The sequence below is a fragment of the Electrona antarctica genome (genome assembly GCF_951216825.1).
Source record: "Electrona antarctica genome assembly, chromosome: 2".
NCBI lineage: Eukaryota > Metazoa > Chordata > Actinopteri > Myctophiformes > Myctophidae > Electrona > Electrona antarctica.
The window spans coordinates 57,062,577-57,206,755 of record NC_136807.1 but is presented as its reverse complement, the minus strand read 5'-3'; the positions used below and the strand labels follow the sequence as shown (position 1 = coordinate 57,206,755).

The window sequence follows — 144,179 nt, the reverse complement described above, 5'->3', positions numbered from 1 at the left end:
TAGCTTTTTCTTAAAGCTAAATTGAACCTTGCAGGCAGAACGCTAAGCTGCTGATTGACTTTGTCCAGCCCTGGGTGTGATGACCGGCTTATCATTACTTAACACTTTGACCTCTATTAACGAGTTGCCCCGAGTTATTGTAGAACACTTTCCCTGCGATTCGCGAGTTGCCCGAGTTATGTTTTCATTGTTTAATCCATGTTTTGAATCAGTTTTAAGTCACCGGGTGCCGCGCTACGAGCTTGTAGATCTGCTATTTTTGAAAAATCGTGAAAATGTGGCGCAAATATTTGAATATATATTATTTCAGAGCGAACGTTTTTACTCAAATCTTTGCTTCTGGGAGGGACTGGAACAACATATTGGGGATGGGGGTCGGCGGCCAATTACATATATTGTTGGAGGTCCTTGACATGAAAAGGTTGAGAACAACTGACAGAAACATAGGTTTTTCAGAAAACTGTCGGGATTTAGAAGACATTTGTAGAATCGTCCTCAGGTGCCGTTAATCGCAATTATTTGTGTGACAATTCATTGTCAACTCAATTGTGTAATGGTGACGGCCCTAGTGCTCAGGTCAAAGGTCATCTTGTTAACATGACCTCAGCATCACTATCGTAGAACATATAGGCTACTGAGGTGCACAGCAGTATTGTGTAGTAAAAATCACACCCGTGTGAAGTGAGGGGCGCTCATGTCATCGTACATCAATTTATGTTAGCGGACATTTGACATTGCTACATTAGGTACATGAGGTGGTCCCTTATTGGCCAAGTGCTCCCACCAACATGTGATTGGTTAGACGATTTGCTCGTTTACATATGACGTAAGTTTTCCCTTCAATGTCAATGGTGTTTAATGTTTTGATGTTTAATTGACATCATATTTAGCGGAATTCTGACGCCATTTCTCCGTTCACGCAAATCTTGAGATGCGTGGGGACAAAAGCTATTTATAGAAGGGGCTAAACTCATTCATCGCCACCAGGGGGCGCCAAAAGGCCCAGACCGCCACCATATATCTTTTATTTTATTTTATATTCTTTTATTCTTTTCAAAAAAACCTTTTTTTTTTTTTTTCTTTTACTATGTTATAAAACACAAAAAACACGTCCTTGGCGCTCCAGGACATCATGAAAAAGAAGTTAAATAAGTCCTTGGCGACCATTGAGTTAAAAATAGCAGATTTACAAGTTCACTCACAATGTGTCACGTTGTGGAACCTCTCGTATCAGGCATTTAAGAGAGCTAATGCAAAACATATCCCATCATTGGATTTAGTATTTGGCCGTGCTGCACAATGAATCGATTTAGAAAATATTATAAAAGATTGAGATCCATTCCAGACACCTAGGCGATCTCATTTCTAAATTTGAGCAATAACCGCTCTTCGTCCACTTCATTTTAGTTACTCTTATGTTTTTGCTACAAGAGAGAGACTTTAAGAGAGGTTTAAGTCGAGCACTTTGATGTTGTCTGTTTAAAGCCACAGTATAGTTATGGCTCCAGGTGACACGTTTTGAACGTAGTAACGTTCAGCAACTACAGACTATAAAAAAATGGGAATCGTGTGAGAATCGTTATCTCAATTCTTGTGGAGGAAAATTGAGATTCACATTCTTTGGGCGGGAACCCATTTTGGTGTTTTAAGCATTACGTTATACTTTAGCTATTGAAAAATAGCACTCTGTGCCGCGCTATGAGCTTGTAGATCTGCTATTTTTTTTTTGCTTCTGGGGGGTCCCTGGAACAACATATTTTCAGATGGGGGGGTCCACGGCCAAATACATATAATTCTGGGGTTCTTTGACATGAACAAAGTTTGAACACCACTGACATAGAAACGAATGGGGTTTTCCAGGAAACTGTCAGGATTTAGAAGACATTTTGTAGAATCGAGCTCAGGTTAAATTGAACCTTGCAGGCAACACGCTAAGCTGCTGATTGACTTTGTCCAGCCCTGGGTGTGATGCCCGGCTTATCATTACTTAACTTCAGGCTGTTTTTTTTTATCACCTTGTTTTTTTTATCTCGGCCAAGCTTTCAACTTTGGCCAACAGCTCTTTTTCCCCGCTCGGTCGCACCGGTTTGCTGAGAAGACTTGATCTTTTATAGATTTTCTTTTTGGTGCCCTTCGGTTTCTTGGCAGCTAAGAAAGGATACTCGGCCTTTAATAAAGCATCACACAACGGGCTCACGGGAGAGGCAAACCTAAAAAAGCTTCAAAGACACGAAAAACAACAAGAATGCCATAATATTAATAAAGCCACATGGCCGTAGCTTCCCTTTCCCTACATGGAAACTCTTCACTGAATGGAAATAGCGTATTAGCCACGATGACACATTTAAATTGACGATTAATTTTCCACACAAATAATTAACGATTTAATTGCATTTTTGGCATTGCACATTGGAGGATATGAATACAACAGTTTTTTAGCTTTAGTTTTTTAGGCTTCTTAATCACAAATTGCACAGGGCAGATAATAAAAACGACTTGAATATACAAATAAATTACTGATACATAAATGTATCAGTAATTTATTTGTATGGGCTATACTTCCAGCTGTAAAAAAAATAAATAGCTGATCTACAAGCTTACAACATTGCTTGATGTTATTGTAGATCTGCTATTTTTGGGGGAAATAGGTTGAAAATGTATGAACATTCTTCGACATGCAAATATAACCCTTAAGCAAGCCGCATGAAAACAGTTACCATGTCAGTTCAAGTATTACGTCTATTAGCCAGCATGTGCAACTTTCTTCAATGCAACGGTATAGACTAGAGTCTATTCTCCTATACGGCAGTGAATGCTGGACCTTGAAGCCAATCCGGCAGAAGTCTCTAGACGGGTGCTACACCAGCATGCAGTACTTAACATCAGCAAGAGTAGCCTAGAAATGTTTGATAATCTGTTTGATGGAATGCCAACGGTGAGCCAGACAATAGCAGCCAGGAGAATGAGACTATAGCAGGACACTGCCAAATTAAGACACCAAGAGCTGCCAGCCAGCAACATTAGTGCTGTGGGAACCAACACACAGGCATCGATCAAGAGGACGTCCCACATTAACCCTGCAAGACCCACCGTTGCAAATATACAACAAATTAATATTTTAATTAACTAATGTATTTGTTTCTGTACTTTTTTCACCTAAACATCATCATTGATGTTAATTGTTTTGTCTTGCAATGCCATTGGTCATATTTGCATACAAATACCCCCCACAGAGGCAGAAATTCACACAACTTCAAAATCTCTGAATTTTGAACAATTTTGAACCTATGACCTTTGTCCTTTAACCCTGATAAAAGTAAGTAAAATGCCTGTAATACATATATTTTTTGTGAATGTCTAGAACATGTTTTATTTATTATTGTGAAAGATACCCCCCAAATGCAAATTATTAATTTATTATTATTATTATTTTAATAATTATTACAAATGTGCATACAATTTGCGTTTTCTATTTTGTTTATTATTATTATTATTATTATTTACATAATTTCCTCTACAAAGTCCTAGTAGCACAAGTAGTAGTATACGGTTGAAATCTCTTTTTTTGCAAGTATAAATGTATTCGGGGTTAACATATTATGTGGATGTACAGTTGGAGGCCATCGATATTGTCCTTTTATTTTTGCTGAGGTTTGCGTGATCTGCGCAAAAGGACAGTTAACCCAATTTGGGCGGGAACGCCTTTTGGTGTTTTAAACATTATGTTATAATTTAGCTATTGAAAAATAGCAGATCTACAAGCTCACAGCGCGCCACCGAGTGGCGCGCTACGAGCTTGTAGGTCTGCTATTTTTGAAATATCGTGAAAATATTTATTTCAGAAAACTGGAGGATTTAGAAGGATTTTTTTTTAATTTTGAGGTCAGGCCTAAATGGGTCAAATGATAAGGGACAATATCGGTGGCACCCAACTGTATACTCAAAGAACGACGCAAGGAGCGCAAAGCACCAACGAGCTGATGCCAGATGTACTGCATGGAGAACCGAGATGACTGGAAGCACCAATGAATGGAGAGGCTCACCTGAGGACCACCTAGAGAGAGGGCTGCAGGGACGTGCAGAGAGTGTTAGAGAGAGGCAGGGGCTAAAATCCTGTTAAGAGGGCACTTTTGGAGTGCCGTCGCGCTCACAGCGCGACGCGTTGTGAGCTTGTAGATCAGCTATTTTCGAGGCGCAACGACATGGATTTCAAAAGCAATTCTCCTGAATGCTGCCTTCCTTCCGGCATGTATGGCATGGAAAGGAGTGGCATTTGCATTTCTTTCACCATGTATAGTGAATGCTATATTCGTGGTCTGGAAAGGGCGGTTGTTTTACAGACGGGTAAAAAGGGCATTCGTGGTCTGGAAAGGGCGGTTGTTTTACAGACGGGTAAAAGGGCATTCGTGGTCTGGAAAGGGCGGTTGTTTTACAGACGGGTAAAAGGGCTATTCGTGGTCTGGAAAGGGCGGTTGTTTTACAGACGGGTAAAAGGGCATTCGTGGTCTGGAAAGGGCGGTTGTTTTACAGACGGGTAAAAAGGGCATTCGTGGTCTGGAAAGGGCGGTTGTTTTACAGACGGGTAAAAGGGCATTCGTGGTCTGGAAAGGGCGGTTGTTTTACAGACGGGTAAAAGGGCATTCGTGGTCTGGAAAGGGCGGTTGTTTTACAGACGGGTAAAAAGGGCATTCGTGGTCTGGAAAGGGCGGTTGTTTTACAGACGGGTAAAAAGGGCATTCGTGGTCTGGAAAGGGCGGTTGTTTTACAGACGGGTAAAAGGGCATTCGTGGTCTGGAAAGGGCGGTTGTTTTACAGACGGGTAAAAAGGGCATTCGTGGTCTGGAAAGGGCGGTTGTTTTACAGACGGGTAAAAAGGGCATTCGTGGTCAGGAAAGGGTGGTTGTTTTACAGACGGGTAAAAAGGGCATTCGTGGTCTGGAAAGGGCGGTTGTTTTACAGACGGGTAAAAGGGCATTCGTGGTCTGGAAAGGGCGGTTGTTTTACAGACGGGTAAAAGGGCATTCGTGGTCTGGAAAGGGCGGTTGTTTTACAGACGGGTAAAAGGGCATTCGTGGTCTGGAAAGGGCGGTTGTTTTACAGACGGGTAAAAAGGGCATTCGTGGTCTGGAAAGGGCGGTTGTTTTACAGACGGGTAAAAGGGCATTCGTGGTCTGGAAAGGGCGGTTGTTTTACAGACGGGTAAAAAGGGCATTCGTGGTCTGGAAAGGGCGGTTGTTTTACAGACGGGTAAAAGGGCATTCGTGGTCTGGAAAGGGCGGTTGTTTTACAGACGGGTAAAAGGGGGCAGGGGGCTGTAGAAGCCCCCCTTTGATGTCCATGTGTTTGCACGTCCCTGGAGGGCTAGTGGTCTGCAAGGAACAGCTAAACATGCTGCATGAGTCATATAGTGTTCCAGTGGCAGCAGAGCTGTAGTATAGAGTAGACCATCATGCACTGAGGGACTGAGGGACGGGATGAGGTCTAGGACGGTATTAGTGAGATTACTGTGAGGGATAAAACGATCAGGTGCTCTTGATTTCTCCGCCCGTTGTTTTTGTTTAATCCATTTCGACCCCGAGATCAGATTCTAAAAACGTCGTCTAAATCCTGACAGTTTTCTGAAAAGGCTATAGGGCAGTATTATGCGTGTCTTAAGTACCAGGTCTTATTACTTAACGTAAGACCTGGAGGCGTGATCAATGCCATTTGGCCACTCAGAATAGCCAAATGGCATTGACCACGCCTCCAGGTCTTAAGTTAAGTCATAAGACCTGGTACTTAAGACACGCATAATACTGCCCGATATCGTCTCTATGTCAGTCGTTCTTCGATTCTTCAAAAACAGCAGACCTACAAGCTCGTAGCGCGCCACTCGGTGGCGCGCTATGAGCTTGTAGATCTGCTATTTTTCAATAGCTAAAGCATAACATGATGCTAACACCAAAAGGGGTTCCCGCGCAAAATGGGTTAATCTCTCTAAAGCTGTTTCAACCCATTGTTGCCACAGCAGCAGGCAGACAGATGGATGGGTGGGGTGGGTGACTGGGTGTACGTACGGCACAGGCTTTAGTTTAGCCCATTCAGGGCGGGAACCCCCTTTACGCATTATGTTATACTTTAGCTATTGAAAAATAGCAGATCTACGAGCTTGTATAGGTCTGCTATTTTTGAAAAATCGTGGAAATGTGGCGCAAATCTTTGAATATATATTCTTTCAGAGCGAACGTTTTTCACTCAAATATTTGCCTGGAACTACATATTTTCAGATGGGGGTCCACAGCCAAATACAGATAATTCTGAGGGTCCTTGAGAAGGAGAAGGTTGAGAACCACTGACATAGAAACAGGATTTAGAAGGCGTTTGTAGAATCGTCCTCAGGTCTAAATGGATTAGACATGACTATTGGTCCGACTGTCATTAGACCGACAACCTATGTCTCAAGCCCTAACCTAACCCTAACCGCAAGCATGGGAGCAGCGCATGTTTGACCACAGTGTCGTTTTTGACAGCAAATTTTGATTTTAGTTTTAGTCATATAGTCTTTTGAATACGTTTAATTTAGTTTTAGTTACATTTTAGTCACCTGAAATGTTCTACCGTTGGTCCAGTTTTAGTCGACTAAGGGCCCGATTAAGCAAGTGGAATCTAATTACATATACTTTTACAGTTTTTAAGACGTGGGGGCGTGTGCAATGTCATATTACAATTATGGGCCAGGTAAGAAGCGCTTTCGACACCCCGTGGTGTGAGCAAAACGGCCTTGAATTAGTCATGGGAGTGTTTCAGGGAGTTTTGAGGCTTACCCAATGAACATGTCCGTACTATTCTCTTTACGACACCAGCTGATGTCCTCATGGAATGCGCCCTTTTCGGCAAGTGGTATTACATTTCTGCAGACTGGCACCATAGACATGACATGACTTTGTCACATTTGGGTTAATTATTCATATTGCACTGCATGCTGTCACCTTTATGCCTCAAAAGAACAGATCCACAAGCTGTCACAGCCATGATGTGCATAGCTTGTAGGCCTATGTCTCTATTTTGTTAAGTAACTTGCAGTTTTCATTGGAAAGTCATTACAGCGGCGCAGCCATATGCTAAGGGAGGGAGATATACGCACATCATCACTTAATTTGTTTCTGTTCTAAGCATGAAAAACAGCTGTAAAAATCTTTATTCTAGTTGATTTGATTCATAAATGAATAACTAAGACTTTGAAATGGCACCTACCTATACCTTTCAGATCGGAATGGAACTGCGAGTAGATACGCAGCATTGGCTGGCAAATTGGCAATCCATGCGTAATGTTCCCAGAATCGTCTAACCCCCGAACATACAAGTTCGTTTGATATTGTTTAATTCGATAAAAATAGAACCATGTACCATACAGCGAATGAAAGCAAGATTCCTAAGGAATATGGGGATTTTTACATTTTAAAAAACGGTTGAGAAATGAGAGAACCATGAGTGTTTATAATATCAAATATTATAAGAATAATATGAAAGACAAACGGGCTGTGAAGAGCTCAGCTCACCATCCCGACAAGGAGGAAATATAGCCTATAGTGCATGCACGTATATGCACTGACTGTTGCACACACGCTCTTTATTTGTTTCTATTGAAAAACACCAGTAAAATAACGTTTATTTTATTTTATTTCATTCGAGTCACGACGAAGGAATGAGTTGAAATGCCATACGTGCGCCATGCGTATTGCTGCGGTCCCAATGTTATGGTCTTCGCTCGTAGCATTTTATTGAAGAAGAATTGAGTGAGTCGGGTGTGATACAGCATATGAAAGCTAACTTCCCAGTGATTATGGAGATGTTTTAATTTTTTTTAAAGGTTGAGAAATGAGCGATATATGACCCTTTACAATCTCAACGTTTGAACGTTTGAGCCAGAAAGTCCTGCTGTTGCCATGTCTCATAGAAACAAGTAAATAGGTCTATAAACATACTCCCTAAAGAATCGCATATAACAGGGGTCTGCAACCTATTTTAAATGAAGTGCCATGTTTTTATTTTCTAGATAGTGAGTCTGCCATATCAAGATTCATTTTAATGACACCACATTAAAATTTCCAGCATATTTTGATTGTCCACAAATAAATAATGAATAAAGTTCTTCCTTCTTTTTACATATTTTCTTGCACATTGTTATAATGATCATTATAAATATATATCCCCCTGCAGTCAGAGTTCATAGTTTGAATGAATTAATGTGATGCATTGTGAGCTGGTAGATCTGCTATTTTCAAAAGTAATCTTTGAAAAAAGTGACAATTGTGGAATATTTTTGAAAAATGTTATTGAAACATTTAAAAACACAAATCTGTCATGGGGGTCACTGGCTTAGTTGGGCAAATGCATTCATCTGGGAGGATCACTGGTTTAAACAACATTAGGAGAAAAGCCCAAATAAGCACTTTAGAAACAAGAAAAGCAACCACAACTACCAATATTTACAAGCAACCCTACAGAAAAAGAAGCCGCTTATAATAAACAGCAAACAGACATGGCAACACTCCAGAGCCGCTCAAGTGTAAAATCAAACAGTGCTTTTTGCTTTTAAGACGTGGTCAGACCCAGGTCGAATCGGTATGTGCTGAGTGTTTTTAGGTCAAGGGGCTTAATAGCAAATAGCGCAAAGCGAAAATAATTAACATATGGACACTCCCCCAATGCTAAATTATGCAGGAACGTGGTATTCCATATGAGTGAGCGCTCACCACGGCTTCCATAATACGAAAAGGCGCAGAGCGAGGCCCAAATCTGTATTACCGCATGGGTTTTTCCACTTGCTTAATCGGGCCCTAAGTGTCATAAGATTTTAGTCGACTAAATCTACAGTTGATTTAGTCGACTAAAATGTGTTTAGACAGGCGTTGATGACGTTGTAATGGCAGATTTTACACATTGGTTGCGTGCTGAAAATAGCTGATCTACAAGCTCACAACGCGTCGCAGCGCTAGATGATCAGCACATTTTCAGCATGCAACGTAGCATAACACTGGGGGCAGTATTATGCGTGTCTTAAGTACCAGGTCTTATGACTTAACTTAAGACCTGGAGGCGTGGTCAATGCTGTTTGGCCACTCAGAACAGCCAAATGGCATTGATCACGCCTCCAGGTCTTAAGTTAAGTAATAAGACCTGGTACTTAAGACACGCATAATACTGCCCTCATCTCTTGTCCACGAGTCCCTTCCTTAACATCTAACGTCTAGTTTTCATTTGTTGACGACATTGTCAGTATATTTAGTCTTGGTTTTCGTCATCATAGCTTATATTTTTCATTTAGTTTTCGTCAGTGAAAAAAGGTAGTCGACGAACATTTTTCGTCATAGTTTTAGTCGACGAAATCAACACTGTTTGACCGCATGTCGGTCCGTTGGTGTGTCTAATCTGCGTGTGCATCCCCGGTACGGCACGGTACAGTACAGTACAGTACAGTACAGTACAGTACAGTACAGTACAGTACAGTACAGTACAGTACAGTACAGTACAGTACAGTACAGTACAGTCAGCCTCCAAACAACATAGGACCGACCAGTGGTGGACAAACAGCAAACATGATTCACGTTTTGCAACCGAGTATAGCAATAATGGAACATAAATACTCTTCTGTTACAACGCGTCGCGTCGCAGTATTTATTGCTATTTTCAGCAAGTGTAAAATCAGTCATTACGATGGCATCAAGGCCCGCCAAAACACATTTTAGTAGACTAAATCAACTGTAGATTAAGTCGACTACAATCTTATGATACTTTGTCAAGTAAAACTAGACTAACACTATAAGCCATTCCAGGTGCGATCCAACAGCACTAAAAGACAAGTCATTTTATGCAGGGCTGCCAAGTTTTAGGAAAAGGCCAAGAGTGAGACTTTAGTGTCATGAATTTTGGTATTTTTTACGTCGATTTGGCTTTTTTTTTACCATTGGTTTAGAGAGGAATACAGACATCCCACCCTAAAAAAAATCCTACAATATATGAACATAGCCTATGTTTTTATATGCCACATATGTGACTAAATTTGACTGAGGGACTGCCATTGGATTTTTTTTTAATTTTCGTTTTGTCATGTCATGTGAAAGCAGGGAATCATAGCTTCAAATTGACATATTGTTTGTTCAGTTTGACCCACCGGTTTTGGATATATGGCTTATAGAGTAATGTCTTGCAGAAAACAGCGAGTTATGAGCTACATGTTTAAGCATTTATTTCATATTTACATGTCGATTTCAGCTCAGACACTTATTTCAGACATGCTCTAGTATGTGAAGAGTCTGCCTGTGCTATAAACTCATTTAAAAAAAATAATAATAATAAAAAAAAAAAAAAGTTTTTCTCCTCTGGTGAAAAGCTGGAATTTGCGTGATGGCAAGCTCTCAGTCAAATCTGGTCACATATGATTAACATATATGTGGATACCAGTAAATATGAGCTGTATATCTCTGCTGTTCATCATCATCGTTAGGCAGATTTATTTTTTCGTGAGAATGATCACTTCCACTATCACATTGCAACTACTTAAGGAATAGAAAGTCTGCATGTTTCTATTAGCTTGGATTCCCTATATCGATGATGTCACTGGTGGGCTTCTAAACTGCCCACAGCCCTCCTATGAGACACAAAATATATTGGCATTCAGCTGCGACAACTAACTATACGAGGTTGCCTGGGAGCTCCCCTGAACAAAATAGGAACACAAATTGGCACCCCTGAGCTTCCCTACCCCATAACTGTGTTTTTGTCACGTATAGTGCCTTTACGGGCACACAGGCACAGGCATGGGTGGATTGTTTTAACCCATTTTGGGGCGGGAACGACTTTTGGTGTTCTAAGCGTTATGTTATACTTTAGCTATTGAAAAATAGCAGATCTGCAAGCTCATAGCGCCGCGTTACGAGCTTGTAGGTCTGCTATTTTTGAAATAGTAGACCGGCCAAGTACATATAATTCTGAGGCTCCTTGACATGAAATAGTCAGACAACTGACCTAGAAACATAAGTTTTTCTGAAAACTATCATGATTTAGAAGACATTTGTCTGATATCAGGTCGAAATGGGTTAACCTGCCAGGTAGAGTATAAAAGTTGCAGTACAGTAGCCTTAATTTCTTTCTCACTTTCTCACACACACACACTTGAAGTGTCTTCAAGTGTGTGTGTGTGTGTGTGTGTGTGTGTGTGTGTGTGTGTGTGTGTGTGTGTGTGTGTGTGTGTGTGTGTGTGTGTGTGTGTGTGTGTGTGTGTGGGGGAGGTGGGGGGGGTCTGGGTGGCACCCCTAACACCCCTCTTATAAGAAGTATTCGCCTCTGATGGAATTTTATCATGAACATTGGTGAGGACCAATCCTGTGAACGTAGGTTGAAGAAGTGGTGAAGTGGTCCCATTTAATCATTGTATCATTGTGTTAAACCGATTCAAATGTTTTGAAATTAACAGATCTACAAGCTCACGGCAATAGGGCTGAAGTGGTTACTGTACGTTTTGTAATAATCATTAAAATCTACAAAGTAACTAGTAACTAAAGTTTTCAAATAATTGCAGTGGAGTAAAAAAGTACAATGTTTGCCTCTGAGATAGGAGTAGATTCAGTAGAAGTAAAAGTACTGACAATTGGAAATACTCAAGTAGGCTAAAGTAAAAGTGCATAGGCTATACTGTAGATGTTTTGAGTGGTGCAACCACTCCTATAGACAGCTATGTGTGTGGCTGTGTGACCTGGGTCTGTCCCTGGCTGTGTCCGAGCACGGAAATAGCGTTATAGCGTTTGTTCACCACCAAGTGTCACTGTTGCACAGCCTTAAGGCTCATACATAGTCTGGATTTTCGGTGGTGGGGTGACCACCGAACTACAACATGACGTCACTGAGCCGCGGTGAAGAGCAAACCACCGCCATCGCCCCAGCCCTTCTCTCTGTTTTTACTCACCACTGCTCAACGTTATTTCAGCTCCGGTGGTCACCTCACCACCGCAAATCCAGACAATGAATGAGCCTTGACACACAGACACAGACACACACAGGAGGAGGGCTTATAGTACAGTACAGTACAGTACAGCACAGCACAGCACAGCACAGCACAGCACAGCACAGCACAGCACAGCACAGCACAGCACAGCACAGCACAGCACAGTACCACTCACTTCAGAGGGGTCTGATTTTGTTACTCAAAGCACCTCCTATAGTTGTGTGACCAGCTGCTTACGTATAGCCAACGGTTGACTTTGGGGATCAGCCTTTTTTCCATGTTCCATAACAGCATTTATAAATTAGGATTAGCGCGCTGCATATATATGTCCCGATGCCATTCGGAGGCCTTTTTTTAATCTGAAACTAATGATATGGACGCAATGAATAATGTAATGTCCGCCATGGATTAAATCAAACGGAGGAATATACGGTTCAGTCAGACACAGGAGTCATCACCATGCTGATGTGTTGGACATGTTTGTCAAAATTCAATTTTTGCCACAGACATACCGAATGAGAAAATGACTGGACAACAATTTTTACCAGAAACACACAAAGAGCTATAGCCCTGAATGACTTAGGGCCAATTCATACTCCTATTTTAGAGCCGAATAAAAGTCGGTTCTGTAGACCCTACAATCTGACGTCATTTGAGGTTCGGGGGGGGGGGGGGGGGGGGCGGGTACCGTCCTAAAGTCGGCTCTTCGGTGCTACCGAGAATTTGGGCCCTAACAGAATCTGAATCTGTACCCCTTTTCCACCGGTCGGAACCGGTTCAGTTCTTTTCCACCGGTCGGTTCAGTTCTGTTTGGTTCTTAGTCCATGAGACATGCAGAGCTCCAAAATTGGTGGGAAAAAACTAGACCTATATTAAATTGTTTATACAATTTCTACATGATAACCCGTCCACAGTAGTAGTTTTTTTTTTCTTCATATTTTCTATTATTTTGCATATTTTCCTACAGAATGCCTCATTTGCATATTACAAATGTAAAATTTGTAATACAATAAAGCATTGTCTTCGTGTAAATAATCAATTGGGGAAGTTTCATGGTGATAACAATCTAATATAGGTGTGGTTTTGCCCACTCAATTCATAATTAACGTTCAAATTTTGGAGCTCATGGACTAAGAACCAAAAAGAACTGAACCGGTTCCCATTGGGAACCAACCGGTGGAAAAGAGGACCGAGCGTGTAAAAGATACGGGTTCATTTGGTTATTTTTTTTACATTCTCAGACTGAAGGGGGTCCTTGCAAATAAAACAGAATCAGAAAACAGAAAAGTTGGTCTCCTAATGTGCCATACATAGTGTCCTAGTAAATCGGTGTCATACATATTCTGAAGAAAACCTGGAGACTGACATTCAGTAATTGGGTCTTATGATCACAATAACAACATTATAATGGTGTGTAAAAACAGAAAATCGTTGTCCAAAATAGGCCAAATCAGTCAAACTCTCTCACATATCATGATCGGAAACCAAAAACACATCTGGCATCATCGGTGCCCTTTCTGCCAACTAAAACGCCTCCAGCAAGGGGCGAAATCTAAAAGACCTGACCGCCGCGTCGGTCGGTCGGCAGATCGCCCGGTCTTCTGTCCTCCGCTTCGATTAAAGCACAGCGCCAACTCTTTTCGGGGTCATTTAGTTTTCTACATTAGTCTATATAGTGTTTGGGCCGGGATCCAAGAAAGGGGCAAACTGAACAAAATGATTTTGACTCAAGAATCTAATTACCGCGAATGTGGAAGGAGGGAGATAAATATATATATATATATATATATATATATATATATATATATATATATATATATATAATTATATATAATATAATTACCGCGAATGTGGAAGGAGGGAGATACATATATATATTTTTTTTAATATTGTGAAATAACCGATGTGGAATTGCATTCACTTCTCTAGGGGTTACGTCGGCCCCTCACTGGCAAACAAGGCTATTATTGAACTGTCATCAGGAGAAATGAGCAGCAGCCTCGCAGCCAGCCAGCCAGGCCACTCTCAGACACAATTATGATGACACGCATATCGGGTCCGGCCCGTCACGGTCCACTGTCACCCATCCAAAGAAGAAAAGCCCCATCTCATTCTAACAAGACTACCTTATTTAGAATATGTATTCAAGGTTCATTTAAAAAAAAGAAAGTTAGGCCTATTAAAGCTCTAGGGCCTGTTGTATGTGCGCACGCACGCACGCACGCGCGCGCGCACGCGCGCACGCATGCACGCGCACATACACGCACGCACTTGCACATACACGCACGCACGCACGCACGCACTTGCACATACACGCACGCACGCACGCACGCACGCAGGCCTCTCACAACCGATTTGTGGACATTACCGCGGATTCCAAACTTATGAACACAAGCAGTTTACACTAATTTGCTAACCAAGCTGTATAATTATAGCATCCTTGCCTCTTCCAAGCCGTGGTCAAATGTCTGGTACTTTCAAAATGGCCACCTCTCTAATACTGTCCTCATCAATACAACAATATCTGGTCTGGTGTATTAGCTGTGACACACGAGCACTTTACATTTGTAACCAAGCTGTATAATAGCATCCTTAATTGCCTCCTCCAGACTGTGGTCAAATGTACATGGCACTTCCTAAATGTCACCTCGTCCTCATCAACAACAACAGGTGTATTAGCGTGCGCGCACGCACGCACGCACGCACGCACGCACGCACGCACGCACGCACGCACGCACGCACACACACACACACACACACACACACACACATACACACCTTTATGCCGGCTGACATACACGTAGTCATGTTTGTGGAGGACCACCAGTGTCTTCAGCAGGCTGACCCAGGTCAGGTGTGATGGCCTTCCAGGTGTAGGTTACTCCAGGTCAGGTGTGATGGCCTTCCAGGTGTAGGTTACTCCAGGTCAGGTGTGATGGCCTTCCAGGTGTAGGTTACTCCAGGTCAGGTGTGATGGCCTTCCAGGTGTAGGTTACTCCAGGTCAGGTGTGATGGCCATCCAAGTGTGGGTTACTCCAGGTCAGGTGTGATGGCCATCCAAGTGTAGGTTACTCCAGGTCAGGTGTGATGGCCTTCCAGGTGTAGGTTACTCCAGGTCAGGTGTGATGGCCTTCCAGGTGTAGGTTACTCCAGGTCAGGTGTGATGGCCTTCCAGGTGTAGGTTACTCCAGGTCAGGTGTGACGGCCTTCCAGGTGTAGGTTACTCCAGGTCAGGTGTGATGGCCTTCCAGGTGTAGGTTACTCCAGGTCAGGTGTGATGGCCTTCCAGGTGTAGGTTACTCCAGGTCAGGTGTGATGGCCATCCAAGTGTAGGTTACTCCAGGTCAGGTGTGATGGCCTTCCAGGTGTAGGTTACTCCAGGTCAGGTGTGATGGCCTTCCAGGTGTAGGTTTCTCCAGGTCAGGTGTAGATTAACCATTAATAATTTAGGCTGGGGACCCCCACGGGACCCCCTCAAGGACCTCCCACAGGCCCACATGCACACGTTGTTGAGTACTGTACTTGTCTAACCCAGACAGTCCCACCAGGCCAATACACATATGAACACATTAATAAAGCATATCCATATAATGTTTACTTTAAACATTTATACGGATATACAATAAGGAGGCTGATATGTCCAAGTGTGTTAAAGTCTATGGTGGTATTATTTATCCCATTTTGGACCCCTTTTTGTGTTAGCATTATGTTATGCTTTAGCTATTGAAAAATAGCAGATCTACAAGCTTGTAGGTCTGCTATTTTTGAAAAATCGAAGAACCATTGACATAGAAACATAGCTTTTTCAGAAAACTGTCAGCATGTAGAAGACATTTTTAGAATCTGATCTCAGGTCAGAATGGGTTATATACCTCCATATCATTACACATTCAACTACACCCGTTCTCTGTCTGAGATCATTGTTATAGACCAGAGGTTTTCAAACAGTGGCCCAGGGACCACCCACGGTCCTTGAGAGGGTTCCAGGTGGTCCCCAGCTAAATGATAGAGAGACAGAGTTAGTTGGTAACCAAATGTACCCTTGTCCCTTGTTAGATCTTTAACTCATTTAGGCCTGACGTCGAAATTTAAAAAAAAATCTTCTAAATCCTCCAGTTTTCTGAAATAAATATTTTCACGATTTTTCAAAAATAGCAGACCTACAAGCTCGTAGCGCGCCACTCGGTGGCGCGCTATGAGCTTGTAGATCTGCTATTTTTCAATAGCTAAATTATAACAATGTTTAAAACACCAAAAGGGGTTCCCGCCCAAAATGGGTTAACTCCTGAGAGCGTAAAATTAAGCCGAATGGTTCATTTTACGCTTTCAATGTGTTAAACATAGCCTATACTGCATTACTTAATTTACAGGAATAAGTCTACACAAATACACTCAAGTAATGTAAACATAATCGTTATTTTGATCAACGTTTTGCCTGTTATCTCTCCTAATGGTACCAAACATCAATGCAGAATGGAATTGTAGGCAACATCATTTCCAACGACAACAAAACATTCTCTTAGTTTTGGGTCTGAGTCAAGGCTAAATCTAATTCTAAATCTCAATAAATGGTGGCTCAAAAGGCCAAATAAATAACGGGCAGCAGTGACATTAAAAAGGTTGAAAACAACCAGTATCATTACACATTCAAGCTTACCTCCTTCTCTGTCTGTTTCTTTCTTTAAGTTTTTTTTGTGACTTTCGCCTTTATTTTATATTTTTTTATGGCGGGACAGACAATAGGCTGACAGGAGATGGGGAGAGAGTTGGGGGGAAGACATGCAGTAATGGCCGTCAGGATCGGGAGTCGAACCCACGGCACACTGCCAGACTGTATTACCAGCCAAGGTGCCTGGACCACTGAGCCATGTCCCAGGCCTTCTCTGTCTTGTTTCTCTGGGGGTGCTTTTCTCCTGACTTCTCCCCATGGCTGCATGAGCTCAAGTTGTAGAATGTTTTAGGATTTATTTCACCACTTCTATCGTCCCTGGACACTTCACTACAGCAGCATTAGGTGTTTATGTCAATGATAAACAAACACGCAGAAAGAATTCAAGACACGTGGAAATGTTTGACAAGTCGACACGCAGTGAGTGGAGCAGCAAAACGGTCAGGAAGTGCCAATTAACGTGCGTTACTGGCAACACCTGCGTGGGCGCGTGATTGAGGATAACTTTATTCTCGTATTAAAATGCTTACCTTACCTAAAAATAAATAAAACAAATTAAAAAAAGCTGTCAAGTGTCACTGTGTCAACTGTCAAGCTAATATCTTCCAGTGTTTGGTCCAGGCTGCTGTTATCACACTGATACACTCAGTATCCCATGGGAAACAGTGTTATCACACTGATACACTCAGTATCCCATGGGAAACAGCGGCCTCTACCGTTCGTTTTCTATGCTGCAGCTACATCAAAAATGCCTTGAAATCAAATATAATACTACTGTTACAAATAAATAAATTGTAGGCTACAGTATAGTTTATACGCCTTCATTAGTATTAAATCATGTCAATAGTCCCTTCAGTGCCCTTAAAAAGTTAATGTGAGGTTATTTGCCTAATTGTCCTTATTTTCTGGCCTATTTTCCTCGCCTAAATGTATGCCTAATCTTCATTACCTGGTCTGTCTGCTGCTGCTCTGTCAGTCTTTATTTATTTTATTGTATTTTTTTTTTAACCACAAAAACACGTTCAGGGAGGTGTGCTTCCTTTTCATTTTCACCAACTATAAGCACAAGTAAGAACAACTCTCTGAATGCCACTTGCTTGAAAAAAAAACACGCCACTGCAGTTCCTTGCTAATAATAATGCATTGCACCTGGGCTGGGGCTGGAAATATACCGGAATACAAGGGTTGTGTGTGAAGAATATTGCATTTAATTATAACCTTGTGACAGTTATATTTTTGTGTTAGAATTTGGATTTATTATAGGCCTACTGTAGTTATGATTATCAGTTCTTAACTTTCTATAGAAATATGATATATATAAAAAAAAATATATATATATATATATATATATATATATATATATATATATAAAACACTTAAACCTTGTATAGCAGTATCATCTTTATTCCTATAACACTTTTTCTTATTTCCTTTAATTCAGATTTGTTTCCGAAAGATAAAGTTACTGCAGTGCATATTTGCATAATGCAAAACAAACTGATGACAGCCTAGCTGGGGGGGGGGGGGGGGGGGGGGGGCCCTACGGCCGTAAACATCTTCTCTTAAGATTTTGTCCAACAATTCCATGCTGTATTGATGTTGGTACCATTAGGAGAGATAACAGGCAAACGGAAGTGTAAGCGTCATTTTACGCTCTCAAAGAGTTAAAGATCTATAAGGGGTCCATTTTGTTACCAACTCTCCATCATTTAACTGGGGACCACCTGGAACCCCCTCAAGGACCCACTGGTTGAAAACCACTGACGTACAGCCATATCTTATATCGCTGAATTGAGGACCTGGACCAGTAGGCAAATAGAAGATATGAAGCCATGAAGTTTGGCATATCCTCATTGTTATTGTTATTGCACTTTCCTTTTGACCGTCGACATTTTTTGCTCTTTCATGTCAAGATGTAGCCTTAATGTTTAAGCGGGGGAGTTCCACACGGTATTTTCTATTTGTAGTTTTTGTTTTTTAAGTGTGAATGTCTTAAGAAAGGCTTTCCCAAGTTTGAATGTATACTATATGAACATATTTTTCTATTTTGTTGTGTTTTATATGTTGGTACTTCTTAAACATTTCGCAAAAACCATTGTATTAAAGCAAATATGACAATACTCTGAGATGTGTTTGCATCGTGGGTGTATAAAGGCAGTGTGCAAATCTTGTATGTTTGGATCATATCCTCACTAATAATCATGAAAAACATTGCGCGTTTTTTTCCTACTCGGTCTGTGTCTCATAGGAGGGCGGTGGGCAGTTCAGAAACCAGTCTGTCTCATAGGAGGGCTGTGGGCAGTTCAGAAACCAGTCTGTGTCTCATAGGAGGGCTGTGGGCAGTCCAGGAACCAGTCTGTGTCTCATAGGAGGGCTGTGGGCTGTTCAGAAACCAGTCGGTGTCTCATAGGAGGGCTGTGGGCAGTTCAGAAACAAGTCTGTGGCTGTGGGCAGTTCAGAAACCAGTATGTGTCTCATAGGAGGGCTGTGGGCAGTTCAGAAACCAGTCTGTGTCTCATAAGAGGGCTGTGGGCAGTTGAGAAACCAGTCTGTGTCTCATAAGAGGGCTGTGGGCAGTTCAGAAACCAGTATGTGTCTCATAAGAGGGCTGTGGGCAGTTCACAAACCCGTCTGTGTCTCATAGGAGGGCTGTGGGCAGTCCAGAAACCAGTCTGTGGAGGGCTGTGGGCAGTTCAGAAACCGTCCTCCAGTGACATTATCGATGGGGAATACAAGCTAATAGAAACTGCAGGCTTTCTAGTCCTGAAAAGTTGCAATGCAAAAATGGTAGCCATCGTTCTCACGTCACGATAATGAAAATCTAAACATTTTTGTAAAATAAATCTTGTTTAAAAAATAAATTGCCTAATGATGATGTCACTGGAGGACGCTTTCTAAACTGCCCACGGCCCTCCTATGAGACACAGACTGAGTACAAAAGAATCTTGCCATTTTATCATGATTATTAGTGAGGACCTATTATATGAAGATAGGTTGAAAAGTGGTGAAGTTGTCCTTTAAGCAATATCTTATACTTTAGCTATAGAGCACCGAAGTCCTGACGTCACTGTCAGTAGAGGGCATGAATCCACAGGTTCGTCTACTTTTTATTTGCATTGTAATCTCCATAGGGGGATTTTAGATCGCCTCATATAAGAACTGTGTTTGAAAAATAAACCGATCACCCCGGCCTTTTCACTCATATGGATATGAAGCATCGACTGAAGGTGGAAATGTACAAATATACCCAATGAGTAACAAAATAAGCGTTAGAAACGAGCCAAACAACCCAGAGACTACATTTCCGGGTAGGCGGGGTGGCTGCATCTGCCCGTCGCACAACAGAAACTGAATGTTAATTACGTTTATTTTTATTTTATTGATATTTAGTGTTTCGTGGTTAGTACGAGTCGAGTCACCACCAGTTGAGCTTACATCAACGAGGAATCTCAGGAACGCAATGTGTTGACAGCTGGGCGTGGCGTAGCCTATATTAGCAGCGACATTGCCTTCATATGTAGTTTACTAGTTTCAAGGCTTTTGCGGCCACATTAATTCCATTTTCTCCAGAAACTGGCTGTATCAAATATGAATGGACATCATTAACGACGCACAGCCACTCCCCTGACAGAAAGGCCGGGGTGGTCGGTTTATTTTTCAAACACAGTTCTTATAAAGTGACCTAAAATCGCCCTATGGAGATTTCACTGCAAATAAAAAATCACACCCATGTGAACTGAGTGGTGTAAGGTCTTATATAGACTGATCAGCTGTGGTCTGACGTAATGTCTGACGTAATGAAATCACACCCGTGTGAACTGGGTGACCATAGCAACCGTGCTCATTTTTTGAGCACAGACAGACAGACAGACTAACAAAGCCAGTTGTAGGAGTGGTTTACACCACTCAAAAAATACATGAACCTGTGTATTGGCGCCCTCTACTGAAAGTGACGTCAGACTTCGGTGCTCTATTGAAAAATAGCAGATCTACCAGCTCGTAGCGCGGCACCGAGTGCCGAGCTACGAGCTTGTCGGTCTGCTATTTTTGAAAAGTCGTGAAATTGTGGCGCAAATCTTTGAATATATATTTAGAGCGAATGTTTTTAACTAAAATCTTTGCTTCTGGGGGGTCCCTGGAACAACATATTTTCTGTCTGCCTGCCTGCCTGCCTGCCTGCCTGCCTGCCTGCCTGCCTGCCTGCCTGCCTGCCTGCCTGCCTGCCTGCCTGCCTGTCTGTCTGTCTGTCTGTCTGTCTGTCTGTCTGTCTGCACAGCAGTCAAGGTACAGCATGAAGACAACACACACAAACATAATCAATACTGGCCCAAAAGATAATCTTTTGAACTGCCCCCCACCCTCTAACGTGCGTGCACACACACACGCACGCACGCACGCACGCACGCACGCACGCACGCACGCGCACGCACGCACGCGCACGCACGCACGCACGCACGCACGCACACAGACACACACACACACAGACACACACACACACACACACACACACACACACACACACACACACACACACACACACACACACATTGGGGTATTTTGAATTGCTATGCTTATATGCTATCTTTTTTGTTGTTTGTTAAATTTGTCCTGAATTCGTGTTTTTCTATGTCAAACTTATTTTTCTTAAAGTTGTTTAATAACAGTATATTATACCTGTTTTATAAATACAAATATTTCTATTTGTTCTAATAGTCCTAGAGAAATCTAAAATGTTTCTCACTGTGGTGGTGTATATCCGCATGCAAAAATACATTTTGGGCTGACTGACATTCAGACAGGAAACCAGCAACTGTGAGCAAGTGTCTGCTGGTTTCCTGTCCCTTAAGAGTTTCTAGTCATACACAGTTAGGGATCATACTTGGATATCCTGTGTAATAAGTAGTGGTACCGTACAACATCTCCAACATACGTGAGTATTTATACTAACTACTATATTTTTGTTCCAATTTTACATCTGATTGTAGATCAGATAAGGTATTTGAATGTGGAGGATCATATGATATTAGAAAAGATGCAATTGCATTTCAGTGCCATCAGGACTAGAGTTCTCATCGGGCCCGAAATTTGAAGCCCGGCACGGCACGGCCCGGCCCTAACTGGTTCAGCCCGAAGCTCGGCCCGACCCTAAAGATTTCCATAATGTTAGGCCCGACGCCCGATGAAGCCGGGAAAAAAAGGGAAAAAAAGAACGCCACTTTAATGCATGGCCAGCGCAGCGGCGTGCGCCGTCAGTGGTTCAGTGTGTGTCTGTGTGAGAGTGAGAAAGGAGTTCAATGGACTTATCGCCGAAATAAAGGATTTATGTAGCTCACGTTAGACTGTTAATGTACCATTTCCATATCATTCTAATGGATTCCATTTCCAGTGGTGGTGAGTAGCTCCCCTTAGTTTCCTCTGAAGTGAAGCAGCTATGTCCAAGACCCCAAGTATCGTCCCCGTTGCGTTCGGTGTCCAAAAGAACAAACATAGCCTACAAAGTTTACAAACCATCCACGCACCCGCTCATGGCGTGTCTCGACAGCTTAGAGATCTGTTATTTTAAATCGGGCACATATAACGAGGAGCGCCGCCGCACTGAGGGACGGCGGTTATAATACTAATCATTTTGTAAATCAAATAGCCTGTAGCCTGCAGTGGACTGTAACATTGCGTGGTCATCATACACTACAGAATTATATGGAACGGTTGGTGACTATATGACGTTGATTAGCTGGCCTAATGATTAGGTTATTCATTTCATCGCAGCCAGCTGGGTTTAACGAGATGGCTCAGTGCAACTGTGCAACTGTTTTCGTCATGTTGCAGTCACACGATAGCTGAATCAGATATCGTGTGATAATCCGATTGATTTATAAAACATTTAGCATATGAACTGAAGCTCATTTGGTGCGCCGCAAACCAGAGGCCAGCCAGCGGTATAAACAACCACCCCACCGTTCACTTCTCTCTGCTCATGCCTGCGCACTGTGCGCAGTCAGTAATCCAAGCCCCCTGCCTCCACTCCTCCGTCTTCCTCCTGTCACAATTAAGTGAAGCCCTCTTTATAATAAATACATACTTGTAGGCAGTATAGCCTACACATTACACAAATAACAGAATTGCTATTTTTATTATAATAACATTCTTGAAAAAAGGAGAAAGAGAAAGAAAAAATAAAAATTCACGGAAAATCACAGAGCCCGAGGCTCGGCCAAGCCCGACTAATTAGCATCATGTTTTGGGCCCGGCCCGGCCCGAAAATGTCGGGCCGGGTTCGGGCAGAAAATGAGAACTCTAATCAGGACAGTATACTTTCATCAGTTCTATGGTAAAAGTTGATGGTGCTATACTATCAGAATTAACTGGGTTAAGATTTTTAACTTAAAGCATAACCGCAATCAATATGAGATCATCAGCTATGCCTCACTGAGTAAATCTCAATACTGATGCTGCTTGGTTGTCCCAAATTCGATTCCGGCAATTTGTCAATGTATGACCCTGAGCAAGACTTAATTATGGGCTCACTGCTCCTAGTAGTTATACCGGTATATATGCAGAGGACAAATTTCACGTATGTGCAAATATACTGTGGAGAGGGGGGGGAAAGAGTGGGGACTAACTGTACTGTACTGTACTGTACTGCAACACACTGTATTGGACCATACGGTACTGTACTGTGCAATACTGTACCATACTTTTCCGTACTGTACCATACTTTTCCGTACTGTACCATACTGTGCTGTACTGTAGCAGACTGTACTGTACTGTACCATACTATACCGCTCTGGACCGTACAATACTATACCATACTGTACTGTGCAATACTATACTGCTGCGGTGTGTGTGTGTGTGTGTGTGTGTGTGCGCGCACAGTGGAATGGGGTGTGGCCTAAAATGTGATGTGATTTGCATCACTGTGAAATGTTGCGCAATAACATGGTTTTTCATGCAAATGCAAACTGTACAGTAATTATGACAGTTGCATGGATGCAAAGTAGTGCGTTATGTCTGGACACGCATGCCGGTGGTGTTATGCATGGTGAGATGTGGGCAAACGGTGTGGTTTGGTAGGAGAAGGCGGACAAAGGCAGCCGGATAAACGGGGTGCGTGTGTTTTAATTAGGGTGGCAGGATTTTTTGGACAACTTTTTAATACATTAGGAAGGCAATCAGTAGGAGTGTGCAAAGAGGGTGATTATGGAGGTTGGTGCAGAGCTGTCAGAACCTAAGTCTCTCAATAACCACATTATCAAAACACTTTCAAACTAAAATGGTAAATGGTGCATTTATATAGCGCCTTTATCCAAGGTGCTTTACATAGATTGTGCATTACATTCACCCATTCACATGTACATTCATACACCGATGGCGGCGGAAACCATGCAAGGCACCAACCAGCACATCAGGAGCAATTAGGGGTTCAGAGTCTTACTCAAGGACACTTCGACAGAAACTCTGGGGGAGCCCGGGTTCGAGCTGGTAACCTTGTGGTTACCAGTGAAATACATTTTGCACTTAAACCCCAAACTAGTACAGTTTCGGGAATAAGAAGATGCCTGTGACAAGTACATCTGAACCCTATCCGTGCCACACTCCACCACCATCCCTGCGCCTATACACCAACTACATACATTATGATAGCTCTGTACTGACTTGAACACCCTCTCTGGGCCCATAAGGGGGCTTTTCTCTCCACTGTATCCCCACTAAGGAGTCCCATCTTCCCCATAGACCTGCAGACAAGTGGCCATTTGTTCCTACTAAGTGTGTTTGCTGCAAAGACTGAGCTTGTAGATCGCCTATTTTCACAATGTTTGTCCCGACCCCCAGTTTGGGAACAACTGCCCTAGGGGACTTGGATTATTATTATTTTGCCAGACACCTTTACAAACAATAGTGAAGACATTTCTTGTTAAGAAATTTCTTCCAAGATGTGTGTAATATTCCCAGTCTATCACTTGGCAGCCATGCTTTTACAAATGTCACAGTACCAACCATTAATAATGAATGCACTCCTTATTGGTATGGAATCAAATCAAAATAAATCTCCTGAAAGCTTCAACAGAATGTGAATTATTTGTATAGGTGATGAATTCACCAATCCTGGGCATTAGGCATATAGAAAAGGGAGAAATGTCCTATTACACTGTTATAACCTTATAACCAATTGCTTTATTATATAATTGTACTTGTAATTGCTTGACTATAATTTAAATATGCTAATTGGATTCCTAGATCACCAAAACATGGGGTTAGGCACCAAAATGACTTGTCTACCGTGAATAATGAAGGAGTAATGGCCTTTTATGGAACTGGGGCGGCCATCTTGAAAATCTGACCTTTCGCATGGTCAAACTTTGGTAAACTTTTAGTTTAGTTTATTAAGGACACCTAATACTACAAAAAACAGTTGAGAAACCTTCTGTTGCAATTTTTTTAGGGTCAAACCATAATTGCACCCGACTATATAGTAGGCTAAAAGTAAAGTAGGCCTATGTGTCAATCAATGAGTCCAATCTAGAGTGCTGATTTCATCACAGCTCACACAGTAAGTCATGAGACTGTGTGTGTGCGTGTGTGTGTGTGTGCGTGCGCGTGCGTGCGTGTGTTGTCACCTGCACCTTTGACCCCGTTCCTTGTGGTTGTAGGGACTACAAGAGCATGTGGTTTCCCTCCTAATGCCAGTCTGTCTCTCTCTCTCTGCTCTCCCAGGCTGACGTGCTGACAGGCTGATTGAAAGTCTGATTGACAGGCTGATTGACATGCTGACAGGCTGATTGACGCGCTGACAGATTGACTGCAGAGATGCGTGTGGTAACAGCGCTGGCTCTCCTCGTCACATCATGGCTACTCGCTCTGAACTCACTGAAGGCTGAAGGTAGGGTTTAAACTACTGACATGTTTTAAACTACTGACATGTTTTAACCCATTTAGACCTTTCGATTCTACAAAATTGACAGTTTTCTGCAAAACCCTCATGTTTCTGTATCAGTGGTTCTCACAGGGTTAAAACCCTCATGTTTCTATATCAGTGGTTCTCAAACAATTTCATGTCAAGGACTCCCAAAAAAGTATTTGAGGCCGCCGACCCCCGTCTGAAAATATGTTGTTCCAGGGACCCCTCAGAAGCAAGGATTTGAGTTAAAAACGTTTGCTGTGAAAGAATATATATATTCAAACATTTGGGCCACATTTTCACGATTTTTCAAAAATAGCAGACCTACAAGCTCATAGAGTGGCGCACTATGAGCTTGTAGATCTGCTATTTTTCAACAGCTATAGTATAACAGTACAACAATGATTGAAACTTCTGTTTTTCTGTGTTTTTTTGTGAGTTTTTTGCTGTTTGTTCCTGTCCTGCTTTACAAGCTCACAATGTATCACACTGTGAGACATTGTGAACTTGTAGATCGGCTATTTTCAAACGATTACATTTTGAAAACTTGAAAAGTGACATTTCTGCACTTTTACTCTTGGTTCTTTAAAGTGTTAGATCAGATGTGTGGACTTAAAGCTGCAGGACAAAGACTACTTGATATTGTAAATTTGGATACTTTGCCGCACTACTCCTCCCACAGTTTTTGCTGCACACACTCGAGCCATATGTCAAATCGACCGGCTTCATCGGGAATCGTGTACTTGCTCATTGCTAAGAGATCCGTTGTATAGTTTAATTGATGATTAATTAATTAGTTCTCCATAGACTTATAATGGGGAAGCCCACTTTATGTTTTGGCTTATAACTCTTGAACCATATGTTGTAAAATCAAAATTATGTTTGCCCTGGATTCCTTGGGTCATGACGCATCTCCCCATATAGGCCCGCCATTTTGATTTGTTTTTGTCCGTATCGTTCGGCCTTAATCGTCGTCTGAAGTTAGTGGGAGGGGCCTATTTTAAAAATTGCGACCTTTCTAGTTAATCTAGTGGTTGTAAAGGTATTCATTGATTGGTTGAGTCCCGTGATGAGAGTTCTGATTGGTTGAGTCCCGTGGTGGGAGTTCTGATTGGTTGAGTCCCGTGGTGGGAGGTCTGATTGGTTGAGTCCCATGGTGGGAGGTCTGCTCTGGTTTTGGTGAATATTAAGTAGTTCTGGTGGTGGTGGGGGTTTGGGGTTCACTCATTAAAAATAAAAATCACACCCATGTGAAGTGAGTGGTGCAACTCCGTGTGGGGGTCGTCCGGAAGTTCCAGACCCACAGGACAACGGCCAGGGTGCTGGCCCGGTTTCCGGCGAGCCGCCCCATGTCCGAAACGGTATAGAAATTACATAGTTACCGTGTTACCCTCTACTGTACCCTCTACTGTACTGTACTGTCATTGTACTGTACTGTACTGTACTGTACTGTCACTGTGCTGTACTGGCACACCCAAAATCACCATATATACAGTTAATATTTGCGTGTGTGTTTGTGTGTGTGTGTTAGGTTGCGCACAGGTGGTGAAAAACAACCATGCTATTTTTGTGCTCAGACCCAGCCAGCCACCCAGCCACACACCCAGCTCCGTAAGGGAGTGGTTGAACCACTCAACAAAAAAAATCCACAAAACTATCATCATTTGTCTTGTTGACCTATTTCTACCATATAGCACAACGTTGGTTCAACTTTGACCTCTCTGTCACATGATGGAACTATTTGTTTGTGCTGCTGCTGGCGTACTGATACTGGACACACATATAGTTCCAATGTTGCTCTGTATGGTAGAAATAGGTCTACAATACAAATTACCATAGTTTTGTGGATTAATTTATTTTTAATGAGTGACCCCCAGTGACCCCCCCCCCCTTATTTAAGTAAGAAGAAGAAAAACATTACATTAGGCACTTTAATGTATGCATTATTATCTGTCCAAAATAGTCTGTCTGTCTGTCTGTCTGTCTGTCTGTCTGTCTAGTCGAGGTACAGATACAGCATGAAGACAACACACACACACACACATAATCAATAATCAATAATCAATAATCCCCCCCCCCCCTCGACAAGCACGTGGAGTTGTATAAAGGCATTACATTTAATTTGACCCGGCTCCGCAGATAAAACAAGCAGTGTGGAGTGTTGTGAGCTTGTAGATCGGCTACTTTTACATATTTCTTGCATAATATTTGACAATTTGGTGTTAAAATAGGTCTTAAAAAGTCATTACATTGTCACTTTATAAATGTGCATAATACCTGTACACACTTATACTGTATAGTTATGTTTACTGTAACTGTTTACTTACTGTACACATGGGCCTATTTTTTTCAGTGCTAAAGCACTTATCCCTAAACTTCTTTGCTTTTTTTGAGTGGTGGAACCACTCCCTTACGGAGTTATGTGTGTGGCTGGGTGGGTGGCTGGGTCCCCCCCCCGGGAACCCCCACACGGAGTTGCAACACTCACTTCACACAGGTGTGTTTTTTTTTTTTGTTTTTTTTTTACTATTTTGAAAAACATTTTAAAGGTATATTCAGTGATTTCACTTAAAGGACAACTTTAGTTTTTTTTCAACCAAGGTTCATGTTTTAGGTTGTTATTAGAGAAAGTAAAAGATGAGTGTTAATTTCTTTTCATTTGCTGCTTTCTTTAGTTTTAGGGATTTTAGCTGTTTTTGAAAGGGGGCGGGGGCATTCGAACATGGGGCTAAATATGTATTTCTTTAAAAACTTTTATAGCGATAACTTTTTTTATTATTTACTATAGTCCTACTAGACCCCAGGAAATTATATTTGGCCACAAAAGATCACAGGATCTACTGAATGTGTCAAAGTGACATATTGAGCCTATGACACACAGTGTGGCCGGCTTCCCCCCAGTAGGCTACCTTCACATTCAGTAGATCCTGTGATCTTTTGTGGCCAGATGTAATTTCTTGGGGTCTAGTAGGACTATAGTAAAATCGCTATAACAGTCCCTAAATCGAAAGAAAGCAGCAAATAAAAAAAAATGAACACTCATCTTTTACTTTCTCTGATAACAACCTAAAGGTTCATATAACCAAGGTTCTGATAACCTCTAATAACCAAGGTTCTAATAACAACCTAAAACATGAACCTTGGTTGAATAAAACTAAAGTTTCACTTATTGTCTCCACCAGGCCGAAGGCATGGGGAGAGAATGTTTTGCACTCTGTCCGTGTGTCCGTCCTTCCGTCCTTCCGTCCGTCCTTCCGTCTGTCCGTTATCAGCTAATCTCCGGCACCGATCCATGCCAAACTTTGCACACACACTCCCTGGATGCCAACGACGAACATCTGCCCCAAATATTCGTCAACGGCCTGTTATAGCGCCACCATGAGGCCGATTTAGGAAAACCACATTTCTGTAGATAACTCGTACACATTTTATCCATACATCACACAATTCGGTTTACACTATCTCCATAGTCATGTGATCAACACGGATCTGCACAATTTCCCATCTTCCATCCTGATTGGCTAAGATTGGCTTCCAAAGCTCACATGATTGGTCCGTTTCGAACAAAATGCTACAAATCACAAACACAGTGTCCAATTTCCATGAAATTATACACACACATTTCCACTAGGCCGAGGACGACATGCCAATTTTTCCCCAAATCAGCCTCACGGTTGCGCTATAACAGGCTAATTCCTGTTTTTACCTATAACTGCATCGGTCTGTATACGACTTATGTATGTGCACTCCCTAGAGGCCATGGAAAAAAAAAATCCACATCATTCTGCCGGTTATAGCGCCACCATGAGGCCGATTTCTGCAAAACACATTGTTTATGTTAGTCGCACAGATTTCACCCAAATTTCACGCAAATCGGTACACATGATCTCTGTAGTCATGTGATCAAGACGAGCCTGTTGGATTTCTCAGATTCTACACTGATTAGCTAAGATTGCCTTCCAAAGTTTTCAGGAGTAGCCCGTTTTGTACAAAATGCTGCACATGTCCTGCTCATCCAGAATTCTATCCTCAGAGATGCTATGAGTGATCTGGCTCTGCATTTCCTCAACAAAATGAAGAACAAACAAACAAACAAAAAATCTATACTATACTCCTAAACATTTTGCCAAACATCACACACACTCCTATCCTCCTGGTGGAGACCTGTGCCCAGAAGGGCACTTTTTCTAGTTTTTCTTTGTTTTGTTGTGATAATCCTCCCTACGATGGAATGTGCTCACCATAATTATAAAGAGTTCCTCCCTGTCCCTTAAAGGGGGAATGTCATGCCCCTCGGGAGATAAGAACGGCTATCTTTCATGCTAATCATGATGATGACGTCAGGCCGGCAATGAGCTTTCCCCATTGTCTTCTATGCGGGCTTCTATGTCTTCTATGGGACTCGAGTGCGAAATTGCGATTATGCAACAGTTACCCTAAAAAAGAAAAACATGTCAACTCAATGTCCTTGTAACTAAGATTACAGACTTTCACCCAGTATGAAGCTAAATGTGACACCAAAAGAGTAGCATAAGTTGCTATGCTACTCTTTTGGTGTCACATTTAGCTTCATACTGGGTGAAAGTCTCATTGAAAAAAAAAAAACAATTCGCTCGAAAATCTTAGTTACAAGGACATTGAGTTGACATGTTTTTTTTTTTAGGGTAACTGTTACATAATCGCAATTTCGCACTCGAGTCCCATGCCCCGGGGGGCCATCTAGCTCTCTGTGTCCCCCTGCTGACATGCCCTCAACGAGTCCCATGCCCCGGGGGGCCATCTAGCTCTCTGTGTCCCCCGCTGACATGCCCTCAACGAGTCCCATGCCCCGGGGGGCCATCTAGCTCTCTGTGTCCCCCGCTGACATGCCCTCAACGAGTCCCATGCCCCGGGGGGCCATCTAGCTCTCTGTGTCCCCCGCTGACATGCCCTCAACGAGTCCCATGCATTTAGCAGACGCTCTTAATCCAGAGCGATTTACATTAAGCAAGAACCAAAAAAAAGCATGGGAATACATCACATACAGTGGGATCCCATATCTTTGTTCCTCAGTCTCAAACTGACATTTATCAGGACACACCCACAGACCCACCCCCAGATTCTCAGCCACACCCACAGGTTTATTTTAATATGTGGAGTGGCCATTCAACCACCAGGTGGCTTCAAGCCATGATGAGCAGAGCTGCACTGAGTATAGCTTGCAATATGCAGTGGTGGAAAAAGTATCACATTTTGTACTTGAGTAAAAGTATCAATACTGCAATATAGAAATATATTGAAATACATACTGTTACAAGTAACAGTCCGGTAAAAAATGCATTTATCATGAAACATGCATAAGCTAAGAACATAACTAGAACATATCTATATAATGACACTATACATATAAACTATACATATACTATAGACTACATACAATGCAATTATTGTGCTGTCTACATGACATGCTATATAAGTCTGTTTCAAATGCTATCTAAGTCTAAAAAGTGCTATCTAAGGGGGTACGGTAAGTGCTATGGGCCATGATGGAGTCTGAAAAGGTGGGTTTTCAGAGTACGGCGGAATATTGGAAGTGAGGCTGCAGTTCTGACTGCAACGGGAAGTGCATTCCACGCACATGCACACGCACACGCACACACATGCAATGGCACGGAATCTGCCTCGGGCATCTAGGCTAGCTCTCTGTGTCCTCCGCTGACATGCACTAGCCACGGCTAAAAGTTGACAGGTTGAGTAGCAGCACTGCAGCTGGCTAAACTGTATACCTCTCTTCAAATGCCTTATAGTTACCACAACATTGTTCAAGTGAACTTTGTATTTGTTTATTCATTGTAATAATCAATATCGCTATGATGAATTATCGCCCTCGTTGTCCGATCCGCGGGGTTGAAGCATAGTCTCCCGGCAATCAGATGCCACACCGGGGCATTTGCAGGCTCATCGTGTTGTAACCTGACACCGATATGGGGAGGGCGCCCTCTCTCTCTCTCTCTCTCTCTGGGGTGAGGGTGGAGCTGGCAAAGAGTGCGATTGCCGATTGGCCGCTGGAGGCGGAGCTGCTTGTGTGTGTGTGTGTGTGTGTGTGTGTGTGTGTGTGTGTGTGTGTGTGTGTGTGTGTGTGTGTGTGTGTGTGTGTGTGTGTGTGTGTGTGTGTGTGTGTGTGTGTGTCGCATGCCCAGTTCACTGCGGGGAGCAGAGAGGCTATACGTCCCCCGGAGAGGCTCATGATCTCGGCCGCAAGACTATAAGCCTCAACTCCACAGAGCGGCTCGGACAACCAGGCCGATAATTCATCATAGCGATATTGATTATTGCAATGAATACAAACATAAACACACTATAGTTCACTTGAACAATGTTGTGGTAACTAACTACGGTATTACAGAGGGGTGTACATTTCAGCCTGCGGCTGAGAGGGGAAGAAAGAAAGGGAAGAGAACAGCAGACAGTCTGTAGTCGCGCGGCGTGGCTGAGGGCTCTCAGAGCGGGCAGACAACAACAGACAGTCTGTAGTCGCGCGGTGGGGCTGAGGGCTCTCAGAGCGGGCAGACAGGGGTGTTGGTGACCGGGGGAACGTGGGACTCCAGCCCGAAATTTGCGCTTGTGCTGCTTACTTACTTATGCCTATCGCTCCTTTTCATGGAGCATAGGCCGTTGACTACAGTTCGCCAGAGTCCTCTATCCTGGGCCTTCTTTTCCAGCTGTTTCCATGTCAGTCGACACTGCTTGATGTCAGTCTCAAGGTCCCTGCAGCGCCAGGTGTTCTTCGGCCTCCCTCTCTTTCTCGTGCCTTGCGGGTTCCATCTAAGGGCTTGTCTTGTTATGCTGGTATTGGGCTTCCGAAGTGTGTGGCCGATCCCATCCCCACCTTCTTCTCTTAATCTCCTCTTCCACTGGTGGTAGACTCATTCTCTGCCAGAGGTCATTATTGCCGATGGTGTCTGGCCAGCAGATGCTCAGGATTCTCCTCAGGCAGCTGTTGATGAATGTTTGCACCTTCATTGTTGTTGCCTTTGTTGTCCTCCACGTCTCTGATCCGTACAATAGTACTGGCTTGACGTTTGAGCTGAAGAGTCTGAGCTTTGTCCGCTGCCTGATTTGTTTCGAGCTCCAAATGGTCTTGAGTTGGATGAATGCGGCTCTTGCCTTGCCGATTCTGGCTCTGACGTCTGCATCCGTGCCGCCCTGACTGTCTATGACACTGCCTAAGTATGTGAAGGCTTTTACTTCCTCAAGTGCTGTTCCCTCTAGTGTCACTGGATCTCTGTTGTCTCTGGATCTCTGCTTGTGCTGCAGTTCCCCTAAAAAAAACCCCACGCCAACCTCAATTGCATTCTAACTAATAGTTTCGGGGCGAAAAAATATATATTTTTAATTACATTTATAGCCAATATGACGCTAAATGTACCGTCAGACCACGTGATGTACAGTAGACCATGTGATGTACAGTAGACCACGTGATGTACAGTAGACCATGTGATGTACAGTAGACCATGTGATGTATTTGTACAGTAGACCACATGATGTACAGTAGACCACGTGATGTACAGTAGACCACGTGATGTACAGTAGACCACGTGATGTACAGTAGACCACGTGATGTACAGTATAGACCACGTGATGTACAGTATTGACCACGTGATGTACAGTAGACCACGTGATGTACAGTAGACCACCTGATGTACAGTATAGACCACGTGATGTTCAGTATAGACCACGTGATGTACAGTAGACCACGTGATGTACAGTAGACCACGTGATGTACAGTATAGACCACATGATGTACAGTAGACCACGTGATGTACAGTAGACCACGTGATGTACAGTAGACCACGTGATGTACAGTATAGACCACGTGATGTACAGTAGACCACGTGATGTACAGTAGACCACGTGATGTACAGTATAGACCACGTGATGTACAGTATAGACCACATGATGTACAGTAGACCACGTGATGTACAGTAGACCACGTGATGTACAGTATAGACCACGTGATGTACAGTATAGACCACGTGATGTACAGTAGACCACGTGATGTACAGTAGACCACGTGATGTACAGTAGACCACGTGATGTACAGTAGACCACGTGATGTACAGTATACCACGTGATGTACAGTATAGACCACGTGATGTACAGTAGACCATGTGATGTACAGTAGACCATGTGATGTACAGTATAGACCATGTGATGTACAGTAGACCACGTGATGTACAGTAGACCACGTGATGTACAGTATATACCATGTGATGTACAGTAGACCACGTGATGTACAGTATATACCATGTGATGTACAGTAGACCATGTGATGTACAGTAGACCACGTGATGTACAGTATAGACCACGTGATGTACAGTAGACCATGTGATGTACAGTAGACCATGTGATGTACAGTATAGACCACGTGATGTACAGTAGACCACGTGATGTACAGTATAGACCACGTGATGTACAGTAGACCATGTGATGTACAGTAGACCATGTGATGTACAGTAGACCATGTGATGTACAGTATAGACCACGTGATGTACAGTAGACCACGTGATGTACAGTAGACCACGTGATGTACAGTAGATCACGTGATGTACAGTATAGACCACGTGATGTACAGTAGACCACATGATGTACAGTAGACCACATGATGTACAGTAGACCATGTGATGTATTTGTACAGTAGACCACGTGATGTACAGTACACCACGTGATGTACAGTAGACCACGTGATGTACAGTAGACCACGTGATGTACAGTAGACCACATGATGTACAGTATAGACCACGTGATGTACAGTAGACCACATGATGTACAGTATAGACCACGTGGTGTACAGTAGAGACCACGTGGTGTACAGTAGAGACCACGTGATGTACAGTAGACCACGTGATGTACAGTATAGACCACGTGATGTACAGTAGAGACCACGTGATGTACAGTATATACCACATGATGTACAGTAGACCACGTGATGTACAGTAGACCATGTGATGTACAGTATAGACCACATGATGTACAGTATAGACCACATGATGTACAGTATAGACCACGTGATGTACAGTATAGACCACGTGATGTACAGTAGACCACGTGATGTACAGTAGACCACGTGATGTACAGTATAGACCACGTGATGTACAGTAGACCACGATGTACAGTAGACCACGTGATGTACAGTATATACCACATGATGTACAGTAGACCACGTGATGTACAGTAGACCATGTGATGTACAGTATAGACCACATGATGTACAGTATAGACCACATGATGTACAGTATAGACCACGTGATGTACAGTATAGACCACGTGATGTACAGTATAGACCACGTGATGTACAGTAGACCACGTGATGTACAGTAGACCACGTGATGTACAGTAGACCACGTGATGTACAGTACCAGCATATCAGCAGACCTTTAACCCTTTATTCATCCCGTCCAATTAGAAAAGATCCTGTGTTAGACACCCCCCCGCTGTCCAGTCTCTAGGCGGCCCCGCCCCCCAGTCTCTAGACGGCCCCGCCCCCTGCTGTCCAGTCTCTAGTCGTCCCCCCGCTGTCCAGTCGCTAGACGCCGCCCCCCGCTGTCCAGTCTCTAGTCGGCCCCCCACTGTCCAGTCGCTAGACGGCCCCGCCCCCCGCCCCCCCAGTCTCTAGACGCCCCCGCCCCCCCAGTCTCTAGACGCCCCCGCTCTCTAGACTTCTAGAATTAATCATACCTCCCGTTGTTGTCGATCGCCTCTAGAGTGTTTCGGCTACATCTAGCTGCTACAGCCACATCCGGGATAACATCCGGTCCGTCGGTAAAAGTGCTCCCCTGCTATAAATCGACTGGGCGCTATGATTATTAAATGATTAATAACCTCTGATTTAATGGGTTAAATAACCTCTGATTGAATGGATTAAATAAATCCAAATCACTGAATGCTCCTTTAAAATTGTTCAACCAACCGATCTACATCAACACCTCGTGAGCTTGTAGATCTGATCAACTAGAAACAACATTTCTAAGAACTTTTACTGCGCAGTGTTGTTTTCGTCGACTAAAACTAAGACGAAAAATGTTCGTCGACTACCTTTTTTCACTGACGAAAACGAAATTGAAAACTCAGCTATGGTGACTAAATATATACTGACAATTTCGTCAACAATTAAAAACTAGACTAAAATGTCAGAAAGAATAAGTCATTGTACACTTGGTTGCATGCTGAAAATAGCCGATCTACAAGCCCACAACGTGTCGCAGTGCGACACGTTGTAGATCGGCTATTTTCAGCAAGTGAAAAATCAGTCATTACGACGGCATCAAGCCCGCCAAAATACATTTTGTTCGACTAAATCAACTGTAGATTTAGTGGACTAAAATCATATGATATTTAGTCGACTACAACTAGACTAACACTAAAACATTCCACGTGACTAAAATGTGACTAAAACTAAATGAAAACTATTCAAAAGACTAAAACTAAAATCAAAATGTGCTGCCAAAAACAACACTGTACTGTGTGCAGCAGCTCGCCCAGTCTGTCCATCCTTGTGTTCGGGAGGTTTTACTGTGTGCAGCAGCTCACCCAGTCTGTTCATCCTTGTGTTCGGGAGGTTGGGCATTGATTGATTGAAATATGTATTAACAGTTTGCAGAATCACAGTACATTTCAAGCACAAACTCAATACAAAGACTGTTAACTGTGAGCGGACGACATTACACTTGTTTACAAGAGGGTCCACCATGTTCAAATCATCAAAACATTTAGAGACGTACAAATAGACACTTCTATATAGCCAAATAACTATTACACTATTACACTATTTACTAGGGGTGTAAGGATACATTTTAACAGCGATACGATACGTATCACGATACATGGTTGGTTGACAATACGATACATGGTTGGTTGACAATACGATACATGGTTGGTTGACGATACGATACATTGGTTGACGATACGATACATGGTTGGTTGACGATACGATACATTGGTTGACGATACGATACATGGTTGGTTGACGATACGATACATTGTTGGTTGACGATACGATACATTGGTTGACGATACGATACATTGTTGGTTGACGATACGATACATTGGTTGACGATACGATACATTGTTGGTTGACGATACGATACATTGGTTGACAATACGATACATTGTTGGTTGACGATACATTGGTTGACGATACGATACATGGTTGGTTGACGATACGATACATTGGTTGACGATACGATACATGGTTCTTTGACGAAAACGATACATGGACCACATCGGTTCATTATGGCGATACGATACGATTCAATGATTTGAAATCGATACAGTAACAATTTATCAAAGAAATTAAATCTGTGTGAAACATGTGGATGGTGCTGTTTTTTTTAAGCGAAAGGTATGAATTTGGATATAAATAAGTAAACACAGTGATAAACTAAGTGTCAGGATAGCAGGATGACTGAACCCAATATGCAACGCCACAAACAGGAATGTTCAAAATCAAAAGATTTAAGTCCAAGGCAGAAAAGGGTAAAAAAACAAAAGAGTACTAGTAGCTGTACTAGTAGCTGTAAGCTCAGAAGAAGAAGAAGTACAAAACGCAAAACTAAAACAGAGTACAAGCCAGTAGTAGTAGAGTCCAAAAAGCAAACCTTACAAGAAGAACAAAACCAGGAACTCGGGGAACAATGATGAATGTTCGGACAGTGAGTGTTTGTAAAGAGTCCAGTTATATAGGGAGCAGGTAAATTGTCAAAGTGTTCACAGGTGGGCTGACGAGGGAGTTGGAGACAGGTGAGTGAATGGGACTGCAGAGTGGAATGGAAAGTGGGAGTGGCCAGGACTGACATGGTCTGTGCGGAGACAGACCTTGACACTAAGTAATTAAACCCCCCTCTTTTTATTATTCTGGCCGGGAAACCCTTTTGGTGTTTTAACTAAGCATTATGTTATACTTTAGCTAGTGAAAAATAGCAGATCTACAAGCTCGTAGCGTGCTACGAGCTTGTAGATCTGCTATTTTTGAAAAATCGTAAAAATGCGGCACAAATCTTTGAATGTAATATTCTTCCAGAGCCAACGTTTTTAACTCAAATCTTTGCTTCTGAGGGGTTCCTGGAACAACATTTTCAGATGGGGGTCGGTGGCCAATTACATATACTTTTTGGGGGTCCTTGACATGAAATATTATTCACCACTGATACAGAAACATGAGGTATTTCAGAAAACTGTCAGAATTTAGAAGACATTTTTTTAATTTCGACGTCAGGCCTAAATGGGTTAAAATTGCTAAATAGCACGCACAAACACATAGCCTACTATTGAAACAAACGATTATTTGCATTGCAAAATGATACGATGGAAAGTCAGGTTTGCTGTTTTCATTTCGATATACTTCGACTCTTGAAATTAAAATCGATTTTTCGATGCAGTTACTGTATCGTTACACCCCTACTATCATGGGCGTGGCAAGTAAGGGGCTTTTGGGGCGGCAGCCCCACCTGGTGGCCGAAGGCCACCATGCAGCCCGCCAGCCCCCCCTGTCTTGACGGCACAAATCAAAAAAATATTTTGAATCGCTTACTGGCTTTGTATGACTGGTTTACAAAATGCTGTACCCCCTCCAACTGTATACATCCCATTCTCAACTGTTTATATTGTATTTTGACACTTGCTTTGGCAATGTAAACGTATGTTTTCTGATGACAATAAAGCTCCTTTGAATTGAATTGACTGGCGCACAGGCCAATCAACATACTTACACTGTAGAGTGTAGCAGTCCCGCCCCGCCCCCTACCAGGGCCCAGGAAATGATTCCCCGTTCATTTTCCTCATAGACATTTCAAAAAGTATTTATTTAAAGACCTTTTGAGCGTCGTACAAAGCCAACTCGAGTTGTGACAAATCATGACAACAAACACAATTTTTCGGGCCGAACAAATAATTATAGCGGGGGGCGGACTTGTAAGAAATCAGCAAGATTTGGCTTTTGGTGACTAGTTTCTGAATTTTGGTGTGGTGCTAGGTATGGATATAAGGATTTCAAAAAGCGTTGGGAGCGCCCCCTAGTGGTCTGTTTGCACAGACTCAAATATTGGATACGTAAAGGTATGGTTGAAAATCAAAATAATTGCTAAAAGAGATTTTATCAATTATGGATTCTGTTACTATTGGGTGTGCTAAATAACATACTACAATTTTAAGAACAACGAACTACCAGAAAGGCGTTTTCAAGATGGTGTCCACGGTGGCTAAAATAAGCTAAAATGTCTATAAACTGGGTTTTAATATGTAAAAAATCATAACAATTATGGACTTCGTAACTACTTTTTGAATTTTGGCATGTTGTTAGGTATGGGCATAAGGTTTTCAAAAACCATATGCAAACTATTTTTGCTCGCCCCCTAGTGGTCGGTTTGCAATGAAACCATAGGCATTTTAAGCTCCCGGCAGCTCCATCGTGGACTCCATCTTGAACACAATGCCTTTCAAGTTGTTTGTTTTCCGTAAACTTTTAGTATGTTATTTAGCACACCCACTAGTTCAATCTTCATATGACCACCGCGCTCTGACTGTAGGTGCGCCACCCGATTCAAAACATGGTGCAGGTGCACACAATCACCGCTGATCACCTCCTATCACACCCGGTGGATAAACACAGATTGGGGCTGTGTGATAAAGTCTCTGTTAGCAGTCAATAATGTGACTAGCAATTACATCTCGAAATATGCATATATATACAAATCAAAACAATTGTAGGATTGTTTAAACATAGCTAATGTAGGTCGACTTGGGACATCAGGCTTTTTTTGCCGTTCATAGATCAGTTACATACATTAGAGTAAAGCATCATTATTTTTTTATACCGTTAATAGCATCCATCCAATATAACATGTGCGTGGCATCGGGGCCATATATCCCTATTGCGGGATTCGATTAATTTTTTTTTTTTTAATTTTATTTAGAATTTAGAATTTAGAATTTAGAATGGAAAGTACAATTAGTAATTAATATAAGTTGGTGGCCAGGCAAAGTGCCTTTTTGGGCCACGGGCGTCGCCAATGTCCCGATGCCATTCACAAGAATGGAGACATGTTACATTCCTCATTCATGCCTAAAGGAAAAATAGTTTTTAAACAGTATATCCAATAGCATTCCCTTTGTAGTAATACTTTTTCATGGTTACCACCTCTGCGGTTGAGCCATACCTTCTCAATGCCTATACTTTGTGGCCATGTTCACAGAAGTGGCGTGCCACGGGTGACGTGATGTCAGCCTGTTTAATGCTGCTTCTGTGTTTCATTGAGCCTGATTTTTACAGTTTGCGGGATGTTTGACCAATATAATGTTTGTTGCATGGGCACAACAGGAGATAAATTACGTGTTAGTCTAGTAGCCAAAAGTGAACCCGGACATGTTGAGTACACCAACGTTTTATGTTAGAAATGTTTAGTATGGGTCCCCAACATTTCTAATAAAACCTTGGGTTCACAATGGGGCTCTATGGGCTGGCTACTAGACTATGTGTCGTGTTACAGGTTATTACAGATCGTATTCTATACTCTTTGTCTGTGTGTGAATTATGGAAAGTATCCGTTTTAATCATATTGGCACAAGAGGTACATGATCTACATGGGAAGTTGCCTATCATTATTGGTTCAGGTCTCTTTATATGCATGTCAGCCTTCACAAGTCGGTCCCTTAGACTGGTAGCCCTCTTAAAGGTAAATAAAGGGGGGTGTTGAAAAACATTTTTGAGTGTTCTATCTGACGACAAAATGTGCCAGTGTTTTGACACAGCGTCTTTGATGCTGTGACTAATTTAATTAAATGTAAGCACGTAGTTAACAGAAAAAGTTTTTTTGGTTTTCGTTCTCTTGGTGAACAATTCTTTTCTCTCCAATTTATTTACAGTCTCGACCGCTGTTTGAAGGCATGACTCTGGATTTTCTCTGAATCTGTTTAGCATGCTGTGGCTCTGAGAAATGTAGTCTTCCTGAGAGCTACATAAGCGTTTCAATCTGTATAATTGACTCACAGGTAGACTCCGTTTTAACGGTGCTGGGTGGTGACTCTCAAAGCGTAACAAGTTATTCTTGTCAGTAGGTTTTCTGTATATGGTAGTTTTTAATTCATTTCCGACTTTTGTGATTTCTACATCAAGGAAATGTATTGAATTCGGAATAATTTCCATTGAAAAGGAAATGGATTCCACACACGATTTTAGATACATTTGGAAGGCATGGAGTGTTTCTATATCACCAGACCAAATCATACAAATATCATCGATGTACCTTGAGTATTGTTTTATATACTGTTTATATGTCGCATTATTGTATATGGTCTTGTTCGAATTTCCCCATAAAGAGGCACGCATATGCGCACGCCGAGGGAGATCCCATGGCTGAGCCATATAATTGTTGATAATGGCTCTTTTCAAAAACAAACACATTCTTTTTGAGAATGAATTGCATTCATTAGTTGATAAATATTTTCTCTAGGAAATAGTTGAGTGCTTCCACCCAAAACCTGGGATATGTTGGTATAAGGAGGTTACATCGAGAGTCACGTGTGGGTGTAACGGCGCTATTAATAACGACGTTATGTAACGGACTACTTTTATTGGTAACGGAATAAACTAACTAGTTAGTTTTGCAATTTAGTAGTTAGTTACTTAGTTACTTTTCCAAAAAAGTAATCCCGTTACTATAATGTGTCCCTGTTCATTTTGTTGGCAAGATTTAAAAATAATAAAGCCCCGACTGCCCGCAGAGTTTATTTCTCCTGCCTTCTGTGTGATTTATCCTTCCAAGCCCACTATACCATGTACTATACATCCTGCGTCTACTACATCCTGTAGTTCACTTAAGAAATAAAAGTATTGTTACAAGTAGCTTTTATTTTGAAGAGGAAGAGGGAGTTGTTTCGGTTGTAGCCAGCTGCCATGACAGTCTAGTCGACTAGAAGTACCGGGTGGTAGCAAAGCAAAGTTCTTTGTTTACCCAGGGAAGTGGACTAAGCTCGAGATGCTTGTTTACAGCCACACCCTGCTCATAGAACATTTCATGGTAGGGGTTCAATGCCTTGCTCAAGGGCACTTCAGCGGTGGTATTTTTAACGTGCCGGTCCGGGGATTCGAACTGGCGACCTTCCGGTATCAAGAATGCTCCGCAAACCGTTCGGCCACCGCTGCCCCTAGTGGAATTTAAATAACAACAACATGCTTTTAGCCAAAGTTCATGAAAACCGCATGCATCTATGACTTAAACAATGTAGGCTAAACACTTTGGAATTACGTTTAACATGGTATATCCTCCGTGGCGGCGTCATTAGGTGAGTACTAGTTAATGAATTGTTATGTTTCATAGTATCATTCATCATCAACAACAGGCTGTTGTTGTGTTGATGCCCCCCCAAAATGAACAGGTTACTGCCTACAGGATTCTCATTCTGTTACTGTCACTGCCTGTGTAGCATGGCGGTATAAATGCGACTACGCCACCTAGGGAATTGCGCCCTAGGAAATAGTTATGAATCTAATTAACCACCTGAATACATACATGATATAACTCCTGACACAGTTCGTTGTACATTTTAAATAAGGCAGAAACGGGTTTACAAAAGTACAAAGCTTTATTCACTTATAGGCCTATACAAAAGTTAAGAATGTGTCATCATAACATTTCAGAGATAACAGTCATCGATAGTTTAAAATACAGTGGTTCAACACTAATTGTACTCTAAAAGGATCAGTACTGAGGGTTACCAGCTAACCCGTCCAGGGCAGTGGTACCCCCAAGCCACAGCACACAGTAAAATAATCAAATTGGCACACAAAGGGAAAAGGGGATACCACCACCACTGGAGCGGGCGTCGGCTGGTCCCGAGCTGGGGCCTCAGCACCAAACTAGACAAGGAGAATACACTGAATTAGTGAAGTCCAGATATAATACAGTACAATACAGTTATTTGGATCAGGCTATATGTGACGGGGGTTTCACGCAACAAGGCAACATAAGTTTGGTTTGATAATATTAGTCTGAAAAACCCAAAGTAGAGGCTGTTGGTCAGTAGTAGGGTCATATCCAAGCAAAGGCAAGACAGCAACATGGTTCCTCTTCCTAGTCACACATTCCAGTGCAAAATGCACGGTTAGTGCCCATGGACACACTTTGAGCGGTCCAGTCACGACTCGCAGGGGGGTAGAGAAGTACTCTCGTGGAGAGACGTACAGTTGCACACAGGGACTGTGCTGAAGCATAGTGGACACACAAAGCTGAAACCCAAACGGGCCAGCATTGTCCAAGGAACCTGGTCGGTATAGGACAGAACATGACGCACACACCGTGGACAAGTGTGGCATAGCTGAAGCCCAACAGGCCAGCTCTGTTTGTGAGACCCAGGTCTCTGGAGAGACACAAACTGAGGCGACACCTAACACAGGCAGACAGTGAGCTGCTTAAATAGTGCAGGTAATCAGCCCTCTATGGTCAGTTCATGGTGTGTATCATTCTCGTTTTTTAACCGGGCCGTGATAATGCGGCGCAATGACGGTAGGCATGCAGTAGCCTAATACTACAATGTAACCAACTTGCGCAAGCATTAAAAATAGGTTTTAATTGTCGGGTAACGAAAAATAACGGAAAATAATCTAATTTGTTACTTTTCTCAGAAGGTAATCTGTAACGGTAAGGGATTCTTTTTATGGGCAGTAATCCAGTAACCTAACGATGTTACTTTAGAAAGTTAACGATGCCCAACACTGGACTCACCAGCCAGTCGTTATCGTTCACATTTTTTATATTGTCAACCTTGACTAAAAAAATCTGTTGTATCTTTAACATAAGAGGGTAAATTCTTAACTAATTTCTGGACATGAAAATCTACACATTTAGAGATGTTCTCGGTCAGGGAACCCCCGACCCGAGACAATATGACGTAAAGGAGGGTCAGTAGGACACTTATGAATCTTGGGTAGGCCGTAAATGACCGGTATGATAGGATGTTTGTTAATTAGAAATGTAGCTTATTTTTCGGTAATGCATTCATTGTTTAGACCCTTTTGAATGATGGCTTTAAACTCATCATTGTGGTTTTCTGTAGGATTGAAAAGTAACTTTTTGTAATATTTTTTGTCAGTTAGCATCACCTGTATCTTGTCACTGTATTTATGTGTGTCCAAAATAGCAATACCACCTCCCTTGTCACAGGGTTTTATAATTATGTCTTTATCCTTAGTTAGATCATCTAAAGCAATCCTTTCTGCTTGTGTTAGGTTGTTTCTTTTATATTTAGGCACCTGTTCGCCTTCAAATTCATTTTCAATTTCATCTTCTACTAATCTACAACATGTGTTGTTTACCACAGTAGTGGTTTGAACATGTTCCTATCGGATGGTAAATTAACAGTATTAGATTCTGTGCAATTGAAAAAAAGAGTTATCCAGAGTCATGCCTTCACACAGCGGTCGAGACTGTAAATAAATTGGAGAGAAAAGAATTGTTCACCAAGAGAACGAAAACCAAAAAACCTTTTTCTGTTAACTACGTGCTTACATTTAATTCAATTAGTCACAACATTAGTGTCAAAACACTGGCACATTTTGTCGTCAGATAGAACACTCAAAAATGTTTTTCAACACCCCCTTTATTTACCTTTAAGAGGGCTACCAGTCTAAGGGACCGACTTGTGAAGGCTGACATGCATATAAAGAGACCTGAACCAATAATGATAGGCAACTTCCCATGTAGATCATGTACCTCTTGTGCCAATATGATTAAAACGGATACTTTCCATAATCCACACACAGACAAAGAGTATAGAATACGATCTTTAATAACCTGTAACACGACACACGTAATTTATCTCCTGTTGTGCCCATGCAACAAACATTATATTGGTCAAACATCCCGCAAACTGAAAATCAGGCTCAATGAACACAGAAGCAGCATTAAACAGGCTGACATCACGTCACCCGTGGCACGCCACTTCTGTGAACATGGCCACAAAGTTGAAGACTTGAAATGTATAGGCATTGAGAACAATTATTACTACAAAGGGAATGCTATTGGATATACTGTTTAAAAACTATTTTTCCTTTAGGCATCATATGAATGAGGAATGTAACATGTCTCCATTCTTGTGAATGGCATTGGGACATGGCGACGCCCGTGGCCCAAAAAGGCACTTTGCCTGGCCACCCCATTATATTAATTACTAATTGTACTTTCCATTCTAAATTCTAAATTCTAAATAAAAACAAAACAAATTAAATTTATCTAATCCCGCAATAGGGATATATGGGCATACCCGATGCCATGTTATATTGGATTGATGCTATTAACGGTAGAAAAAAAGAATGATGCTTTACTCTATGAACGGCAAAAAAGCCTGATGTCCCCAGTCGACCTACATTAGCTATGTTTAAACAATCCTACAATTGTTTTGATTTGTATATGCATATTTCGAGATGTAATTGCTAGTCACATTATTGACTGCTAACAGAGACTTTATCACACAGCCCCAATCTGTGTTTATCCACCGGGTGTGATAGGAGGTGATCAGCGGTACCGTGATTGTGTGCACCTGCACCATGTCACTAACCTGACTCCACCAGATGGGGCAGCAGAGAGTACGGGGGGAACCCAGTGTACTCTCTGCTGCCCCATCTGGCGGAGTCAGGTTACCATGTCACCACTCCTTAAAAGGAACCTACATTCAGTCACACTCCACACTGATGAAGACTAACTACCAAACCAGGCCTTCTGTTGAGATGAACTACCAAACCAGGCCTTCTGTTGAGACTAACTACCAAACCAGACCTCCTGTTGAGACTAACTACCAAACCTGGCCTTCTGTTGAGACTAACTACCAAACCAGACCTTCTGTTGAGACTAACTACCAAACCAGGCCTTATGTTGAGACTAACTACCAAACCAGACCTTCTGTTGAGACTAACTACCAAACCAGACCGGTTGAGACTAACTACCAAAACCCTGATCCTGGTGTTGACTCTCTCCATCCATCTCCTACTTCCTGTCCATCGATCTCCTACTTCCTGTCCTCCATCCATCTCCTACTTCCTGTCCATCCATCTCCTACTTTCTGTCCATCCATCTCCTACTTTCTGTCCATCCATCTCCTACTTCCTGTCCATCCATCTCCTACTTCCTGTCCTCCATCCATCTCCTACTTCCTGTCCATCCATCTCCTACTTTCTGTCCATCCATCTCCTACTTTCTGTCCATCCATCTCCTACTTCCTGTCCATCCATCTCCTACTTCCTGTCCACCCATTTCCTACTTCCTGTCCTGTCCATCCATCTCCTACTTCCTGTCCATCCATCTCCTACTTCCTGTCCATCCATCTCCTACTTCCTGTCCTGTCCATCCATCTCCTACTTCCTGTCCATCCATCCATAGTTCTAGACCAGACCTGCTACACTGGCGATGGCATAAACTACCGAGGGACGGTTGCCACGACGACCTCTGGGAGAACCTGCCAGAGCTGGTCGGTCCAGACACCTCACAGCCACGGCTGGACGCCCGAGAACCATCCATGCAGGTGAGAACATCCATCCTAACATCTACTGGTCTACACAGTGATAATAATAATAATAACTAGAACTGCACTCTGTCGAGTGCCTACTTGCTTGTTGCACACAAGTAGTCTCACATATTGAATTATTAGATTTAGCTATTTGCTACGTACCTTGCTTCTGAAGGAAAACAAGTAGTATTTTTAAGTATGGTAAAAATGGTTACGTCACCGTCAACTATACCATGGCATTGGTACATATATTCATCACGTCATATGCTCATATGTCCATATATGTGTACATGTCTATATGCATGTATATGTAGTTTTCTGAGTGGTTGGTGGTATAATGTGATCGGCTGGGTGGTTTGATGCGTATGTACTTGACACTGAAAAGTATCATCATTACGTCACCATCGTCAACCAATTATACCCTGGCATTGGTACATAATCTTCATCACGATTCACGGAAAACATACCTGCACGGTCAGCTTCCGTATGTCCGTATGACATTATATCACGTGCATTCTAAGGGACATTGGTACATATCTTCATCACATCATGGGACATATGCTTCGTAGCATGACAAAAACACACCTGCACGGTCAGCTTGGGGCCAGCATATGACGTCATAACATGTGCTGGCCCCAAACACGCGCATCGTAGCACCTGACTGAAAACATGACTTGCACGCTCTGCTTGCGCAAGTAATAATAATAATAATAATAATAATAATAATAATAATAATAATAATAATAATAATAATAATAGCACGCACACACACACACACACACACATACACAAAGTTGAGTGTGTAATGTGATGAAAGCATTGTATTCTTATCGGTCTGACAGGAAATAGAAAAAGCTATACATTAGAATGGTGATGTCATCATGTTTTTATCACAGCGTGTGTGTGTGTGTGTGTGTGCGCGTGCGTGTGTGTGTCTGTGTCTGTGTGCTCATGCCAAAAAAGCTATTGAATAAAGTGTGTGCGTGTGCGTGTGTGTGCGTGTGCGTGTGCGTGTGTCTGTGTGCTCATGCCAAAAAAGCTATTGAATAAAGTGTGTGTGTGCGTGCGTGTACTCTTAAATTAACCTCTGGCATAGGCATGCATAAAGCTCTTTGACTGTCTCAAAGAATAAAATAAAATGCAAACAGAGTAAACTAACTTTGGCATAGCAAAGAACGGAGAAAGTTTGGTTAACAACTTGGCTTAATTATTAATGACACACTGAGCCTATTAGCTGATTGATTGCCCGCTGCATGCGGTGCGGAGCAACAGATAAATAAATAAAAAAAGAATAGCTCTAGAATAGGCTAAGAAGCTTGCCAAATTAATAAAAACAAATAATAATATTACTGCAATAATAAACAACCAATTAATTTGTTATTTTATTTTAATTAGCCTTATATTCATAACGAATATCAGGCTAATTAAAATAAAACAGGTACAAGTTTAAATAGCAATGGCATACCTGTGCCTGATTAACACTAGGATGTCTGAAAAAACTTCACTACTACTATGACGGCTAACGGTCAGGATGACCGTGTTTTTCGTGCTATTTGATTGGCCATTCTCTCCCCCACTCTCTAATGATCTTCACACCTCTCTCTGCACCCGTTGACGGCTTGCCATTGTCTTCTAAATGTTACATTCCAACTAATTCAAGGCAGCAGTTTCAACTCGACAGGACAACTCAAGTTATTTTTTATTTTTTATTTCAGTTTACCAAACTATAATTATAGTGACGGTGTGAGCGCTATATTGAATACCCTTGCGCAGCAAACACTGTCCGACTTTGTATTGAGCCAATAAAATAGGCTACCACACGTTAGTGTAACAGCCAGAGCCAGGCACATTGCTCAGAGTCAGACGAAATACGACATTAGTTATATATTGTCATTTTTATATAGAGGGGGAAACATTGATGTAATTAATATATATTTGATTGATTGTGCCAAAAAAAGGAAAGAGCTGTGCGTGCGTGCGTGCAAATCAGAAAAGTTTACAGACAAAGGAGTTGGGAGTTTGGGAGCGGCAAGCCTTCTATATAATGCTGCGCACATATTAGCCTATATATATTTAAAAAATACCCAGCATAATTTTTGGGAAGGCTAAGCCTGGCCTAGCCTTACATACCCGCCGCCTATGATCGATGTAATTTATATATATTTGATTTATTGTGCCAGCAGAGAGGCCCGTAGCAGCAGCACGGTTTATATATACACCATAGGATAGATCAAGTCATGTGACGCATCACCGCCACAAATAGTGCTACAGCGTTATCTAAAATGCACTTCCGCATACCTCACCGTCAGTTACTTGGATATTCTCTCCCTCTCCACGAGAGAGAGAGAGAGAAAAAAAGAGAGCCGTGATGCGTGGAAATCAGTTCCACTGGTCGCGTGCAGAAAAGTTTACAGACAGACAGACGGACAGAACTGTTCTTCTGACTGACAAAACATTTATAAGTTCGGGACGTCTATCGGGTTAGACTGATTTCAAACACTGTCATTTTTATTTGGCATCGCGCATCGGCAAGCATTCTCGCTCCAAGGAAAGGAAATGTCGGTCGGGTCAAACAGACCATGCTATAAACTTTTTTATTCCAGGATAATTTATTCATTTTTATCATCGCCATCTTACATAATTATGCTATAAAGATGGCGTGTATAGTCAACATGTATTTATATCTATTGAGCTATGCGTTTGGTGGAAACAATATGCCAGTCAGTCAACACACCATATTTCACCATATTTTTCTTTTTCCGTTTCGAGAAAAATAAAGTCAGACATTGTTATTTCTGCAAACCGCATATAACAAATATAACATCTAAAACAACATTTAGTTTATGTACATTCGTAATGTAAGTTTGCCTATACATGTGGAAGTAGTTGGAATGCAAATGACACATTAGCTTGAACAATGCCCGTCTCCAGCCGGGAGGGAGGTGTGAACTTCACTGCTTGTGGGGGAGAAAGGATGAGAGTCTAAGAGCGGTCCCACGGACCGAAAAAGAGCAGACATTTTAGTAGAATTATGTCTAAAATCATATTTCCAAAACGTTTCAGATGGGAAAAAAAACAGAGATGGTTTGAATCGAACATTTAGAAAAAGTCATGCAAGGGGAACTTTCTCAGGACTTCATGGGCAAAGAAAATCCACTTCAAAATTTCAAAATCGGTCAGCCTGACCGCTCCGACGCACTAGTGTTAAAAGAACAGCCATGACGATGTGGAGGTGGATGGGATGCTGTGGATTATTTTTGCGACTTTTGACAGCTTTGGGTATCTCTCCTCATTCTTTCGCCACCATTGCAGTGGGCCTACGTTGCTTTTTGTGTAGTCCTGTGTATACGCCTTCATCTCACTGGCCACTTCGCCTGGCTGGTCCTCTTCATCGTCATCGCTGTCCATCAGCAGCAACACCATTAGGTCCTTCTCTGTCTGTTTTGGGGGGGCTGTCGTGGGCTCAGGCTCCTCCGGCAGCACCTCGGGGTCACTGTCACTGTCATGGCTTTCCTCTCCTTGAACAGTGGAGGACAGCGATGCATTCTGATCCTGGAACAGTGGAGGACAGTGATGCGTTCTGATCCTGGAACAGTGGAGGACAGTGATGTGTTCTGATCCTGGAACAGTGGAGGACAGTGATGCGTTCTGATCCTGGAACAGTGGAGGACAGTGATGTGTTCTGATCCTGGAACAGTGGAGGACAGCGATGCATTCTGATCCTGGAACAGTGGGGACAGCGATGCATTCTGATCCTGGAACAGTGGGGACAGCGATGCATTCTGATCCTGGAACAGTGGGGACAGCGATGCATTCTGATCCTGGAACAGTGGGGACAGCGATGCATTCTGATCCTGGAACAGTGGGGACAGCGATGCATTCTGATCCTGGAACAGTGGGGACAGCGATGCATTCTGATCCTGAACAGTGGTGGACAGTGATGCATTCTGATCCTGGAACAGTGGGGACAGCGATGCATTCTGATCCTGGAACAGTGGGGACAGCGATGCATTCTGATCCTGAACAGTGGTGGACAGCGATGCATTCTGATCAGGGTTATCATTGGCTTGAGAACACTAACTCTGTCCTCTGCTGTTCTCCACTGGGCTGTTGTGAGCTCAACACGGTCTGACTTTTTACTGACACTTAAATCTGACAGCACTTCAACAACGGACGCTCTCTGCTCTATCAGGCGCATCATATAGGCGGAGTTCCACCGCGTAGCAACGTCTGGAGCATCATATAGGAGGAGTTCCACCGCGTAGCAACGCCTGGAGCATCATATAGGAGGAGTTCCACCGCGTAGCAACGCCTGGAGCATCATATAGGAGGAGTTCCACCGCGTAGCAACGTCTGGAGCATCATATAGGAGGAGTTCCACCGCGTAGCAACGTCTGGAGCATCATATAGGAGGAGTTCCACCGCGTAGCAACGTCTGGAGCATCATATAGGAGGAGTTCCACCGCATAGCAACGTCTGGAGCATCATATAGGAGGAGTTCCACCGCATAGCAACGCCTGGAGCATCATATAGGAGGAGTTCCACCGCGTAGCAACGTCTGGAGCATCATATAGGAGGAGTTCCACCACGTAGCAACGCCTGGAGCATCATATAGGAGGAGTTCCACCGCATAGCAACGCCTGGAGCATCATATAGGCGGAGTTCCACCGCATAGCAACGTCTGGAGCATCATATAGGAGGAGTTCCACCGCATAGCAACGTCTGGAGCATCATATAGGCGGAGTTCCACCGCGTAGCAACGTCTGGAGCATCATATAGGAGGAGTTCCACCGCATAGCAACGTCTGGAGCATCATATAGGAGGAGTTCCACCGCGTAGCAACGTCTGGAGCATCATATAGGAGGAGCTCCACCACGTAGCAACGCCTGGAGCATCATATAGGAGGAGTTCCACCGCATAGCAACGTCTGGAGCATCATATAGGAGGAGTTCCACCACGTAGCAACGCCTGGAGCATCATATAGGAGGAGTTCCACCGCATAGCAACGCCTGGAGCATCATATAGGCGGAGTTCCACCGCATAGCAACGTCTGGAGCATCATATAGGAGGAGTTCCACCGCATAGCAACGTCTGGAGCATCATATAGGCGGAGTTCCACCGCGTAGCAACGTCTGGAGCATCATATAGGAGGAGTTCCACCGCATAGCAACGTCTGGAGCATCATATAGGAGGAGTTCCACCGCGTAGCAACGTCTGGAGCATCATATAGGAGGAGTTCCACCGCATAGCAACGTCTGGAGCATCATATAGGAGGAGTTCCACCGCATAGCAACGTCTGGAGCATCATATAGGAGGAGTTCCACCGCGTAGCAACGTCTGGAGCATCATATAGGAGGAGCTCCACCACGTAGCAACGCCTGGAGCATCATATAGGAGGAGTTCCACCGCGTAGCAACGCCTGGAGCATCATATAGGCGGAGTTCCACCGCGTAGCAACGTCTGGAGCATCATATAGGAGGAGTTCCACCGCATAGCAACGTCTGGAGCATCATATAGGAGGAGTTCCACCGCGTAGCAACGCCTGGAGCATCATATAGGAGGAGTTCCACCGCATAGCAACGTCTGGAGCATCATATAGGAGGAGTTCCACCGCGTAGCAACGTCTGGAGCATCATATAGGAGGAGTTCCACCGCGTAGCAACGTCTGGAGCATCATATAGGAGGAGTTCCACCGCGTAGCAACGTCTGGAGCATCATATAGGAGGAGTTCCACCGCATAGCAACGTCTGGAGCATCATATAGGAGGAGTTCCACCGCGTAGCAACGTCTGGAGCATCATATAGGAGGAGTTCCACCGCATAGCAACGTCTGGAGCATCATATAGGAGGAGTTCCACCGTGTAGCAAAACGTCTTGCACAAGTTTATTGTCTGCCACGTCAGGGTTCGCATTGTCTCCCTGTTTTTCTGCAAGTGCTGTCGTGGCCTTTGCACTTTTTTTGCAGTCTTCTTGCAGCAGCTGAAGCTTTAGTCACCGCATCTTGCTCCTTGAGCGCAGCGTTTATGCACAGCTGTAAAGTGTGGCCTGCGCAGCGCACTCCCTTGTCGGCAATTTTCCATGGTCATTGTACCCACTGTACCAACATTCCCAAAACAAATACATGTATTGATGTGTTCACCAATCATGTATACAAAATCAACCATTTTGCAAATTGCAACACATCCTTCATTGTTTATCGCCTCGAATGTCCCTGTGGTTGTTTCTATGTAGGCAGAACCAAGCGTAGATTTAAGGACAGGCTGGGAGAACACAAAACGGCTATTCGCACAAACAATCCCAACTATCCAATGGCTGTCCATTATCATGAAAAAGGGCATGGGAGCCCCTCCTCTCTGAAAGCTACAGCAATTGAAGCAATCCCAAGCGACATCAGAGGTGGTGATAGACTCAACAACATCAGAGGTGGTGATAGACTCAACAACATCAGAGGTGGCGATAGACTCAACAAACTTCTCCAAAGAGAAACTTTTTGGATAGTAACTCTAAAAGCCACTATGTTTCCTGGCCTAAATTATGAAGTTGATGTCCTGCCTTTTCTCTGATGGTCCTGTTTATTTTCTCTGTGATTTGGGTTACTATTTAAATGTGTCAATATAATGATTTACTTTATACTTTTCCCTTTGTTTTCCCATTAATTGTCTTTTACTTTTCACTTGGTGCTGGTCACTTTGGGTGTTTTGTTAATTTGTTTTTTTTAATTTATTGAACATCTTATGATGTGTAATCAACATATTTATAACGAAATAATGTAACTAAAAATGTAATATCATTTATATGCCAATGAAATAATAACGATGCAATGACATGATTGGATCACACCCACCACCTGGTTGTATTTAAAGGTGACTAATCAGCCAAGCTGGCAGATAGACCCTGACGAAGACCTTTTGGTCGAAACGCGTAGCTCCTGTTATTTATTTGCCTTGCTCATCATACAATAAATTATTTAATTCTTCACTAAAGACGGAGTGCCTTGGACTCTTTTCTTTTCAAGTCTGCAATTTACACCCTGACAAGCAGTACTACTTGGAGGAAGGATACCTTTTGTCTATATTGTCTTACCTGTATCACCAAAGAGCACCCATCTAAGGCTGAGCTCACACGGTTAATGCAGTGCTCTATGCTTGTTGGATGAATGTTGTGTTGTGCCCAATGCATTTCCAATGGAGGTCACATGGTTTGACACAACATTTGTGTTGTGTGAGGGGGAGGGGGCAGTCGAAACACAGCTGAAAGCCATACAACAGACCATGTGAACTCCATTGGAAATGCATTGGGGGCGGCCATGACACTCACAACAAAAATCCGTGTTGCGACCGTGTGAGCTCAGCCTAAGAGCCACTAACAGATCCCTGCAGCGTTTCCATTCCTCTATTTTCCAGAAAGTATCTCTGTCAGTGTTTCTTCAATAAGCTCTGCTGTGTGACTGCCGTCCAATTTCTTTGTTTCTAACACAAAGCATTCCAATCGCCAGTCCACCTCCGTAATGAAGTGCACGGTAACTGTCATGTATGCCTCCATGGACAGTGATCTGTGGTCAAGCTGACTGCTTCACATGTGTTGATTAATTTGGAAACCGGCCTCTTCCTTTGTGGAAGTGTATTTCTCATTCACAACATGCATGATTGTCTCTCTTTTGGGATGTGTATCCTGGCTCCAATATGCGCATTAACTCCTTGAAACCTTCTCCTTCAACAATGTTAACTGGTCTCATGTCCAGCGCTACGAATTTAGCAATTGCGGCCGTAATTTGCCTTTTTCTTGTCTCGGAGAGTGGTGGCCTAAACTCCAGCGTCTTCTGCTGTGGTGCTGCGGCTGCACTCGATGTGTGGGCAGTGGCAGACTGTGGGTGTACCTAAAAAGAAAACAAAATCATAAAACCCCTGATTGACATTCCATTACAAATATAATATTAAAATAATAAGAAAGGGGGTAGGGACCTATAGTCTTGTACGGAAGTCAACTGTTGAACTTACGTTTAGCAAGTGGTAGGACATGTTGCTTGTTGTCGAGTGGTATGGCATTACTTTATCGCAGATCTTGCATCTCACTTTTGTAATATCTTCAGGTAACGGCTCAAAGTGTTTCCACACTTTTGAGGTCCTCTTCTTCTTCAAAGGCTGTGGCATTGTGCTTCTTCCTTATTTTATGTAGCTTGACTAGGACTAGACTAGAGGCTTCGTTCATGACTAGGACTAGACTAGAGGCTTCGTGCATGACTAGGACTAGACTAGAGGCTTCGTTCATGACTAGGACTAGACTAGAGGCTTCGTTCATGACTAGGACTAGACTAGAGGCTTCGTTCATGCAGGCTTCCTGGCTTGAGTAATTAGCCAGATTGAGCACAGCAGGTGAGATTGAGATTCTGGAGTCTATCAGGCCAGCGCACTGTGGAGTCTATCAGGCCAGCGCACTGTGGAGTCTATCAGGCCAGCGCACTGTGGAGTTACTAGTTACATATTACTGTAATATTATTACTTTTTTCCAGTAACGAGTAGTATAACAAATTACTCTGCAGAAATAGTAATATAGTAACTATTTACTCCGCCAAAACACGCTTCGTTACTCCTTACTTTCACTTACAAATGAGCTTCATTTGTTTTGGTTCATTCGTTCTGTTAAGATATGCTCTTAAAATTGTAACTTCTATTATGTACCATTAGAGCTGGTGCACACTGATTTGGCAGGCCCTATACACCCAGAGTCCAGAGAGGGGTACAAGTATGCACTGTCATTTACTGACGACTTTTCCAGTGCAGTGTTTGTGTATTTTATCAAGAATAAGAGTGACACAGTGCAAGACACAGCCCGGGAAAATTAAACGTCTAAGATCAGATAATGGTACTGAATACACTTCAAAGGTGTTCAAATCTTTAATGGTTAAGAATTGCATCAAACACGAGACCTCAGCACCGTATTCTCCACATCAAAATGGAACAGCTGAGCGAAATTGGCGCACATTGTTTGATATGGCACGATGCATGTTAATTGAGAGTGGGCTACCAAAAGGTTTGTGGCCTTATGCTGTACAGACAGCGGCTGTTATCAGGAACAGGTGTTTTAACAAATGCACAAAGCAGACTCCAGTACAAGAACTGACAGGGAGACAGCCCAACCTGTCCAGAATGCAAAAGTTTGTCTTTTGCTTATATTCAGGACAAAAGAAAACTTGGTGTGAAAAATGTGTGTTTATTGGGTATGACAAAACCAGTTCAGAATACATTCTCTATTTTCCTGACAGCAGAAAAGTGCAAAGGAACAGATTAGTCGAGTTTGTTTCTAAAACTGGTGTAGAGCAACAGACTCAGACTAAAAGTGCACCTATTGATGATGATGACGACCTGATGGTGGAATCCAGGGCCAGTAGAACTACTAGGCAAGGCCCAGGTCCAATTGTTGCAGTTCCAGTCAATGGCCACGTTTACATGAGGTCTTTCAACCCCTTTTAATTCCGAATAGAAGTTAAATCCTATTAAACGTTGTCATGTAAACACCTACAAAAACTTAAATCTGAATGAAAATGCTCGATGCGATTTAAAAACCGTTCCAATGTCACTGGCCGGATTATTCCGATGTTCAATGCGATTCTAAGAAAATTGGACTCATGTATACACTGCTTCGGATGTAAATTCATTCTGGTCTTTCTGAGCATGCTCATTTCCAAGGCGCTCCAACTCCAAGGCGCTCATATCCAAGGCGCGCCGAGGAGTTTGCACATAGAGCGCGTTATTTTGTGCATTTTGCAGATCCGAAATCCACCAAAAAAACGTGGAGCAGCAGCAGTTATGATGATCCCCCTGATCTGTGAGTGTTCAAAGATCCAACCGTCCCGAGTTGATCACTGATCATTTTCAAACATGTTTGATATAGGTTATATAGCCAGCCTATATGTATCTGGATTGCTTAATGCTACTGTAGGCTACCGTGCATCGGGGGACTCACAGAAAGACGGAGGAGAGAGAGGACGAAATGCCGTCAGTCCGCTGTTCAGTAATCTCACACACACACACACACACACACACACACACACAGTCCCAAGAATACGCTATTATCGCTATAATGTCCTTTTGTACTTTTACAGGCTATAACTTGCCTATTCCAAGTTGCAACCAACACGTCATGAAACATAACGGCTTTGCAGTTTAATTGCATTGATGAGCAGCTGCAATCAATCTAGTATTAAACATCCAATTTATTCTCTGGTAGCCTACTTTGCCCGGAATATATTATGCCATAATGATGCAGCGATGATGTATCGTGCAGATTTATAGGCCTATGCTATGCATAATATGCTTTATGCGATTTACAAGACCACAGATGGGACACGTTGTCAGCCTGTAGATCAGCGCTTACTTACACAAATAAACGTCGTAAAGACGAATCACAAATAGACCCAATAGTCTTGTGAAGCGCACAGCGAAAAGTTGATAAATGCGATGTCCCCCCCTGTTTACTGCTCCGTGTGTGTGGTTGCAACCGTGTGTGTGTGTGTGTGTGTGTGTGTGTGTTCAACAGTCTCTCTCTCTCTCTCTCTCTCTCTCTCTCTCTCGATCTCTCTCTCGACCCTTGATACAATAATAATCAGTGTGTTGCGTGCCCTGGCCGTGCTGTAGATAATAAAGTACAAATACAAACGAGATGATCACCTTCCCAGCGGAGAAGGGGAGCCGCAGTGGGTGGGGGAAAAGATCACATATCCATGTAATGTTTACATTGTAAACAATCATTCGGAATGACCATTTCCCATGTAAACTTGCAGCAAAAAAAATTACTTCCGAAGTATTTTATTCGGAAGTATTTATTCGGAATGATCAGCCTGCATGTAACTGCGGCCATTGAGGCTGAAGAGGGTATCCAACCACTGGCAGTTGAAGTTAAACCTGAGCCAAAGAAATATCCATCTGGTAGAATGAGAAGAAGGTCAAGTTACCTACGTTACTATGTCTCTCAGTATACATCTGATGAAGAAAGTGACCAGGTCCAGAGTAACATAGATTACTGTTATAGAGTGACATGTAACATACCTGTAACTTTAAAAGGAGCCTTGAGCTCAGAAAAGTCAAAAGAGTGGGTCCATGCGATGGATGAGGAAATGCAATCGCTTAAAGAGAATAACACATTTACCTTAACCAATTTACCTGAGGGTAAGAAAGCAGTGGGGGGGTAGATGGGTCTATGCAATTAAGCAGAACATTGATGGGTCTGAAAAATACAAGGCCAGATATGTGGCTAAGGGATACAGTCAAAAGATGGGAGTTGACTATGAGGAGACATTTTCTCTAATTTGACCAGTGTCAGAGTGTTGATGCAGAAAGCAGCACAGGAAAACCTGATTCTGCACCAAATGGATGTTCACTAGTAGAGATCACACCATCAACCAAGAGTCTCGTTGGAACAGTTTATTGCAAAAGACAGGTAAATGCAGGTGGCATGTGTTTGTTGGTGACATGGCATGGTGAACATTGTGACCGGTTATACATGTGTAGGGTGTGCTGGGGAAGGAAGAGGGTTAGTTGTTGGGGCGGCGGCGGGGGGGGGGGGGGGGGGGGTCTGTTGGGCTGTTGGGGCCGTGGGGGGCTTGTCGGGCTGGGGGGCCGAGCGTGTCTCGGCGGGGGGCCCGGGGTCGGTGTGCGGGGGGCCGGATGGGAGGGGGGGCCAGGTGCGGATCGACAGTAGGGGGACTGGGGCGAGGCGGGGGATCAGGACGAGGCTGGGGATCCGAGCGAGGCGGGGCGCGGGCTGGTGCCGCGGGGGGAGGACGAGAGAGAGGAGGGAGGGGATGGGTGGACGGATGATGAGGAGAGGGAGGGGGGGCAACAGGGGCGAGGTGGGGGCCCTGAAGGTTTTGGCTATGGGGCCCATGATTTCTCTTGGATCGGAAGCGACCGAGGCCCCAAAAGATGGTGCTGGGGGCTATGTGGCCAGAGCGCGGTGGGCTCGGAGGAGGTCGTGGGGGTCGGAACGGACGTAGGTGTTGTACGCCTGGGACGTCCATCTTCCGAGGACCTGGATCATGGACCCGGGAGCGCCTTTTCGGGAGGCGGTGGTGGCGGCGCCTATGCGGAATGAATGGCCCGAGAAGTGGTCGGCGGCATAGCCGGCCTGGGTGAGGATGAGGCGGAGGTGGCGATGGAACCAGGCTCGGGTGACGACCGAACCGGTTTCCGTGGTGAATAGCGGGTCGGATGGGGCTGCGTTTTGGGCCTGGCGGGTGGAGAGGTGGAGGACTAGTGGCTCGTATGGGCTGAGGGGTGAGTTGAGTCTGAAGATGCGGATGGGGGCGGAGCGGCCGAATTGGTTCGTTCTTGCTGTATCTGAGGGTGTAGATGATGGTTGATGGGTCTAGGACCGAGAGATCGGCCAGACATGGGTGGAGGGTAGGGTTAAAAAAACTGCATGAATGCTGGAACGCCCGGCTGGGTTTAAATACCGTGCTTGATTAACTAGAGAGGTGGAGATAAGGGAGGAGTTGTTATCAGGAGAATCAAGCAGGTGCGATTAGGAGTTGGCGTTAATCGGATTGGTGGTGGTGGTGACGTGACGGAGGGAGATTGTTTTTGGTGTGGTCTCCCCTCCTGAACCTGCGTTGTTCCAACTTCATTTAAAACTGCCTACTTGAATGCACCTATAGACTGTGAGATCTATATGGAACAACTGAAAAAATTGTTTGTAAACAAGAATGATCATTGTATGGGCTAAAACAATCTGGCAGAAATTGGAACAAGGTTCTACATGAATACCTGACCCAAATTAATTTTGTACAAAATCAAGCCGATCATTGTGTTTACACCAGAGAAACAGAAAATGAAAAGGTGTTAACGGTAATATGGGTTGATGACTTGATCATTGCTGCAAGTGATGAAAATGCTCTTGCATCAACAAGCTTGCATCAAGGTTAAAAATGAAGGATTTGGGCAGACTTAGACATTTTCTAGGCATTGATTTTAACCAGATTGATGACTGTGTGAAAATGTCTCAAGCCAAGTATGTGGAACAAATCATAGAAAGGTTTGACATGCAAGATTGCAAGCCCAGGTCAACACCAACAAAAACTAAACTATACGGATAATACTGACATGATGACTGATGACACATTATACAGAGAGGCAGTCGGTAGCCTCATTTATTTGACCGTTTGTACAAGACCTGATTTGTGTTATATTGTAAGCAAACTGTCACAATACTTTGCAGAGCCAACTGATGAGCAATGGATTACAGTCAAACATGTTCTGAGGTATCTTAAAGGTACAGTTGACAAAGAGTTGTGTTACAGAAAGTGTGAAACACTGGGTATTCAAGCGTACAGTGATGCAGACTGGGCGGCTAATAATGACGAAGTACTACTGGTTATTGTATTGGCCTATCCAAAAATGGCAGTCTGGTTTCTTGGAAAACCAAAAATCAGCCCACTGTCCACTTGTGAAGCAGAATATATGGCACTAGCTGCAACAATCCAAGAGTGTCTATATCTGAAATTGCTTTCGAAAGATATTGACAAATATGATTATGGTACATGGTTTATGAGGACAACCAGGGAACAATTGCTTTGGCAAAAAATCCTGTAAGCAGACAATGATGTAAGCACATCGACACAAAATACCACTTTATTAGATCACATGTGTCTGATGGTAATGTTGTGTTGCATTATTGTCCATCTAATGTAAATGTAGCAGATGTTATGACTAAACCTGCTACAACATTTAAGTTGATTACGTTTGCTGACTTTATGTTTGGAAAGTGAAAACTATAAAAAAAAATAAAAGTAGTAAGGTGACAATCTAAGAGCAAGTGGGGGTGTTAAGATATGCTCTTAAAATTGTAACTTCTATTATGTACAGAGGCAAACTATTATTGTTTTGAACACTGATCAGTGCCACCTGCGGTGGGTGTGTATGTGATTTGGGTGTGTTCAATTAACCCTTGAACTCCCGTTGACGGGATTGACGGAATTAATCAATACATCCAAACCTTCCGTTGACGGAATTGACGGGCTGTCAATCGGGAGCCTAATCGGGACCTTAATGTAGCAAAATTGAGCATTTTTTGGCTAATTCGGCTAACGGCCGATGTAATGTTCCTAAAACCGGCCGAAATCCGCAAGTGCATGGTCGATCACGCACGCGCATGATCGCGCATGCATCGCTGCGTAAAATGCAATGTTTTGGGCTTGATTAGAGCTTAATTTGACTTAGTTATGAAAAATACGATGATAGCTTAGCATTCCGGACATCTGATGGTGTTGCACAGTAGCAAAGATACTACCGGATATTTTGATCCAAACCGGAAGTCGTCATCGCTCACTCGCTCTATTTGGTCAGAATCGGCATAATGGTGACGTTACCGCCACCATCAGGACTGATTGTCCCAATACTATGGTCTTGCCCCGTCAAAATGAGATATAGTGTGTATACCGCAGATTTTTCTTTTGGCATTAAAATGATGAATTAAAAATATGAATATATGTCACAAAAGGGCTGCTATTGGGGGTGGCACCCAAGCCTCACTTGCTGTGAGGACAGCATCCTGTGGAGCTGTGAACCTAAGCTGTTTGTGTCCGTCTCCATTCTTTTGATTTCCCTCGTCAGTGTGTTATGCATTCATAGTAGATGGTTGTTGCATGGCATGCAAAAACAGAACAGATCTACAAGCTATCAACGGGTAAAAACAGACATGCGTTGTAGCTTGTAGATCTGTTTCCGTTGGCCTGCACAGCCTGTGCACAGTTATGACGTAGCGTATGCGTCTGGGGTCTCAGACTCGCTTCACTTCCAACACAACAGAGACAGACAGAGACCATGACAGAGAAATGTATCGGTATTATTTTGCATTCTTGTCTGTCAAAGATGCCAAGTATATTAATGTCCGTTGTAAACTTTGCGTGTGCAAAAAAAACACTTTGTCTAAACGTGTTGAAGCATCTGTTTAAAGACGCACGAGAAACACAGAGCTCCCCCCAGGCAGGCAAAACAGACTGGATTTGATCCGCCAGGACATTAAATGGAGACTATCTGAAGAATTGGCTCGTCGCTGGGTGTATATTGTTGTAGACGATTGGTTAACCCGTCCCTGAGTCATGAACAGTTGACTCGGCCTCATTTAGATCCATCAGGCTACAGCACTGTTTAATGCAATGTATTTGTGTGTGTTTAATATACGTTTTTCTTTGTTGAATTACTCATGACAACGTTGTCAAAGTCAACAGTATGTATATCCATAAAATAAGCAAGCATCACGCTAGCAGACAATACACTAGTTCTGTCTTTCAATCATTTTATTAATATTATTGTTATTATTATATTTTCACAATCTGATTGCTTGCTTATGTTATGGATATAGGCCTACATACTGTTGACATTTACAACTTTGTCAACAAAAATAAATTGCATTAAACAGTGCTGCCGGGTGGGTCTTTGCGCAACCGCTCTGGCATTGGAAAAATAAACTTTGAGGTCTAATGTTAGGCTGCCTCCAATCTGAGAACCCATCGGCAAATAAAGGAATAGCCGCGCCCTCTTTGTCCTTGAAATTGGACGAGAGTCAACAGTCTGTCTTGAGAGGCTGCCTCAAAAAGGTCAGAGACTGTTGCTTTATTTTATTGTTTGTTATTAATACAATATATAGGCTACTGTCCGTTTTGAGATGCTGCAGCCATGTGTGATTGTGTGTGCTGCTAAACAGATTGCGGATGGAAGGGGCCCGGTTGAAAAGTAATATAAAGTAATATGTAAAAGTATTACTCTTGATTCCAAGTAATAAGTAATGTAATATTATTACTTTTTCTAAGGAGTAAAAAGTAAAGATATTACTCTCCTAAGTAATATTGCCCAGCACTGGTGCCACACACACACCACATGCACATTGGAGATTGAAGTCAGAAAGCATGTTCAGCATGTTGAGTGTGTGCGCGTGCGTGCTTGTGTGTGTGTGTGTGTGTGTGTGTGTGTGTGTGTGTGTGTGTGTGTGTGTACTTCCTACCTACTGTCTACCTCCATGTGTTTATCAGCGGTCTGGAGAACAACAACTACTGCCGTAGTCCAGGCGGTGTCTTCATGAAGCCATGGTGTCTCACCACTGACCCACAGGAACTCTATGAGGTCTGTGAGATCCCACAATGTGTTGGTGCTCGACAGCCAGGTAAACCTTGACCACTGAATGTTCATCACAACGCACGCACGCACGCACGCACGCACGCACGCACAGTTCTTAACTAAACCCTCTCCTCTGTCCTCTCCATCTATCTACATCCTGTCCTCTCCATCTATCTACTTCCTGTCCTCTCATCTATCTACTTCCTGTCCTCTCCATCAGAGCTGCCCTGCTTCACCTGTAGGGGTCAGAACTACCGAGGGACGGTTGCCACGACGACCTCTGGGAAAACCTGTCAGAGCTGGTCGGTCCAGACACCTCACGGACACGGCCTCACGCCCGAGGACTATCCACACGCGTAAGAACACCCAGTAAACATCTACTGTCTGTCTGTCTGTCTGTCTGTCTGTCTGTCTGTCTGTCTGTCTGTCTGTCTGTCTGTCTGTCTGTCTGTCTGTCTATTGAGCTGTCTGTCTGTCTGTCTGTCTGTCTGTCTGTCTGTCTGTCTGTCTGTCTGTCTGTCTGTCTGTCTGTCTGTACTTCCTACCTATACCGTCTACCTCCATATGTTTATCAGAGGTCTGGAGAACAACAACTACTGCCGTAATCCAGTCGGTTTCATGAAGCCATGGTGTTGGACCACTGACCCACAGAAACGCTATGACTACTGTGAGATCCCCAGATGTGTTCCAGCCGGTAACGTTGACCACTGAATGTTCATCACAATGATTTGATTCATTACTTTTGAATTACTCCCTTATTCTCCATATTACTGATTCATGTTCCTTATTATTATTACTGACTCTAATAATAATAATAATAATAATAATAATAATAATAATAATAATAATAATAATAATAATAATAATAATAATAATAATAATAATAAATATAGCTGCAAGCAGCGATAAGGCGGGACCAAGAAAGAAGACAATATGCAATAAGAACAATATGCACAAATAAGACTGACGAGCTGAGTTGACAGTACCCGGATTAGAACACACAACCTTGTGGTCCGAAGGCAAGAGCTCTACTGACTGAGCTACACAGAGACAATGAACATTTCATGCAAATTGCTCAAAAAAACAGGCAGAAAATCAGGTATAAGCGTTTTTTAAACTGCTCAAAGTGGCAGAAGATCTGAGGGCGGAGCTTACTGATCAAAGTGACACATGTGTTCCGCATGAGTCAAGGAACAAGTGGAAACAAGTGCCATGACTTTTGGACAAAGGAGGCATGAGTTATGCTTGTTCAAAGGTTTCATTTTCAAAAAATTGCCATAGCGCCCCCCTTTGACCAATTGGAGTAAGACTGCTTTCAGTGCTACTTGGCATGACCCTCTACCATACTGTACAGTTGCAAACGCATATGACGCTGCATGTATGTATTAGGGACAAAAGAAGATTTTTCACAAACCAGCAATTTTCATTGGCTCACAAAAACTTAAAAATGTACTACGATTTCTTGTCCGTATAGGTCCAAAGTTCACGTGTAGACGTTTTTGTGCATTTTGATCAAAGATCCTGGGAGGAGATACATTTTAACTGTATTTCATATAATTAAAAATGGCGGGTGATCTAAAGTTCAGAGGTCAAAAGTCAGAACACGAAAGTTGTTCGGCGTGAGGAGACACATATGTGTATCAAAGTGTCATTGCCAACGGTTCATGAGCTATGTACGTTCAAAGTTAGCATTTTCAATTGAGCGCTATAGCGCCACCATTTGGCCAATCGTCATGGGCTTCGCATAGTCACCGTTTGGCATGGCCCTCTACCAGATTACCGCGTTTCGCAAAAACCGACTGCACGGTTCAGTCAGAACTGCTATTTTTGGCGGAAGAAGAAGGAGAAGAAGAAGAAGAAAAAAACCCCACAAAAACAATAAGTGACCAAAGTGACTTCGTGACTTATTGGTCCTTGGAACTAGAAAAAGTGCCCTTCTGGGCACAGGTCTCCACCAGGAGGATAGGACTGTGTGAGATGTTTGGCAAAATGTTTAGGAGTAATATAAACATTCTTTTTTTGTTTGTTTGTTTTTTGCAACAATTTTCTTCATTTTGTTGAGGAAATGCAGAGCCAGATCACTCATAGCATCTCTGAGGATAGAATTCTGGATGAGCAGGACATGTGCATCATTTTGAACAAAACGGGCTACTCCTGCAAACTTTGGAAGGCAATGTTAGCCAATCAGTGTAGAATCTGAGAAATCCAACAGACTTGTCTTGATCACATGACTACAGAGATCATGTGTACCGATTTGCGTGAGATTTGGATGAAATCTGTGCGACTAACATAAGCAATGTGTTTTGCAGAAATCGGCCTCATGGTGGCGCTATAACCGGCAGATGTGGAGGGATGCAGAGACAATGTTTTCCCATGGCCTCTAGGGAGTGCGCATTAGAGACTGACACGGGAGTGGATTTTCACTCCTGTCCTGTCCCACTCCCACAGAAAAAATCCTGTCCTGTCCCAATCCTGGGCCAGAGTTTTAAAAAAAATCCCATCCTGTGCCACTCCTGTAGAATGCCTCCTGATCCCATCCCGCTCCCACTCGAAATTACTCCCGCTCCCATCCCGCTCCTGTTTTTTTTTTTTTTTTTAGTCATTAGGCAATTGATTGATCGATCCATCTATCCATCTATCCATCTAGGCCTATCTATCTATCACTTCTGGCTTCTCAAGACAGATATCCTACCAATACAATTAAAATAAAGTGTTGGATTTAACTTTGACTACCAAATACAGTTCCGACACTTAATTTAAGTCCTATGACACTGTTTTTCCCTGAACAGAACTTAAAGCTTAACAGTTAACAAGTGCTTTGTCAATTAAGATAAAACAAACCCTCAGTGTTAATTTAACTCTATATGAATATTTATTCAGTGTACAAGTCTATGTGTATGGCAGTGGTTCCCAGGGGTCCTTGAGAGAGTTCCAGGGGGTCCCCAGCTAAATAATAGTTTGGAACCAAATGGACCCTTATGGGTCTAACAAATTATGTTATGGGAGTGTACAAATGGGGGATCCATCCAGCAATCCAATCCAGCAATACAAATGCCATTAAATGGGGGTCCGTAGACTAATGCATGTCAAACTGGGGGTCCTTGAAATTAAAATGGAGAATCACAGCTAGAACCGTAATAAAAATCTTCTCTTATGGGGGTCCCCGCCCCTGGCATCTTTTCAAATGGGGGTCCGCGGGCTAATAAATGTCGATTTAGGGGTCCTTGACACGAACATGTTTGGGAACCACTGGTGTATGGGACTCGGTTGGGAGAAAGAAGGGAGACGATGTATTGAACATTCGCTCAGACAGCTGTTCAGGGAGCTAGTTAACAGTAACAGCGTTAGCATGTAGCTAACGTAGCATCACAATTGAAAGTTGCAACGTTGCCACTGCCAGGGGAAACAAATGCATCAGGATGATCTGGCTATAAATAATCGATTAAATCACGGCACCGGCGCGATGCAGATTGCAGAATCATACACGGCCGCATTGCGATGTCTTCATATAAAACTGTAAAAGACGTCCAGCCCGACTGGATTGCATGGAGGAGTTTTTTGTGTTGTGGAAGGCAGCACTAGCACTGCTGGATTATGGGTAACGATGTAGTTCTTTTGACCTGTGTCAGCAAGTCAAAAGAGTGTTGGCTCACAGAAAGATGACTACAACAAAAATGGGTGCTGCTGTTCTTTTGGTTGGAACTTGGCAGCGTGACCAACGTCATTCACGCTCCTCTCCCGTTAACTTTCATTCCCGTCCTGTCCCGATCACGGGATAATTAAAAATATGAATCCCATCCCACGGGAATCCCGCGGGAATCCCGTGTCCCGCGGGAGTCCCGACAAAATGTCAGTCTCTAGTGCGCATACATAAGTTGTCGATGCAGTTATAGCTAAAAACAGGAATTGGCCTGTTATAGCGCCACCATGAGGCTGATTTGGAAAAAGAATAGCGGCATGTCGTCCTCGGCCTAGTGGAAATGTGCGTAATTTCACGGAAATTGCATACTGCGTTTGTGATTTGTGGCATTTTGTTCGAAACGGACCAATCATGTGAGCTTTGGAAGCCAATCAGGATGGAAGATGGGAAATGGTGCAGATCCGTGTTGATCACATGACTATGGAGATAGTGTATACCGAATTGTGTGATGTATGGATAAAATGTGTACGAGTAATCTACATAAATGTGTTTTGCCTAAATCGGCCTGATGGTGGCGCTATAACAGGTCGTTGAGGAATATTTGGGGCAGAGGTTCATCGTTGGCATCCGGGGAGTGTGTGTGCATGGATCGGGCCAACAGTTCAGGAGATTAGCTGGTAACGGACGGACGGAAGGAAGGACGGACGGCACACGCACACACGGACGGATTGCAAAACATACTCTCTCCCCATGCCTTCGGCCTGGTGGAGACAATAAGTGTGACTTCTTGGTCCCTTAATAATTCCTGATGATCATGTTTTAGGGTGGAAAAAAATCACACCAACATGTGAGCTTATCGGTGCAAAGTGTGTATCAGTATGTTCAAATGCCAAGGAGTACAAGTGAGTTTTAATCAGTATGTTCAAATGCCAAGGAGTACAAGTGAGTTTTAATCAGTATGTTCAAATGCCAAGGAGTACAAGTGAGTTTTAATCAGTATGTTCAAATGCCAAGGAGTACAAGTGAGTTTTAATCAGTATGTTCAAATGCCACGGAGTACAAGTGAGTTTTAAACAGTATGTTCAAATACCAAGGAGTACAAGTGAGTTTTAATCAGTATATTCAAATGCCAAGGAGTACAAGTGAGTTTTCAGACGTGATTTAAACACAGACAAGGTTTGAGAAGCTCTAACATGAGGTGGAAGTTCATTCCACAGTGTAGACGCTACAACGGAAAATGACCTATCCCCCCGGGCGGGATTTCAGCTTTGATTTAGGGATCTTGAGAAGTGACTGGTCAGTCGACCTCAGGGCCCTTGTCCATACTTTGGGAGCTACAAGTTCCGATATATGGACTGGTGCCAACCCATTTACAGACAACATTCAAATCTTAAACTGGATCCTGTAACGCACAGGGAGCCAGTGTAGGGAGGATCCTGTAACGCAGTGTAGGGAGGCGAGGATCTTGGAGATGTGGTCATACTTCCGTGGCCCTGTTGGGAGGCGAGCGGCCGCTTTTTGGACTAACTGTAGTCGTGACAGACAGGCTTGGGTAACACCAACATAAAGTGCATTACAGTAGTCAAGTCGGGTTGAGATAAAAGCATGTATAAGACGTTCAAAATCATTAAATGTTACAGCAGACTTGACTTTTGCTAAAAGCCTCAGCTGATAAAAACTGGATTTAACCACATAATTGATCTGTTTGTCTCACTTAAAATCACTGTCCAATTTAACACCAAGGTTTGTGACCACCGGTTTTAAAAACGGTTGCAGGGGGTCCAAATCCAGAGAGGAGGTGTCACAGGCAGTGCTGGGTCTGAACACCATGAGCTCTGTTTTACTTTCATTAATGCTGGTCTGAACACCATGAGCTCTGTTTTACTTTCATTAATGCTGGTCTGAACACCATGAGCTCTGTTTTACTTTCATTAATGCTGGTCTGAACACCATGAGCTCTGTTTTACTTTCATTAATGCTGGTCTGAACACCATGAGCTCTGTTTTACTTTCATTAATGCTGGTCTGAACACCATGAGCTCTGTTTTACTTTCATTAATGCTGGTCTGAACACCATGAGCTCTGTTTTACTTTCATTAATGCTGGTCTGAACACAATGAGCTCTGTTTTACTTGCATTAATGCTGGTCTGAACACCATGAGCTCTGTTTTACTTTCATTAATGCTGGTCTGAACACCATGAGCTCTGTTTTACTTTCATTAATGCTGGTCTGAACACAATGAGCTCTGTTTTACTGTCATTAATGCTGGTCTGAACACCATGAGCTCTGTTTTACTGTCATTAATGCTGGTCTGAACACCATGAGCTCTGTTTTACTTTCATTAATGCTGGTCTGAACACAATGAGCTCTGTTTTACTATCATTAATGCTGGTCTGAACACCATGAGCTCTGTTTTACTATCATTAATGCTGGTCTGAACACAATGAGCTCTGTTTTACTTTCATTAATGCTGGTCTGAACACAATGAGCTCTGTTTTACTTTCATTAATGCTGGTCTGAACACCATGAGCTCTGTTTTACTTTCATTAATGCTGGTCTGAACACCATGAGCTCTGTTTTACTTTCATTAATGCTGGTCTGAACACAATGAGCTCTGTTTTACTGTCATTAATGCTGGTCTGAACACCATGAGCTCTGTTTTACTATCATTAATGCTGGTCTGAACACAATGAGCTCTGTTTTACTTTCATTAATGCTGGTCTGAACACAATGAGCTCTGTTTTACTTTCATTAATGCTGGTCTGAACACCATGAGCTCTGTTTTACTGTCATTAATGCTGGTCTGAACACCATGAGCTCTGTTTTACTATCATTGAAGTTAAGAAAGTTCAGGATCATCCATCCATAGCAACCACCTAGTAGGCCCTAGCAACCACATGTTGTATCCTAGCAACCACCTATTAGGCCCTAGCAACCACCTATTAGGACCTAGCAACCACCTATTAGGCCCTAGCAACCACCTATTAGGCCCTAGCAACCGCCTAAAGGCCCTAGCAACCACCTATTAGGCCCTAGCAACCACCTATTAGGCCCTAGCAACCGCCTATTAGGCCATAGCAACCACGTATTAGACCCTAGCTACACTGTTTTACCCCAAAAACAAATCACACCTGTGTGAAGTGAGGGGCGCTCTTGTCATCTTACATCAATTTATGTTAGCGGACAGTTGACATATTGCTACATAAGGTACATAAGGTGGTCCCTTATTGGCCAAGTGCTCCCACCAACATGTGATTGGTTAGCCGGTTTGCTGGTTTACATGACGTAAGTTTTCCCTTCAATGTAAACAGCGTTTAATGTTTTGATGTTTAATTTACGTCATATTCAGCAGAATTTGTCATTTATCCGTTCATCGTCAATGGAAAATCTTGAGACGGGCGGGGACAAAAGCTGTTTATAGCAGAGGCTAGCGCCCCTTAAAAACAACATTTTACCCTACGGCTACGCAACAGGGACAAATTAACACATGTTTTCATACAATTAGGGGGGTGGGGGGGGGGGGGGGGGGCAGGGCCGAAATATTTTAACTTTCGTCTTAACGTACATTTGTTACTGTACGATACTTTAAAACAGTTGTCATGGCCTAAAATTGCTGATATTTGCGCCACCCTTGTTGAAAACAATGTATTTCAAACTCCAGCTTGTCTCAGTTCAGGCTGCATGAACAGCGCTCGGTTTCTGCCCCCTCAATATCGCAACTCTTCTATTAGATGGCTGTGGGCCAGGCACGCTGGCACGCTGGCTGGGCCAGGCTACCCGCCCCTCTAGACCAGAAAGCACGCTGGCTGGTGCCAGGCTACCCGCCCCTCTAGACCAGAAAGCACACTGGCTGGTGCCAGGCTACCAACCCCTCTAGACCAGAAAGCATGCTGGCTGGTGCCAGGCTACCCGCCCCTCTAGACCAGAAAGCATGCTGGCTGGTGCCAGGCTACCCGCCCCTCTAGACCAGAAAGCACGCTGGCTGGTGCCAGGCTACCCGCCCCTCTAGACCAGAAAGCATGCTGGCTGGTGCCAGGCTACCCGCCCCTCTAGACCAGAAATCACGCTGGCTGGGCCAGGCTGTGCTGTCACCAGCACGTCTGACTGCCTCCCTAGGAAGCAGGTGAACAACACATGATAGTGATGAACTGTTAAAGAGACATACATCTTTCTCCAACAGATGGTCCCAAGAATGTAATGCTATCAGTAAATCCACAAGATGTTGTCAAAGGAAGCTCAATCACTTTGACCTGCAGCGCCAGTGGATCACATCTACCAATCCAGAGCTACATCCTTTTCAAAGACAACACTGCAGTGGCCCAGAATAACACAATGACCATCTCTAACGTCCAGCCCAGTCACAGTGGAACATACCACTGTGAGGCTCAGAACAGCATCGCAACAGTCCATTCACCTCCACTCACTGTTGATGTTCAATGTGAGTTCTTCATTTAATTAAAATCGAATTATATTGATGGTGTGTGTGTGTGTGTGTGTGTGTGTGTGTGTGTGTGTGTGTGTGTGTGTGTGTGTGTGTGTGTGTGTGTGTGTGTGTGTGTGTGTGCGTGCGTGCGTGCGTGCGTGCGTGCGTGCGTGCGTGCGTGCGTGCGTGCGTGCGTGCGTGCGTGTGTGTGTGTGTCCTCTGTGTGTAAGTTAAATAACAAAAAAAAATTGCAATTTAATCCATCATGCACCGCCTAACGGGAGCATACTGTATAATTTGAAGTACCATCTCGTTTATGATTAAATGTAATTTTGGAGTACAAGTGAGTTTTAATCAGTAGGGGAGAACGGAGTAAGATGAGCCAGCGGGTAAGTTGAACCACCCCCTTTATCTAGAAAACTAGAAATCTGTGTTGCCATGTGACCTTAAATCTAGTAAGCATCCATCATTTACACCTGGCTGTGAAGTTGGGAAGCACATGGGGAAAGTAGAAAACATTCTTTTACACAAAAAACAGGTTTTTGTCGGTCAAAGTAAATTTTCGACACATCATGTAAAATGTACCTAGGTCAAAAATGTAATATCATACACGTTGATGATTTACCAATGGATAGAACCATGTGAATCATTTAGCAAATAAATTGTCTGAAGTAACTTATTCTAGTCATTGTTTTCTAAAATGGAGGCTGGGGGTAAAATGAACCAATGTCCGGGGGTAAATTGAGTCAATGGGAATCACTATTCATATTTTCTTTGCTACTCAAATTATACTGAATGACCTTTAATTTGCATGTACATACTCATTTAAGAGTTTGCAATATTGTATTAACAATATTACAAATATAAGGTTCTGAATAACAACCCTAGCAACCACCTATTAGGCCCTAGCAACCGCCTAAAGGCCCTAGCAACCACCTATTAGGCCCTAGCAACCGTCTAACGGCCCTAGCAACCACCTATTAGAACCTAGCAACCACATATTAGGCCATAGCAACCACCTATTAGGCCCTAGCAACCACCTATTAGGCCCTAGCAACCACTTATTAGACCCTAGCAACCGCCTAAAGGCCCTAGCAACCACCTATTAGGCCCTAGCAACCGCCTATTAGGCCATAGCAACCACCTGTTAGACCCTAGCAACACTGTTTTACTCCGAAGAAATCACACCTGTGCAAAGTGAGGGGCGCTCTTGTCATCTTACATCAATTTATGTTAGCGGACAGTTGACATATTGCTACATAAGGAACATAAGGTGGTCTCTTATTGGCCAAGTGCTCCCACCAACATGTGATTGGTTAGCCGGTTTTCTGTTTTACATGACGTAAGTTTGCCCTTCAATGTAAACGGCGTTTAATGTTTTGATGTTTAATTTACGTCATATTCAGCAGAATTCGTCATTTCTCCGTTCATCGTCAATGGAAAATCTTGAGACGGGCGGGAACAAAAGCTGTTTATAGCAGGGGCTAGTGCCCCTTAAAAACAACATTTTACCCTACGGCTACGCCTAACTATTGAAATAAACAACCTACAGGGACAAATTAACACGTTTTCATACAATTAGGGGGGGGGGGGGGAGCAGGGCCGAATGAGTTGAACCTTCGTCTTAACGTACATTTGTTACGGTATAGTACTTTAAAACAGTTGTCATGTTGCACACATGCCTAAAATTGCTGATATTTGCGCCGCCCTCGTTGAAAACAATGTATTTCAAACTCCAGCTTGTCTCAGTTCAGGCTGCATGAACAGCGCTCGAGCGCTCGGTTTCTGCCCCCTCAATATCGCAACTCTTCTATTAGAGTACCCACCCCTCTAGACCAGAAAGCACGCTGGCTGGGCCAGGCTACCCGCCCCTCTAGACCAGAAAGCATGCTGGCTGGGCCAGGCTACCCGCCCCTCTAGACCAGAAAGAACGCTGGCTGGGTCAGGCTACCCACCCCTCTAGACCAGAAAGCATGCTGGCTGGTGCCAGGCTACCCGCCCCTCTAGACCAGAAAGCATGCTGGCTGGGCCAGGCTGTGCTGTCACCAGCATGTCTGACTGCCTCCCTAGGAAGCAGGTGAACAACACATGATAGTGATAAACTGTTAAAGAGACATACATCTTTCTCCAACAGATGGTCCCAAGAATGTAATGCTATCAGTAAATCCACAAGATGTTGTCAAAGGAAGCTCAGTCACTTTGACCTGCAGCGCCAGTGGATCACATCCACCAATCCAGAGCTACATCCTTTTCAAAGACAACACTGCAGTGGCCCAGAAGAACACAATGACCATCTCTAACGTCCAGCCCAGTCACAGTGGAACATACCACTGTGAGGCTCAGAACAGCATCGCAACAGTCCATTCACCTCCACTCACTGTTGATGTTCAATGTGAGTTCTTCATTTAATTAAAATCGAATTATATTGATGGTGTGTGTGTGTGTGTGTGTGTGTGTGTGTGTGTGTGTGTGTGTGTGTGTGTGTGTGTGTGTGTGTGTGTGTGTGTGTGTGTGTCTGTGTCTGTGTGTGTGTGTGTGTGTGTGTGTGTGTGTGTGTGTGTGTGTGTGTGTTGTGTGGGTGCGTGTGCGTGTGTGTGTGTTTGTGTGTGTGTGTGTGTGTGTGTCCTCTGTGTGTAAGTTAAATAACAAAAAATGTTTGCAATTTAATCCATCATGCACCGCCTAACGGGAGCATACTGTATAATTTGAAGTACCATCTCGTTTATGATTAAATGTAATTTTGGAGTACAAGTGAGTTTTAATCAGTATGTTCAAATGCCACGGAGTACAAGTGAGTTTTAATCAGTAGGGGAGAACGGAGTAAGATGAGCCAGCGGGTAAGTTGAAACACCCCCTTTATCTAGAAAACTAGAAAACTGTGTTGCCATGTGACCTTAAATCTAGTAAGCATCCATCATTTACACCTGGCTGTGAAGTTGGGAAGCACATGGGGAAAGTAGAAAATATTATAAGTGTGCGTGTGCGTGTGCGCGTGCACGCGTGTGTGTGTCCTCTGTGTAAGTTAAATAACACAACAAAAAAAAAGAATGCATCACGCACCGTCTAACGGGAGCATACTGTATCATTTGAAGTACCATCTCGTTTATGATTAAATGTCATGTTGTCTTTTTGATGTGAATCTACAGATGAACCAGTGAATGTGTCGGTGGAGGTCAGTCCATCAGACAGTCTGGCAGAAGGCAGCAGTGTGACGTTGAGCTGCAACAGTGATGCTAACCCACCAGTACACTCCTACACCTGGTACAGGAGGACTGGACCTGCTGGTTCCAGCTCCCTGGTCCGGGTAGGCTCAGAGCAGGTTCTGCTTCTGACCTCTCTGCAGTCCTTCCACACTGGACGCTACTTCTGTCAGACAAGGAACTCACTGGGAGGAAAGAACTCTGCCGATGTGCTGCTGGAGACAAAGCGTGAGTCTGGAAATAATGTTACGTAAAACTCTCTTGTTTTCCATTCTAATGTACTGTATTGTTTTGTATTACAGCTGCTAGATCATTCTAATGTACTGTATTGTTTTGTATTACAGCTGCTAGATCATTCCTGAACTTCCAATCTAGAATAGCGTCAGTTTATTATTATTATTATTTTTCTTCTTTTCATAATTTTTATCCCACGATTTTGCAACCCATTTTTTCACCCAGTGTCAATTATCTAATGTAATCCTGGGCGCTACACTTCCTCTGCCAACATGGGGGGGACAGAGTATTCTGGATCATTGGACTGGTAGGTAGATAGATAGATAGATAGATAGATAGATAGATAGATAGATAGATAGATAGATAGATAGATAGATAGATAGTCGCGGGGGCAACAGCTCCACCCGAGTGCTCCAGACTTCCCTCTCCAGAGCAACATTAGTGACTTCCTCCTGGGGGATTCTGAGACGTTCCAAGGCCAGTGAGTCGATGTATTTCCTCCAACTGCGCCTTGGTCTGCCCCGGGGTCTCCTCCCAGTGGGACGTGTGTAGAGGACCTCCCTCCCTCCTTTCCAGGCGAAGGAGCAGCGGTTCTACTCCGAGTCTCTCTCGTGTGACTGAACTTCTCACCCTATCTCTAAGGGAGATGCCAGCCACCCGTCGAAGAAAACTCATTTCGGCCGCTTGTATTCGCGACCTTATTCTTTCGGTCATGACCCACACTTCATGACCATAGGTGAGAGTAGGAACGAAGATTGCTCGGTAGACAGATAGCTTTGCCCTCTGGCTCAACTCTCTTTTCGTCACAACAGTGCGGTATAGCGACTGCAATACCGCCCCTGCCGCTCCGATTCTCCGGCTGATCTCCTTCTCAGTCCTCCCCAAACAGGATAGGTGACAATGTGCAGCCCTGGCAAAGGCCCCACCGGAAACTTACACCCGAGCACACGGACACAGCTCTCGCTTTGGCTGTACAGAGATTGGATGGCCCTCAACAAGGTCCCCATCATCCCATACTCCCGCAGCACCTCCCACAGGACCTCCCGGGGGACCCGGTCATATGCCTTCTCCAAATCCACAAAACACATGTACAGTAGACCGGATATGCATACTCCCAGGCCTTCTCCAGGTTTCCTGCAAGAGTAAAGATCTGGTCAGTTGTTCCACGGCCAGGACGGAATCCACATTGCTCCTCCTGAATCTGAGGTTCGACTATCGGCCGGACCCTCCTTTCCAGCACCTTGGCGTAGACTTTCCCAGGGAGGCTGAGTAATGTGATACCTCTGTAATTGGCACACACCCTCTGATCCCCCTTTTTAAACAGTGGGACCACCACCCCGGTCTGCCACTCCCTCGGCACTGCCCCAGACTTCCACGCAATGTTGAAAAGGCGTATCAACCAAGACAGCCCCTCAACACCCAGAGCCTTCAGCATTTCTGGACGAATCTCATCAACCCCCGGAGCTTTGCCACTGTGGAGCTGCTTAACTACCTCAGTGACTTCCTTCCGGGAGATTGACGACGATCCCCCATCATCCTCAGGCTCTGCTTCTGTCAGGGAGGGTGGGTCTGATGATATTGGGTTTAGGAGTTCCTCAAAGTGTTCCTTCCCGAGCCCTACGGCCTCCTCATTTGAAGTCAGCAGAGTCCCATCCTTACCGTACACAGCTTGGATGGTTCTGAGGTGTTGTACGGGCCTGCAGAACAACTTTGGTGCCGCCCGAAAGTCCTTCTCCATGGATTCCCTGAACTCCTCCCACACTCGCTCCAGAGGTTTCCCCCGCCATCTGAACCAACTCACCACCAGATGGTGATCAGTTGACAGTTCAGCCCCTCTCTTCACCCGAGTGTCCAAAACATACGGCCTCAGATCAGCTGACACGATTACAAAATCGATCATTGATCTTTGGCCTAAGGTGCTCTGGTACCAAGTACACGTATGAGCATCCTTATGCTTGAACATGGTGTTTGTTATGGTCAGTCCATGACTAGCACAGAAGTCCAATAACAAGCCACCACTCGGGTTCAGATGCGGAAGACCGTTCCTCCCAATCACGCCAGCCCAAGTGTCTCTGTCATTGCCCACGTGTGCGTTGAAGTCCCCCAGTAAGACTATGGAATCCCCCACAGGTGCCCCATTCAGGACCCCATGTAGGGTATCCATGAAGGCCGGATACTCTGAACTCCTGTTCGGTGCGTACGCACAAACAACAGTCAGAGTATTCCCCCCTCCAACCCTAAGGCGGAGGGAAGCGACCCTCTTGTCCACCGGGGTAAACTCCAACGTACTGGCACTCAACCGGGGGCTTGTGAGTATCCCCACACCCGCCTGAGCCCTCACACCCTGGGCAACTCCAGAAAAGAACAAGGTGTACCCCTTGTCCAAGAGTTTGGTTCCAGAATCCTTACTGTGTGTGGAGGTGAGCCCCACCAGGTCTAACCTGTAGCGCTCAGCCTCCCGCACCAGGTCCGGTTCCTTCCCCACCAGTGTAGTGACGTTCCACGTCCCCAAAGTCAGCCTCTGCTGCCCGGGTCTGGTCCGTCCAAACACTCCAGTGTCACTGCCACCCGTCTGGCCCACGTGGCGGAGAAGATGTGCCCACGTTGCTTCTTCGGGCTGTGCCCGGCCGGGCTCCGTGGTAAGCCCGGCCACCAGGTGCTCGCTGATGAGCCCTCCCTCCGGGCCTGGTCTCAGTCGATTGAATTCCCTTAGAGTGGCCTCCTCTCTCCTCGCCTCCAGAGTGGGGAAGGAGTCAGTTTGTATTGGGGCGGGGCGTGGGTCACGATACATGGCCAAAGCAATTCCGGGGGTCCCCAGGGGGGTCCCCAGGGGGCGTCCCCAGAGGGGTCCCCAGGGGACCTGAACAGATTGCACGAGTGAGACATGGAAGGAGGAGGCATCCTTTGAAGGAGCGCAGGCGTGAGATGCGCAGATCTGATTGGAGCAGATCTGATTGGAGCAGATCTGATTGGAGCAGGGCCGATTGGAGCAGATCTGATTGGAGCAGATATGATTGGAGCAGATCTGATTGGATCAGATCTGATTGGAGCAGGGCTACCCGCCCCTCTAGACCAGAAAGCACGCTGGCTGGGCCAGGCTACCCGACACTCTAGACCAGAAAGCACACTGGCTGGTGCCAGGCTACCCACCCCTCTAGACCAGAAAGCATGCTGGCTGGTGCCAGGCTACCCGCCCACCAGAAAGCACGCTGGCTGGGCCAGGCTGTGCTGTCACCAGCATGTCTGACTGCCTCCCTAGGAAGCAGGTGAACAACACATGATAGTGATAAACTGTTAAAGAGACATACATCTTTCTCCAACAGATGGTCCCAAGAATGTAATGCTATCAGTAAATCCACAAGATGTTGTCAAAGGAAGCTCAGTCACTTTGACCTGCAGCGCCAGTGGATCACATCCACCAGTCCAGAGCTACATCCTTTTCAAAGACAACACTGCAGTGGCCCAGAAGAACACAATGACCATCTCTAACATCCAGCCCAGTCACAGTGGAACATACCACTGTGAGGCTCAGAACAGCATTGCAACAGTCCATTCACCTCCACTCACTGTTGATGTTCAATGTGAGTTCTTCATTTAATTAAAATCTAATTATATTGATGGTGTGTGTGTGTGTGTGTGTGTGTGTGTGTGTGTGTGTGTGTGTGTGTGTGTGTGTGTGTGTGTGTGTGTGTGTGTGTGTGTGTGTGTGTGTGTGTGTGTATGAGTGTGCGTGTGCGCGTGCGCGCGTGTGTGTGTCCTCTGTGTGTAAGTTAAATATAAAAAATGTTTGCAATTTAATGCATCACGCACCGTCTAACGGGAGCATACTGTATCATTTGAAGTACCATCTCGTTTATGATTAAATGTCATGCTGTCTTTTTGATGTGAATCTACAGATGAACCAGTGAATGTGTCGGTGGAGGTCAGTCCATCAGACAGGGTAGAAGGCAGTAGTTTGACGTTGAGCTGCAGCAGTGATGCTAACCCACCAGTACACTCCTACACCTGGTACAGGAGGACTGGACCTGCTGGTTCCAGCTCCCTGGTCCAGGTAGGCTCAGAGCAGGTTCTGCTTCTGACCTCTCTGCAGTCCTCCAACACTGGACGCTACTTCTGTCAGACCAGGAACTCACTGGGAGGAAACAACTCTGACGACGTGCTGCTGGAGATACAGGGTGAGTCTGGAAATAATGTTACATAAAACTCTCTTGTTTTCCATTCTAATGTACTGTATTGTTTTGTATTACAGCTGCTAGATCATTCTAATGTACTGTATTGTTTTGTATTACAGCTGCTAGATCATTTTAATGTACTGTATTGTTTTGTATTACAGCTGCTAGATCATTCCTGAACTTCCAATCTAGAATAACGTCAGTTTATTATTATTATTATTTTTCTTCTTTTCATAATTTTTATCCCACGATTTTGCAACCCATTTTTTCACCCAGTGTCAATTATCTAATAGATAGATAGATAGATAGATAGATAGATAGATAGATAGATAGATAGATAGATAGATAGATAGATAGATAGATAGATCCATCCATCCATCTTCAACATCTTATCCGTAGTCAGGTCGCGGGGGCAACAGCTCCACCCGAGTGCTCCAGACTTCCCTCTCCAGAGCAACATTAGTGACTTCCTCCTGGGGGATTCTGAGACGTTCCAAGGCCAGTGAGTCGATGTATTTCCTCCAACTGCGCCTTGGTCTGCTCCGGGGTGTCCTCCCAGTGGGACGTGTGTAGAGGACCTCCCTCCCTCCTTTCCAGGCGAAGGAGCAGCGGTTCTACTCCGAGTCTCTCTCGTGTGACTGAACTTCTCACCCTATCTCTAAGGGAGATGCCAGCCACCCGTCGAAGAAAACTCATTTTGGCCGCTTGTATTTGCGACCTTATTCTTTCGGTCATGACCCACACTTCATGACCATAGGTGAGAGTAGGAACGAAGATTGCTCGGTAGACAGAGAGCTTTGCCCTCTGGCTCAACTCTCTTTTCGTCACAACAGTGCGGTATAGCGACTGCAATACCGCCCCTGCCGCTCCGATTCTCCGGCTGATCTCCTTCTCAGTCCTCCCCTCACTCGTGAACAAGACCCCGAGATACTTGAACTCCTTCACCTGGGGTAATGCCTCATTCCCTTCCCGAACTGCACAACCCACCGGTTTCCTGCTGAGAACCATGGCCTCAGATTTGGGCTGTGAACCGGTCCAGTGAGAGCTGAAGGTCTTGGACCCATGGTGCCATCAGGACCACATCATCTGCAAAAAGCAGTGATGCAATCCTTAGGTCACCGAGCCGAATACCCTCTCCACGACTTCGCCTCGAGATCCTGTCCATGAAAATCACAAACAGGATAGGTGACAATGCGCAGCCCTGGCGAAGGCCCCACCGGAAACGAATCCGACTTACACCCGAGCACACGGACACAGCTCTCGCTTTGGCTGTACAGAGATTGGATGGCCCTCAACAAGGTCCCCCTCACCCCATACTCCCGCAGCACCTCCCACAGGACCTCCCGGGGGACCCGGTCATATGCCTTCTCCAAATCCACAAAACACATGTACAGTAGACCGGATATGCATACTCCAGGCCTTCTCCAGGTTTCCTGCAAGAGTAAAGATCTGGTCAGTTGTTCCACGGCCAGGACGGAATCCACATTGCTCCTCCTGAATCTGAGGTTCGACTATCGGCCGAACCCTCCTTTCCAGCACCTTGGCGTAGACTTTCCCAGGGAGGCTGAGTAATGTGATACCTCCGTAATTGGCACACACCCTCTGATCCCCCTTTTTAAACAGTGGGATCACCACCCCGGTCTGCCACTCCCTCGGCACTGCCCCAGACTTCCACGCAATGTTGAAAAGGCGTATCAACCAAGACAGCCCCTCAACACCCAGGGCCTTCAGCATTTCTGGACGAATCTCATCAACCCCCGGAGCTTTGCCACTGTGGAGCTGCTTAACTACCTCAGTGACTTCCTTCCGGGAGATTGACCACGATCCCCCATCATCCTCAGGCTCTGCTTCTGTCAGGGAGGGTGGGTCTGATGATATTGGGTTTAGGAGTTCCTCAAAGCCCAAGTGTCTCTGTCATTGCCCACGTGTGCGTTGAAGTCCCCCAGTAAGACTATGGAATCCCCCACAGGTGCCCCATTCAGGACCCCATGTAGGGTATCCATGAAGGCCGGATACTCTGAACTCTTGTTCGGTGCGTACGCACAAACGACAGTCAGAGTATTCCCCCCTCCAACCCTAAGGCGGAGGGAAGCGACCCTCTTGTCCACCGGGGTAAACTCCAACGTACTGGCACTCAACCGGGGGCTTGTGAGTATCCCCACACCCGCCTGAGCCCTCACACCCTGGGCAACTCCAGAAAAGAACAAGGTGTACCCCTTGTCCAAGGGTTTGGTTCCAGAATCCTTACTGTGTGTGGAGGTGAGCCCCACCAGGTCTAACCTGTAGCGCTCAGCCTCCCGCACCAGGTCCGGTTCTTTCCCCACCAGTGTAGTGACGTTCCACGTCCCCAAAGTCAGCCTCTGCTGCCCGGGTCTGGTCCGTCCAAACACTCCAGTGTCACTGCCACCCGTCTGGCCCACGTGGCGGAGAAGATGTGCCCACGTTGCTTCTTCGGGCTGTGCCCGGCCGGGCTCCGTGGTAAGCGAGCACCAGGTGCTTGCTGACGAGCCCTCCCTCTGGGATTGAATTCCCTTAGAGTGGCCTCCTCTCTCCTCGCCTCCAGAGTGGGGAAGGAGTCAGTTTGTATTGGGGTGGGGCGGGGCGTGGGTCACGATACATGGCCAAAGCATTTCCGGGGGTCCCCAGGGGGGTCCCCAGGGGACCTGAACAGATTGCACGAGTGAGACATGGAAGGAGGAGGCATCCTTTGAAGGAGCACAGGCGTGAGATGCGCATATCTGATTGGAGCAGATCTGATTGGAGCAGGGCCGATTGGAGCAGATCTGATTGGAGCAGATCTGATTGGATCAGATCTGATTGGAGCAGGGCCGATTGGAGCAGATCTGATTGGAGCAGATCTGATTGGAGCAGGGCCCAATGAGTTGAATTAAGGGAACTGAGTTTGGGTGATGGCTTGTTCCATCTCCCAGTTGAACTTTCGTCTTAACGTGCATTTGTTACTGTACGATACTTTATTTTAGGCATGTTGCACACATGCCTAAAATTGCTGATATTTGCGCCGCCCTCGTTGAAAACAATGTATTTCAAACTCCAGCTTGTCTCAGTTCAGGCTGCATGAACAGCGCTCGAGCGCTCGGTTTCTGCCCCCTCGATATCGCAACTCTTCTATTAGATGGCTGTGGGCCAGGCTACCCACCCCTCTAGACCAGAAAGCACGCTGGCTGGGCCAGGCTACCCGCCCCTCTAGACCAGAAAGCACGCTGGCTGGGCCAGGCTACCCGCCCCTCTAGACCACAAAGCACGTTGGCTGGGCCAGGCTACCCGCTCCTCTAGACCAGAAAGCACGCTGGCTGGGCCAGGCTACCCGCCCCTCTAGACCACAAAGCACACTGGCTGGGCCAGGCTACCCGCTCCTCTAGACCACAAAGCACGCTGGCTGGGCCAGGCTAGCGGCGCTTTGACCCCTTCTAGCGTTCAGTGGATTTGTGTCGCTGGTCATGGTACCACCATGGTACTGCTGGTCATGGTACCACCATGGTACTGCTGGTCATGGTACCACCATGGTACTGCTGGTCATGGTACCACCATGGTACTGCTGGTATGTGCCCGGTTCCCATGTGTTGGTTCAAACAGCACTGACTGGTTGACGTCCTCGTGACCGGTGCCCGTGTGTTGGTTCAAACAGCACTGACTTGTTGACGTCCTCGTGCACGGTGCCCGTGTGTTGGTTCAAACCACTGACTTGTTGACGTCCTCGTGCACGGTGCCCGTGTGTTGGTTCAAACAGCACTGACTTGTTGACGTCCTCGTGCACGGTGCCCGTGTGTTGGTTCAAACAGCACTGACTTGTTGACGTCCTCGTGCACGGTGCCTGTGTGTTGGTTCAAACAGCACTGACTTGTTGACGTCCTCGTGCCCGGTGCCCGTGTTTTGGTTCAAACAGCACTGACTTGTTGACGTCCTCGTGACCGGTGCCCATGTGTTGGTTCAAACAGCACTGACTTGTTGACGTCCTCGTGCCCGGTGCCCGTGTGTTGGTTCAAACAGCACTGACTTGTTGACGTCCTCGTGACCGGTGCCCATGTGTTGGTTCAAACAGCACTGACTAGTTGACGTCCTCGTGCCCGGTGCCCATGTGTTGGTTCAAACAGCACTGACTTGTTGACGTCCTCGTGACCTGCAAGTATCATTCTCTGCATTACTTTCTGGCTCACCCTTGGCATTCCCTCATACAGGGTATTGAGGGTACTCCTGTTGATGTTAACACAAACACTGCCACCTGGTGGACGCAGAGCCGACGCTAGACTGCTGACCCGGATCTACTTCGTTGTAATGTGTTGCACGCTGGATGCACATCCGGCTTGCGCAGATCTTAGATACTAAATAATTAGTGTCAATGCTAGCGAGCTAAAATGAGGTTCAGTCATCCTGGTTCTCCATACATCTGGTCAGTTCTTCCAGTCATCCCAGATGGTTCTCCATACATCTGGTCAGTTCTTCCAGTCATCCCAGATGGTTCTCCATACATCTGACCAGTTCTTCCAGTCATCCTGGTTCTCCATACATCTGGCCAGTTTGTTGGTGCTTTGAGCTCCTGTGTCTTTCTTGAGTACATCCATATGTTGACGTCGTGCCCATGTGTTGGTTCAAACAGCACTGACTTGTTGATTGGTTGGCCTACAGAATGTCCCCTTGTGTTACGTTGGGAAAGAGGGAGTCACGCCTCTGATTGGCCTACAGCATGTCCCCTTGTGTTACGTACCCGTTAAGGGCACAGAAATTGAAGTTGTAGAGAGCTATAAATACTTGGGTGTCGTCCTTGACAACAAACTCTGCTTTGATTCTCATGTTGCCTCTACATCAAAACTAAGTCCAGCAGCGTCTTTTTTTCTGAGGAAAATGCGTTCTTTTAATGTCTCGTCTGTAATGATGACTCTTTTTTACAGAAGTTTTATTGAATCTGTTCTTATGTTTTGTATTGTTGCCTGGCACGCTAATCCGACCCTGGATATATATATATATATATATATATATATATATATATATATATATATATATATATATATTATTTCTTGAATTTATTTTTAAAATCTGATTTACTTGTTGCCTGTCTGATTTGTGATGGAAGAATATCACTCATTCTTGAGATAAGGTACAAAACAATAAGGGACAAAACCTTTTTCAAATCAGATTTTTTTTTATTTTAAGAACCATTAAAATGAAATGGATTTATTTGTAGACACAGGTCTCAACTACCAATCTTGAGAAGGAACAGGTTTTTTGCATAACATTTATTTCTAAAATGGGACATTTATGCACTTTATAACTGATTTATGTCAACTCTGTCAGACACACTAAAATCCCTTTTATTTTAATTTGATAATTTCAACAATACTATAAAGTCCTCAGTTATCTTATAATGGCTTTTAGTAGTCAAGTTAAGTAATACAATTAATTTAATATTGTTTTATTCCAATATCATACTATTATGAAATATCCCATTTCTCAAATCCTTCATTTTCAACCTTTACTTTCAATATTATAACATAAAAACAATGTTAAAAAAAATAAAAAGCATCATTAAGTAGTATTTCAGTTGGTGTTTCAATACATAAGCACAAAATATTTGACATTGAATCATCTATTTCTTTGGAAATTAACAAAAAAATCATGTGACCAACGTCTGACGGAGTTGACGGTCATCTGACGGAGTTGACAAGTTGAACTGATTTAGGTTCTAGACCACCTAGGATCTTGATTCTGGTAACTAATCCCACATTTTCAAGGATGAGGAATACAGTGGTACTATTTAGATTTGCCCTGTGACCATGGAAGCCATTTTTCAAAATGGCCGCCACCTGCTGTTACTTTACAATAACTCAAGTTCTACACCACCTAGGATCTTGATTCTGGTGACTAATCATACATTTTCAAGGATGTGGGATACATTGGTACTATTTAGATTTGTCCTGTGACCATGGTAGACATTTTTCAAAATGGCCGCCAACTTTCTGTTATTTCCCAATAACTCAAGTTCTACACCACCTAGGATCTTGATTCTGGTGACTAATACTACATTGTCAAGGATGAGGAATACAGTAGTACTATTTAGATTTATCCTGTGACAATGGCAACCATTTTCAAAAATGGCGGACCTGCTATTATTTTACCAATTAGTCAGGGAATATTATCAGAATGTCAAATCTGGGAATACATTTCTTACCAAGAATTTTCTTGTTTGTAAAGGTGTCTACTAACATATCCCACATTGGTTTCTATTGAACCACCCTAGGGGAATTTTTGACAGCTGCTGAAAGTTGGGTACCATCAACAACCAATATAAGGCTAAATGTTCTAATTTTCATTATGCTTTAAGTAGCATGTGGCATGTCAAACGAGGGGGTTTTCATGATTCTGAATCCATTCCAAGCATTAGTTTTGCACGAAAAACACTCCTTGGGCTAAAAACGGCCATAGCCATCATCACAGATGTGATGAGGTAAGCACATTTGGGCACATTTGGGCAAGTGGCTATGGCCAAACTAGGGGTTCTATGGCCAAACTAGGGGTCAAACTCCTTGGGCTAAATTCGGCCATATCCACTTGCCCAAATGTGCCCAAATGTGCTGACCTAATCACATTTGTGATGACGGCTATGGCCGTTTTCAGCCCAATGAGTGTTTTTCGTGCATAGCTAATGCTTGGAATGCATTCAGAATCATGAAAACCCCCTAGTTTGACATGTCACATGCTATAAGCATAATGAACATTTTGCCTTATATTGGTTTTTGATGGTACCCCAACTTTCAGCAGCTGTCAAAAGTTCTCCTAGGGTGGTTGAATATAAAGCAATGTGGGATATGTTAGTAGACACCCTTCCAAACACATTGGTGAAGAAAATTCTTGGTAAGGAATTTATTACCAGATTTTATTAATATCCCCATACTAAATAACGTTCTAATAATGTTCTAGACCACCTATAGACCCGACTTCACCAACAGAGATCCGGGTGACACCTAAACAACAAGTTTGGACAGCCCCACGAATTAGTGTTAATAGCAAGTGTCTTGGAGGCAGCCAACATCTGTCGAGGCGATGGGGTGGCCTTTGAGAAGTTTGCGCTTCAAGTACAGTCGCTGGTGGGCATGCTAACAACCCTAGGCCCAGAGGGAGACACAGCACTTAGATGCGGCTCACAAGTTGCACGACTCCTCAACAAGCTGCCACCAGAGATAAGGGTTGAATTCCGCCGCACAATGCTCTGCGGCCCAGGAGCAACCAACACCCTGTTGGAGTTCTCGGAGTGGTTGAAACACGAGTCCTAGCCATATAGCCTGTGCAAAGGCAAACACCTTGAAGTCCTGCTTGAGGTGAACAGTGAGCGAAAGACTCTGCCTCAACGGAAAACCTAAAAATCTGCCTTCAGAACTATCAGGCAGGATGTGCAGACACTGAAGGCATCAGTGTCGTTCTCTGTGTCCCCAGCATGTCAACCAAAGCAATGTTACCAAATCAAAGGAGCCTTCACCTCAAGTCACCTGGGGCTGGGTGAGCAATCGTATCCTGTATCTAGCCTCACAACTAAATACAGACACTTGGCCAGACTGCCGCTACAACGGTTTGAAAGGGTCAAACCCCTCATCCTGATTGGGGAAGACCACCCCACCTAATCACACCAACCGAACAATTGAGGTTGGGGCCTCCAGGTGGGCCAGCAGCCATCTGCACAAGACTGGGCAGGACCCTGCAGGAAAGCAATCTCCAGCCAAGACAATGTAAGAGCCCCAGAACACAGAGCTCATGAGGACGGAGAAACACTGGCAGGAGGCCACCAAGATACAACGCCCAAGAGACCCAGAGTGTGCCACCGCTCGCAGTAAGGAGATCAACTGCTGCAGCAACGATGTCATGAAAGGCAAGTCTCTACCAAAAAACCCCTGAACCTAATCGGGGTGTCAAGAGACCAAAGTTTCTCCCCCACAGTTCCCTGCAGTGGCCAGTGAAGTCAAACTGTGCGTCTGTGCCTGAAAGGGACAAGTCAAAGGCCATAAAGCCCACCTACTGTAATGTCCTGTCAGTAGCAACTCAACCTGCACCTGAAATAAGCCCTGACCCCTCCCAGAGAAAGTTCTTCCTTGAAAATGTAATGATTAGTCGCCAGATCCAAGATCCTTGGTGGTCTAAAACTTGAGTTATTGGTAAAATAACAGCAGGTTGGTGGCCATTTTGAAAAACAATGGCTTCCATGGTCACAGGACAAATCTAAATAGTACCACTGTATTCCTCATCTTTTAAAATGTATGATTACATTGATTAGTCACCAGAATCAAGATCCTAGGTGGTCTATAACTTGAATTATTGGTAAAATAACAGCAGGTTGGTGGCCATTTTGAAAAACAATGGCTGGCATGGTCACAGGACCAATTTAAATAGTACCACTGTATTCCTCATCTTTTAAAATGTATGATTAGTTACCAGAATCAAGATCCTAGGTGGTCTAAAACTTGAGTTATTGTAAAATAACAGCAGGTGGCGGCCATTTTGTAAAATGGCTGCCATGGTCATAGGGAAAATCTAAATTGTACCACTGTATCCCTCATCCTTGAACATGTAATATTAGTCACCAGAATCAAGATCCTAGGTGGTGTAGAACTTGAGTTATTGTAAAATAACATCAGGTGGCGGCCATTTTGGAAGATGGCTGCCATGGTCACCACGAGACAAATCTGTGATGGCCCTTTAGCCAAAAATGTTCCTTAAGGCATTCTCTAACTGTCTGCCAAATTAGAATACTTCCCATTATTCAAAAACTATCATTTTATTGTTTTGGGAACACTTTTGTCAACTCCGTCAGATACATGTCAACTCCGTCAGACACAAAACCTGATGGAGTTGACGTCTGACAGAGTTGACAAAATGGCATTTGTTTTCATCTTAACCCTCTGTAGTACAATTTATCCATTTAGTTTTTCTTCAGTTGTTAGCTAAACCTAACCCTAAACTAAAATACTAAACATTATTTTGGAATTCTTAACAAAGATCATAATAATGTCCTGACGGAGTTGACATGTAAAAGCTGTGACCACATTGATATCAACATTGTTTGTTTAAAATATCAAACAATTGAATGCTTGTCAGACCAGGTGTTCCACTGTTGCAACAAATATAAACAGGACTTGGAAAAGGAGTCTTCAGGCTAAATCTGTCGACAATATTTTCTGATTAATTTAAGACTTTCAAAAAACCTGACGGAGTTGACGGAGACGTGGGACACACGTGATATGAGATATTTAAAATATAAATTAAAATTAACTGTGTATATTGTTTGATATGTTGTTGACAATCTACTTTCATTTAGTATGTATATTTATGTGATTGTGACAGTATTAGACACTTTTTTGGCAGTTTGAAATTGTGACAACTTGCTGGGGACAGGCTAAATACAGGCCTTTTTGGGTACAGTGCCTGCTTTTAACTAATTTAGATGGCATATGGAAAAATATATAATGAAATGAATGGCATAAGAATACACAACTGTATTACATTTAACTTTGCAAGTGCTTTTATTTTTATGAATTAATTTATTTTGAACATAAATAAGGCTCTTATGTGTGGGACATGTTTTTTTCCACTTTTGTCCCTCATCTCAAGAATGAGTGATATATATATATATATATATACACACACACTTCAGGTTTGGATTGTTATTTTACAGTCAATGTAAACTTTCTGTTTTTGTACTGCTTATTCTCTTCTCTCTGTACAGAGCCTGTTGTCAGGTTGGTGGAAGGAACCAGTCACTGTGCTGGTAGAGTGGAGATAAAACACGAGGAAGAGTGGAGACTAATGCGGATGAGCTGGTGGAACTTGAAGTCAGCATCTGTAGTGTGTAGACAGCTGGACTGTGGCTCTGCTGTTTCAATAGAAACAAGTTATGGTTCATGGCAAGATGTATGGATGATAAGTCCTTCTTGTGTTGGTTCTGAATCTTCACTGAGCGAGTGTGGAACAAAGAGGTCTAAGTCAACTAGAGACAGACTAGAGGTGATCTGTTCAGGTAATGAACAATGGCTAAAACAAGGACAGTAATCTTTTTTCATGTCTTATATGTAGGCCTACAATTTACACATTTAGCAAACAAAGGGCTCTATCGTATACCATGCCTTACCCTAGCTCTGATCCATAGCTCTAATGCGTTTCATTTAGAGCTATGTTACTCTCAACTTCCGCCGCTCACATTAATGCAGACCAGCCTCTCCTCTTTAGCGTAAATAAAAATAACGTTTTTTCTACTCACCAAAACAAGTACAGTATAAACTGTACATTTTGGCCAGAAAGGGATTCTTTTTTCACCGGAGGAAAAATATTCTCTATGAGGCCATTATCTGGGCAATATCGGTAGAAGGCGCAGTGGAGTAACTACAAGTATTTTTTTTCCGATGGAAACAAAATCCCTTTTTGCCAAAAAGTACAGTTTATACGTGTGGTGGGGGGCTCAGAGTGCATCCACTAAGGAAAGTAGGCTTTCTAATGACACAACCCGCCTTTGTTTTGGTGAGTAGCAAAAACATTATTTTTATTTACGTTAAAGAGGAGAAGCTGGTCTGCATTCATGCGAGCGGCGGAAGTTGAGAGTAACATAGGCCTAGGTCTAAATGCAACGCATTAGAGCTGTGGACCAGAGCTAGCCTTACCCGCAAGCATTAACTATTATCCGTGAATTGCGCAATTAGGAGCTTCCATTATGCGTAAATGGTATCTTGCGGCCACTATACGCACTATACATTATGCCGACATCTTTATTTGCGGGTGGAGTTGGCTTCGTACGACGCTTAAAAGGTCTTTAAAAAAAAAAAAAACTTTTAGAAATGTCTATGGGAAAAATGCATTGGGATTCATTTCCTGGGCCTGCCGTCGTCATGAAAGGGGGCGGGACTGCGACGCTCTATAGCCCCGACGACCTTACAGGCGAATGCAAAGGCTCAACTTATGTAACTTAGATAGCATTACATAGCACTATATACTGTATGCATATGCATTTCATTATATAGATATTCCACTGTTACGTTCTTAGCTTACGTATGATTCATGATGACTATTTTATGTATATGATGTATCGCCATGTTTTTAGTCTTGCTTAAATGTAAATTGCTCTGGATTAAGAGCGTCTGCTAAATGCCTAAATTGTAAATTGTGTTAGAAGTTAATTTCACTATTCCCATGTATTTTCTTTTTTAACTTTTTTTCTTATGACATAACTATTGTCATGTTTAATGACAACATAATTGTATCTAAATTATTATTTCTCTCTCTCTCTCTCTCTCTCTCTCTCTCTCTCTCTCTCTCTCTCTCTCTCTCTCTCTCTCTCTCTCTCTCTCCAGAGTCTGTAAGGTTGGTGAATGGGTCTAGTTCATGTTCAGGCAGAGTGGAGGTGAAGTCTACTCAGTCGTGGGTCTCAGTGTGTGAAGGAGACTTTGACCAGCAGGATGCAGAGGTGGTCTGTAGGGAGCTTGGCTGTGGTGCTCCTTCAGTCCTCCAGGGGGCGCTCTATGGAGAAGGGAAGGCTCCAATGTCAACCAAAGAGTTCCAGTGTGAAGGCAGTGAGTCTGCTCTCCTGGACTGTAGAACCTCAGACTCAACTAGAAACACCTGCTCACCTAAGACTGTTGGACTCACCTGCTCAGGTAAAAAACAACAACTAACTACACTTTAGGTTCGGTTTATTATGTTAGAATCAACATCATATTACTTATTTTGTGCTGTTTGTCTCTTGTCTGTGTGCAGAGCCTGAAGACATCAGGTTGGTGGGAGGAACAAGTAACTGTAATGGTACACTGGAGATGAAACACCAGGGAGAGTGGATCCCAGTCGATGAGCATTATGGCTGGAAACTGGAGGCAGCAATTGTAGTGTGTAGACAGCTGAACTGTGGCTCTGCTGTTTCAACACAAAGGGGTTATGGTCATCCACTTGAACCTGCACGGAGGATGATATCGAACTGCGATGGATCTGAATCTTCTCTGAGGGAGTGTGGAACGACGTTGTCTAAGTCAGACACTCGCCACAGACTGGAAGTGGTCTGTTCAGGTAACAAACAATCACTTCACCAATGACAGTAATCTTATTTTATCTTCTACTCCTATCTATCACAAGTATTGATGGTATGGTATTACGTTTTACTGTGTGGTACGGTACCTTAGAAAATACCAGTGTACACTGTATATGTTACAGTATTTCTGCACCTTTTACTCTTTATTTCTTTCTTCCTTTCTTTCTTTCTTCTTTACGCTAATCCTCTATCCTCTGTACTGCTAGAGAAGATATCCATGTACTCTGTTACACTGAAACTAATTAATTTAATCTTTTGTCTCTTCAGCTCTCCATGTTCAACCAACACGCCACACAACAGGTGAACAAACACAACTCAAACAACTAAACATCAGATTGTAGCCTTAAACGTTTTTTATCAAAGTACATAGATATTACTTTTCTTGTTGCTGTCTATTCTATTGTCTCTGTACAGAGGTTGATGATCTCAGGTTGGTGGGAGGAAGCAGAAAGTGTACTGGTACATTGGAGGTGAAATACGAGGACGAGTGGTATCCAGTAAATCCTAGTCGCTGGGAGCAGAAGTTATCAACTGTAGCGTGTAGACAGCTGGGCTGTGGTACTCCTGTTTCAACTAAAATGATTTATGGATCTTATTATGCACCTGCATGGTGGCTCATAATACATTGGGAATGTTCTGGATCTGAATCGTTACTGAGGCAGTGTGGAAGTTTGACTTATAATACTGCTGACAACACACTGGAGTTGACCTGTTCAGGTAACAACAAATGACAGTGATTGTCTGTATGTTCTTAATGAGTGTGTCGAAATATGATAATTTGTGCTGATTTTTAAACAAATGTACTGCCAGTATTGATTCAGTCTGTAGTTCGTTCCCTGGCACGGCTGCAGCCCGATGTTTTATTCTGAAGACCCCAAAAATGAACCGGAAGCTAAATCGGGTAAAGCCGAGCCGAGCGCTACCTAGCGATGGGGACGCTGATATACGTTGGCTATCAGCGATCTCTTTCTGAATTGATAAAAAGCTCAACAAGTGGTAAAAGTCGTCCTCGGCAGCGAGAGACACTGGGAAAAAAGTTGTCATTGGCAGGCAATGAGTTTGTGTGTGGATAGTGTAAATATGTCAATTCTGTATAGATTAAATTGTATCCCGCCCTCTCTATCTCTCTTCAGGGTCTGTCAAATTGGTGCGTGGGCCTAATTTGTGTTCAGGCAGAGTGGAGGTGAAGTCTAATCAGTCATGGATCCCAGTGTGTGAAGGTGATTTTGACCAGCAGGATGCAGAGGTGGTCTGTCGGCAGCTTGACTGTGGGGTTCCTTCAGTCCTCCAGGGGGCGCTCTATGGAGAAGGGTGGGCTCCAAGGTCGACCAAAGAGTTTCAGTGTGAAGGCAGTGAATCTGATCTCCAGGACTGTAAAACCTCAGACTCAACTAGAAACACGTGCTCACCTGACAAGACCGTTGGACTCACCTGCTCAGGTAAAAGACAAACTGTGATTGGATTATTTTACATTCATCCAATTTAAAATGTATTTTATTTTATTTTGTATGCTACTGCTTATGCTCTTGTATTTTGTCTCTGTACAGACCCTGAAGTCAGGTTGGTGGGAGGAACCAGTCACTGTGCTGGCACAGTGGAGATGAAAAATAATGGAGATTGGAGACCAATTGATTTGAACTATTGGAACATGAGGTTCGCAACTGTACTGTGTAGGGAGCTGGACTGTGGCTCTCCTGTTTCAACAAAAAAGTTTACTCGTTCAAAGCAAGCTGTATGGTGGCTGGAATCTTCCTGTGTTGGATCCGAATCTTCACTGAGGGAGTGTAAGGGATCATATAGGCCAAATGAAGTAAAAGAAGGCAGAATAGAGGTGATCTGTTCAGGTAACCAACAATGACCTCAACAATGACAGTAATCTATACCAGGGGTCCCGAAACTTTTTGGCTGGGGACCCCCTGTAAATGCTTTGGCCATGTCTCGTGACCCCCGCCCCACCCCCAATACAAATTGATGGCTACAATAACCTTAATAATAGATAAAATAAAATAAATTATATTTAAATACTGAAACCAGATATTCGTTAAGGAAAGTTTATGCATGCACATAAACCTATGGAAACTCTTATTTTCCATTTTCCAGCCATCCAGTGGTGCTATACCATGACACTTTGAAAAGGGTTGCATGACTTACCCGCCTAGTGGGAATAATGTGTGCAAATGTACGCGGCAATCGGAAGCTGTGTCTATTATTTGAGGCATTTTGTTCCAATCATCAGTGTGACGTTTGGACAAAATCTGTCTGAGTAATATCAATAAATAATTATGTTAATAGCAACAATCAGCCTCCTGGTGACGCTGTGACAGGCCCAAGTGAAATAGTTGGGGATGTTCTGCTCTGGCATTCAGGGAGTGTGAAGTTGATTGGGACAACAGGGCCGGACAGCTGCCCACGGATGGACACGCACGCACGCGCACGCACGCACGCACGCACGCGCACACACACACACACACACAAAGAAGGACAGGGAGTTAACTTAAAGTTTAAAATTAGGAAAATATTTGGGTTGGTGTTAGGGTTAGGAAGGAATACAATTTAGTGGTTAGGCTTAGGGGTTGTAAAGTTAAACCTTATGCTTCCCAAAGAACTCTCTAATCTGTCTGTCTGTCTCTGTCTCTCTCTCTCTCTCTCTCTCTCTCTCTCTCTCTCTCTCTCTCTCTCTCTCCAGAGTCTGTAAGGTTGGTGAATGGGTCCAGTTTGTGTTCAGGCAGAGTGGAGGTGAAGTCTACTCAGTCGTGGGTCTCAGTGTGTGAAGACGACTTTGACCAGCAGGATGCAGAGGTGTTCTGTAGGCAGCTTGACTGTGGGGCTCCTTCAGTCCTCCAGGCGGCGCTCTATGGAGAAGGGAAGGCTTCAATGTCGACCAAAGAGTTCCAGTGTGAAGGCAATGAGACTGCTCTCCAGGACTGTAGAACCTCAGACTCAACTAGAAACACCTGCTCACCTGAAAAGACTGTTGGACTCACCTGCTCAGGTAAAACAAATACAAAAAAAAATACACTTGAGGTTTGGACTATTAGTTTACAATAAAAGTATGAATTTTTAACCGCTTATTCAAATGTATCTGTACAGCTACTGATGTCAGGTTGGTGGGCGGAACCAGTCACTGTAATGGTATATTCGAGCTGCATCACCAGGGAAAGTGGAGAACAGTGGATGATTATCAGTGGAACCAGCGGACAGCAGGCACAGTGTGTAGACATCTGAACTGTGGCTCTCTTGATTCATCAAAAGAAATAAATTCTGGAGATCTTCAATCTGTATGGTTGATCAGATCTTCTTGTGAGTCATCTGATGCTTCGCTGAGGGAGTGTATATTAAAGTGGGATAGTACATCTATCTCCAGAATAGAGGTGATCTGTTCAGGTGACAAACAATGACTTGAACAATGATTGTAATCTATAGTCTCTAGGATAGAAAGCAACTCATTAAAGATTAACATCTTATTTCACCATAATAAAACTAGAACTGCACTCTGTCGAGTGCCTACTTGCTTGTTGCACACCTACTAGTGCGCAAGCAGAGCGTGCAAGTACTATCGACCGCTACAAACTGTCAAATCTCAGCTTCTCTTTGAAAGAACGGTTGAAATATTGAATTATTAGGTTTAGCTATTTTTTTTAAAGTAGTATTATGATGTATATCGTAATAAAGATGTGGATTAAAGGACCCAATGCCTTTGATGGTGACGTATATCTCGATTAGTGTCGGGTGGATTAAAGGAAATGCCTCTATGTATATGTATATGTAATTTGTAAGTTGATTAGCGGTATAGCCTACTGTGGTTACTTTTGATGCGTATGCACTGTCCCAGCATATGACGTCAGGGTATAACTGGTATAGCTAGCTCTCAATGATGACTAGCTCTCAATGATGACGTAATAAAGATGTGGATTATAGGACCCAATGCCTTCGATGGTGACGTATATCTCGATCAATGTCGGGTGGAATGGATTACAGGAAATGCCTCTATGTATATGTAATTTGTAAGTTGATTAGTGGTATACTGTGGTTACTTTTGATGCGTATGCATCGTCCCAGCATATGACATCAGGGTATATCATTATAGCTCTCAATGATGACTAGCTCTCAATGATGACGTAATAAAGATGTGGATTAAAGGACCCAATGCCAGACTGTAATTGTTTTTTGATGGTGACGTAATGACGATATGTTTTAGTGTCGGGAAGATTAGAGGTGATGTTCCTATGTATATGTAATTTGTAAGTTGATTAGCGGTATACTGTGGTTACTCTTGATGCGTATGCACCGTCCCAGCAAATGACGTCAGGGTATAACTGGTATAGGTAGCTCTCAATGATCACTAGCTCTCAATGATGACGTAATAAAGATGTGGATTAAAGGACCCAATGCCAGAATGTAATTGGTTTTTGATGGTGACGTAATGACGATATGTTTTAGTGTCGGGGAGATTAGAGGTAATGTTCCTATGTATAGGTATATGTAATTTGTAAGTTGATTAGCGGTATACTGTGGTTACTCTTGTCCAAACTTGTCCAAAATGCAGCAGCCAGAGTCTTAACTAGAACTAAGATGAGAGAACATATTACTCCAGTCTTGGCCTCATTGCACTGGCTTCCGGTTGTTTTTAGGATTGATTTTAAAATTATTTTACTTGTTTATAAAGCTCTCAATGGTCTCGCACCTTCCTACCTACATGACTGCCTGCCGAAATATGTCCCAAACCGCCCCCTAAGGTCTTCCACTGCTGGCCTGCTCGCTTTGCCTAAAAAAATGGCAACTAAAAAATACGGGGAAGCAGCTTTTTGCTTCTACGGGCCAACGGCGTGGAACAAACTCCCACTGTACCTTCGACAGGCAGCCTCTGTAGACATTTTTAAAGCTCAGCTCAAGACCCACTTTTACACCCTTGCTTTTAATTGATTTATCTGTCTTTTTAAAAAAAAATTATTCATGTCCTCACTGTATTGTTTATGCCTTGCCTTTCTTTTCTTTTTTGTGTAAAGCACTTTGAGCTGCATTTCATGTCATGAAAGGTGCTATACAAATAAAGTTTTATTATTATTATTATTATTACTCTTGATGCGTATGCACCGTCCCAGCAAATTACGTCAGGGTATAACTCGTATAGGTACCTCTCAATGATCACTAGCTCTCAATGATGATGTAATTAAGCAAATATTAAGCAAATTACGTCAGGGTATATCTGATATAGCTAGCTCAGTAGTCAGTAGTCATTACGTCATTTGCTGGGACGGTGCATACGCATCATAGGGCGAAACTAGTACTTGCGCGCTCTGCTTGCGCAAGTAACTAGAACTGCACTCTGGCGAGTGCCTACTTGCTTGTTGCACACAAGTAGGCCATAAATGGCCTACTAGTGCGCAAGTACTGGTGACGTATATGTCGATCAGTGTCGGGTGGATTAAAGGAAATGCCTCTATGTATATGTATATGTAATTTGTAAGTTGATTAGCGGTATACTGTGGTTACTTTGCGTATGCGTATGTATCGTAGCAGCATATGACATCAGGGTAGCCTATAACTGGTATAATTAGCTCTCAATGATGACATAATAAAGATGTCAACAGAAGACAGACTAGAGGTGATCTGTTCAGGTAATGAACAATGGCTAAAACAAGGACAGTAATCTTTTGTCTTATATGTAGGCCTACAATTTACACATTTAGTAAACACAGGGCTCTATCGTACATGCCTTACCCTAGCTCTGATCCATAGCTCTAATGCGTTTAATTTAGAGTTATGTTACACTCAACTTCCGCCGCTCGCATGAATGCAGACCAGCCTCTCCTCTTTAGCGTAAATAAGAAAGGGATTTTTTTTTCACCGGAGGAAAAATATTCTCTATGAGGCAATTATCTGGGCAATATCGGTAGAAGGCGCAGTGGAGTAACAAAGTATTTTTTTTCCGGTGGAAACAAAATTCCTTTTGGCCAAAAAGTACAGTTTATACTTGTGGTGGGGGGCTCAGAGTGAGTCCACTAAGGAAAGTAGGCTTTCTAATGACACAACCCGCCTTTTAGCTAGGCGGGAAATTGACGTGACAGTTCAGTTGGTGATAAAAGCATGAAATTTGGCACAGATGCCCTTCATATGACCCTAATTGATAATCAACCTCGGGCCACGCAGAATTCCACCATTTTTCAAGATGGCCGCCAGTTTGCAATTGGACCTATACGTTTTGGACTATATCACTTTGCTAGGACTGTAAATCTTTGATTTCACCATCATTTTGATATATTCTGGAGGTATTTCTACCAAATAAGATCAAAATAACTTTAGGTTTCAATATGGCGGCATGTTTTCCAATATGGCTGCCAATAAACTGCATAAATGTACACCTGCTCATGGTTAATCCACAGTTGGTGATACAAGCATGTCATTTGGCACAAATCACCTTTATACCACCCTAATTGGTAATCAACCTCGGGCCACGCAGAATTCCTCAATTTTTCAAGATGGACGCCAGTTTTCGCCAGTTGAAATGGGGGCTGTATTTTTTAATTACCCCCTCATTTTGATATAAGAGATGTTCTGGAGGAATTCTACCAAGTAAGATTACCTGTACACCTTCCGAAAGACTAAAGCCCTGTCTTCCTTGGCTTGGCTCTCCCGCGCTGGCACATCTTGTCAATTCAGGTGCGGCTGTTTAACTTTAATTTGGGGCAAGCTAAACAGCATTTAGGAAACTAGAAAATGTATTAGCATTGAACCCCATGCTGAGTATCACAGCTATAGTGTCAACCAGTGTGCCCTGGTACTGCAATAGCACAATAAAAACTTGTCAATTGGGCTTTTGGGATTTTTTAAACCTGTCAGCCATCTTCACAAATTGTGGAATTCTGCATGGCATGAGGTTGATTACCAATTAGGGTGGTATAAAGGTGATCTGTGCCATATTTCATGCTTGCATCACCAACTGTGTATTATCCATGAGCAGATGTACATTCATGCAATTTATCGGCAGCCATATTGGAAAACATGCCACCATATTGGAACCTAATGTTATTTTTGGTAGAAATAATGTCTTACTTCGTAGAAATACCTCCAGAACATATTGTCTTATATCAAAATGAGGGGGAAATAAAAGAAAATTACAGTCTCAGCAAAAGGATAGTCCAAAACGTAGGCCCAGTTGAAGCCATTTTAACTGGCGAAACCTGTCGGCCATCTTGAAAAATGGAGGAATTATGCATGGCCCGAGGTTGATTACCAATCAGGGTGGTATAAAGGTGATCTGTGCCAAATGTCATGCTTGTATCACCAACTGTGGATTAACCATGAGTAGTACAGTTATGCAATTTATCGGCAGCCATATTGGAAAACATGCCACCATATTGGAACGTAATGTTATTTTTGGTAGAAATACCTCCAGAACATATTCTCTTATATCAAAATTAAAATTTAGCCCCAGCAAAGTGATATTGTCCAAAACGTAGGTCCAGTTGCAGGGATTTTGAAAACTGCCGGCCATCTTGAAAAAATTAGGAATTCTGCATGGCCCAAGGTTGATAATGAATTAGGGTGTCATACAGGTGATCTGTGCCAAATATCATGTTTGTATCACCAACTGTGCATTAACCATGAGCAGATGTACATTTATGCAGTTTATTGGCAGCCATATTGGAAAACATGCCACCATATTGGAACCTCATGTTACTTTTCATATCGTACTTGGTAGAAATACCTCGAGAACATATTCTCTTATCAAAATGAGGGGAAATACAAATATTTACAGCCCCAGTGAAGTGATATAGTCCAAAACGTATGTCCAGTTGCAGCCAATTTTGAAACTCGCGGGCCACCTTGAACATTTTGAAATTCTGCGTGGCCCGAGGTTGATTATCGATTAGGGTCATATGAAGGTCATCTGTGCCAAATGTCATGCTTTTATCACCAACTGAACATGTATTGAAAACAGCAATTTCCCGCCTAGCTATTTGTTTTGGTGAGTAGCAAAAACATACTTTTTGTTTACTCTAAAGAGGAGAGGCTGGTCTGCATTCATGCGAGCGGCGGAAGTTGAGAGTAACATAGGCCTAGGTCTAAATGCAACGCATTAGAGCTATGGACCAGAGCTAGCCTTACCCGCAAGCATTAACTATTATTTGTGAATTGCGCAATTAGGAGCTTCCATTATGCGTAAATGGTATCTTGCGGCCACTATACGCACTATACATTATGCCGACATCTTTATTTGCGGGTGGAGGTGGGTCTGTAGGCATGTTGATGGACTCTCCCTATAATTGCTATCTTATGCGCCTCCTCAAACCACCCGCAATGCGACGTCCATTTGATAAAAGAGCATGCGCTCCGAATTGGAGCTGATTTGGCTTGACAAATGTTGCAGAACATTCACAGCTCAGAGGTCTCATTCTGCCTTAATTCTCCACAAATCTCTGTGATTGTAATGTTCCTATAATCTTGTGACCATTAGGTTTAATTGTCTAGTCAAGAAGTTATTTGATTTAAAGGCTTAAATGATTAAGAAATGTCCCCCATCTTATTTAGTTTATTTAAAGCACTAATATCGAATCCCTCCATTGTGTGTGTGTGTGTGTGTGTGTGTGTGTGTGTGCGTGCGTGCGTGCGTGCGTGTGTGTGTGCGCGGGGCTGTGCGCACACGTGCATACTGTATGTCGTGCGCACGCAAGTGTGTGTATGGCTTGCGTGTATGCATAGGTTCAGTTGTTCTGTATTACAAAACTCAGATGCTGGCATTCAAAGCAACCAAAGGCATGGCGATAGCATTACATAGCACTATATACTGTATGCATATGCATTTCATTATATAGATACATATTCCACTGTTACGTTCTTATCTTACGTATGATTCATGATGACTATTTTATGTATATGATGTATCGCCATGTTTTTGGTCTTGCTTAAATGTAAATTGCTCTGGATTGCCTAAATTGTAAATTGTGTTAGAAGTTAATTTCACTATTCCCATGTATTTTCTTTTTTAACTTTTGTTAAATGACAACATAATTGTATCTAAATTATACTCTCTCTCTCTCTCTCTCTCTCTCTCTCTCTCTCTCTCTCTCTCTCCAGAGTCTGTAAGGTTGGTGAATGGGTCTAGTTCATGTTCAGGCAGAGTGGAGGTGAAGTCTACACAGTCGTGGGTCTCAGTGTGTGAAGGAGACTTTGACCAGAAGGATGCAGAGGTGGTTTGTAGGGAGCTTGGCTGTGGTGCTCCTTCAGTCCTCCAGGGGGCGATCTATGGGGAAGTGAAGGCTCCAATGTCAACCAAAGAGTTCCAGTGTGAAGGCAGTGAGTCTGCTCTCCTGGGCTGCGTTCGAATTGCTAGGGTTGTTCCCTACTCCCTACTCCCCATACGGGGACCCAGACTCAGTGGACTCAAATAGTGATTAATTCGGACAATACTCCCTGTATGGGGAGCACCGACTCTGACGTCAATATCGGTAGAGGGCGCTATAGGTCTGCGGGTTCATGTACTTTTTATTTGCATTGTAATCCCCATAGGGTTTTTTCAGATCGCCTCATAAAGAACTGTATGAAAAATAAACAAATCATCCCGGCCGTTTCACTCAATTGGATATGAAGAATCAACTGACTACAAAAAACCAGTCAAAACGCTGTTGCTGAAATGATGATAAAAAGGTTATTAATTTAAAATAACATAGGCCTATGATTATTATCAATAAATTAATATTATATCCATTATCCAGCAATATGAAAACAGTGCACCACCTTGACAATATGAAAATATCAGCAGCATGATTATGAACCCCCGCTAATCCTGGGGGGGGGGGGGGGGGATACGGTAAAAATAGCCGATCTATAAGCAACGCGACGTCCGTGTTGTGAGCTTGTAGATCGGGTACTTTTGGTAAAGAATTACCAAAAGTAGCCAATCTACAAGCTCTGCTCACAATACGGACGTTAACAGAAACAGCAGTCCAATAAATTACTGCCTACATAATGAAGTTGTAATGTATTTAGTGCAATTAAATGAAATCATGTTAGATAACATATATTTTTTAATGGCAGGAATTAATTAATATGAATAAAACATATGTTCGGAGACACAATTAATGTGTCTCACATGCATGTACAAAATATATATTGGACTTTAGCACATAGCTTTACAACCTCACCAACCTTAATCCAAAAACTATTAAAATATAAGGCCTTCTACAGCAGCAAGCAACTGTTTTATTATAAATAAATAAAACAAATCAATTGCAAATAAATGCACAGATCATTTGTCTCGAGATCTGTAGCTTTGAGATCCGCCAGGGAAGAAAAGAGATGGGAAACGAAAGTTTAAAAAGTACATTTGTGTTGATTTCTTTCGCTGGTTCAACTTCTGCCTCTTCTGAGTTGGAGCGCAATAAGCGCATGCATGCAGAAGCAGCGCACGTGCGCGCAAACGCGTGCATGTGCGCTCAAGAGCGAGCTTGCGCAATGCATTATGGGGCAGATTTGCTTCTGTGTTTTTGTAGTGACCATCGGATGGTCCCTACAATTCCCGGTGCATTGTGGGATACTTCAGTCCACTACATTAGGGTGCAAAAATGCTCACTACATATTCGGACACTATAACAAAATGGCGGAACCCCAAAGTAGTGCACTATATGGGGCATAGGGAATGAATTCGAACGCAGCCCTGGACTGTAGAACCTCAGACTCAACTAGAAACACCTGCTCACCTAAGACTGTTGGACTCACCTGCTCAGGTAAAAAAAAAAAAACGAACTACACTTTAGGTTCGGTTTATTATGTTAGAATCAACATCATATTACTTATTTTGTGCTGTTTTTCTCATGTCTGTGTGCAGAGCCTGAAGACATCAGGTTGGTGGGAGGAACAAGTAACTGTAATGGTACACTGGAGATTAAACACCAGGGAGAGTGGAGCCCAGTGGATGATCATTATCGGTGGAAACTGGAGTCTGCAATTGCAGTGTGTAGACAGCTGAACTGTGGCTCTGCTGTTTCAACACAAAGGAGTTCTGATGAGCGTATTGAGTGGACACCTGCACGGAGGTTGGTATCGAACTGTGATGGATCTGAATCTTCACTGAGGGAGTGTGGAACATTGTTGTCTGATATGTCTGATACTAACCACAAACTGGAAGTGGTCTGTTCAGGTAACAAACACTTCACCAATGACAGTAATCTTCTAGGCTACTCCTATCTATCACAAGTATTGATGGTATGGTATTAAGTTTTACTGTGCGGTACGGTACCTTACAAAATACCAGTGTACACTGTATATGTTACGGTATTTCTGCACCTTCTTTTACTTGATGTTCTTTCTTTCTTTCTTTCTTTCTTTCTTTCTTTCTATCCTCTGTAGAGAAGATATCCATGTACTCGGTTACACTGAAACTAATTAATTTAATCTTTTGTCTCTTCAGCTCTCCATGTTCAACCAACACGCCACACAACAGGTGAACAAACACACCTCAAACAACTAAACATCAGATTGTAGCCTTAAACGGTTTTAATCAAAGTACATATGACATTTCTTGTTGCTGTCTATTTTATTGTCTCTGTACAGAGGTTGATGATCTCAGGTTGGTGGGAGGAAGCAGAAAGTGTACTGGTACATTGGAGGTGAAATACGAGGACGAGTGGTATCCAGTATGCAGCTCTTTCATTGCAAGTGCGTTCCAGTTTCTTGCTCAGTTGAGCTGACCCATAAGCCAGGTACTTGAAGTCCTTGACTTCAGTGCCTCCTGTTGCGGTCAGGTGGATGTTCCGGTGAGATGACAGACTCACTTCTACATCTAAAGTTGACCTGGCTCGCATGCGTGATACCACATGATAGCTGTGGCCAGTGGCGCCGTCATGACGTAAAAAGAGCGGAGACATTATCACTTGATCAAGTTGAGACTAAGAGCAACTGCAGCTACTGCACATATAATAATAATAATAAATAATAATAAAACTTTATTTGTATAGCACCTTTCATGACATGAAATGCAGCTCAAAGTGCTTTACACAAAAAAGAAAAGAAAAGCAGGGCATAAACAATACAGTGAGGACATGAATAACATTTTTAAAAAGACAGATAAATCAATTAAAAGCAAGGGTGTAAAAGTGGGTCTTGAGCTGAGCTTTAAAAATGTCTACAGAGGCTGCCTGTCGAAGGTACAGTGGGAGTTTGTTCCACGCCGTCGGCCCGTAGAAGCAAAAAGCTGCTTCCCCGTATTTTTTAGTTGCCATTTTTTTAGGCAAAGCGAGCAGGCCAGCAGTGGAAGACCTTAGGGGGCGGTTTGGGACATATTTCGGCAGGCAGTCATGTAGGTAGGAAGGTGCGAGACCATTGAGAGCTTTATAAACAAGTAAAAGAATTTTAAAATCAATCCTAAAAACAACCGGAAGCCAGTGCAATGAGGCCAAGACTGGAGTAATATGTTCTCTCATCTTAGTTCTAGTTAAGACTCTGGCTGCTGCATTTTGGACAAGTTGTAATCTGTCAGTTGATTTCTTAGGCAATCCAGAAAAAAGTGCATTGCAGTAATCAAGCCGAGAAAAAACAAAGGCGTGGATTAGCGTTTTTGCATCGTCCAGTGACAAATAGGCTCTGATTCGTGCAATATTTCTAAGATGAAAAAAGGCAATCTTGGTAACATGATTAATGTGTGAATTAAAATTCAGTTCAGAAGCCAATACAACGACTATTGGCGCAGCAAAATGGATACGGTGCTAGACCATGGCCTGCACCAGCGCCGATCGGGAAGAATAAATAAATAGAGCATCCCCCAATAGTGCGGGGACGTTTAGACCCAAATGATCCCCTCCAGCATCTACGTCATCTGTGTCCCATTCAGCTTTGATTCCTGAAAGAACTGTTACACCACCAAATAGGCCAAACCCACTTAATCACCAAATTGTATTGGACACATAAAACAGGTGAGACACCTCCGTCTAGTGTCCACCACACAGCCACCCCCCCCCCCCCCCCCCTAAACCTCTATAAACCCCCAACAGTACACCCAGTGCATTTCGCACGGAAATGTGTTCCAGCAACTTCAATGTTATGGAGTTGAGGATATGTGGATCATATGTAGCCTAAATATTGCAGGGAGGCCCAGTAATGCTGTAGTTAATCCCCTGACAACGAAGACTTCATCTGCAATCACTGTGTCTCCCTTCTGGAGCACAGCATCCATTTGACCCATGGCATCCAGTGGCTGATTATCAGCCACCTGACCAAGCCACGCTCTGCTAGAGGTGAGAGTGGACCATCTCTGTTTCAGGCAGTGCTCAGTCCACAGTCACCGTTTCCATCCATATGGACATCTGGGGATTCTGCAGTGTCACTGTTCCCAATATGCTGCCACTGACTGACAATGTGAATCTAAAATACCTGACAATCTACAATAGTTCAACCCCCCCAACCTGACATTACAGTCATTTAGCAGACGCTTTTATCCAAAGCGACTTACAATAAGTGTATTCAACATAGGTAGGGAACAAAAACTACTAATCACCAGAAGTCTTTAGTGCATTTTCTGCAAAAACAAGCAACCAAGAGTATACCTAGCGCTAAGGTAAAAGTGCAATATATCAGCTACCTATTTCCTTAACCGGATGAGACAAAATAGCTAAATCAAATGAGCATGAGCTAAAACAATTAAGTGTATCGACTAAACAAGATCCAATAAACAATACAACAATAGAAAGCAAGCGTTCGTACAACTAGTTAACAACAAGTAGGTCAGGCAGAGAGGAAGGGTAGTGTTTCCTGAAGAGGTGGGTTTTCAACCTGCGGCGAAATATGGGCAGTGACTCTGCTGTCCTAACATCAGTGGGGAGTTCATTCCACCACTGTGGGGCCAGAACAGAAAAGAGTCGTGACCGTGTGGATCGGCCAGAAGGACCCTTGAGTGACGAGGCAATCAGTCGCCCCGAGGTGGCAGACCGAAGTGGTCGGGCAGGGGTGTAGGCATCGACCATAGCCCGGAGATAGGAAGGAGCTGTTCCTTTCACTGCCCTATAGGCTAACACCAGGGTTTTGAACTGGATGCGGGCCGCTACGGGGAGCCAGTGTAGAGAACGGAGAAGGATGGTTGTGTGGGAGAACTTGGGGCGGTTGAACACCAGACGAGCCGCAGCTTTCTGAACAAGCTCCAGAGGTCTGATGGCAGATGCCGGAGCACCAGCAAGGAGGGAGTTGCAGTAGTCCAGGCGGGAGATGACGAGAGCCTGGATGAGCACCTGGGCTGCCTTCTCCGTGAGGAAGGGGCGAATCCTCCTGATGTTGTAGAGGAGGAATCTGCAGGACCTTGTCACTGATGCGATGTTTGCCGAGAACGTCAGTTGATCGTCCAGGGTCACACCCAGATTTTTCGCAGTCCGAGTTGAGGTCACCACAGCATTATCAATGGTGATGGCCATGTCTCGGTGCGGACAGCCCTTCCCCGGGAGGAACATCAGCTCGGTCTTGTCCAGGTTGAGCTTCAGGTGGTTTGTCGACATCCACGCCGAGATGTCAGCCAGACAAGCAGCAATGCGTGCCTCCACTTGGGTATCAGAGGGGGGGAATGAGAGGATCAGCTGGGTGTCATCGGCATAGCAGTGGTAGGAAAAGCCATGGGAGTGGATGACAGCACCCAGAGATGTAGTGTAGAGAGAGAAAAGAAGAGGACCCAGAACCGAGCCTTGGGGAACCCCAGTTGTGAGCCTGTGTGGTTCTGACACAGACCCTCTCAGCATCACCTGGTAGGAGCGACCCGTCAGGTAGGATGCAAACAGGGAGAGTGCAGAGCCTGAGACACCCATCCCCTCGAGGGTGGAGAGGAGGATCTGATGGTTCACCGTGTCGAACGCTGCAGACAGGTCCAGGAGTATCAGGACGGAGGAGAGAGAGTTCGCTCTAGCGGCATGGAGCGACTCCGTCACTGCCAGCAGGGCAGTCTCTGTCGAGTGACCCACTTTGAAACCAGACTGGTTGGAGTCCAGGAGGTTGTTCTGGTGGAGATAGGAGGACAGTTGTTTAAAGACAGCACGTTCGAGAGTTTTAGATAGGAAGGATAGAAGGGAAACCGGTCTGTAGTTCTTGATCTCAGAGGGGTCAAGTGTCGGTTTCTTCAGGAGGGGGGTGACTCTGGCAGTCTTGAAAGTAGAGGGAAAGTAGCCAGATGTCAGAGAGGTGTTAATAAGGTGGGTTAAGAAGGGAAGAAGTTCAGGTGCAATAGACTGCAACAGAGTGGTTGGGACCGGGTCCAGAGAGCATGAGGTGGGGCGACTAGAGGTAACAAGGAGAAGGACCTCGTTAGGGGAGAGGGGAGAGAAGTGGGATAGAGAGGGGATGGGGGGGGGAAGAGGAGTAGATGAAGGTAGAGAGGGGGGGGTGGCAGGCAGACGGGTGTGGGCAGTGCGCAGGGCACCAGCCGGGGGAGGAGGGAAGGAGGATCGGATATCGTTCACCTTCTTGTCAAAGAAGTTGGCGAAATCGTCAGGGAGGAGGGACGAGGAGGGAGGAGGGGGTGGTGGTTGTAGGAGAGAGGAGAAAGTTTCAAAGAGTTTTTTAGGGTTGGAAGCAGAAGCCTGAATTTTAGTGCAGAAAAAAGCAGCTTTAGCAGCTGATAGAGAGGAGGAAAAAGTAGAAATGAGAGATTGGAAGGTGAGAAGGTCCTCCGGGAGGTTGCCCTTTCTCCATTTGCGCTCAGCCGCTCTCAGGCTCCGTCTCTCAGTCCGCACTGAGTCCGACAACCAGGGGGCAGGTGGAGTTTGGCGTGCAGGCCTGGTGGTGAGGGGACAGAGATGGTCGAGAGAAGAGGATAGAGTAGAGAAAAGAAGATCTGTGGCGGTATCAGGGGATAGAAGAGCAAAGGATTCAGGGGCAGGGAGAGCAGAGAGAACAGAAGAGGAAAGATCAGTGGAGGAAAGTGAGCGAAGATTGTGACGTGAGGAAATCATGTGGGTAGGGAGGGGCTGTGAGGGGGGAGAGGAGAGAGAGAGAGAGTAGGACATGAAGTAGTGATCAGAGAGTTTCTTACCCTTTTCACTGGAAAGAGGAGTGACATACAGGTTAGCAATAGAGCAGCCTCTGGTGAAGATCAGGTCCAGTTGGTTGCCCGCCTCATGGGTAGGAGGAGATGGGGAAATAACTAGGTCAAAGGCGGCGAGAAACGAAAGTAGTGGGTCTAGCTGCTTCTCAGTCGGGAGGTTGAAGTCGCCCAGAAGGATGAATCCAGAGCCATCGACAGGGAAGTGGGAGACTAGATGGTCCAGCTCCTCCAGGAAGCCACCAGCAGGGCCCGGTGGGCGATAAACAGCTGCAATGGTGAGCTTGACTGGATGAGAAACAGTGACCACATGAAATTCAAATGAGGTAGGAGAGAATAGTGACAGTGAAACAGGGGAGTATTTCCATTTTCTGGAAATGAGCAGACCAACCCCACCACCTGTCCGCACGGCTCTGGGAGTGTGAGAGAAAGCGTACACATCTGACAGAGCCGCGGGCGTAGCAGTGTTTTCTGGTCTGATCCAGGTCTCAGTCAGAGCAAGAAAGTTAAGGGAGAGCAAGGATGCGTAAGCTGAGATGAAAGCAGATTTGCCTTCCACCACAGCCGAGTGGCAATTCCAAAGCCCTCCCGTTACCACTTGCGCGACGTGAGTTGAAAGAGTAGGATAGATGAGATTAGTTGTGCCGCGACATCTGGGTGTAACCCAGTGTTTGTGCGACCGCCAGGAAGAAGAGAGGACAGGAATAGGAAGAAAACACATTGTAGATCACTAAACATATACTACAATACACTACTATATCTATCACACTACTATATATGTCACTAATCAATGCTACAGCTTGTCGGACTTTGACAAAGTCGCCTGTCGCCTTTGTTCGCCTGGCCTTCGTTTGCTGGACGCCGCTTAACAGCTGACGCTTTCACCTGGTGGTATAAGGCCAATCCAACTGATTGCTAATCGTCTGCCAGGAGTGCTGGCTAAAGCACTCACTTCACACTTCCCAAGGAAATCAAGTGGCCTATACTACTTATCAAGTGGCCTATTTACAGGGTGAAACTAATTAAACTAGTCTACTAGCCTACTGTTTGAACACAAACAAATACAACTATAAACTACTGACTACTACACAAGCTAATAATATACTACTAATACAAAAGCACTTAGAGTTACACTAACAGCAGTTTGCTAAAATACAGAATAATGCCTGACAATCTACAATAGTTCAACCCCCCCAACCAGACAATCTACAATAGTATACACCCCCAACCTGACAATATACAATAGTATACACCCCCAACCTGACACTCTACAATAGTATACACCCCCAACCTGACAATCTACAATAGTATACACCCCCCAACCAGAAAATCTACAATAGTATACACCCCCAACCTGACAATCTACAATAGTATACACCCCCAACCTGACAAGCTACAATAGTATACACCCCCAACCTGACACTCTACAATAGTATACACCCCCCAACCTGACAATCTACAATAGTATACACCCCCCAACCTGACAATCTACAATAGTATACACCCCCCCCCCCCTCCCAACCTGACAATCTACAATAGTATACACCCCCCCTCCCAACCTGACAATCTACAATAGTATAGACCCCCAACCTGACAATCTACAATAGTATACACCTCCCAACCTGACAATCTACAATAGTATACACCCCCCAACCTGACAATCTACAATAGTATACACCCCCAACCTGACAATCTACAATAGTATACACCGCCCAACCTGACAATCTACAATAGTATACACCCCCCCCAACCTGACAATCTACAATAGTATACACCCCCCCCAACCTGACAATCTACAATAGTATATACCCCCCAACCTGACAATCTACAATAGTATACACCCCCCCCTTGAAAAGTCCAATCCCTTATTTCCATCCACAAACAGAATTCCTCCTGAGCTTCTCTCAAAAAGGATCCACTTTAAAATAATTAACTGGCTTGACAACATCAAAGAAGAATAATAAAAACACGATTCCTTTCCTAGTTAACGGTTACAAAGTTTACGAAATTTACGGTCAAAAACTTGTGTCGTTCCACTGTTGCATCAACTCAACTCTGAACTCACTTTCGCTTTTCTCTGACGTCACTGCCAATTTCACATGCGCAGTAGCTGTTATATCGCTCAATATAATACAGTATACTTAGAAATGTATCAAAACATTGCAATAAACAATACCTGATATTAGTAAACAAACCACAACAACAATATGCAAATACTGGTAATAATAATAATGTTATGCTATATCACCTTGTTAAAACACAATAACAATAAACATAAATGCAATAATATTGTAAACTAGAAAAAGTGCCCTTCTGGGCACAGGTCTCCACCAGGAGGATAGGAGTGTGTGTGTGTGATGTTTGGCAAAATGTTTAGGAGCAATATAAACGTGTGTGTGTTGTGTGTGTGTGTGTGTGTGTGTGTGTGTGTGTGTGTGTCGCGGCTTGGCCTGTTGTAGCGCCACCATGAGGCTGATTTGAAAACGGTCAAGTGGCATTTCTTCCAAAGCCTAGTGGGAATATGCATGCACAGTTTCACCACAATCGGACGCTGCGTTGAGTAGTTGTGGCGATTTGTACGAAACGGGTACAAAGCGGGCTACTCCTGAAAAGTTTAGGAGCCAATCGTAGCCAATGAGGGTGGATTATGAGAAATCAAACAAACCCGTTTTGATCACATGACTATGGAGAGCATGTGTACCGATTTGCGTGAAATTTGGATACAATCTGAAGGAGTAATATTAGAAAATGTTTTTTACATATGTCGGCCTCCTGGTGGCGCTATAAAGAGCAGATGTGAAAAATTCCAGGCAAAGGTTTTTCCTTGGCCTCTAGGGAGTTGGCATACGAAGTTATTCACAGATCCGTGCAGTTAGAGGTAAAAACACTTTTCGGCCAGGTATAGCGCCACCATGAGGCTGAGTTGAAAATGTTCATGGGGCATTTCTTCCTCTGCCTAGTGGGAATGTGCGTGCACAATTTCACGGACATCACATGATGTGTTCATGATTTGCAGCATTTTGTTTGAAACCGAGCACTCCTGCAAACTTTGGAAGCCAATCTTAGCCAATCAGGATAGAGTCTGAGAAATCTGAAAGACCCGTTTCGTTGAATGGCTCTAGAGAGACTGTGTACCAATTTGCATGATGTTTGGACAAAATATGTAGGTGTACTGTCCAAAAACTTGTTTTGCACAAAGCGGCCTCCTGGTGGCGCTATAACAGGCCATTCTGGAAATTTTGGGGCAGAGGTTCATCGTTGGCATCCAGGGAGTGTGTGTGCAAAATTTTGCATCGACCGGGTTAACGGTGCCGGAGATTAGCTGTTCACAGACGGACGGACACACGGACGGACGGACACACGGACACACGGACGGACGGACACACGGACCCACGGACGGACGGACGGACGGAGTGCAAAACATACTCTCTCCCCATGCCTTCGGCCTGGTGGAGACAAAAACACAGCCCTGCCTGGGACTGTGACACACACACACACAGGACACAGGCATTTGTCCGACCTACTAACAGTATGGTACAATACAGTACTGTACAGCACAATATGGTACGGTAAGGTACGGTACGGTACAGTAGGCTACAGTATGGTTAAGTACGGTACAGTATGGTACTGTACTGTACCGTACAGTGTGGCTGTGGCTCAGGAGGTAGAGCAGGTCGTCCAATGATCCATGGGTCGGCGGTTCGAATCCCGGCTCCTCCTGTCTACATGTCGAAGTGTCCTTGGGCAAGACACTGAACCCCAAATTGCTCCCGATGTGCTGGTTGGTACCTTGCATGGCTTCCGCTGCAATCGGTGTATGAATGTGTGTGAATGGGTGAATGTAATGCACAATCTATGTAAAGCGCCTTGGATATAAATGCACCATTTACCATTTAGTATGGTACAGTCTGACCCGGCTGACCACTCCCCTGCTATGACCACTTCCGGTCACTCGGAACTCTGCACTCATGGGCCCCACACTGCCCTCTCATGGCAGGGCGGACCTTCTATCTCTCCTATCAGTTTTAAAGGAGCATTCAGTGATTTGGGTGATTTGGAAAACCCCCCGGTCCGGCCCGGTAACAAGATGTGCACATGCACGCACTACAGTGGGGGGGACACGCGGCAGGCCAACAGCACACACAACCAAGGCCCGCCCCCGCTCGATCATGATTGGCGGAAGGCCCCTTTCTATCCTGATTGGATGAAGGCTGGGCCACCCAGCCAAAAACGAAACCTACGTTTTTTTTTACCCCCAGGGGTTAACTGGTGACAGGGAGGAACTCCTTATATGGTCAGCACACTCTATAGTAGGGAGGATTATCACAACAAAACAAAAAAATAAGTGATATTTGAATTAAGTGAAATCACTGAATATACCTTTAACAATATGCCTGATATGCAGCGGTGAAAGTCGCTTTTAGTTCTTGCAGGAGCTCCCAGAAATTAGCGTCTGCGACAGAAACATTTTTGGGGGGGGTCAAACCCCCAATATCCTTTAAATGCATAGAAGACTGCATTTTGGCACAGTATACCTAACCTATAACACAATACAATTACAAACACAACAGGTCTTACAAATCATTAGTCCAAAAGTCTCTTGCAATGTGCACTTAACCCTGAGCACCTTGCTATGAAGTGTTATATTACCTCGTTAACGTACTTCTACTTCTAGAAAGTAATATACTGTACATGTACAATGAGTACAAAAAAGACAGTCCTCCCCAACCAGACCATTTTAGTATATACTTTTTTTTCCTGCTGCTTATAATATTTTGTTGCCTATTGAAATGTCTTCTGCTGTATATTTTTCTGTTTGTTGATGTAAAGCACTTTGTAATGCAAATTTGAAAGGTGCTATATAAATAAAGTTTTAGAGAGAGAGAGAGGGAGAGAGAGCATTCACGTTATGCTCACTCCGAGAACACAGGGAAGCTCTGAACTTTCCTTAAAAACATCTGGGACAACGCTCCACCGTCCCACACTCTTCTCCTTTCTGTCTCCCAAACTGTGGAACAAACTCCCCACTGCAGTTAGAACTGCTGACTCACTCCAAATGTCCACGTGACTCACTGTTTCCATGTCTGGTTATATGTTTCATGTCTCTCCAGTTCCTGGTCAGCCAACCAAGTTCCTGGTGGGCGCTGTGTCCGACACCAGCGTTGAACTGACCTGGGAACCGGCCTATGAGAAGGATGGCATCATTAACTATGTACTGCGCTACAAAGAGGCTGGTCATGCTGACCAGGTAAGATCACACACAACACAACACAACTACTTTTACACTTTACAGCGTGAAGCTGGTTGTAAAAACAATAATCTGCGATGAATGGTTATTTATTCAACATGAATTGTAACTTTTCTTCTTTCGTATTTATTGGTCCTTCTCATATGATGTTTGTACTTTTGTATCCTCTTCTACTGTATGAAATGTGATGTTTGTCTGTATGTCTGTTTTCAGAGCACTGAAACAAATTCCAATCAACTCTGTTGACATGGCAATCAAGTATTGAATCTTGAATTGAATCTTGAATCTTTTGTAAAAAAAAAACACGATTTAGCTTTTCATAATGTTGCTGTTGGGTGGAAACTGTTGCAATGGATCATTATTATTCAGCAGTGTAAAGTAACTAAGTACATTTACTTAAAGGCTTATTGGTTCAGATTTTTGGACTTAAAGCTGTAGGAAATACACTGCTAGCGTAGTGATACTGGACACAAAAAAATAGTTCCATGTGACAGAGGGTTCTAATAAGTTGAACGAAGGTTGCGTTATATGGTAGAAATAGGTCAACAATACAAATGATGCTAGTTTTGTGGATTTTAGGTATCTGTACTTTACTTGGGTATGTCACATTTGCAGTACTTTTACATCTACTCCACTACATTCAGAGACAAATATTGTTCTTTTACAACACTACAATTATTTTAAAGTTTTTGTTTATTTCCGTTGCTGTCGGGAGGAAACCACCTAACTCATTTTTTTTAAATCAGTGCTATTGAACACCTGTCTGTGTGTTGGTTAAAACAATAATGAACCAATGAGAAGTAGTAAAAAGTGTTTCGGACAGAACCGCTTAACTCCATTGGACCCTCAAACTGTCTGCTAAAGCAGCTAACTCCACTACCTCTCCCCCTCTCATGCAAGTACACTTTGATGGGTCAGTATTGCTTTGATTTCAAAATATAATGTTTTCTTAATTTCCTGAAAAATGAACATTTTGGAGTTAGGTGGACAGCAGAGATATTGTGATTATTATTACAAAACACAGATTAACCACTTCAGCCCTATACATTTTGGCCATTTGAAAATAGCCAATCTACAAGCTCACAGTGTGTCACGGTGTGACACATTGTGAGCATTGTGAGCTTGTAGATCTGCTATTTCAAAAGATTTGGTATACGTTTGAAAACTTGAAAATTGACATTCTGAGTACTTTGTACTTTTGGTACTAAGTACTCAGAATGTCAATTTTGATGAACTGCCCACAGCCCTCCTATGACACAGACATTTTATCTAGAGCTGGGACTCGATTAAAAAAATTAATCTAATTAATAAGAGGCTTTGTAGTTAATTAATCTCGATTAATCGCATTTTAATCGCATATCAATATTCAACCCGAGAACAGTGAGAAACCTTTTTTTTCAAATGTTTTTTGGTATCCCAGTGAATAGTGACTACGGGATTCCACTCATTTTCAACATTCATTTTCAACATTCATTAATATACCTTAGAGTTGTTGTGTGGATATAATAAGAAAGTCCCCCCCATTCTGTGTTGCCTAGAACTGGAGGTCTGAAAAAAATCAGTAACATTATGAAGTACATCTCAGTGACATCACAAAAATGTACTTCATAATGTTACTGTTTTTTTCAGACCTCCAGTTCTATAGGCAACACATAATGGGGGGACTTTATTATTTCCAGTGCACACAACTCCATAGAAAAATGTTGAAAATGAGTGGTATTCCCCTTTAAGCAATACAACTGTTTTTATCCCAACAGATAAACAAGAGCAGCAAGTGCCTATATAGTGTCTTCAGTGTGTATATGAAATACTCAAATGTGCTTTACATGGCGGGGCATGAGAACAAATAAAAACAACTTTATTATGGGGGAAACATTTCACATGAGGTTGGGGCTGACCCACGCTTGTCACTTGCTACTTCAGTATGTTTCGCATCGAGGACAGCTTGACAGCTTCGTGCTGTGGTGAAATCACCGCGCGTCTCCGGTGGTCTGTGAGACATGTTAAACTGAAGCAGCTAGCAAGCCTAGCATATAAGCTAACGTTGGTCATAAATGGATCCTTTCCCTCTGACATTGCACACAGCCATGCGTCCATCCGATAGCTTTTACATCTAAATGTCCCATCCATGGAGCAAAAGCGATATAAGCGGCTTCTTCATTCGATTCATTTGGGTTTGGATTTTGGGCTTTCTGACGGAGCTGTAGCCTGTAGTGTAGAGTGAACAACAGCTGCTGCTGCTGCTGCAGCTCGCGTGCCGCAGCCAATTCAGTACTACTAGAAACACAGTGAGAAACGTTCCGCGGTGAAAAAAAAGGTGCGATTAAATGCGTTAATTTTTTTAACGCGTTAATTTTTCTGTAGTTAATTAATCTCAATTAACGCGTTAAAGTCCCGGCCCTAATTTTATCATGATTATTAGTGAGGACCTATTATATGAAGATAGGTTGAAAAGTGGCGAAGTGGTCCTTTAAGTAAAACATGCGAGTACCTTTTCCCAACACTGTTATTTAGTTGTAGCTCTTGTTAATACTCTACGCTCTTGGTTACACATTCATAAAAACCCACAGACTGACATCAAACATTTTAAACATGTCTCAGAGTATTATTCTCTTCCATTTATATGCTCACAACTCTTGTGCTGCACTGACTGTCACACTGCGATGTATACAACAGGTCATTCATTTATGGAGAAAAAAAAAGACGGAGTGACGGCGATTATGTTTAGATTTTAAAATCAAAGTGATGTCATCACTCCCCTCTTCCTCCGGCAACAAACAGATAAAGAATTTTAGCCCCACGTCGTCCTTGGTGGTGGAGGGACTGCGGCCCGACACGGAGTACGCCTTCTCTCTGGCCGCCATCTCCAACGGAGGCACGGGAGCCTACACCGACTACGTCTCCCAGAAGACCTTGCAAACCAGTATGTAGCCCCTATATCTCCTCTCCTCTCCTCTCCTCTCCTCTCCTCTCCTCTCCTGCCGATTCCCTCTGCAGGAAACATGGGATGGTTTGGCGCTCAGTGATGATGACGACGAAATATGACCACATTCAGATTTGTCGACTGCGCCTCCTTTGTGGTCCTTAGAGTGCAATCTTTGAGTTTCATCACTACTACTGCTACATTATATTACACTACACCAGGGCTAGGCAACAGGCAGCCTTTTTGCTGTTATACATTCACACTGTAATTAACATGGTTGTACTGCTAGATATGTCCCATGTTCTGTTACACTCATACTGTATTAAACACTGTTGTACTGCATTTTTCTCTTCAGCTCTCCAGGTTCATCCAACAGTTCACACAACAGGTAAAACAAACATGAACAAACACATCATTGTACGCTAAAATGTTTTTTCTCCTTATCAAAGTAACATTACTTTTTACTACTTAGCCTATGCTATTGTCTCTGTACAGTGTCTGATGATGTCAGGTTGGTGGGAGGATCTAGTCACTGTACTGGTAAACTGGACGTGAAACACCAGGATGATTGGAGACCAGCGGCTGATTTTCTGTCTAACTGGAACCTGAATTCATCATCTGTAGTGTGTAAACAGCTGGGCTGTGGCTCTGCTGTTTACACAACACGGAGACATGATGCACATCAATCTGTATGGTGGATTACATCGTCCTGTGTTGGATCTGAGTCTTCACTGAGCAAGTGTGTAAACATGAGGTCCGCTAGTTCTAGCGACAGACTGGAGGTGATCTGTTCAGGTAACAAACAATAACTTCAACAATGACACAAATCTATACCGTCTCTTATTTTGTTTGTCTGCCTGCCTGCCTGCCTGCCTGCCTGCCTGTCTGTCTGCCTGCCTGCCTGTCTGTCTGTCTGTCTGTCTGTCTGTCTGTCTGTCTGTCTGTCTGTCTGTCTGTCTGTCTGTCTGCCTGCCTGCCTGCCTGCCTGCCTGCCTGCCTGTCTGTGTGTCTATGTGTATTTGCAGACAGTTACCCTTTAAACACGCACGCACGCACGCACGCACACACGCACGCACGCACGCGCGCGTGCGCACACACACACACACACACACACACACACACACACACACACACACACACACACACACACACACACACACACACACACACACACACACACACACACAGATATCCTGCTCTATAGCTCTGCCTCTCATGTTATGTCTCCATCTTGTTCAGCCATGTTCTCCCAGTGTGGCAGACCTCAGCCTCTTGATAGGCCGATGTTCATCAAAGGCAGTCTTCCTGGGGATCATCCATGGCAGGTGTCCCTGCAGAGCAGAGCCACCGGCTCCTCTGAGCAGTTCAAGCATAAATGTGGAGGCGTCCTCATTGAATCCTGTTGGGTCCTCACTGCTGCACACTGCATGTAAGCTGCACTGAATTTATAATGGATGGCAATATTATGCAATGAGAGAAAATGAACACCCTGCCTCTGGATTATTTTAAACACATTTCCTGAAGCCATAATGACTGAGTTAGAAGTTCTAAAGAGGCCTGAAAATTAAGCCCTGGCCCATGGCCTTTCAGGACCTTTCACTGCTTCGTCTCAACCATTACTCCATGGCTCTGGTCTCAGCCACCGCGATGTATTTTTTGACATTCCGTTTTTCTCCAAAGTTGATTGTTGCCACTACTGCAGCCATAAACTACACAGGTTCATCCCGATGTTCTGGGCATCTTTGTAAAGTTAGTGTTAGTTAAAAGCAGATAAAAGTGTAACGTTTGAGCAGACTAACATCAGTCACTCTACCAGTCACTGTAGTAGAAGAGGTGCGGGTTTACACCGCAGCTATGTCGGCTCCACCTACAGGAAATATGTTTGCTGCGACCATGAGACCCGTTTCTGAATTTGTCTATACACAGGTATCGGATTTGAAAGAAGAATTACTTTTATGTTAATGTCCTTTTTTTCTTTTTTTTCCCCCTTTCTTTTCCAGTAGCCCCAACAGGTCCATGGACATGCAGGTGGTCTTGGGGGGAGTGTACCTTACGAAAAATGAATTAATTGACCAGGTCATCCCTGTGGGGAGAGCCATCGTTCACGAGGATTACAGGCAAACAAACTTCTCTGATGGTAGCTTCTCTGCTTCTCATAGTGACATCGGTGAGGCCATGAATTGACATGATAAAACATGACATGATAAAAATGTCCCCTTTATTTATAGAGCACATTTAAAACCAGGTGTTCTTTAAAACCAAGTGCTGTACACTCAGTAACGCACACAGACAGACAGACAGACAGACAGACAGACAGACAGACACTGTGTCATATCAGGTTGATGAAGCCGATCCCTCCCCTCCCCTGGGCTGGAGCGCTGCACTCAGCCTCTCTGCCTCTGTCTCTCCTCGGAAAGGTGTCTAGAGCTCTTCATGGGTACAAAAAAAATGTATTTATTTTTTGCGCTGCACGGCTACAGTAAACTGATCCTAAACCAGCCTAAAACAGTTTAAACGGCACTCCTTTGCGTTTCTCTTTCGTACCTGAGGGAGTTCCAGGGGGTCCCCAGCTAAATGATAGTTTGTCTCTCAGAGTTAAATTAACATTGATTTTACAATAGATTTCCAGAGATAGAAATGCCATTAAATGGGGGTCTGTAGATTAATATGCATGTCAAACTGGGGGTCCTTGAATTTAAAATGGTCACTGCTAGAGCCGTAAAAATCTTCTCCTATGGGGGTCCCTGGCATATATTTTCTAGTGGGGGTCTAATGAGTGTAAATTTGGGGGTCCTTGACATGAAAAAGTTTGGGAACCACTGAGCTATAGGCTGTCGCTCAGCGAGACTCCACAATACGTACAGACTAGAGATACGTGTACAGAGATATGTGAACGCACATACATGTCCAATTCTCCATGCGCAACTTTCAAATGATTGTTCATTTAAATAATTCAACTGTATGGCCCCTATGGGACGTTATCTGCCAGCTACGTACATATTCGTACCTAAAGCTTTATATCAAATATGGAGCGGTTTAGCCGGAAATCAGTTTTTAACACAGTGGATGCGGGAGAGGGATTTCTACGTGGTTCAAATCTCAAACGTCACGTGCGGGAAGCAGATTTTTACGTTTACCGCATGTTTTTATTGATTACTTTCAATCGTCTTTCTACACACCCGGGCACTTTATCAACTAGCATCGGATGATAGCACAACACTCCGATCACGTGATCGCAAAAAAAAAGAAAGAAATGCCTCACCCCCTCCCTTCCTGAAAACAGCACGAGGCAGCCCAGCCCCCGTATTGTCACTCACGTAAAGGCTGGAGACTCCCATGCATCTCGGGGCAAAATAATGGCTATAACCAAGCTGGCTGCAGTCTTTTTGTTTATCTTATAATATCTTTGTTTCAGGGAGGGGAGGGCTCTCTCATGTGACTTTCAATGGAGGGAGGGGTTGTGTGTGTAATCTGATCCGAGTTGTGACTTCAGTGTCTCCGTCAGATTTCTCTCCATTTTTCTTTTTTCTTCATTTCTTCACGCATGGATTGTATCGCCTGTGTTATTTCTTTATCTTGATGATCAACGCCGGTCAGATAGAACATGGCAAATGTGTTGTGTTGTTTGGCAGTAATACTAACCGCCTAAAAACATCGAAGGCTTTCCGAGTTTTTATGTCAGACAGCGTCTGACAAAACCGCTTCTAATTAGCCTTTCTGTTCAAGAAGAGTAGGCTACTACAAAAGCAGGTGTTACATAAAGGTGCATATCTCCAGAATGGAAGATGGTAAAATCATTTTTTTTTTTTTAAATTAGAGTGGACAAGTTACGCTTTCTTTTGAGGTATGCTGCGTGATTCTCGCTATAAGAGAACATTTACTGTGGGCCTCAGACAAGGTCCTTCGTTCAATGCATCACCTTTAGCACAGGCGGAATAGCTCTGCTCAAAATGGCCAGCATTCAAATTGTTATCATTGGCCCGGTTGCTAGGCAAGTTGGCCTCATAACTCTGAATCTAAGTTCGCTGTCCATGGCATTCCTGATCCATCGAAGGTTCGGATGTCATTTGTGATTTTCTACCGCATCGCTCCCGACATGTTAATGTTTCTGGCGAAGGTATAAACAGCGTGAGCTAATAGCTGATCGTTACAATGAAGGTCTGCCTGTAACACGGAAATTAATCTACCCCAAAACATTATTCTCTGGCATACTGGTGCAGTACTATCTGTCGCCACTTGGTGGCAGACAAAGAGGTATTACTGTAATGATTTCATAAATTACATGTAAGGTATGTTAGTCATAATATCAATATATGTAGGCCTGGCATACTATAGTTTGTAAGGTTTTCAATGTAGCCTACTTTTCTTTGGCCGGACTGATCTCCTCCTCCTATAGGCACCACACTGTTTCTATGCATTTGCATGTATTACATTGTGTTTACCTTGCCTACTGTAAATCTCTCTGGATTAAGAGTCTGCTAAATGCTTAAACTTTGTACATTGTTGTCAGATATGCTAATGCACCATTCTGTGTGTCAGCTTTACTTCAGCTGAATGTCACCCACCCTGAAAGTCAACTCTGTGCCATGGAAACCCGCTATGTTAAAACTGCCTGTCTGCCAGAGCAACCATTCGATGATGAGAAGGAGTGTGTGGTCTCTGGATGGCGCAAAACTGGTATGTATCTGCTGTATATTACGACTGATCTGAATAATACCATAGTCTATGGTATTACTTTATGGAGGATGACGAGGTTATGTCTAGACAGAGGAGAATGCTCTATGTACAAGTGAACATGTTGGTTCGGAGATTTCACCACTACTGATGTTAAGGTAAACCTGTTTATAGCTTACTCCACCCCTCCCTATACTGACCCACTGTGGGTGAAGTATAAGAGGGAGAGCTTACGCAAGCTGCAAGTAGCCTACAATGACTGTTTTAGGATTCTGTTAACACACCGAACGCCCGGGGGTATTTAGGACCATTAAATCAGAGCGCCCAGCGAATTTCAGCAACGGAGCACATTTAGTGACGCACCAGGCGCCATCTTGGATGTTCTGTAGCAACGTGTAGCCAAAACACCCCCGAGGCGATCGACAACAACGGGAGGTATGATAAATTCTAACGCAACTAGCGACGGGACCACAATGGGCCGTCAAAAACATAATCTTTTCTTAGAATTGGACGGAATGATTTGAGATCAAGAGTTATTCACGTTTTAAATGTTTCGATCTCATCCGCTAAAATGGGAGGGAACATTTTATCGGTTTTGATATCAATAAATCTCCGTCCTTTTACTAATCTCCGTCCTGAGCGCTGAGGTGTTAAAGAAACCCAGGAGCACTAGAGCCAGCGGGCTCTTTTGTACTTTGGGTCTCACCACCTTCATGGCTGAGTCGAGGAACCTGACCTACAAATTCATGTGCAGACTGGATCGCTCATTGAATGGATTAATTGGACAGACCCTGGCCGTAGTTCTGTCAGGTATACATCTACGATCAGAGGACACTGGCATGAGTGCCTCTCTTAGATTAGTAACCTAATGGTTACTAATGGGAAAGTGATTGTTAACATTTATAAGCCTATTAAAGGCGCGAGGCCCTGTTCGCACTACCTAAAAAGCGGCCATGCCTATACGGTCAGTGTATAACACTCATTTCTGGCTAAAGAACAGGTTCCTGGCTCATCTATTCCCCTCTATGCTGTATTCTATTCCTTTGCCCGTGGAAACAAATAAGATGTACTCTAGGTAACATATTGCAGGCACGTGTCAAGTTTTCCTCTCTTTTGCCTCTCTGTGTTCTTGAATCTCAGAGAGTACAAAAAAATCAAGCAGACTGTTTGACGCCAAGGTTCCGTTGATCTCTGAGCAACGCTGCAAGGATGCCTATGAAGACCGACTGGATCTGAGCATGATGTGTGCAGGATACATGGAGGGAGGGAAGGACGCCTGCCAAGTGAGTGTGTGTGTGTGTGTGTGTGTGTGTGTGTGTGTGTGTGTGTGTGTGTGTGTGTGTGTGTGTGTGTGTGTGTGTGTGTGTGTGTGTGTGTGTGTGTGTGACATCATGCCACAACCATACAGTATGCTGAAATGCTTTTTGTTTTAATGTTTAATTGCATTACATTCTAAACTACTGGCAGTGAGTAGCCTATAGCCTTATTTCATGGCTGTCAACAACAGGCCTTATGTTGGGTACATTTGGTCTTTATGTAGGGTGTGTTCAGAAATAGCGCACTGAGCGCACTGTGCAATGCAAACTAATAGGCGAGTGCGCTCCTGGTGCGCATTTCCGAACGCACCCAGAGCGTCGCAGTCCCACCCCCTTTCATGACGACGTCAGTCCCAGGAAATAATTCCCAATGCATTTTTCCCATAGACATTTCAAAACGTATTTATTTAAAGACCTTAAAAGCGTCGTACAAACCCAACTCGAATTGTGACAAATCATGACAACAAACAGAATATTTTGGACCAAACAAATAATTACAAAGAAGAAAAACAACAAAAAAAGTGAAAGATTGTGTTTGTTGTCATGATTTGTCACAACTCGAGTTGGCTTTGTAAGAGGCTTAAAGGGTCTTTAAATAAATACTTTTTGAAAAGTCTATGAGGAAAAATGAACGGGGAATCATTTCTTGGGCCCTGGTAGGGGGCGGGACTGCGACGCTCTATAATGACTGTATTAAACGGGTTGTCTTTACAGGGTGATTCAGGTGGACCTCTGATGTGTGAACAGGGTGGAATCCACTACCTGGCTGGTTTGGTGAGCTGGGGGCCTCGGTGTGACATGAGCAACGCGCCCGGTGTCTACACCAACGTCTACAGATTTCTGGACTGGATTAAGAGGAGAGATCATGGAGATTATGATTACACTAATTATTATGATTACACCTCTATTGGGGAGGATTAACGGGCCTGTTGCTGGGCCCAGGCCCAGGGGCCCCTGAGCTAGGGGGGCCCCTGAGCTTGAGCCTCCGCGTTGCTGGCTCACGGAGGATCAAGCTCAGGGGCCCCAAAAAAGTGCAAAGTTAATAACAATTATTAACTTAGCACTTTTTGTCAGTAATGGGCTTATTCATTCATGTCAATAAAATAACCCCAGAAGTCCTAAACACATATGATACATGTTACTGCGTGTTTAAGTGTAAGACAGGTTAAATGGAAACTAGGTAACATTATTTAGCCTACACTCCCTCTGCCAACCTGGGGAGAGCAACGAACTGAACTCATGCTTCCTTTTCACCTGACAGGGGGGAGTTTCCCCGGTTGGACGTAGCGTGTGGAAGCAGGCCGGGGCCCCGGCTGGCCAGGGGGAGACAGTATAGTAGACGAGGATTACTGCATGTTTTTTGTGAGGGTACCTACCTACCCTAGGGCAGGGGTTCTCAACGTTTTTTGGCTGAGGACCCCCGAAAATGCTTTGGCCATGTCTCACGACCCCCTCCCCGCCCCCCCCTCCCCACCACCAATACAAATAGACCGTGGCGCTACAATATCCTTAACCCATTCTGGGCGGGAACCCCTTTTGGTGTTAGCATTATGTTATGCTTTAGCTATTGAAAAATAGCAGATTTATGCAGGCTCTACTTATCAAAAGATCGTTTCAAATGTATATGTAGTGCTTCAAAACATGAAAGGAGATAATACTCTGAATATTAAAGCAAGATGGGAAGCAGAGGGCAACCTTACTATATCAGCAGAAGAATGGGAAAGAATATGTAAACATCAGTGGAAAATGAGTAGTTCCCCCACATGGAGAGAATTCAGTTGGAAAAATGTGAGTCGTTTCTTTTGCACTCCAGCCCAGAAAAGACATTCACGTATCAGTCGGACTGTTGGAGACTCTGTGGGGAAACATTGTCAAATCATTTTCATGTGTTCTGGAGTGGCCCTTCTGTGGTTCCATTTTGGAGAAGTGTCCACAGTGTCCTGGAAGCAGTTTTTGGTGTTGACATTCCTTTTGATTTTAAAACCATGTATCTTGCAGATCTGGAGGGACTTCAATTTGTAAAGCAGGATCAGTATCTATTGAGGGTATTGCTGGTGGCATCCAAAAAAGCCTTAACACAAAAATGGCTTACAAATGTAATACCAACTATAAATGAATGGATTGATTTAATCTATAGTATATTTATTATGGAGAGAATTACATTCAGCTTCAGAGGTCAAGTTGAAGTCTTCACAGATAACTGGTTTAGATGGATTGCTCATGTTTCTACCATAAGACCTGATTTTGTATAGTTTCAGTTAAACCTGTTTAACCTGTATATGCACCTGTTTGAGGTACTTATGTATTACGAATGATCATCGATAGAGAAGAGAGGCAGACATCTCCCCTTGTGTGTATTGTACGTATATTGTCTTGTTTTGTTTTCGGTTGTATGTATTGTCAATTGTCAGTCGTTTCGTTTTCATGTATGTTTGATTAAAATTCAATAAAACGTAAATTGAAAAAAAAGAGAATTCTTTTGAAAAATCGAAGAACGGATGTAGAAGACATTTTTAGAATCTGATCTCAGGTCAAAATGGGTTAATAATAGAGAACATACATCATAAATAAATACTGAAACCAGATATAATCATTAAGGAAAGTTTATTATGCATGAACTATGTGTACTATGTAAACTCTAAATTTCCATTTTCCAGCAATAAAGTTGCAAAAAAATAATAATAACCAAATAATTTGGGGACCCCCCGAGGGGTCGCGACCCCCAGGTTGAGAATCCCTGCCCTAGGGCATGGGTTCCCACACTTTTCAGCCCCGACCCCAAAATAATGCTGCCATTGACTTGTGACCCCAACTTAACCCTGGAGGTAATTTTATACACATAAACGTTTGGTGCACAAATGTCTGCACATGTAATGTAGAAGCTCGAGAATATTGACTTTATGTGCTTTCTTTAGATTTCACATTTTTCATTTTTCTTCAATTGTCTGTATTATAATGTGCTTCTTTATTATGTGCTAGCATACTCGTAAGCCAAAAATGGCAGATCTACAGGCTCACAATGCATCGCACTGCATTTTCGGCAAACAAGGTTTGGTGTAGGGGGACAAAAAAGCAAGTGTTGAGGCCACCCACCGTTAGAAACGTAAGTACAATGCATTGAACAAGCTTTAACAGACTTTGCGTGTTTGGACAAGAGTCACAAGACTGTAACATGGATGACTGGTTGGATGATGAACCTCCAGTACCTATTCAGAAGATAATTGACTACCATAGACAAAGGTATTTTGAAGCCAATCGGGACGGGTGGTTGTATGGTCCGCATTGCCATGATGATGATGATGATGTCGTCGTCATATTTGATAGTGAGAATTGTGTTGCTTCTCACGACTGACAAAGACAATGGGGCTGCATGAGGCTATAGTCTGAGGACACATGTGGAGGAGGAGCTTACTCACCAGGCTGTGAGTCCGAGGTCACAGGAGGTGCAGGCAGAGCAAGATGCCATGATCAGCAGCAGCTTGGCTGAAGAATCAGCTGTCAGAAAAGTGGTGAAAGGGACGACACTTAGTGCTAAGGCAGCAGCTCCACGACCCAAGAAGACTGGCCCCCAGCGGCTAAAGGGCCCAAGAAGACGAAAGCCAAGAAGCCTGTTGCCAAGAAGATGGCAGCTACAGGCTCAAAGGAGAGAAAGAGAGGAAAATGGCAGAGCCAAAGAAAGAGAAAGAAAATATCAAAAAATTTGTTTTACAAAAGTCGGCCTCCTGGTGGCGCTATAAAAGGCAGATGCGGAAATTGAGGGTCAAAGGTTTGTCCTTGGACTCTAGGGAGTGTGCATGCAACATTTCACACAGATCGGTGCAGTTTTAGGTAAAAAATGTGAAAAGCTGCCTCATGGTGGCGCTATAACAGGCCGTTCTGGAAAATATGGGGCAGAGGTTCATCGTTGGCATCCAGGGAGTGTGTGTGCAAAGTTTGGCATCGACCGGGTTAACGGTGCCGGAGATTAGCTGGTAACGGACGGACGGAAGGACACACACACGGACGGACACACGGACGGACACACGGACGGAGTGCAAAACATACTCTCTCCCCATGCCTTCGGCCTGGTGGAGACAATCACTCAGAATGTGCTTTAGGTCAGTTTTGGCTCCTACACCCCCCTCCCACCCCAACCTGACAAGCACAGATTTGTAGGCATTACATTTAGTTTGACTACGTTCCACAGATAAACATTGTGAAAATAGCCGATCTACAAGCAGGTGTTGTGAGCTTGTATATTTTCTGTTTTCACGTTTGCCTCTTTCTTGCATAATATTTGACAATTTGGCCAATTTGGAATTAAAGAGGTCTTAAGCGTCATTACATTGTCACTCTATAAATGTGCAGCCAGATATCCTCTACACACAAAAGGGCCTTTCAAACGTGAAGCGATAAAACGCGCCTACAGTTCATTTTCAATGAGACCTGCGTTTTTGCTCGGAGAAGTCGCAGTGCGACAACGCAAGCGTATTTACGTGAGCCCGTGAATTTGTTGTGCTCGTTTCGTGCACACGCCCCCCCACCCCCCGCGACTCACCAGACCTGGATTATGCTTAGCTTTTTTTCGCGCTTGCGTTGTCGCGCCACTCTTGAACAGACCCGTAGCAGAGCTGCCGTTGACCCAGGCAACAACGTGTCCCTCTTGAACAGACCTGTAGCAGAGCTGCCGTTGACCCAGGCAACAACGTGTCCCTCTTGAACAGACCTGTAGCAGAGCTGCCGTTGACCCAGGCAACAACGTGTCCCTCTTGAACAGACCTGTAGCAGAGCTGCCGTTGACCCAGGCAACAACGTGTCCCTCTTGAACAGACCTGTAGCAGAGCTGCCGTTGACCCAGGCAACAACGTGTCCCTCTTGAACAGACCTGTAGCAGAGCTGCCGTTGACCCAGGCAACAACGTGTCCCTCTTGAACAGACCTGTAGCAGAGCTGCCGTTGACCCAGGCAACAACGTGTCCCTCTTGAACAGACCCGTAGCAGAGCTGCCGTTGACCCAGGCAACAACGTGTCCCTCTTGAACAGACCCGTAGCAGAGCTGCCGTTGACCCAGGCAACAACGTGTCCCTCTTGAACAGACCTGTAGCAGAGCTGCCGTTGACCCAGGCAACAACGTGTCCCGTTTGAAAGGCCCTTTATACTGTATGTTGGATGCAGCGGGGACTTTTATTTTGAAGACTAAATATGCAGTACACAATACAAATACTCAGTACACAATACAAATACTCAATACACAATACAAATACTCAGTACACAATACAAATACTCAATACACAATACAAATACTCATTACACAATACAAATACTCAGTACTCAATACAAATACTCAGTACACAATGCAAATACTCAGTACTCAATACAAATACTCAGTACACAATAAAAATACTCAGTACACAATACAAATACTCAGTACACAATACACAATACACACATGTACAGATACAGTCATCTTGCTCATCTCTCCACAGCTGCTCATCTCCCCACAGCTCCGCTGCGTCCAAACAACTGTGTACCTCCAGAGGTCTACCGTATGAACAGCATCATGATCAGCCCGCAAAAATTCATGTACACACCCAAAGCCAAGGTGTTTTACGACTGCATGGTGGGATACACCTCGACCGGAGGACACCACTACGTGACGTGTATGGGTGGAAATTGGACACCTTTGACTCTGACATGTGAAGGTAAGTGTTCATCAGTGTTGTAACGTTTTATCATTATTAACACCCCGATCGCCCAGGACGAAGTTCACCATCCTTTCTATTAGTAACACCCCAAACGCCCAGGACAAAGTTCACCATCCTTTCTATTAGTAACACCCAGCGCCCAGGACAAAGTTCACCATCCTTTCTATTAGTAACACCCAGCGCCCAGGACAAAGTTCACCATCCTTTCTATTAGTAACACCCAGCGCCCAGGACGAAGTTCACCGTCCTTTCTATTAGTAACACCCAGGACGAAGTTCACCGTCCTTTCTATTAGTAACACCCAGGACGAAGTTCACCGTCCTTTCTATTAGTAACACCCAGGACGAAGTTCACCGTCCTTTCTATTAGTAACACCCCAAAAGCCCAGGACAAAGTTCACCATCCTTTCTATTAGTAACACCCAGCGCCCAGGACAAAGTTCACCATCCTTTCTATTAGTAACACCCAGCGCCCAGGACGAAGTTCACCGTCCTTTCTATTAGTAACACCCAGGACGAAGTTCACCGTCCTTTCTATTAGTAACACCCAGGACGAAGTTCACCGTCCTTTATATTAGTAACACCCATGACGAAGTTCACCGTCCTTTATATTAGTAACACCCAGGACGAAGTTCACCATCCTTTCTATTAGTAACACCCCAAACGCCCAGGACGAAGTTCACCGTCCTTTATATTAGTAACACCCAGCGCCCAGGACGAAGTTCACCGTCCTTTATATTAGTAACACCCAGCGCCCAGGACGAAGTTCACCGTCCTTTATATTAGTAACACCCCAAACGCCCAGGACGAAGTTCACCGTCCTTTATATTAGTAACACCCAGCGCCCAGGACGAAGTTCACCGTCCTTTCTATTAGTAACACCCCAAACGCCCAGGACGAAGTTCACCGTCCTTTATATTAGTAACACCCAGCGCCCAGGACGAAGTTCACCGTCCTTTATATTAGTAACACCCAGCGCCCAGGACGAAGTTCACCGTCCTTTCTATTAGTAACACCCAGGACGAAGTTCACCATCCTTTCTATTAGTAACACCCAGGACGAAGTTCACCGTCCTTTCTATTAGTAACACCCAGGACGAAGTTCACCGTCCTTTCTATTAGTAACACCCAGCGCCCAGGACGAAGTTCACCGTCCTTTCTATTAGTAACACCCAGGACGAAGTTCACCGTCCTTTATATTAGTAACACCCAGGACGAAGTTCACCGTCCTTTCTATTAGTAACACCCAGGACGAAGTTCACCGTCCTTTATATTAGTAACACCCAGGACGAAGTTCACCGTCCTTTCTATTAGTAACACCCAGGACGAAGTTCACCGTCCTTTCTATTAGTAACACCCAGGACAACGTTCACCGTCCTTTCTATTAGTAACACCCAGGACGAAGTTCACCGTCCTTTCTATTAGTAACACCCAGGACGAAGTTCACCGTCCTTTCTATTAGTAACACCCAGCGCCCAGGACGAAGTTCACCGTCCTTTCTATTAGTAACACCCAGGACGAAGTTCACCGTCCTTTATATTAGTAACACCCAGGACGAAGTTCACCGTCCTTTCTATTAGTAACACCCAGGACGAAGTTCACCGTCCTTTATATTAGTAACACCCAGGACACAGTTCACCGTCCTTTCTATTAGTAACACCCAGGACGAAGTTCACCGTCCTTTCTATTAGTAACACCCAGGACGAAGTTCACCGTCCTTTCTATTAGTAACACCCAGGACGAAGTTCACCGTCCTTTCTATTAGTAACACCCAGGACAACGTTCACCGTCCTTTCTATTAGTAACACCCAGGACGAAGTTTACCGTCCTTTCTATTAGTAACACCCAGGACGAAGTTTACCGTCCTTTCTATTAGTAACACCCAGGACGAAGTTCACCGTCCTTTCTATTAGTAACACCCAGCGCCCAGGACAAAGTTCACCGTCCTTTATATTAGTAACACCCAGGACAAAGTTCACCGTCCTTTCTATTAGTAACACCCAGGACAAAGTTCACCGTCCTTTCTATTAGTAACACCCAGCGCCCAGGACGAAGTTCACCGTCCTTTCTATTAGTAACACCCAGCGCCCAGGACGAAGTTCACCGTCCTTTCTATTAGTAACACCCAGGACGAAGTTCATCGTCCTTTCTATTAGTAACACCCAGGACGAAGTTCATCGTCCTTTCTATTAGTAACACCCAGGACGAAGTTCACCGTCCTTTATATTAGTAACACCCAGCGCCCAGGACGAAGTTCACCGTCCTTTATTTTAGGAACACCCAGCGCCCAGGACGAAGTTCACCGTCCTTTATATTAGTAACACCCAGGACGAAGTTCACCGTCCTTTCTATTAGTAACACCCAGCACCCAGGACGAAGTTCACCGTCCTTTATATTAGTAACACCCAGGACGATGTTTTATCCAAAAGACGTTTATTGATATCAAAACCGATCGCATCGCTCCACAGCCTAGGAGCGCCTGTTGCACAACAGTGGGACGTCATCGGAAATGTTCCCCCCCTGTTTAGCAGACGAGAACGAAAATCTTAAAACGTTAATAACTCTTGATCTAAATCATCCCGTCCAATTCTAAGAAAAGATCCTGTGTTAGACGGCCCACCGCGGTCCCGTCGCTAGTCGCGGTAGATTTATCATACCTCCCGTTGTTGTTGTCGCCTCTAGAGTGTTTTGGCTACATTTAGCTGCTACATCCACATCCGGAATAACATCCGGTCCGTCGCTAAAACTGCTCCGCTGCTATAAATCGCCAGGCGCTATGATGTAATGGATTAAATAACCCCGGGCAATCGGAGTGTTAACACGTTGACGGCTGATAATTGAAACGGTCAAATAAGCTTCACTGCTGAGTATTTCACTAACCTCTGAAGAATCACCCGGGCGCAAATGTAGGTCCGTTTCACGAAAATATGCCTGAATATATTCCAGTGGTTTGTAATAGTGGCCAAAATATTCCACATTCCCGACAAAAACACTGGTCTCTCTCTGTCCCAGTTGGACTCACTATGGTGATACCATTTATAGGTTTGCTTGATCCTCCTCCACCTCCTCCACCTCCTCCACCTCCGCCACCTCCTCCACCTCTGCCACCTCCTCCACCTCCTCCACCTCCGCCAAACTGGATCCTCTGTACCATGTTGTAGATTCATATCTATCTGTACCATGTTGTAGATTCATATCTATCTGTACCATGTTGTAGATTCATATCTATCTGTACCATGCTGTAGATTCATATCTATCTGTACCATGTTGTAGATTCATATCTATCTGATCTGTACCATGCTGTAGATTCATATCTATCTGTACCATGTTGTAGATTCATATCTATCTGTACCATGTTGTAGATTCATATCTATCTGTACCATGCTGTAGATTCATATCTATCTGTACCATGTTGTAGATTCATATCTATCTGTACCATGCTGTAGATTCATATCTATCTGTACCATGTTGTAGATTCATATCTATCTGTACCATGTTGTAGATTCATATCTATCTGTACCATGCTGTAGATTCATATCTATCTGTACCATGCTGTAGATTCATATCTATCTGTACCATGCTGTAGATTCATATCTATCTGTACCATGTTGTAGATTCATATCTATCTGATCTGTACCATGCTGTAGATTCATATCTATCTGATCTGTACCATGCTGTAGATTCATATCTATCTGTACCATGTTGTAGATTCATATATATCTGTACCATGCTGTAGATTAATATCTATCTGTACTATGTTGTAGATTCATATCTATCTGTACCATGTTGTAGATTCATATCTATCTGTACCATGTTGTAGATTCATATCTATCTGTACCATGCTGTAGATTCATATCTATCTGTACCATGTTGTAGATTCATATCTATCTGATCTGTACCATGCTGTAGATTAATATCTATCTGTACCATGTTGTAGATTCATATCTATCTGATCTGTACCATGTTGTAGATTCATATCTATCTGTACCATGCTGTAGATTCATATCTGATCTGTACCATGCTGTAGATTCATATCTGATCTGTACCATGTTGTAGATTCATATATATCTGTACCATGTTGTAGATTCATATATATCTGTACCATGTTGTAGATTCATATCTATCTGATCTGTACCATGCTGTAGATTAATATCTATCTGTACCATGTTGTAGATTCATATCTATCTGTACCATGTTGTAGATTCATATATATCTGTACCATGTTGTAGATTCATATCTATCTGTACCATGTTGTAGATTCATATCTATCTGTACCATGTTGTAGATTCATATCTATCTGTACCATGTTGTAGATTCATATCTATCTGTACCATGCTGTAGATTCATATCTATCTGTACCATGTTGTAGATTCATATCTATCTGTACCATGCTGTCGATTCATATCTATCTGTACCATGTTGTAGATTCATATCTATCTGTACCATGTTGTAGATTCATATCTATCTGTACCATGCTGTAGATTCATATCTATCTGTACCATGTTGTAGATTCATATCTATCTGTACCATGTTGTAGATTCATATCTATCTGTACCATGTTGTAGATTCATATCTATCTGTACCATGTTGTAGATTCATATCTATCTGTACCATGTTGTAGATTCATATCTATCTGTACCATGCTGTAGATTAATATCTATCTGTACCATGTTGTAGATTCATATCTATCTGTACCATGCTGTAGATTCATATCTATCTGTACCATGTTGTAGATTCATAACTAGCTCACCTTTCAGAACATCATTGGCATCATTTTCATTTATAAAGCCATACTTGGTGATCTTCCTCCTTACATTTCCCCCAAATTCAATTTGGTGAAGAACGGTCTACACCTCAGATCAAATGTCTGGCTGCGGTGTGTAGTGCCAGCCTTCAAATCTTGCTATAGTGGTCGTGGAATGACCTGCAGTCCAGACTAAAATTGCCCTTGAAAGTTCCTTTGAGGAGTTTCAAAAGCATCATCTTAGACGTACAGTCCAACACCTGCACATGTCTTAGATGTACAGTCCAACACCTGCACATGTCCAGATGTACAGTCCAACACCTGCACATGTCTTAGATGTACAGTCCAACACCTGCACATGTCCAGATGTACAGTCCAACACCTGCACATGTCTTAGATGTACAGTCCAACACCTGCACATGTCCAGATGTACAGTCCAACACCTGCACATGTCCAGATGTACAGTCCAACACCTGCACATGTCCAGATGTACAGTCCAACACCTGCACATGTCCAGATGTGTACTAGCCTTTCTTCAGGCCTATGTTTATATTCTCCCTGTTTATAATGTACATTGTGTATTTGCTCTGTGCACAATGTTCTTGCGCCCGGTCACTGTTAGTGTACCATTTTGGAGATGTGTTGTATAGGTTTCTTGAAGTATGTCATGGATGTATAATTTGACATGTACGACATAGCATTGAAGTGTCATTTGGTTTCTGCCTCTTGGCCAGTTCCCACTTGAAAAAGAGTCTCAGTCTCAATGTGTTAAAATAAAGGTTCAATTAAATAAATGTCCTCATGCTCTGTCTCTCCATCTGACCCAGGCCAGTGTGGCAGGCATACGGACCAGAACGGCATTACATTCGCGGTCCTCGAAGGCACTCTGTCCCGTTCAGGAGAGCATCCATGGCAGGTGTCTCTGCAGCGCAGACTCAAAGAAACATCGGATCCGTTCAGACACCACTGTGGAGGCGTCCTCATCGCGTCCTGTTGGGTCCTCACGGCTGCTCACTGCATGTAAGATGCTCTAAAATTTAAATGCTATGTGTGTTCATTCCATTCAGTTCATTCCATAGTTTAGATTTGTTTATCCCACAATTTTGTAACCCATTTTTCACCCCTGTCAATTATCTAATGTGATCCTGGGCTCTACACATCCTCCGCCAACCTGGGGAGAGCAACAGACTTGAACTCATGCTTCCTTCATGCCTGAGTGTCCAAGTTGCTCCTTTACACCTGACAGGGGGGAGTTTCCCTGGTTGGACGTAGCGTGTGGAAGGCGTTATTCCAACCAGTTCCTCCCCCCGGCTGGCCAGGGGGAGGCAGTTTAGAGACCAGGATTACTGCATGTTTTTTGTGAGGGTACCTACCCTAGGGGACACGGAGAGAACATGCAAACTCCACACAGAAAGGCCCTTTCGCCAAACCTGCCTCGGTATGCATTCCATAGTTTAGATTGGGAGTGAGTTTGCAGTTCTGACTGCAATGGGAAGTTCATTCCATAGTTTAGATTGGGAGTGAGTCTGCAGTTCTGACTGCAATGGGAAGTTCATTCCATAGTTTAGATTGGGAGTGAGTCTGCAGTTCATTGTAATGTGAAGTTCATTCCATAGTTTACGGTAGATTAAGAGTGAGTCTGTAGTTCTGACTGCAATGTGAAGTTCATTCCATAGTTTAGATTGGGAGTGAGTCTGCAGTTCTGACTGCAATGGGGAGTTCATTCCATATTTTAGATTGGGAGTGAGTCTGTAGTTCTGACTGCAATGGGAAGTTCATTCCATAGTTTAGATTGGGAGTGAGTCTGCAGTTCTGACTGCAATGGGAAGTTCATTCCATACTTTAGATTGCGAGTGAGTCTGTAGTTCTGACTGCAATGGGAAGTTCATTCCATAGTTTAGATTGGGAGTGAGTCTGCAATTCTGACTGCAATGGGAAGTTCATTCCATAGTTTAGATTGGGAGTGAGTCTGCAGTTCTGACTGCAATGGGAAGTTCATTCCATAGTTTAGATTGGGAGTGAGTGTGCAGTTCTAACTGCAATGGGAAGTTCATTCCATAGTTTAGATTGGGAGTGAGTCTGCAGTTCTGACTGCAATGGGAAGTTCATTCCATAGTTTAGATTGGGAGTGAGTCTGCAGTTCTGACTGCAATGGGAATTTCATTCCATAGTTTAGATTGGGAGTGAGTCTGTGGTTCTGACTGCAATGGGAAGTTCATTCCATAGTTTAGATTGGGAGTGAGTCTGTGGTTCTGACTGCAATGGGAAGTTCATTCCATCGTTTAGATTGGGAGTGAGTCTGCAGTTCTGACTGCAATGGGAAGTTCATTCCATAGTTTAGATTGGGAGTGAGTGTGCAGTTCTGACTGCAATGGGAAGTTCATTCCATAGTTTAGATTGGGAGTGAGTCTGTAGTTCTGACTGCAATGGGAAGTTCATTCCATAGTTTAGATTGTGAGTGAGTCTGCAGTTCTGACTGCAATGGGAAGTTCATTCCATAGTTTAGATTGGGAGTGAGTGTGCAGTTCTGACTGCAATGGGAAGTTCATTCCATAGTTTAGATTGGGAGTGAGTCTGTAGTTCTGACTGCAATGGGAAGTTCATTCCATAGCTTAGATTGGGAGTGAGTCTGCAGTTCTGACTGCAATGGGAAGTTAATTCCATAGTTTAGATTGGGAGTGAGTCTGCAGTTCTGAATGCAATGGGAAGTTCATTCCATAGTTTAGATTGGGAGCGAGTCTGCAGTTCTGACTGCAATGGGAAGTTCATTCCATAGTTTGGATTGGGAGTGAGTGTGCAGTTCTGACTGCAATGGGAAGTTCATTCCATAGTTTAGATTGGGAGTGAGTCTGCAGTTCTGACTGCAATGGGAAGTTCATTCCATAGTTTAGATTGGGAGTGAGTCTGCAGTTCTGACTGCCATGGGAAGTTCATTCCATAGTTTTGGAGACAGAATAATGTATGTCTCTCTGGGATAACTGACTGTCTGTTGTTCCTCCAGTAACAGCTCCATGGACATGCAGGTGGTCTTAATGACTGACTGTCTGTTGTTCCTCTCCAGTAACAGCTCCATGGACATGCAGGTGGTCTTAATGACTGACTGTCTGTTGTTCCTCTCCAGTAACAGCTCCATGGACATGCAGGTGGTCTTAATGACTGACTGTCTGTTGTTCCTCTCCAGTAACAGCTCCATGGACATGCAGGTGGTCTTAATGACTGACTGTCTGTTGTTCCTCTCCAGTAACAGCTCCATGGACATGCAGGTGGTCTTAATGACTGACTGTCTGTTGTTCCTCTCCAGTAACAGCTCCATGGACATGCAGGTGGTGGTGGGGGGAGTGGACAATGGGAGACATGAAGAGTCAGACCAGGTCATCGCCGTGGTGAGAGACTTCATTCATGTGGATTTCATTAAGAGCACTGGAAGTAATGACATTGGTGAGTCATGCATTTACTGTATGTCTCTGATTGGTCCATCCATTTACTGTATGTCTCTGATTGGTCCATCCATTTACTGTATGTCTCTGATTGGTCCATCTATTTACTGTAGGTCTCTGATTGGTCCATCCATTTACTGTATGTCTCTGATTGGTCCATCCATTTACTGTATGTCTCTGATTGGTCCATCCATTTACTGTATGTCTCTGATTGGTCCATCCATTTACTGTAGGTCTCTGATTGGTCCATCCATTTACTGTATGTCTCTGATTGGTCCATCCATTTACTGTAGGTCTCTGATTGGTCCATCCATTTACTGTATGTCTCTGATTGGTCCATCCATTTACTGTAGGTCAGTCATACAGCATGCTTAAAGTCTAAATGATGACATCATGTCAGTCAGAGAACTTAAAGACATCACATTGATGCACCTGGGACGTATCCTCAGTGATGTATCCCAAGGTCATCACCTGGGACGTATCCTCAGTGATGTAACCCAAGGTCATCACCTGGGACGTATCCTCAGTGATGTATCCCAAGGTCATCACCTGGGACGTATCCTCAGTGATGTATCCCAAGGTCACCACCTGGGACGTATCCTCAGTGATGTATCCCAAGGTCATCACCTGGGACGTATCCTCAGTGATGTATCCCAAGGTCATCACCTGGGACGTATCCTCAGTGATGTATCCCAAGGTCATCACCTGGGACGTATCCTCAGTGATGTATCCCAAGGTCATCACCTGGGACGTATCCTCAGTGATGTATCCCAAGGTCATCACCTGGGACGTGTCCTCAGTGATGTATCCCAAGGTCATCACCTGGGACGTATCCTCAGTGATGTGGAGGGACTAGGCACTGTGGGTTGACTCCTGGCCGGGCACCACCTACGCCTCACTAATGCTAATATTATGTAACTATTGTGTTTACTGTGTCAGCATTACTCCAGCTGAGATTCACCAACGGAGCATTCTGTGCCAATGGAACCAGCTATGTTAAAACTGCCTGTCTGCCAAACAAGATCTTCCCCGATGGAAAGCAGTGTGTGATCTCTGGATGGGGCAAAACTAAAGATGGTACGTATCCAACCACTGACTACCACTAATCACACCTTAAACTAAAGATGGTACGTATCCAACCACTGACTACCACTAATCACACCTTAAACTAAAGATGGTACGTATCCAACCACTGACTACCACTAATCACACCTTAAACTAAAGATGGTACGTATCCAACCACTGACTACCACTAATCACACCTTAAACTATAGATGGTACGTATCCAACCACTGACTACCACTAATCACACCTTAAACTAAAGATGGTACGTATCCAACCACTGACTACCACTAATCACACCTTAAACTATAGATGGTACGTATCCAACCACTGACTACCACTAATCACACCTTAAACTAAAGATGGTACGTATCCAACCACTGACTACCACTAATCACACCTTAAACTAAAGATGGTACGTATCCAACCACTGACTACCACTAATCACACCTTAAACTAAAGATGGTACGTATCCAACCACTGACTACCACTAATCACACCTTAAACTATAGATGGTACGTATCCAACCACTGACTACCACTAATCACACCTTAAACTATAGATGGTACGTATCCAACCACTGACTACCACTAATCACACCTTAAACTAAAGATGGTACGTATCCAACCACTGACTACCACTAATCACACCTTAAACTATAGATGGTACGTATCCAACCACTGACTACCACTAATCACACCTTAAACTATAGATGGTACGTATCCAACCACTGACTACCACTAATCACACCTTAAACTATAGATGGTACGTATCCAACCACTGACTACCACTAATCACACCTTAAACTAAAGATGGTACGTATCCAACCACTGACTACCACTAATCACACCTTAAACTATAGATGGTACGTATCCAACCACTGACTACCACTAATCACACCTTAAACTATAGATGGTACGTATCCAACCACTGACTACCACTAATCACACCTTCAACTAAAGATGGTACATATCCAACCACTGACTACCACTAATCACACCTTAAACTAAAGATGGTACGTATCCAACCACTGACTACCACTAATCACACCTTAAACTAAAGATGGTACGTATCCAACCACTGACTACCACTAATCACACCTTAAACTAAAGATGGTACGTATCCAACCACTGACTACCACTAATCACACCTTAAACTGAAGATGGTACGTATCCAACCACTGACTACCACTAATCACACCTTCAACTAAAGATGGTACATATCCAACCACTGACTACCACTAATCACACCTTAAACTAAAGATGGTACGTATCCAACCACTGACTACCACTAATCACACCTTAAACTAAAGATGGTACGTATCCAACCACTGACTACCACTAATCACACCTTAAACTAAAGATGGTACGTATCCAACCACTGACTACCACTAATCACACCTTAAACTGAAGATGGTACGTATCCAACCACTGACTACCACTAATCACACCTTAAACTATAGATGGTACGTATCCAACCACTGACTACCACTAATCACACCTTAAACTAAAGATGGTACGTATCCAACCACTGACTACCACTAATCACACCTTAAACTAAAGATGGTACGTATCCAACCACTGACTACCACTAATCACACCTTAAACTAAAGATGGTACGTATCCAACCACTGACTACCACTAATCACACCTTAAACTAAAGATGGTACGTATCCAACCACTGACTACCACTAATCACACCTTAAACTAAAGATGGTACGTATCCAACCACTGACTACCACTAATCACACCTTAAACTAAAGATGGTACGTATCCAACCACTGACTACCACTAATCACACCTTAAACTAAAGATGGTACGTATCCAACCACTGACTACCACTAATCACACCTTAAACTATAGATGGTACGTATCCAACCACTGACTACCACTAATCACACCTTAAACTATAGATGGTACGTATCCAACCACTGACTACCACTAATCACACCTTAAACTATAGATGGTACGTATCCAACCACTGACTACCACTAATCACACCTTAAACTAAAGATGGTACGTATCCAACCACTGACTACCACTAATCACACCTTAAACTATAGATGGTACGTATCCAACCACTGACTACCACTAATCACACCTTAAACTAAAGATGGTACGTATCCAACCACTGACTACCACTAATCACACCTTAAACTATAGATGGTACGTATCCAACCACTGACTACCACTAATCACACCTTAAACTAAAGATGGTACGTATCCAACCACTGACTACCACTAATCACACCTTAAACTATAGATGGTACGTATCCAACCACTGACTACCACTAATCACACCTTAAACTAAAGATGGTACGTATCCAACCACTGACTACCACTAATCACACCTTAAACTATAGATGGTACGTATCCAACCACTGACTACCACTAATCACACCTTAAACTAATGATGGTACGTATCCAACCACTGACTACCACTAATCACACCTTAAACTAAAGATGGTACGTATCCAACCACTGACTACCACTAATCACACCTTAAACTAAAGATGGTACGTATCCAACCACTGACTACCACTAATCACACCTTAAACTAAAGATGGTACGTATCCAACCACTGACTACCACTAATCACACCTAGAAATGCACTCTGTCGAGGTGCCAACTTTATTACCTCTAAATAAAGGGACTGATATGAGGTTAGGGGACTTACGTGGCAGGTTAAGACTGATATGAGGTTAGGGGACTTACGTGGCCGGTTAAGACTGATATGAGGTTATGGGACTTACGTGGCCGGTTAAGACTGATATGAGGTTAGGGGACTGGTATGAGGTTAGGGGACTGTAAAAGAGAGCTGGCTCTCATCACCCTCTCCGCCTGAACACTGGTCTACTCCTGTTTGCTAAGCAGTATAGTGCCAGGACTTTCACGGTCTTCTCTTCGTCTCAAAATAGCTGTGCTACAAATCACTAGTAGCTAAGGTGTTCAAAACACCTCTTCAAAAGATAAACCCATTACAAGTGGCTTCCGCCCATACCTGTACATCTTAGTACTGTATAGCTCCCCTACAGAGCTGTTGTGTGACGTGCGCACAATATTATGTTTCATTAAATATGCCATAAATAACTTATAATATTATACACCTTTGACTCATTGTGTAGCCCGGAGACACACCATTTGTGCGACACAAGACTAACACACTGTGTAAAGTACACACACTCCGTTACCCACCGCTGATGGCCTGCTTGTACGAGGCTATCAGGAGCGACCCTAATTAAAACCTTAAAACTATCCTATCTGTATCGTGTTCACAATCACAGGTTTATGCAGTGTGCGTAAAGTCCCGGCGCGGGCATCAAAGCCGGCACGGGAGACTCCCTATGCCTCCCACATGTCCGCTCGTCCCGAGCTCACTTCGTATGAGGCGTCGGGGATTGAGGGATACAGTGGAAGATATATAAACACACTCGCAACTTTTAATCTATGGCTTTTATGAGGCAGAGATTTATAGCTGCTTTTCCACTTGTATGTGCACTGCGCAAACTCTCGTGAAGAGATAGCGTGCCTCAGACTGGTCAGGTCATAGCATACAATTATCACATTGTTCCGCCTGTCCAACGTGAATGCGTGAAGGGTTCCTTCAGTTCATTTCTAGCCAAGGTCAACAGCGTGAACGTGTAAAGGGTTCCTTCAGTTCATTTCTGGGTTACTTCAGTTCATTACTGCTGCTATAGGAGAAACACAATATACAGCGACTGCAATAATGTAATGAATGCATACAGTTGAAGAAGACTTAACAGCAGATTTAACCCATCGGCTGCCTGTTTCAGTATAATACATGTGGGGTCAGAACACATCATTTAAAACAGTATTACAGTAACACAATAGGTGAAAGTCATGTGCATTGTGTCACACAAGCATAACATATGTCCTTGTTACTGAGACGCTCGGGGGTGGAGATCTTAGGGGCCACATTGGGGCGTCACTGGTTCGCCACTCACAACAGGGACTTACGTGGTCGGTTAAGACTGATATGAGGTTAGGGGACTGGTATGAGGTTAGGGGACTTACGTGGTCGGTTAAGACTGATATGAGGTTAGGGGACTGGTATGAGGTTAGGGGACTTACGTGGCCGGTTAAGACTGATATGAGGTTAGGGGACTGGTATGAGGTTAGGGGACTTACGTGGCCGGTTAAGACTGATATGAGGTTAGGGGACTTACGTGGCCGGTTAAGACTGATATGAGGTTAGGGGACTTACGTGGCCGGTTAAGACTGATATGAGGTTAGGGGACTTACGTGGCCGGTTAAGACTGATATGAGGTTAGGAGACTTAAGTGGGCGGTTAAGACTGATATGAGGTTAGGGGACTTACGTGGCCGGTTAAGACTGATATGAGGTTAGGAGACTTACGTGGCCGGTTAAGACTGATATGAGGTTAGGGGACTTACGTGGCCGGTTAAGACTGATATGAGGTTAGGAGACTTACGTGGCCGGTTAAGACTGATATGAGGTTAGGGGACTTACGTGGCCGGGTAAGTTGTCACCGGACAGTCCCCTTTATTTTTATATATATATATACTGTAGCGGTCCCCGCCGAGAGAAGGTCAATACTTGTACTGATGGTAGTGAATTTATTTAAGAAAATAAAGAACACAAAACTAAATACTCTGTTAGTATTACACATATTTTTCCATAAAATTGCTGTAGCTCACATTAGCTCCAAATGTAACTAGCATATTCAAAACAGTACAATTCCCTTTTAAATGGTTTTGACCATCAGTATAATTACTGTAATCACATTACAATGAATTGATGACTTTAACATCACCATGCACTTATTATAATGAACTTGTTTTTTCCTTTTTAACAGCTGTTTTTAACTCCAAAAGTAATGAAATATTTTAACAAGAGGACGAGACGCGAAGAACGTACGGGCGACGCCATGTTGCTCCATGGTGCTCCATGGAAGGAAAGAAACATGCGCAGTTGAGACCAGGAAGTTGTACATGCACAAATTTGGGCATGTACAACTTCCTGGTCTCAACTGCGCATGTTTCTTTCCTTCCATGGAGCAACATGGCGTCGCCCGTACGGTATTCGCGTCTCGTCCTCTTTAGACAGTCCTTGTTTCCGGTGTGCAGGTGGCTATGTCACACAAAACTCCCTTCAAAATAAAAGCATTTGGCTCAAATCACAAAATAACAGGAAATCGAATACTTTTTTCACAGAATCGATTTATGCAGGTTGTGATTCTCCAGGATCCTAGATGGCTTAAACTATTTTGTCTGTGTTGTTCTGACCACCTGTCTGTGTTGTTCTGACCACCTGTCTGTGTTCTGACCACCTGTCTGTGTTGTTCTGACCACCTGTCTGTGTTGTTCTGACCACCTGTCTGTGTTGTTCTGACCACCTGTCTGTGTGTTCTGACCACCTGTCTGTGTTGTTCTGACCACCTGTCTGTGTTCTGACCACCTGTCTGTGTTGTTCTGACCACCTGTCTGTGTTCTGACCACCTGTCTGTGTTCTGACCACCTGTCTGTGTTGTTCTGACCACCTGTCTGTGTTGTTCTGACCACCTGTCTGTGTGTTCTGACCACCTGTCTGTGTTGTTCTGACCACCTGTCTGTGTTCTGACCAGCTGTCTGTGTTCTGACCACCTGTCTGTGTTCTGACCACCTGTCTGTGTTGTTCTGACCACCTGTCTGTGTTCTGACCACCTGTCACCACCTGTCTGTGTTCTGACCACCTGTCTGTGTGTTCTGACCACCTGTCTGTGTTGTTCTGACCACCTGTCTGTGTGTTCTGACCACCTGTCTGTGTTCTGACCACCTGTCTGTGTTCTGACCACCTGTCTGTGTGTTCTGACCACCTGTCTGTGTTGTTCTGACCACCTGTCTGTGTGTTCTGACCACCTGTCTGTGTGTTGTTGTCCCTCAGCTAACCAGCCACACAAAATGTCCCATGGAGACGTTACCCTGATGTCTAAGCAGCGTTGTAAGGATGTCTATGGAGCCCTGCAAGTCGACAACACCATGATCTGTGCAGAAGACACCATGGGAAAAGTCAACTTCTGTTATGTAAGTGTGTGTGTGTGTGTGTGTGTGTGTGTGTGTGTGTGTGTGTGTGTGTGTGTGTGTGTGTGTGTGTGTGTGTGTGTGTGTGGTGCGTGCGTGCGTGCGTTACTGTTGTAGTCGAGTCCACCAAAAGCCAGACCGAGACCAGATTTGTTTTCTTCCTTTTTTCACATTTGACAGCACTGTGAGAGCAGGCAGGCTCCACGGGGAAACACGGGGGCGCTATGATTCCTGGGGACACAGGGGGCGCTATGATTCCTGGGGACACAGGGGGCGCTATGATTCCTGGGGACACAGGGGGCGCTATGATTCCTGGGGACACAGGGGGCGCTATGATTCCTGGGGACACAGGGGGCGCTATGATTCCTGGGGACACAGGGGGCGCTATGATTCCTGGGGAAACAGGACAAAGATTGGTCTTCATAACTACCCCAGAGAGAGTTACCCCCAGTGGACCTCATCCATGCATCTCTCTCTCCCATGGTAAAGTGCATGTAGGTCGCTCACTCTTTTGGCAGTCACCACTGCCAGGAGTAGGGATGGAGCTCCATAACAGATTCCCCCCAAAAAATCAGAGAACAAGCTTATCGAGTACCTCTGGTATCAATAAGCTTTGGGCTTATCGAGTACCTCCGGTATCAATAAGCTTTGGGCTTATCGAGTACCTCCGGTATCAATAAGCTTTGGGCTTATCGAGTACCTCCGGTATCAATAAGCTTTGGGCTTATCGAGTACCTGGTATCAATACGCTTTGGGCTTATCGAGTACCCGGTATCAATAAGCTTTGGGCTTATCGAGTACCTCCGGTATCAATAAGCTTTGGGCTTATCGAGTACCTCCGGTATCAATAAGCTTTGGGCTTATCGAGTACCTCTGGTATCAATAAGCTCTGGGCTTATCGAGTACCTCCGGTATCAATAAGCTTTGGGCTTATCGAGTACCTCTGGTATCAATAAGCTTTGGGCTTATCGAGTACCCGGTATCAATAAGCTTTGGGCTTATCGAGTACCTCCGGTATCAATAAGCTTTGGTCTTATCGAGTACCCGTTATCAATAAGCTTTGGGCTTATCGAGTACCCGGTATCAATAAGCTTTGGGCTTATCAAGCCTGTTATCGAGCATAGTGGCCCATATGGTTCTGTGTGTTACAGGGTGGTCCATATGGTTCTGTGTGTTACAGGGTGGTCCATATAGTTCTGTGTCTTACAGGGTGGTCCATATGGTTCTGTGTGTTACAGGGTGGTCCATATGGTTCTGTGTGTCTTCAGGGTGGTCCATATGGTTCTGTGTGTCTTCAGGGTGGTCCATATGGTTCTGTGTGTTACAGGGTGGTCCATATGGTTCTGTGTGTTACAGGGTGGTCCATATAGTTCTGTGTCTTACAGGGTGGTCCATATGGTTCTGTGTGTTACAGGGTGGTCCATATGGTTCTGTGTGTCTTCAGGGTGGTCCATATGGTTCTGTGTGTCTTCAGGGTGGTCCATATGGTTCTGTGTGTCTTCAGGGTGGTAACATATGGTTCTGTGTGTCTTCAGGGTGGTCCATATGGTTCTGTGTGTCTTCAGGGTGGTAACATATGGTTCTGTGTGTCTTCAGGGTGGTCCATATGGTTCTGTGTGTTACAGGGTGGTCCATATGGTTCTGTGTGTCTTCAGGGTGGTCCATATGGTTTTGTGTGTCTTCAGGGTGGTCCATATGGTTCTGTGTGTCTTCAGGGTGGTCCATATGGTTCTGTGTGTCTTCAGGGTGGTAACATATGGTTCTGTGTGTCTTCAGGGTGGTCCATATGGTTCTGTGTGTCTTCAGGGTGGTCCATATGGTTCTGTGTATCTTCAGGGTGGTCCATATGGTTCTGTGTATCTTCAGGCTGGTCCATATGGTTCTGTGTGTTACAGGGTGGTCCATATGGTTCTGTGTGTTACAGGGAGATGCTGGCGGGCCGCTGATCTGCAAGGAGGATGGTGTTCACTACATTGCAGGCTTGGTGAGCTGGTTGAACGGGTCGTGCAGCGGTCAGACGCCTGGTGTCTACGCCAACGTCCACGATCATGTTAATTGGATCAGTGGCTGTGTGGCTGGATCACCGTGTCGGACACAGAGTGTGTCCGATTATGACTATACATATTGATGATGACGGCTATGGCCGTTTTTAACCCAAAGAGTGTTTTCTTTGTGTGCAAAACGAATGCTTGGTATGGATTCAGAATGAAATGAAAACCCGCTAGTTTGACATGTCACATGCTACTGAAAGCATGATGACATTCTGAAAACTTTGCCTTATATAGGTTGTTAATGGTATGGTCACTTATCCCCCTATTATGGAAATTGCCCAACATATGCAAGTTAGCATCCGGCAGTTTCTAAATTATGGGGTCCCATACTTGACATTTCTAACATAAAACTTTGGGTACTCAAAATGTCTGGGATCACATTCTGGCAAGTGGACTAATATGGCGTACGTCCGTTATGTTTCTGTCAGTGGTTCTCAACCTTTTTCAGAAAAACGCTATAAAATTTGGAAAAAATAAAAAATATAAACATATAAATCAATAAAATGAAAAAAGGCAGAAAAATAAGGTCAATAATAGAACATTATAGTCATATCATCATTAGGGCTGTCAAAAGAACTGAGTTGACTGGCTTAGATTAAACGTTTTGACGCAATTAATGCATGCTTGGATGGCCCTCCCCATACATCCCATAATGCATCTGGATGACCCTGTACAATTTACACAGCAGGCTCAAATCACATAGCATGACATTGCGTATATCTATTCTACGTCCGAGCATAGACATGGTAACGCCCCGCCTGCCTCTGATTGGCCTACCCACACTGCCTGTCTTGTTTGTCCTCTGAGATGCAAGGATCCTCTGTGGTGGGAAATAATACAAGTACAAGAGAATGGCAACACGTGACAGTAACTTGTAACTTTATTTTTTGTAGAAGAGGCAAACTAATATTGTTTGTGCCGTTTGCTTTGATTGAATAATTGATTGAACACGCATGTACTATGATTTGATTTAGCTGTGTTCTAAATTAAGTGTTGATTATCGTGTATTAATCTAATTATAGTAAACTAATACTATTATACTGAAAATGATAAAGATCAAGGGA

The 144,179-nt window shown here is 43.9% G+C and overlaps 3 protein-coding genes across 3 annotated transcripts; all 3 read left to right on the top strand.

The window, feature by feature from the left end:
• Positions 1-25,442: 25,442 nt before the first annotated feature.
• Positions 25,443-143,192, top strand: LOC306934229 (chymotrypsinogen A-like; the record flags this gene model as incomplete). The annotated part of the gene is made up of 7 exons (XM_079516789.1): positions 25,443-25,530; positions 125,583-125,780; positions 131,353-131,545; positions 133,827-133,963; positions 134,902-135,039; positions 140,928-141,067; positions 142,989-143,192. Exons 1-7 carry the CDS (start codon positions 25,458-25,460, stop codon positions 143,190-143,192), a joined length of 1,083 nt encoding a protein of 360 aa, XP_079372915.1. The 5' UTR covers positions 25,443-25,457.
• LOC306940051 (scavenger receptor cysteine-rich type 1 protein M130-like) lies at positions 89,374-93,621 on the top strand. Its single transcript, XM_079524986.1, has 8 exons — positions 89,374-89,502; positions 89,603-89,905; positions 90,195-90,227; positions 90,342-90,644; positions 91,061-91,366; positions 91,475-91,771; positions 92,614-92,919; positions 93,018-93,621. The coding sequence occupies exons 1-8, from the start codon at positions 89,388-89,390 to the stop codon at positions 93,323-93,325; spliced, it is 1,971 nt and encodes a 656-aa protein (XP_079381112.1). The 5' UTR covers positions 89,374-89,387; the 3' UTR covers positions 93,326-93,621.
• LOC306943886 (serine protease 33-like) lies at positions 101,744-121,021 on the top strand (the record flags this gene model as incomplete). The annotated part of the gene is made up of 9 exons (XM_079530410.1): positions 101,744-101,775; positions 103,092-103,159; positions 111,051-111,187; positions 113,969-114,110; positions 114,466-114,527; positions 115,364-115,539; positions 116,111-116,277; positions 119,925-120,067; positions 120,815-121,021. 9 exons carry the CDS (start codon positions 101,744-101,746, stop codon positions 121,019-121,021), a joined length of 1,134 nt encoding a protein of 377 aa, XP_079386536.1.
• Positions 143,193-144,179: the final 987 nt, after the last annotated feature.

Bases quoted from the DNA above. Each gene is read 5' to 3' on its own strand.
- LOC306940051 (XM_079524986.1), top strand. From the start codon at position 89,388: ATGTCAACCAAAGAGTTCCAGTGTGAAGGCAGTGAGTCTGCTCTCCTG. The intron at 89,906-90,194 runs GTAACAAACAAT...TTGTCTCTTCAG, and splicing joins ACTGGAAGTGGTCTGTTCAG to CTCTCCATGTTCAACCAACA. The intron at 91,367-91,474 runs GTAAAAGACAAA...GTCTCTGTACAG, and splicing joins CGTTGGACTCACCTGCTCAG to ACCCTGAAGTCAGGTTGGTG.